Below are 143,868 nucleotides of genomic sequence, written 5' to 3' on the forward strand. Positions count from 1 at the left end.
AAATATCCAACACACAACTTAAAATTATAATCATATAGTGAAAAAACAAAAAATAACGAACAATACAAAAACAAAATTCAACCACAGTCTTATAATATTTTCAAAAAAAAAACGAAAAAAAAAACAAATTTGATACGGTTATTCTGATTTTGATACAATTATTAAAATTAATAATATAAATACATTGTAAAATATAATATGTTTTTTTTACTTGATTTCTTAGTAAAAACTTTAAAAATAAAGTTTAAATGACTTACATAAACAATAATCAACTATAAATCACATAAACAACAACAATGAATTAAATAAACAACAAACAACTAAAAATTATTCAAAATGGAACTCATTCACTAAATATCATCTCATAACATATGTAATATAAATAAAATTATTAATTTAATTCAATTTCGATTTTGACATATATAATCCAAAATCAAATAACTTCAGTTTTAATATTTATATCTAAATTAAAAATACGATTTTCGGTTCGGTATTTGATTTTTTCGATTTGGATTTCCGGTTATATCCGAAATATGAACACCCCCTATAATAACCTATATAAATCTGATTCAATGTGAGCAAAAAAATTCTAGAATTTCGACAAACAATTTATGATATACCAATATAAATATGATTCAATCTGAGAAAAATATCTCATCCTCCATTTAACGAAAAACTAAAAGTAATAACACTAGTATTTGAAATTGGAAAAAACGTATTAATAATTTTAAACGATAACAAATGTCACAAACAAACATATCAAATTTGAATATTAGCTATTATATTTTGGATGTCATCAATTAATTTTGAATGTCATCACAAATTAATTTAATTTCAACCATCAAACATCCCTTAATTACTATGTATATGATTAAATTATTAAAAAATTGAAGAATAATATTTTCATAAGTCTATACAAAATTAAAACACAAAACGACCAGAATATATATGTATATACACGTGTACTAACATATGTACACGTATATTCATTAAAAGTCAAAACAAATATCTAATAAAATTATGTAATATGTTGAGCAACCAAACAATGAGAGTCTCTTCCCCCTATCTTAGGAAAATGTTTACGACAGCATCAATAAATCAACTCAATTGTCACGGTTACAAGCACAAGCACTCTAAGATAGATAAATAACGCTTTCCAAATCGATCCATTTTAACCACTCACCCTCGTTTAATTATTGCTAATCACAGGTACAGTGGCGTTCGATAAGATATCACAACTAATTTCTGGTCTGACGAAAGAAAAAACTCATACCCCACCAAAGTCACACGTGTCTTCGGTGGGGTGATAACTGAACATGCTACAAAGCATGTACGTCAAGTGATTGGATGGATAAAGTATCGGGCAGAAACACTCACCTCCAAGTTGGATAGAAAGACGACATTCTGGATTCGTAGCGCAGCCTTTGTCCGAAGATAGTTGTAGCAGTGACGGGGCAATACTGGACCTGGGCATACACCCGGCGATGGCTTGTAAGTACGTGTTCTCCCCACAGTCTCTTGGATTAAAAATGCCATTAAAATTGTCAGTAGTATTAGAGCCATTAGGAACAGAATTAAAGGAATAAAGACTCGACTCTATTTTCAAATGATGAAATGGTGGCTGATGCCTAATAACAATCAACAGTTAAGTCAACAATATATATGTATTAAGACAAAACACGGTTTTTTTTTTTCCACATTGTTTACCTTCACTTAGGCAACGTTTATTTTTGAAATGAAAAAAAAATGGACACAAAAAGAGTCTCCAAGATTTTTCCAAAATTGTTTGCACAAGGGTATAAAAATTAAAACTCAAGTATACTATAATACCTAGTATTTTGTGCGATACCAACGGATGACACATACAAAGCTATCCATATATTTTCGAAAAAAAATGCAGACAGTCAAAAGCAAAACGGTCCCATATTTATGTTTTGAAGTTACTCTACGTCTATTATTTCTTTAGAAACATAAACCTTCAAATAAGAATTTTACTATTTATCATCTCCACATAAGTGAAAAACAAAAAGTACTTGTGCTTAAGACTCCCAAAATTATTGCTTTACCAAAAAAAAAAAAAAATTCGGATGTCAAAAGTGTATTGTGGGGACGTGGAGCACTTTCAAAAGGACGAGATGTAAAAATTACATGCAAATGTACATAGCAAGTTGAATTCAAAAAAATGATTACCTTATTAGGAAGATAGGAATGATCACATACGACCTTCTCATAATTGATTAGTTTATTTAATTTTGAGAGTCTTAAACGCAAGCATGTTATGTTTTTCACTTATGTGGAAATGAAAAATAGGTAAAATTCTTATTTGAAGGTTTATGTTTTTTAAGGAACAAGACGTACTAGAGTAACTTCAAAATATGAATATGTTACCCGTTCTGCTTTTGGCTGTCTGCATTTTTTTTCAAAAATATATGGACAACTTTGAATGTGTCATCTGCTGCCATCATACAAAACAGTAGGTATTAAAATATACTTGAGTTTAATTTTGTGCAAACAATTTTGGAAAAAAGCTTGGAGACTCCCTTTGTGTCCATTTTCTTTTCATTTCAGAAAATAACGTGTGCCTATGTGAAGATAAACAAATGTGGGAAAAAAAGAAAACTGTGTCTTGTCTTAATACATATATATTATTGGCAATTAACTGTTGATTGTTATTAGGCATCAGCTACCATTTCACCATTTGAAAATAGAGTCGAGTTTTTATTCCTTTGGTTCTGTTCCTAATGGCTCTGATACCGCTGACAATTTTAATGACATTTTTAATCCAAGAGGGCGGTGGGGTGAACACGTACTTACAAGCCACCGCTTGGTGTGTGTCCAGGTCAAATATTGTCCCCTCACTGCTACAACTAACTTTGGACAAAGACTGCATTATGAAGCCAAAACACTGCCTTACTATCCAACTTGGAGGTGAGTTTTTTCTGCCCGATACTTTATCCGATCACTTGACGTACATGCTTTGTAGCATGTTCAGTTATCACCCCACCGAAGACACGTGTGACTTCGGTGGGGTAGGAGTTTTTTCTTTCGTCAAACGAGATATCAGTTGTGATATCTTACCGAACACCACTATGTGTGATAAGCAATAATTAAACAAGGGTGAGTGGCCAGAATGGATCAATTTGGAAAGCGCTATTTATTTGTTTTAAAGTGTTTGTGCTTGTAACCGTGACAATTGAGTTGATCTATTGATGCTGCCGCAAACATTTTCCGGAGATAGGAGGGGAAGAGACTCTCATTGTTTGGTTTCTCAATATATTACATACTTTTATGAGATATTTGTTCTGAATGTTAATGAATACACGTGTACATATGTTAGTACACGTGTGTATATATATTTTCTCGTCATTTTGTGTTTTAATTTTGTATAGGCTTATGAAAATGTTATCCCTTAATTTTTTAATAATTTAATCATATGCGTACCGTGTCATGTAATTAAGGAATGCTTGATGGTGAAAAATTAAATAAATTAATCAATATAACGCCCTAGATAATCATATATTTTGAAGTAAGAATTAATGATGACATCCAAAATATAATAGCTAACATCCAAATTTGACATGTTTGTTTTATTGTAACATTTATTATTTGTTATTGTGTAAAATTATAAATACATTTTTTTTCAAATTCAAATATTAGAGCTATTACTTTTATTTTTTTCGTTACACAGAGGATGGATATTTTTGCTCACATTGAATCATATTTATATATGTATATCATAAATTGTTTGTCAAAATCCTAGGATTTTTTTGCTCAAATCCACAAATTTATATAGGTTATTATAGGGGTGTTCATATTTCGGATTTAACCGGAAATTAAACCGGAAAAATCAAACAAGGAACCAAACCAAAAACCGTATTTTTTAGTTCGGATATAAATATTAAAACCGAAGTTTATTTGATTCGATTTTGGATTATATATGTCAAAACTGAATCGATCGAAAAACAAAAATTGAATAAAATTAAAAAATTTATTTATATTATATATGTTATGAGATGATATTTAGTGAATGAATTTCATTTTGAATAATCTTTAGTTGATTGTTGTTAATTTAATTCATTGTTGTTGTTTATTTAATTTATAGTTGATTAGTTGATTATTGTTTATGTAATTTTAGTTGATTATTGTTTAAGTAAGTCAATTTAACTTTATTTTTAAAGTTTTTACTAAGAAATCATGTAAAAAAAGAACATACTATATTTTACAACGTATTTATATTATTAATTTTAATGATTGTATCAAAATCGGAATAACCGTATCAAATTTGTTTTGTTTTGTTTTTTTGTTTTTTTGTTTTTGAAAATATTATAAGAAAACATACCACCACCAATTGATCTGTCCTCATGTTTGATCTGCATTGATATGCTTTCTCGCACCAAGCTCCAAACTCCACGGTCAATCGATCTGCTCTTAAAACTCATCTGTCCATCAACTTCGATAAACACTATTGCTTAGGTATAAAGTCAGAGTGGAAATCTAAATTTAATGATCATAAGAAAATTGAAAAACTGCCAACCAAGCACAATCAAATATTTTATTGGACCCCAAGATTACAGCAATAACAATACTCGAAAGGACTTCGAAGTTTCATACCTCGCCCCAGAAGCAATGACTGCTTTATGCACCTTTATACCATAGTATCCTTTGCCACCAAATGCTGGAAGAAGTGATGGATGAATGTTCAATATCGAATTTGGAAAAGCACGGATCAGCTCAGTGGGAATAAGTTTGAGATAACCAGCCAAAAGAACAAAATCTACCTTGTAGATCTGTTCATAGGTAATATGAAACTAAACTCGGTAAGATAAATCACCAGAAAAAGGAATGTAAATGCTTGACGATATTTTGCTAGAAGAGGGGATGAAAATCAGTTTCTGCTTTCCCTCGAGATGGTAATAATACATAATAGTATGCCAAAAAAATAAAAATACAACAAAAAACACATGGAGACAACATAGTGAAAGAGCTCAAATAACACTTTCAGAAAATGACTGATGTCAATTAGCCAAACCACTAACCAGATAGATTAACTCAAACCTGAGCAACATAATGCCAAGAATTCTGTGCCTACACTTTAATTTATTTATCTTTAAGACAAGTAAATTCTCGGAAACCCTTGAGGTGGCAACTTATCATGTAGGAGGCAAAACTTATAGTTCTAGAAAAATTTAATTACAATAATCAAGTTGGAAAATTATTCGCTGGAATGGGCAATTATTCTCCTCTTGCACATCTTTCATTTTAGGAACAATATAAACAGGGATACCCTTCTGACGGGCAAAGTCCGCCCCTCCACATTCTGTATGAAATATTGAAATGTGACCACAGAAAATACAGAGTTTGGTTTAATAATCATGAAAACAATTATGACATGAAAGTAATCGATCTCAAAATTTGGACTAATAGTGATAAAGTAGAGATCTTTGGCCGTTTAAGAATCAACTACAATGCTACGCCGCATCTACGCGAATAATTGCTGAAATTTACATGAAAAATACCAGGTTTATTGGTGACCAAAACAGCGATGTCACCTTGAACAGACCCACTAAGACTTGCCTCATAGATGGACCTGAAATTGGAGCCTCCGCCAGATACAAAAACCGCCAAATTTTTCTTTCGAATTTCTGAGACTTGGTTATCTTTTCCTACAACGAGGCTCCCTTCACTCTCAAGTCTCACGACGTGATTTATGAACTGCACATTCCTTTTCGAAAGTGCGCGAGGATAAAAGGAACGATGAATTTTGAAAGAAACCCAGCTTGGGCAACGGATTTTGGATGAAATTGGAGTAGAAATTTGTGCCACTGAATAGATATTTCAGAGGATCGAATCCATGGAATAGCTGAATGGAAAGGGTTCCGGGAATGAGCTGTCTGGGTTTCCATAGAACTGCAATAACTTAAAAATGGAGAAAAATAATAATAATATAATAAGTTACATTTGGAGTCAAGGATTTCCACCAAATTTGGTGGGATTTAAATTTATGAATATCTTTTCGGCGTTTGGAAAAGTTTTGATGAAATTTGATGAAATTTGATTTAACTGAATGAAATTTTTATAAAATTGATTGAATTGTGGAGATTCATATGATAAGATTTGTGTTTATAAAATAATATATTTTTTTTTCAAAAAATTATATTATATTTTTTAGATGAAATTTATATTATATTAAGATATCGTTTGGTTTGAGGTATAATATAAATAATATATAAATAAGTAATATAATGTAATAAATAAGAAATAAGAAATTATAGTTCAAATAATATTGTATTTGATTGATATATTATGGTTTATTTGATTTGATTGATTAAATTTTATATAAAAATGTTAAATGACTATTTTGTCCTTTTAACAATAAATAAAATAAAAATTATATGGGTAATATAGTAATTTGAATTCAATGATTTGATTGATGTGAGATAAATAATTAATGATTTGATTGATGTAAAATAAATAGTTAATATATTGATAAATAATATGATGATAAGAACATAAGATGAGATGAGTTATACATATATTAATAATATGATTAACAAAATTGTGCCTAAGGGTATAGTATGCACGAAATTCATCAAGTGGTTAATTTGGAGTTTATATATCTTCAAGCACGTGAAACTAAAACTTGATGTTATATTTGGATCTATGGATTTGAAACTTAAGATTTCAAACCATGATAACAAATTTATCGGTTTGTTTGGCAAAATCCTCAAATTCAAACTAATTATTTTTTAGACTTGAAATAATAAAATCTACCCCAACGTGGGTTAGTTTCAAACGAAATCCCTGGTTTCAAATACATGTATCGAAATACAACATAAAAGATAAATATTATTAATTCCAAAGTGGAGAAAGATGGTGAGAGCCTTACATCTGGTAATTCCAACCACCATAATTACCATACCAAAAAATAAGAGAGAGTAAACAAAAAAAAAAGAAAAAAAAAGTTTTGGTGTCCCATCTCTTTCATGACCACACTTTGGTAGCAAAACTAGAAAGGTAAATATTTTCATGATTCCTTGTGTAACTTATTCAATAGCAGAAAAATTTCACACCACGAAAGTTGCCAAGTTAGTACCAAATGATGAGTGGATTATCCCATTTCTGATTTCTCCTATCAGGTTTGGCGTGGAAATGACTCAGCATGGGACATTAATTTCACAATTCCATCTCCAAAAAGAACAAGATAGTGTTGGCTCATTTACGCTTAAATGCAACCTAAAATTGATTCTAAAAAATAAATTAAAATTGCTACCTAAAATTGGTGAGGAAGCAAATCAAGAAATTTTTTACCGTAGGTTCATCTTTGTTGATTTGGTTAATGATCGAATCTTGCAAATCTATGCTTAATTGAGAAATGATCCAAAATTTTGGTCTATCTTTCAAAGGATGAGGTTTATAAATGAAGAAAAATCATGTTTTATATGCAAGTTTTTAATTTAAAGTAAATAATTATTATGTTGCTAATCATCCAAGTTTGATTAGAGAGAAGTTGTTAGGAAGGGGCTACCACAAAGGGATTGGAAAGATAGCATGTGACAAACAAAGGGATGATCAAAAGCTAAGCCACCCATTTTGCTTAACTGATTTTTTAAATTATATTTCTTCAAAAAAAATATAAATTTTGCAAGGTTTTGGATTACTAATAATTGTAATTACCATGTGATATAAAAAGAGCTAATTTTCTCTTTTTTAAGACTTTTCAAACTGCTAAAATCTTAAGGTACGTGTGATCCACTGAAAAATAAATAGATACATATTTATTGATAAATGTGCATCTTCAAATGCACTTTTAAGATAATAACCCAAAGATAGCATGAAATTTTTCAATATGACCATATTTCAAAATATAGAATTCCTAACCATGAGAAGATGAGAAATACATTGGCTTTGGGTGACTAAAGGCACTTCTTTTCTTAGTCCGTGAAAATTTTATTCAAGTTTGTTTTTATCACGTATATTAAAAAAACATTAGAAAAACAAAGTTTATATAAAAACTTCCTATTTCAGTTTATTTATTGCATTAAAAAATAATTATATATTTTTCAAAACGTAAGGATATGTTAGTAAAACAAAAAAGTGCAGTTAAATGTAAAATATGACTACATATATTCGAGACAATCGGAAATGATGCAAATGACCAACTATGCCAAGTTCTTGAAGGAGATTTTCTCCAACAATAAAAAATTAAAGGAGCGTGTGTTGATCTGCTTAACTGAATATTGCTCTGCACTGGTACAGAACAAAATCCCACCCAAACAAAAGATACAAGGAGTTTTTCTATTCCTTGCATTATTAGTGATATTCATTTTCAATAAGCTTTATGTGAATTAGGTGTTAGCATAAATCTGATGTCATACTCTATTTTTAGGAAACTAGGTTTGGGGGAGCCAAAACCCACAAGGATGTCGCTGCAGTTGGCTGACAGGTCTATAAAATATCCAAGAAGGATAATAGAGGATATACTGGTGAAAGTAGACAAATTCATCTTTCCAGTGGATTTTGTAGTACTTGATATGGAAGAAGATTTGGATATGCCATTTAGTTTGGGAAGATCTTTCCTGACGGCATGAAAAGCACTCATAGATGTCCAAAAGGGAGAATTACTTCTGATAATGGGAGATGAAAAAATTGCTTTTTATGTTTTTAATGCGCTCAAATGTTCATAGGTTGATGAAGAATGTTTTCAGATAGATGTGGTTGACTCACATGTTTATAATTATGTGCAGGATACACTCTAGGAACCTTTAGAAGCTGCACCTGCATCTTCTTTCCATGATGATGACATTGGTGAAGGAAAATTCGGAAATGACTGCTTACTTGAATGATAACCAACCTTGGCGGAAAGGTGGCAGGCTTAGACTTGAAGATCTAGGTGACAGGAAGGATTTAGTCCTCCAGAAACCAAGTCTTGAGGAGCCACCAACTATTGTATTGAAACCCCTAGCTCCTCATTTGAGATATGTATTTTTGGGTGATGATAACAACTTACCCGTCAAATTCCCTCTTATTTGACAGATACCATGGAATCCAAACTACTAGATGTTCTAAAAAATAACAAGAGTGTGTTTTCTTGGAAGGTAGCAGATATCAAAAGAATCAATCCTTCTATCTGCATGAATAATATCTTAATGGAAGAGAACATCAATCCTTTGGTCCAACCTTAGAGAAGATTGAATCTCAAGATGCAAGAGGTGGTGAAGGCCTAAATGATAAAACTATTGGACGCAGGTATTATTTATCCAATATCTGATAGTGCATGGGTAAGTCATGTTCAGTGTGCACCAAAAAAAAAAAGGGGTATAGCTGTAATTAAAAATGAGTAGAATGAATTAGTACCTTTTAGGAAAGTTACAGGTTGGCGTGTGTGCATAGATTATAGGAAACTAAATGACGCAATCAATAAGGACCACTTCCCTCTCCCCTTCATTGACCAAATGCTAGAAAAACTTACGTGGTATGAATTATATTGTTTATTAGATGGGTATTCAGGGTATAATCAGATTACTATTGAACTTGAAGATCAGGATAAAACAACTTTTACTTTTCCATATGATACATTTGCTTATAGATGTATGCCTGTTTTTTTAATAATGCTCATGCAACTTTTCAGAGATGCATGACTGCGATATTTTATGACATGGTTGAAAATTTTCTGGAAATATTTATGGATGACTTTTCAATTTTTGGTCAGTCTTTTGATGCATGTCTAATAACCTGATCACTGTTTTGGTGAGATGCTAGGAGACAAATTTGGTCCTAAATTGGGAAAAATGTCATTTCATGGTAAAAGAAGGGATTGTGTTTGGACACCGAATTTTTGAGTAGAGAATCGAGGTGGAAAGGGCCAAGGTTCAAGTCATTCAGAATTTGCCTCTACCGAAGATGATTAAAGGAGTCAGAAGTTTTTTAGGCCATGCCATTTTTTATCGGTGGTTCATCAAAGATTTTTCAAAAATTACAAAACATCTTTCTTCTTTTTTAATGAAAGATGCACCAATTAATTTTGATTCAAATTTTTTGCAGACGTTCAAAACTCTGAGGAAAAGATTGGTAACTGCACCAGTGCTGACAACACCTAATTGGGATCTTCCCTTTGAGGTCATCTGTGATGCAAGCGACACGTTAGTTGGTGCCTTACTTGGACAAATAATAGAATTATGCTACCAATGAAAATGAATTGATTTTTGTAATTTTTTCTCTTGACAAATTTCATTCTTACCTTGTACTTTCAAAATTCACTGTGTACTCTGATCATTCTACAATAAGACATTTATTGGCTAAGAATGATGCAAAACCAAAATTGATTAGATGGATCTCGCTCTTACAAAAATTTGATCTATAGATAAAGGATAAGAACGAAGTAGAAAATGTTAAACGCAACATGCGTGAAAATTTCGACGATGTAGCAGAAAAGCCCTTAAACACGAGCTCAACTAATGACCCGAATAAAAATGTATCAAGACAGCAGCAATCCTGCAACTTGTAATGTAGAATTTCTTTTGAAATATATGGAAGTTGGAATGTTGGGTCTCAGTCCATGTATAAATATAATGTATAACACAACTAGATTTATGCATATCCATACAACGCCATCTTTGTCAGTCCATTTATAAATGAGTATTAAGTACTACTCTAGAACAAAAATCCAAATTCACCCTCTAATCCATGCTTAGGAAAAACTTGAATATGACAGAAGAAAACAAAGAAAAAATTCAACAGTTGAGGCTTGTATTGAGCATGATTTCCTTAAAAAAAATTTACCCCGCTCTTGGTGCTTTACGTTGTTTGGAAATCTTCTCTTAAGATACAACAACTTCTGTTTGTGATTACAGCAATGTAAAATCACAAGTTTCTTGACCAAAAATATATGTTTATAGAATCTCTTTTGTAGAATAAAGAGGAAGATGAATGCAATGAATGTTTTTCAAAATCTGAGAATCTATATATAAAATGATGTTTGATTCTCATATTTATGTTATTTTTGTGTAAAGACAAAAATTTTCAATCATGTGGTGTATCTTTTGGTTCAAATAACTGACAAAAATCACCAAAAAAAGAAAAAAAAACAACAAACTCTAAAAAGGCATAAAAAGTGTCCGGCATCCATTTTGTATTTATGGACACTCAAAAATTGTCAAAACTGTTATCCACGACAGCAAATGAGTTGTAGTCTCTGTGGTAAGATAAAAGAAAGAAAGTTTCTTAGTATTTTTTTGAGCGTCCTCTTGTGTGAGTTAGAGAAAATATTTTCTCGGTAATACTCGGAAGTTGGGATAGTATGAGAAAAAGTATTTTGTATACACTTGTAATATTTTTTCGATAATAAATATTTATGTGGATGTAGCTTTATTGGGTGAATCATGTTAATCTTTGATTTTTCGTTGATTATTTTATTCCACAATTACTATCGTCATGATCGCTTCGTTATAAATCCATAACAGAAGGCTATGTGATTGGTGTTAGATCCGAAGGAGAAACAGACAATTGCGAGAAGGTTGTATGTGATCCTTCCAATCTTCCTAATCATTTTTCTAAATTCGACTTGCTATGTACCCTTGCATGTAACTTTTACATCTTGTCCTTTCGAAAGTGCCCCACAATACACTTTTGACATCCGAAAATTCATTTTTTGTAAAGCAGTCATTTTAGGAGTCTTAAACGCAAGCATTTTCTGTTTTCACTTATGCCGAAATGATAAATGGGTAAATTTCTTATTTGAAGGTTTATGTTTCTTAAGAAACAATAAACGTACTAGAGTAACTTCAAAACATAAATATGTCCCCCGTTCTGCTTCTGGAAGTCTGTATTTTTTTCCAAGGGTATATGGACATCATTGTATGTTCCATCCGCTTCCATCGCACAAAACACTAGGTATTATAGTATACTTGAGTTTTAATTTTTCTACCCTTATGCAAACAATTTTGGAAAAAAATCTCGGAGACTCCCTTTGTGTCCATTTTATTTCCATTTTAGAAGATAATATTTGTCTATGTAAAGGCAAACAAATATGGAAAAAAGAAAATCGTGTCTTGTCTTAATACATATATATTATTGTCACTAACTGTTGATTGTTATTAGGCATCAGCCACCATTTCACCATTTGAAAATATGGTTGAGTCTTTATTCCTTTAGTTCTGTTTCTAATGGCTCTGATACCGCTAACAATTTTAATGACATTTTTAATCCAAGGGGGCGGGGTGGAGAGAACACGTATTTACAAGCCACCGCTTGGTGTGTGCGCAAGTCCAATATTGCCCCGTCACTGCTACAACTAACTTTGGACAAAGGCTGCACTATGAAGCCAGAATGCTGCCTTACTATCCAACTTGGAGATGAGTTTTTTCTGCTCGATACTTTATCCGATCACTTGAAGTACATGTTTTGTAGCATGTTCAGTTATCACCCCATTGAAGATACGTGTGACTTCAGTGGGGTAGGAGTTTTTTCTTTCGTCAGACAGATATCAGTTGTGATATCTTACAGAACGCCACTGTACTTGTGATTAGCAATAATTAAACGAGGGTGAGCTCTCAAAGCATGTGAATTAAATGCAAGATCATTTAATTCACCTCTTATCTTCCCAACTACCACCAATCACAAATCTAGCTCACCTAATGCCTTCATCATTAAACTCTTCCTAACAGTTAACCAGTTCCAAGTAAGCGGCAAGACATTAAATCACTCTCAAAAACCAAATAATCAATAAAACGAAGAATAAATGCAACACATAGTAACCAAAGGTATAACAACTGGAGTGGCAAAATTAGTACTCGATTATAAGCAGGATATGAATAAAAATAAATTGTAGCTTCAATTAAGAAAACATAACACCACCAATCTTAACAAAAAAGAAAAAAAATAAGAATGACCGATTGGAGATAAATGTAAAAATAAAAAGAAACTACTTCATATTTAATGACAACACCACAATTTCTACAAACTCTTGATAATAGTAGTATGTTAAACAAAATTTCTCACCAAAATTTGCGATAATGCCATGACATTAAAAAAAAGTATTTTACAAGTTAACAAGAGAACATAAAAGGAAAATAGAAAATACAGTAGCTTATAAGATCGTAGGTTGGCTAAAACACATTAGTATGCGAGATTGATCCATGGATGACTAAAATCTCAAAAAGAATATTGTAGCAGAAGAAAAGAATAGTAAAATAAAAAACAATGAAAATCTTAAACTTCACAACAAAAAGATTAGAGAACAGGGAAAACTAACTTTGAAATTTCTAAAAATCTTAAAATCGGCAAAATAACATTAAAGAATCCTTTGTTTTTGGCTGATGAATTTCTAAAAATCTTAAAATCGGCAAAATAGCATTAAAGAATCCTTTGTTTTTGGCCAGTTGCATCAGCTCTGATGTAGAGTATAGCAAAAATACGCCAACCTCTTTGTGAACAAACTATTTTTGGGTTGTCGAACGTGGATTAGATAATGACACCAAAAAGTTTATTTTCTCTTAACAATTTCAAGTTGATGGATTCGTAGCTCTTGAGTTCTCGTACATTTGAGAATTTGAAGCGGTGGAAAATACTAAATGTTGAAGTGTGCTTGTGATCGAAATACTAAAATCAGATCAAATATCAGGATTCTCTCCCCATGGGCCGATCCCAAATTTAGATCGGCCCCTACCCGACCGTTTTCCCTTGTCCCGGGTCATCGGCCCCGGAATTCCCTTAACGGGTCAGACCCACGCACTTATAGAGGCATTTAAATATATAAGCTCGGTCTTGTTTTTTTTTTTTTAAGTCAAAGGGACTCGCGTGTTTTTTTTTAAGTCAAAGGGACTCATTTAATGTACCGTATTAGTTGGCCCTTAAATTGGGTCTTAATTACTTAAGTGGTGTCAGATCAGATTAGTTAATGGTTATGTAATCTTTTATCTCGACCAATATACTCGTGGGGCCTGTTTTTTTTTGTTTTTTTGTGCGTATTCCCCTGCTGTGCAAACACAGCTCCTTTTCTACCGGGACCACCCTTTCTCCGACCAAAAAATTCTCAGAAACTTCCTTCCAACTGGACCACTCTGCTTTAAAGTCCCACACCTGTACCAAACAAACTTTTTCCCTTGTTTTATCCCTCGTATTTTCCAAGAGGGAACAAAAAGTAAGCAATATCATTAATGCTCCAAATCTGCCCCCTTTATTTTATTTCTGTTATGTTAAATGACAATTATCTTTTATTTTTCAGTGTATATATTTTACAATGATGTCTTTAATGCTAACTGTTTAATAAATATTTGTATCGACTCTGATAGTAACTATATTGTTGTTGGATCGGGGAAGAAATTTGAGTGGTTTACATTTGGTCGACCGACATAGGCTATTGCTCGACTGTCTATTTGTAACGTCGACCGAGGAAGAATGCATTTTGTAAAGTCATACCGACCGTAATCTCGACTACTATTTCATGAATCTCTACCTAATTATTGTAATGATCGACCAACTTGTTGTAGTGCCGGCTTGTGTAGAATGCAATGGTTTAGTCAACCTGACCGTTTGCATATAATTAGTACGATTTATACCCTCCAATATCGACTGATTTTTGAATCAGTTCGACTGCTCTTTCAAGCATATAGACTGCACTACAAGACTTTAAGTAGTTTCCACCGTTGGCATAATATTATTTCGACCATTATTATGAAATCTCGGTTGATATGTAAAGCACGGCGACCTTTTGGACATGACAATGTCGTCTTCGTAATTCAAATAAAATTTGTTAAAACGCATGTGTATTTATTTTTTCATTTTGAAAGTTGCTTATGCTTAATCTAATTATTTTTATAGGTTATGACAATCAGTAATGTTGTCCTTCAATGTAATGGAAAGTGGATTCGGGATGAGCACGATGTTTTCAAATGGTCTTCACATGAAAGTTGTAAATGGGATTTAATCACAGTGGACGATGAGACATGCAATTTCGAATCTTTTAAGAATGAGGTTGTTAACATTCTGGATTTGGCATGTGATATTAACAGAACCAAATTCAGCTATTTGCCGATTGTTCCTAATTGTCATCCTCATCCCTTTTATATTAAGGATGATAGAACTCTGCATGTGTACCTTTACTTTGGTGCCCCAGACAAGAGACCCGTGCTGAATGTTATGGTGGAAGAAGAGGAAGTGAACGTTGGACTGGACAACGAAGTGCATGCATTTGAAAGCACTCAGCACCTCAGTAATGATAGCATGACATTTAATAACATCGCTAATTTTGAACAATCATTTGATGTTTGTGGCAATTGTAAAGTCGCTGATTATGGTAGATCATGCAATGAAATGCGGGGTCTTGATGGTGAAGACGAGGATCGTGACAGATCGATGGATGTAAATGTTGGGGGGTTGAATCGTAATGACAAATACTTCGATGGAGATTTTGTCATTCCTAATGAGAATGATAAGGAAACAACTGAGAATGTCAACGTGTCTTGTCCTGTGGGGGGGTTGAATCATAATGATGAATACTTTGGTGGAAATTTTGTCATTCCTAACGAGAATGATAAGGAAACAACTGAGAATGTCAACGTATCTTGTCCTGTGGGGGGGGGGGGGTTGAATCATAATGACGAATACTTTGATGGATTTTTTGTCATTCCTAACGAGAATGATAAGGAAACAACTGAGAATTTCAACGTGTCTTGTCCATTCGAACAACTTGAAGATCCTTTAATTTTAGGAGAACCTTCATTACACCAGCAGCAATTAAGACGGTCTGAGTCCGAGCCGGAAGGGTATCTAAATGGACATCGGATCCGAAAAAAAATTCCGTTGGTAGATAGAGCTGAGTCATGTGGCAATGGTACATACTCATTCCGTGATAGATCCAACATTTCTATTGGGCAGGTATTTTCCAATAAGGCAGAATTTCAGATTGAATTGTCCCCACTTGCAATAAAGTCATCTTTTGAGTTCAAAATAGTGAAATCTAACAAGTCCGTGTATGATGTTCGATGTGCTGCTGATAGTTGTACTTGGAGGATTCGAGGTGCAAAGAAAGATCCACACTCAACATGTTTTAACGTTCGAACATATTGTAACATTCACACCTGTGACTTGATGCGCATGAGTATAAAAAATCGACATGCTACTTTTGGGTTAGTGTCAGCTGTGTTGCTAGAAAATTTCGGTGGTCAAAGGACTACACCTATGCCGAAATCAATAATCACAATGATGCGTAATCAGGGAGTTCAGGTATCATACTTCAAGGCACGTAGAGGTAAAGAACTGGCCCTTAACACCATGATGGGCAATTCTGTTGAGAATTTTTAGGAAGTTGCCATCATTTTTAAAAATGGTTGAGAAAGTAAATGTTGGTAGTTTCACGGATTTAGAAGTGGATGAAGAAAAAAGATTTAAATACATGTTCTTGGCATATGCTGCATGTATTACGGGATACAAATTCATGAGAAAAGTTGTCTGCATTGATGGTACATTCTTGAAAGGAAATTATGACGGTGTGCTACTTGTAGCAACCGCACAGGACGGAAATCACCACCAATTTCCCATTGCATGGGGTGTTGTCGACAAGGAAAGCTCTGAGTCATGGTCTTGGTTTCTAAGCAGATTGAAAATCATAGTAGAGAACGACGACTAATTGGTGATAATATCAGATAGACACCAGGGCATCATAAATGCAGTTGCATCTTTATACAATCGTGCATATCATGTGTTTTGTATGTGGCACATGTCACAAAACATCAAAGTCAAGAGCAACAAAAAAAATGGAGCTGCCGAGCTATTCATTCGAGTGGCAAAAGCATACAAGGAAAGTGATTTTTATTCCTTGTATACAGAATTGAGAGAGAGATTTCCAGAGGTTGCTAAATATTTGGAGGATAACACTTCTCCCGAAAGGTGGTCTAGAGCGAAACAAACCGGGAACCGTTACTCCATCATGACCACGAATGGAGTGGAATCAATAAATGGTAGGTTGCGTGAGGAGAGGGAGCTTCCAATAATTGCATTATTGGAAGCACTGCAAAGAATCACATCAACCTGGAGAAGTAAATATCGTCAAGAAGCGGTTGCATCAACTACACATCTCACACCAGCGATAGAGTCAATCATTCGTGAGAATTTCATCGTTTCTAGAAAATATGAAGTCATTGAAGCAACTGAGGGGAAGTATTGCGTGTACGGTAGCACAAGCAACGAGTTAGTTGATTTACAGAGTAAATCTTGCACATGCCGTAAATTTGACATTGACAAGATTCCATGTTCACATGCCATTGCTGCTGCCTACAACGAAAATATTTCTGTTTATGAACTTTGTACAGATGATTACACCACACGTTATTGGTTAAAAGCATATACGGACCCTGTCTATCCAGTACCAGGTGAATGGACAGTGCAGGAGGAAATATTGGTGCTGCCGCCTCTAGTCATTCCCCGTTGTGGACGGAAAAAATTAAAAAGAATACCTTCAGTCGGGGAGTATGCCAGAAGACGTTGATTTTTGTTTTTGTCACTCATTCAGCATGAAACGACCGATTAATGTATGGTGTCGACTGTTAATATTACCAACTCGACCGCTTTGAGTGTAGAATTTTAATTCTCTTTTCAATCGATTGTTATTATCGAAGCCTAATTAATCCAGGAGAGTCGGTTGGTATATAAAAAATATAAAATGGTACAAGTTTGTTAATAAAAAATATTGCTAGCTAAAATTCCACATAAACATAAATAAAAATTATTACGGAAATCTGTTTTGTTGTTTCCAAACGTTAGGGTTTTTCGTATTTATTATTATTTGCATTTTATTCGTATTTAACTTTTGTAGTCTGTTTGCGGAAAACGTGTCGACCGATTAATGTATGGTGTCGACTGTTAATATTACCAACTCGACCGCTTTGAGTGTAGAATTTTAATTCTCTTTTCAATCAATCGTTACTAACGAAGCCTAATTCATCCAGGAGAGTCGGTTGGTATATAAAAAATATAAAATGGTACAAGTTTGTTAATAAAAAATATTGCTAGCTAAAATTCCACATAAACATAAATGAAAATTATTACGGAAATCTATTTTGTTGTTTCCAAACTTTAGGGTTTAGGGTTTAGGTGTAAAAAAAACTGATTGCCTAAATAAAATATATTACCAAGGAGCAGCAACAATTCTTCTTAACTCGAATCCGAGTCCTTCTTCTTCACCACCTATCTCGGCCTTCAAACGGTTTATGCGACGATCGAAAATAAAACATTGATGCCCAAGTCTTCGAAAGCCTTACATTAATTCATGAAATCATAAATTCATGTAAGATTAGATAGGTGATTTGGAATAAAAACCTAACGTAGATGCCATCTTGAAGTGAACATGGCGGTAGCAGGCAGTGTTAGGACTCCTCTTGTATTATTAGGTAATACAGAGGATACGTAGGACTGCAATTAGGACTCCACTCGTATTATTGTAGTTGGATGGAACTTGTAACCTAGGTTGGGCAGAAATCCATACGGGGTGTGTGTTGGAAAACGTGTTCAGATCAATTAAGAATTGATACCCGGTGCAGCGGAAGTTTAAAATTTTTATTTTCTAATATGGAACGATTCCATATCATGGGTATCAAAACTTTTACGATTAAATTTATGCAAGTAAAAATAAAATCACAATTTAATTTTTACCTCTTCAAGCAACGGCTTGATTATGGACACCAACAGAATTTAATCTGCTCTTCTTGTATATCCCGGGAACCGATGACTTCACGATCAATCTGCGGAATAAGTCCACGAACAGAAAACAGAAACCCTCTGATTGATTGCACTAGAAATCAATCAGAATTTTATCGTAGAGAATAAACAGATTTGATCTGTTAATTCGGAATGTAATTTTTCACAAAAATCACAGACCGAATTTTTTCAAAAAGAGACAGAGAATTTCGAAAATCCCCTTGAAATATTAAGAGTGATTTTTCGAAAATTGCTAGAATGAATTCTTATGATTTTCGAACACTACTCATCTATTTATAGATAATTTCTAGACTAGATTAAGTTATGATTGTATTAGGACTCTAACTCCTTAGGGCCCACAATCCATAACTCAAGCCCAACAAGTCAAGCCTGTTAATATAGAAATTAATATAAAATTCATCGTGACTCCGATTGATAAACTGATTTCACCAATGTGCACAGAAACCATTTCTGCATCTTTTAGAGTCAAGATAATTTTTTTGAATTCGAATTCAGTGATTTCCAAAAATGTGCATCCCTATGTCATTTTAGGAAATCCCACTCCCTTTTAATTAAGAAGTCCAACTTCTCTTTCATTAAATAACTCTTTAAATTTAACTATTTCTACGGGGTTTAGTAATCCATTACTTGTGTGACCCTCAATGGTTCAGGGATACAGCTAGCCGTGGGCTCACAACTCCTTGTGACTCGGAACAACAATTTCCGACTTACCCAACAAATCATGGTAAGAGCGCCTAGAAACATCGTCCCATGATTTCCTAGGTATCACTGATAGTGCCTGCAAGAACCAGTAGATTTTGGTTAGCGTACAGTACGATCCCTTCATCCAAATATCCCGATCAAATCAACAACCATTGGTACATCGAGAGTCGTTCGAGATTCGATAACTATGCATTACATCTTGGAGATCAAATAGTGACATCGCATGTGTTACTAGGAACACCGAGTAACCTAAAACACATCATGTACTCTGGCCAGAGATTCGTCACACTAATATCTCCTCAGATCGCATAGGATATCCACACTCGCAAGTATGTGTTGAATCCTTGACAACAAAGCATCGACTCCTATATGTGTTGTAACTGTACCCAATCCCGACACCTGATGACCCCAATAGAGTCGGTAAACGAGTCAAAGTACAGTACTAGCATATAGAGTCTCAATGATGTTTCAAGTAATAAGGACTAATGGTGTACAACCAAAACCGCGAACTTTATCCACTCGATAAGTGATAACCACTTGGAAAGTCCGAATAGGGTAGTTCGATCATTCATCATATGAATATCCATTTGCATGCTTTGAACATCTCTATGTTCCATACCAATGAAACGTGATACTCGGCATCGCAAATGCTAGTCTCAAACTCGAGCGATCCTTATCCTTATTTGCGGACGGCTCAATTGACTAGGAACAGTTTAGAATATACAGTGACTATAAGATGTGTTTCATGATAGTCATCTCCATGTGCTATCACATCTTACATACACTATAGTATATTCAAGGTCTTTATCAAAACAACAATAGTATATCATAATATAACAATATGAATAAAGATAAAGTCAATGTCATTATAAAAGTGTAAATTATATTAAACAAAAAATTGTTTATACATAGAGTCATAAAAGCCCTTAGCCACAAGTTGGCTAACCGGGCACCCACTCTTTCAGTGTGGAATGTCCAACATAATAAGTTGATCAACAACAATCATAGTGATAAAATATTAATTATTGTAATTTTGTATTCGAGAGAGGAGAAGAGTAGAAGAGTAGGTAGAAGACGAAGAAGGAGATGGAGAGATGGAAATTTTTTTAATAATGGTGAATATGAATATGAAAAATTAAACGCCTTTTATCTTTATTTATAGAAGAAGAAGATTGGGTGGGTGAGTGAATAATCATAATCCATACGGTTGAGCACTTTAGATTTTGTTCCAAAATTGTTCCTACACATTAAATTATAAGTCGAATGAATTGAATTATTCCCACATATCGGGTCATGGGTGAGAATGAATCAAATTCCTTTTTCTTGGAATGTGTATCCGAAGAAGACAGATAGATTTCGATTCCCGTGAAATTAGTCTTGAGACTAGCATGGTCGAACAGTCAAGTCTTTTGAGATCCCAATCCTATATATTTTTTTGCTATATAAATAGCCATGAAGTTGCGTCCAATAATTATTATTAATTATAATTATTAGTCGAATAAAATTCCGAAATAAATGTATATATTGCTAGTTGTTAGTGACCATTATTATGAAAAATAATATTTTTATTCAGCTTCGATATAATCAAGCATTCAATAAAACATTCCAATAAAATAACACAAAGTAAACAAAATAAAAATCAACCATGAACCAGCAAGCAATGACTTCAACTTTCGGTTATCTTTTTCAGCTTTTTTCTTGTAATCTTCGAGCACGACCAGTTTCCATTTCAACTCGGGAATTATAGTCATCGCCCTACGACACATCGGCGGATCTTCCCATGCGAAGAAATTACATCCACCACTCTGCCACGGTAAGGGAGGAAATAGGACCAAAAAAAATTAGAATAATATAATGAGCAATAAATTATAAGAAATAAAGATAATCCCGTAAAAGTAAAAAAAATTAAAACAGGACTTTCACCCTCCAATTTTTGCATCCATGGAACCTCCGACCTGGATTATCACTGGTCCAAAAAACCCTCAAATTTGCTCGTAGTCCACATTGACAGAATATCATTCCCCCTTGAGAAACTAAGGACATCGCGATCCTTGGAAGATAATGTATGATTTGGGAAGGTTGGAAAATTTATAAAATGATAATAAAAATTTGAAGTATTTAGAAATGGGTCGAATTATGAAATAAATATACTGCCCAAAAAAATCCTATTTAAAGCTCAACGTGAAGGGGTCGACAAGCAAATATATTCGGTCGATCAATCATTATATTCGGTCAGACAGCGGTCGAGATGGTAGCGTGGGCATCCTCTGTGTTTAATATGGGTCAAATCATGTTGTATCACATTATATTGAATAGATTCTGGACGCACATGATGATTTTAGTCTTAATCCAATGGTGAGAACGATACTTTCTTCTCTACCAAATGTCGCACTAATCTTAATCTTACATTATGATAGGGATGTAATCATGTTTATAAATTCGAATAATCACAATCATAACCTTTGAAATAATATGATACAATCTCCATGGAACAAATTTCATAATAGTGGAATTTAGGGTTTAGGGTTTTCAATTTTTTTTTTTTTGAAAAAAAAACACCGCCGGAAGCGGGGGGTTAGGCAGACCCCTACCTGTATATAAACATAAAAAATCGATACAAATAAAACCTAACGGAGGAGGGGGACTAGGCCAAGACCTCCCCAAAAGGCTATACAAAGGTAATAAGAACATCAGAACAGCTATGGTATCGAAAAATATACAACCAAAGCATCCCTAGAAAATAAGTATAAACAAATAACATCAAAGATAGCTAACTAAGTCAACGTCAGCAGTCATCCTGAGCAGCAAAAGCTAGAAGAGAACCACAGCTCGGCCCAGCAAATCAAAAACGGACACTGAGGCGCGAAGAGTGGCTGGTATCAACCTGTGCAGTAAAACCTAGAGGAGATCCACAACTCAAGGCCAGCAAAATCAAATCCGACACTAAAGCGCGAAAAGAGGCTGGCACCATCCAGAGCTGAACAACAGATCAAAGCTATGCAAGAAATATGTCCAAAAATCATGATCAGCTGGGAAGTCACTATACATAGGCCGCGAGGAAAAAGAGGAGCGAAAAACAACATAACAAAATTAGGGTTTAGGGTTTTAAATTTAGGGTTTAGGGTTTAGGGTTTAGAATTATTTGGGGTTTAGGGCGTCTTATTGCGGGTCCGGTGAAACCCGACAAGTTCAAGCGCGCAACCCCTAAAAAACACGCTAATGAGTCTGGATTCGATTCTTTATCACTATTTTACTTTCGCAGTATTCAAGGTTATATAGCAATGTAAAGTACAAATATTCACAAGATTGTCACGTGGCCTTCTAATAAATATCAATCGATCACGTTAGCATATCAAGTTTTCAACAGTCGACAACCAAATAATAATCAGTCGCCTATTACATAGACGCCGACTGTTTAATAACATATACATATTACGTAATACTGTAATCTTAATCATAATCGTAAGCAATAACGTGTAATTCATAATCATAACCCAATTGGTTAAGTTGAATAACCAAATTTATTGATATATGATGGTTTTCCATAAAAATTTTTAAAAAAAAACATATTTTCTTTTCTCTCAAGCAGGACAAATAAATATATATATACTTTCTCTCAAGTTTTTAGTAAAATTTTAGCATATCTCTGATTATTGAATTGTATCGTAATCTCAGATAAAATTGCATATGGTATTTTATTCTTGAGGCCGATGCTTGTTAGATAGGAGAGGTCAGAGGACTATGGTTAAGCACAAACAAATGTTGGGGAAATAGGAGTCAAAACAGAGCCTATTTAAAGCTCAACGTGAAGGGGTCGACAAGCAAATATATTCGGTCGATCAATCATTATATTCGGTCGGACAGCGGTCGAGACGGTAGCGTGGGCATCCTTTGTGTTTAATATGGGTCAAATCATGTTGTATCACATTATATTGAATAGATTCTGCACGCACATGATGATTCCAGTCTTAATCCAATGGTGAGAACGATACTTTCTTCTCTACCAAATGTCGCACTAATCTTAATCTTACATTATGATAGGGATGTAATCATGTTTATAAATTCGAATAATCACAATCATAACCTTTGAAATAATATGATACAATCTCCATGGAACAAATTTCATAATAGTGGAATTTAGGGTTTAGGGTTTTGAATTTAGGGTTTAGGGTTTAGGGTTTAGAATTATTTGGGGTTTAGGGCGTCTTATTGCGGGTTTGGTGAAACCCGACAAGTTCAAGCGCGCAACCCCAAAAAGACACGCTAATGAGTCTGGATTCGATTCTTTATCACTATTTTACTTTTGCGGTATTCGAGGTTATGTAGCAATGTAAAGTACAAATATTCACAGGATTGTCACGTGGCCTTCTAATAAATATCAATCGATCACGTTATCACGTTCCTATTGCCCTATTCAGTTCATGAATAATATTACTCCAAAGAAGACACGCATACCGAGGGATCAGCACGCATGCGCATGATTATTTATTTTCCAGTTCAGTTCATGAATAATATTACTCCAAAAAAGACACGCATATCGAGGGCTCAGCACGCATGTGCATGCTGTTTGCGCAACCCGAAGACAACACGCAAATCGAGGGATTTAAGAACTGCAATTGTATTTATTTTTGTCCCGTTGTTCATTTTTTATTTTTTTCTTTTGTCTTCTGGTTATTACTAGGTTCCCTTTATTATCTTAATGTTATTATGTTATTATTATAAATATATAATGTTTATAGGCGAGATTCGTTAAAAAGGCCGGTACACGCACTCTGAGAGGCTCTGAACTCTCATCGTCTGTCTTTCTTCCTTGACATCTCCCCAAAATAGTATCTATTTTCAAAATACGTATTATGGGTTCCATCAGTACTGATAGATTTTTTTTTCTCATTCCGATATTGTATTATTTCGTGTTTCCATTACTAATTTGTTTTGTTTTTCTTGCATTGTAATGTTAAATAGTATTTATTTTCCACTATGTTGGTTATGTTGGTAATACAAGAAGAGTCATTACGGACCTTACCTGCGTGTAACTGGGTTTCCATCAATAGGGTTTTTTTCATTTGTTTTCCTAATGATAATAATAATGATAATAATATTACCGTGTAAACAGTACTTACGAAATTACGTTTACGATTAGTTCACCGAAGAGACGTCAACCAATTAATATAGCGTATTAATTGAGAACATGCATTCAAAACGTCCCATCGCATCGGATACTCACGATAAGGATGAATACACATTTGCAACTTTCAATGTTTGTCTATAAATAGTGCATTTACGTGTTTACGTAATATTACGTTCTGCTCAAACTCTTGCCCTCTTCTCTTTATTTTCTTCTCCTCTCTCGCATTCACTTTCCAATGGCAGGCGACAGTTCCAACGTCAACCACTACATACAACATGTGAAGAGGATGTACGAAGACTTTGTCTATGAGAAGGCAATGTCTACGTGGTCGAAGATTGAGGAGCTGAGGATGTACAGTACAGACAAGCGCCAATACCTCCTCGGCGAATGTCAGATACCAGAAGACTTGATCGCGTAGAGGAAAAATTTAAGAGGAAGCTCCGCATTTCGAATTCCATGGACATTTTCAAAGATGAAAATGTTCGCCGTTTAATGTTAATGAAAGAGTCTAAATATGTGAGGAAAATTTTTTACTCTTATAATTTTATGAAAATCGCCTATGATCACTCTAACTCTGACTTGTACTCTTGGGTTTCTGAATGGAAACATTCACTACTTCAAGATTTAGGGTTGTAAAAATTTCCTTTTATTATATAAAATTATGTTTCGTTAATGAGTTTTTCGTTACACATGTGTTGATAATTCTTGCAACTTTAATGAAGATAATAATAACAATACAACCTAAATGTCAACAGTCTTAGTTCAAAATATTATATACCCTAAAAAAAGGCTTAATATATTATATTTAATTACAAACGGTAGTCGATTGTGAATGAAGGTTTACTCCACATAATAACCGGTCGTCGATGATTTTGCTACCAAACGGAGAATAATTAAATATTAAATAATACCCTCGATCGAATGTGAATAATGTCGGTCGACCCAATATATTAACCGGTCGTCGCGGAATTTGCTATCGACCAACGAATTATATTCGTATTCAATGTTTAATAATTTATTACGATCTAAAATATGTTTTATATTGTACTTATATTAAATCTCATATCAACAATATATTTTTGTTATTATATAAATTATTTTTTTGTATTTGTTCTGTTAGATTTTTATTGTGAATTATGACGAAAAAAAAAAAGAAAATCTTAATCTACAAGTTCAAAGAGAGAAATAAAGAATTGCAACACGTATTATCTATAATACTAATCATCAATTTAATAATAATAATTATATACAGACGTACTAATCATCAACAATCTATTTTTTACTTTTTTTTATTACGTATTTCAATGTTTGTCTATAAACAGTGCTTTATGTCTATGCAAATCCATCGAATAGTCACGCGACTGTTCGGGTTCCCAGACTCTTCACACTTAACCTACCCTGACTTCTGATTTCTGATTATAAAAGCACAACATCTGTGATCATTTCGAAACAAACAAATCGAAGGTTAAGTATATAATATGAGCAAATATGGACGGAGCAAGTTCTTTAAGGTGATCACCCACGAAGCAGATTATGCCAGAAGCCTCGGAATTTTCAGCTTTCTCCTGCCATTCCGAGCAAAGTTTAGCGGTAATGCAAATATAGTTATCTGTCACTCAGATTGATAGAGAACTCTCTTTGCATGATCATGGTTCGTGAAAGACATGGTACCCAAAAACTTTGATCGGAATGGCATGAAAAACATGAAACATCCTCAAAGTGTTGTTGCCTGTTGGGGATATCAAGGAATACCTTAAAATTGATTATGCTATCCTCAAGGTCATTTCCATGCCAAATTCACGGGTACAAATTTAATTATTATTTTTTTTTGGAAAAGTTGTACAAATTTAATTATAATTATACATAATAAATAAAACAGGAATCCGGTCGATCGATGGTCCAGTCGGTCTACTACATATAATAATCGATCGTCGATGATTTTTCTATCGACCAGATTACAATTATACATATAAGTTGATTTAAATAATATTATTTATATTCCTCGTCCTCCTAATAATATTCGTACTCATCGTATTAGTTTACAATTATAATTATACATATTAAATAAATAAAGAATTCCTTCGGTCGAGTGTGAATAACGTCGGTCTACTACATATAATAATCGGTCGTCGATGATTTTGCTATCGACCACATTACAATTATACATATCAGTTGATTAAAATAATAGTATTTATATTCCTCGTCCTCCTAATAATATTCGTATTCATCGTATTAGTTTACAATTATAATTATACATATTAAATAAATAAAGAATTCCTTCGATCGAGTGTGAATAACGTCGGTCGACTTCATATAATAATCGATCGTCGATGATTTTGCTATCGACCAGATTACAATTACATATATCAATTGATTAAAATAATAGTATTTATATTCCTCGTCCTCCTAATAATATTCGTACTCATCGTATTAGTTTAAAATTATAATTATACATATTAAATAAATTAAGAATTTCTTCGGTCGAGTGTGAATAACGTCGGTCTACTACATATAATAATCGGTCGTCGATGATTTTGCTATCGACCACATTACAATTATACATATCAGTTGATTAAAATAATAGTATTTATATTCCTCGTCCTCGATGATTCTACTACATATAATAATCGGTCGTCGATGATTTTGTTATCGACCACATTACAATTATACATATCAGTTGATTAAAATAATAGTATTTATATTCCTCGTCCTCCTAATAATATTCGTATTCATCGTATTAGTTTACAATTATAATTATACATATTAAATAAATAAAGAATTCCTTCGGTCGAGTTTGAATAATGTCGGTCGACTTAATATAATAATCGGTCGTCGATGATTTTGCTATCGACCAGATTACAATTACATATATCAATTGATTAAAATAATAGTATTTATATTTCTCGTTCTCCTAATAATATTCGTACTCATCGTATTAGTTTACAATTATGATTATACATATTAAATAAATAAAGAATTCCTTCAGTCGAGTGTGAATAACGTCGGTCTACTACATATAATAATCGGTCGTCGATGATTTTGCTATCGACCACATTACTATTATACATATCAGTTGATTAAAATAATAGTATTTATATTCCTCGTCCTCCTAATAATATTCGTATTCATCGTATTAGTATACAATTATAATTATACATATTAAATAAATAAAGAATTCCTTTGGTCGAGTGTGAATAACGTTGGTCGACTTCATATAATAATCGGTCGTCGATGATTTTGCTATCGACCAGATTACAATTACATATATCAATTGATTAAAATAATAGTATTTATATTCCTCGTCCTCCTAATAATATTCGTACTCATCGTATTAGTTTACAATTATAATTATACATATTAAATAAATAAAGAATTCCTTCAGTCGAGTGTGAATAACGTCGGTCTACTACATATAATAATCGGTCGTCGATGATTTTGCTATCGACCACATTACAATTATACATATCAGTTGATTAAAATAATAGTATTTATATTCCTCGTCCTCCTAATAATATTCGTATTCATCGTATTAGTTTACAATTATAATTATACATATTAAATAAATAAAGAATTCCTTTGGTTGAGTGTGAATAACATCGGTCGACTTCATATAATAATCGGTCGTCGATGATTTTGCTATCGACCAGATTACAATTACATATATCAATTGATTAAAATAATAGTATTTATATTCCTCGTCCTCCTAATAATATTCGTACTCATCGTATTAGTTTACAATTATAATTATACATAGTAAATAAATAAAGAATGCCTTCGGTCGAGTGTGAATAACGTCGGTCGACTTCATATAATAATCGATCGTCGATGATTTTGCTATCGACCAGATTACAATTACATATATCAGTTGATTAAAACTCATTCATACAGACAAAATTGATTTCTACTACAAATAAATATAGCGTACAATGCCAATTTTATATTGTTCGCATGAACAAATTAATTGTGCTTACATCAAATCTCATCAATAGCTGGGAGGGACCAGTCATTGAGTCAAATCGCCGTGGTCAAAAATTTTCTGAAATCGGCAATGACATCATCATTCAGTTGATATGGATCGCCATTGCTCATGTCAGCAGCAATTGACCTCAAAGCATACAAACCACACTCGCCACTGCACTTAAAGAAGATAATTAGCTTTCACTATAGACCAAATATTACTTAAACATTATAGTACAAAACATTGATGACAAGTAACGTAAATGGAAGACCTTGTTTTCTGCTGGGGAAATGCACACAACCTAACGCACGTCCAAATCCTTTCTGCACCTTCAAAATCCAGGGATCTCAGAGTTTCCGGGACCAAGCTAATGACGCCCTTCACAGCTTTGTCGAAGTTTCTTTGAGTTGTCGCACTTATATCTGAATCCAGAAAGTAAATTAGTTGTTCCTTGATGTAAACCATCATCGTAACCCAATGGTTGGGTAGATGGATAGGTGCTAGAACCAAAATCGAAGACCATCAAGAGGACGAGGGCCAATCTTCTACACATCCAATAATGTGGCTTGTGAGTTGCTCAACGTCAATTGGCTTGTCCATGCTTGAGTACTCTGTTTGGAACAACTGTGCGAAATTAACGTTCATCAAAGAAACGTTCTCAGCTAATATTTCTGGGTACAACTTCTGTAAGCTCAGGAGGCCACGAATACACTCTGTCATATGCTGGATCATAAAAATATGTTAAAGGTATATATAAAACACAATACACATGCATGTAATGACAATTGAATCAAAATATGTTGACATGGGGCACTCACATCATATTCTAACCACTGTTCAGGGGTCATAAGATTACGAAAAAAGTTTCAATCATATTTCCCATGTTTTTGTTTGGCCCGCAATTTCCTTATCTCTATCTCAACCTTGGGCCAATCACGCCTGACTCTAAACAAGTACCGCTTCTCAAACTCTTGACCTTGAAGTGCAGTGTTGGCGCCATACATGGGTGCGTGAAAGGGGGTTGAAACGGCAGATGATCTCAGCACCTTCCTCTCGCGCACGGGTGTTAGGTGACTGAATACAATCATCTTCGGCTCATCCTCAACACAGTATTCTTAAACACATTGGAATAAATAAAATAGTCAACTACATGTAATAAATGGCCCAAACCATATTTAATTAAGGACTTGAACCATACCGGTAGGTGGTGGTCGTCGTAATTGCAGTGTAGAATCTGCAGCCACTTCTTCATGATTTTTTGCCTGACTGACGACTAGTGATCAAATATTACAAGAAGTGATTTTAGGATGTTGTTAGGATCACATAAAACTTGGAGATTCTAATACGTCGGAACACATACATGGCTCACAATGTGGGGGTGACTTCGGATCTGCATCAACATCCGCTTCTTCATCTGTCCGGGATCCAAGCTCCGCATTAGCCAAAGTGACGACTAATCGTCAAAGATTAACACAAGTGATTTTAGTATGTTGTTAGGATCACAAAAAGGGTAAGGAATTTGACATTAAGGATCGAAAGATGCAATTGAACTAAGAATGTTGTTCGTAGTACAGAAAAGTAAGGGATTCTAACATGACAAACACGTACGTGGTTCATGGTGAGGTGGTGACTGAGGATCCTTCTCTCTTCCCTCATTGGAAGACATTTCTTCTGTATAGAAAAATAAATAAACATGTCATTTTAGCGTGTTGTTAGGATTCAAAAGAATGGTATGGTATTTGGACACAAACAAAACAAATTCATACGTGACTAGTGAGGTTTTGGCTGCTGCTGAGTGCTACTAGAAAAGACAGCAAGATGGGCTCGCAATATATCTTCCAACTCTGTCATCTTCTGTCTCATATCAGCAAACTCACCACGCATCTCAGCGACCTCACCTCGCACCTCAACAAACTCGGCTCGCATCTCGTTCATTGAAGTTTGCATCACCGTCCCCATGAAATCAATGGATGTCTGCATGGCACGCATCATGTCTCCTAACATCTGAATTTCATTTGGCTTAGGCGGCTGCAAGCCACTGGCATTGATTGGAGATGGTGGCGGGATCGTGGAATTATTGGGGCTATTGGACACCAGAGGGTTTGTCATCTCATTTTGGGTATCAGGTGACCGATCATGGATGTGTGACGGCGGGTTCCCCGAAGGAATATTCACATCCGGTGTATGAACAAAACGGGAAAAGGGACGCTGGCAGCAGTACACCTTCTTCCCTTGGGCCATAAAATCAATGATTTGATCAATCACATGATCTGGAGAAGGGTCTTCAAATATTCCAGTGCTGAAGTGTGCTGACATACGCTCCTCGTCAGTGGGAGCAAGGATCCCGACAATGACAGCCTACAAGTAATATTCATAATTTAATGCGAGTAATGGATTTATGAATGAATACCATATATCTAAGTAACAAAACAATTACTTTACTTACATTGTCAAGGGATTTGAAGCATGAATTAATTTCTTCCTTCTTAGGAGCATTCTTGCTGCTCCAGTCCTTCGTGCTCCAACGACACATACGCGGAAGTGGTAGACCAGCCTTATCTAAATGAGTTGCAAAACTGTCCACAACGCCAGGTATGCATTTGTAGGACAGGATCTGCAATTATATAATATTTCTATTTAATAAAAAAAAATATGACTCAAATGATATTATTACAAAAAATGACAAATCAAGATGACTTCTTACTTGTAATGGATTGATGAAACCTGCAATGGTGTATGTGAGCGAATTCTGTTTTTTTTCATTCCTTTCTTTCAATTTGTCACTTAAATTCATCGACCGCAAGCTAGCAAGGACTACATCATATGCGCAAGACCCCCAAGGATATCTATTAAAAACATCAAAGTCTTCCACTAACCTAAGCCACTCGGTGCCCACGGTCACAGATTGCCAAGTTCTCTTGGTCAACAGAACACCAGCGACAAAAAGAAGGCACGCTAGTTTTAACTTCTCAAGATTGACCTCATCACCGCCCTCGCTGCTCAACACACCAAGCCTATCCTCCAAGTTTCGCACAAAGACCACACCCATATCCCAAAAATGTCTAGCTTTAAAATCTAAATTCATTGGAATCTCAGGAATATCTTTGGAGCAGTTAAGCCCTGAGATCAAACAAAACTCTAGTTTTGAAAATCTTATAGGTCTCTTTCGAATCACCATCCAGAATTCATTTTTCGGTGAGTCTAATGTCTGCCTACTTATCAAATACCATAACAAACTCCCAGACAATTTATAACAATTTGCACTACATATCAGGTGACCAAATTGTGTTCTGCTCATCATGACTTCCATCTCGACCGGATTAAGATACTTCATTATCTTTTCAGAAACATCTACGTACCGTCCCAATGTAGTCAGTTTGCAAGAAAAACGATCAATTTTGAACCCTTTTCTTTTAAGAACAACCTGAAAATGTATTAAATCAATGAATACCTAATTACGACTGAAATCAGAAGCAATAAATGTTCAAAAAAAAGTCAATATCAAAATAATAAGTTAAATGAATCAGTCGAGATTAAAATATGATACAGTCGAGTTAAGAAAGAAATCGATCGGGAAATGGTCGATAATTCCTGGTAAGTAATACAGTCGAGATTCATAACTTCATCAGTCGATATATGAAGCAAATCGGTCGGCACATAGTCGAGATTCGTCCAACGTAATGCAGTAGAGATTCTTATCAACGTGCTAAGTAATACAGTCGACATTCATTACAACATAAGTCGAGATATGAAACAAAACATTCGGAAATGGTTGAAATCTACTATGACTGTACTACTGTTTCCCTAGGGGCTAGGAATGGACAAACATATGAAAATAGAAAAACCTAGGTTTCTCGATGACTTACAGAAACGTTTTCCTCTGCCATTGCTGCAATGCTGCTTGTCGAGAACGAAAGAGGTTACGGGGAGTAAAAGAGCTACGACGACGACGAAGGAGGGCTTCAACGGCCGTTCAATAGGGTTTCGTTCCGACGGTTCCGTTAAAAATTGAAAAGTAGACAGAGAGAAAATTGAAATTGCAGTAAACCAGTTAATTACATCAGTCGAGAAATCATTTACTGAGTCGACGAGTGTTAAAATGGTTTATATCTCATTTTGGATTTTCTTTTTATTCAACTTAAGATTTTTACTTAAGGGTAAAATTGTCTTTTTCATTCTGAGGTCTATTTGCTCAAATAAAAACAAGACGGGTTCCATATCCTCATTTTCCCCGCACTTATATATCAACTATGATCCGTAAATCGGAAATGGTCCGTGAGCACTAAAATCGTTAAACCCCATTGACATGGCAACAGCAGAGCATAAACCCTAACTTATATTATTATAATTATTTTTCTCCATTTTTCAGTTATTGCAGTTCTATGGAAACCCAGACAGCTCAATTCCGGAACCCTTTCCATTCAGCTATTCCATCGATTCGATCCTCTGAAATCTATTCAGTGGCACAAATTTCTACTCCAATTTCATCCAAAATCCGTTGCCCAAGCTGGGTTTCTTTCAAAATTCATCGTTCTTTTTATCCTCGCGCACTTTCGAGAAGGAATTTGCGGTTCATAAATCACGTCGTGAGACTTGAGAGTGAAGGGAGCCTCGATGTAGGAAAAGATAACCAAGTCTCAGAAATTCGAAAGAAAAATTTGGCGGTTTTTGTATCTGGCGGAGGCTCCAATTTCAGGTCCATCTATGAGGCAAGTCTTAGTGGGTCTGTTCACGGTGACATCGCTGTTTTGGTCACCAATAAACCTGGTATTTTTCATGTAAATTTCAGCAATTATTCGCATAGATGCGGCGTAGCATTGTAGTTGATTCTTAAACGGCCAAAGATCTCTACTTTATCACTATTAGTCCAAATTTTGAGATCGATTATTTTCATGTCATAATAGTTTTCATGATTATTAAACCAAACTCTGTATTTTCTGTGGTCACATTTCAATATTTCATACAGAATGTGGAGGGGCGGAGTTTGCCCGTCAGAAGGGTATCCCTGTTTATATTGTTCATAAACTGAAAGATGCGCAAGAGGGTATTTCTGCAGAAGATCTTGTAACTATTCTGAGGTCAGATCTCTATTTTCTGACAGTACACATTTTTGTGGCACTAGAACTTGTGGTTTGATGCAGGTAAGGGCCGCAAATAAGGAGAATAATTGCCCATTCCAGCGAATAATTTTCCAACTTGATTATTGTAATTAAATTTTTCTAAAACTATAAGTTTTGCCTCCTACATGATAAGTTGCCACCTCAAGGGTTTCCGAGAATTTACTTGTCTTAAAGATAAATAAATTAAAGTGTAGGCACAGAATTCTTGGCATTATGTTGCTCAGGTTTGAGTTAATCTATCTGGTTAGTGGTTAGGTAATTGACATCAGTCATTTTCTGAAAAGCGTTATTTGAGCTCTTTCACTATGTTGTCTCCATGTGTTTTTTGTTGTATTTTTATTTTTTTGGCTTACTATTATGTATTATTACCATCTCGAGGGAAAGCAGAAACCGATTTTCATCCCCTCTTCTAGCAAAATATCGTCAAGCATTTACATTCCTTTTTCTGGTGATTTATCTTACCGAGTTTAGTTTCATATTACCTATGAACAGATCCTACAAGGTAGATTTTGTTCTTTTGGCTGGTTATCTCAAACTTATTCCCACTGAGCTGATCCGAGCTTTTCCAAATTCGATATTGAACATTCATCCATCACTTCTTCCAGCATTTGGTGGCAAAGGATACTATGGTATAAAGGTGCATAAAGCAGTCATTGCTTCTGGGGCGAGGTATGAAACTTCGAAGTCCTTTCGAGTATTGTTATTGCTGTAATCTTGGGGGATATTAATCTATATGAGTCCGATAAAATATTTGATTGTGCTTGGTTGGCAGTTTTTCAATTTTCTTATGAGCATTAAATTTTGATTTCCACTCTGACTTTATATCTAAGCAATAGTGTTTATCAACTCACTTCTGCAGAAATCCTAAAACCAGCACGTTGACCTCCTTTATCATCTTACCTTCTTTTTTAACTTTCTTTTATAGGTATTCTGGTGCTACAATCCATTTTGTTGACGATTACCTTCTTTTTAACTTTCTTTTATAGGTATTCTGGTGCTACAATCCATTTTGTTGACGAACAATATGATACGGGTCGTATCCTCGCCCAAAGGATCGTTCCTGTGCTTGCTTATGACACACCTGAAGAGCTAGCTGCAAGGGTTCTCCATGAGGTTTCTAATTAATAATGAACTACTAGACCTCATCATTCAATTATACTTGCTTCCATATCAAACTGTTTGAATACAATGCTAAACTGTCCAAAGGATAAGAAACATAGATGCTACACCCTTCTGGTGCAGAAATGCCAGTATAAATTCTTTCTGGTTGGGTCAAGTATTTACGTTTATGCGGTTTTATAAATTATACTGACAAAATACAATTATTTTGTGACAGGAGCATAAATTATATGTTGAGGCAGTCTCAGCATTATGTGAAGACCGGATCACCTGGCGCAAAGATGGTGTCCCTCTTATCAAAAGCAAAGGAAACCCTCATGAATATACCTAGCAAATTGACATTGCACAATGTTAGCTTGCATTACCTTTGGTAGATCGCATCTTGGTGTTATCATTGAGTGAATATTTTGGCCTGGTGTCGTCTTCTTGCATCATATCATCAATTCAAGTTATGTGCCTACACTTTTGAAGAGTGTAAATTCTATCGGCCCCTTTTTGAATATTGGTATTATTGAATACCTATTACGGTGTCAGGTTGATGCCTTTGTATCCATTCTAGCACGAATGTGAATGTATTGGATGGTGAAACTGGCTCCCAAAAACTGGTGTATTTTGTATTACCAACTATTTTTTTTCGAAATACAGTTTGCTTCAGCCGGCTGCCTGATGAAGCTGAGACGTTCTCATGTTTCTGGCATCAGTGGTTAATTATAAGGATATCTGTTTGATGTAAGTGGCGTACAAGAAAATACGACGAGATTATGTCTATGAACTTTGTCACGGATACGACGACCTCGATAGCGTGTTGTAGCTCATTAGAAACACTCTATGGGACAGTGAACTTCTGTATCATCTTTATCTCGATAATATGTTGAACATAACCATGGAATCATGAAAGGAGCAGAGATATTATCAACTCCATCAAAAGCCCCGATCCTATATAACTATATAAGCCACAAACTCATCTCTAATGCTCAGGATTTTCTTGACCAAAGTGGGAGTCAATGGCGAGCCAGGCATGCCAACTAATCTTCTCGCCTCGAGAAATATGATTGATCCAACGGATGTATAGGATTTCTTTTGTGAAATATAGAACTGCACGTGTTTTCATCCAAATGATTTTGAATTTCCACTCATTAGGTTGGGCACCATCATTTCACCTTTTAGCGTACATTATTGGACATGTGTCTATCAAAATTCAAAATATCATCAGAGAGATGAGTCTGTACTATATCTAGGAAAACGAGACTGTTTACTTTGATATTTTATGAAAGGTCAAATAATCATCTCGAACTTTGATCCCCAGCCCACGTTTAAAACGCCTAAGAAATAAACAATTTATCTCGAATCCCGCTCATAATAAGTTAATATAACAACGTGTTACGTGTCCCATGATGTTGCTTCCAAAACATAATTTAGTGCCAATCGCATTTCCCCACACTCAAGTTTTGACCACTAGCAGCATCATCTAGTCTAGTCTAGTCTAGAAGAGAAAAAAAAAAGAAGAAAAAGCAAGATTATAAAAGATTGAAAATGGCGGTAAAATTCAACCTAACAGGCAAGTCATGAGTAGGGTAGGTGTAATAATGTAAAAAGGTAAAATAATATCCGTGCCAAATTACTGACCTGCCTAGCTTCCCACCTACCCCCATGTACACTTTCTCCTTATTTATAGGAAACTACCCACTTAGCTAAAGTTAGTTTTGGAGTGGTGAAAACGTAAAGAATCGCTGCACTGTAAAATGGCTCAAGTCGTGTTCAAGGCTTTTGCTGCCATGTTTCTTCTGTTTGTTGCCTTCTTTGGAACGGAGGTTTTAGCCCAGACACACCATGTCGTCGGAGGGGACGATGGTTGGAGCTCCGATTTGAAAGTTAGCTCTTGGTTGATGGGTCGGGTTTTCAGAGTTGGTGACAAAATATGTGAGTATTATCTCGCTTAGTGGTTTTCTTGATGTTCATGTTTTCAATATTTGGATGGGAATTAAGATAAGTTAAGCCAGAGCTCACCACTCAATTCTTGTTTTTTTTTTTCCTTCTATTTTTCTTGGGAAAATTTTGATTTAAGAAGCTGAGCCTGAGGTGTTTGTTTGTTTAAAACAGGGTTTAGGTACCCGGCAGCAGAAGAAACCATTGCAGAGCTTCAAAGCCTGGAGGAATTCATATCCTGCGACATCACAAACCCCATCAGAATGTATGCTGATGGCTTAAACGACGTTACGCTGGAGAAGGAAGGGACCAGATACTTCACTAGTGGGAACTTCGAAAACTGCAAGAATGGGATGAAGCTACCCGTCCAAGTTGAGCCTTCTCAACACGAGCCTTCACCAGCACCACCCACGCAACCGAAGCCTCCGCCACCCTCTCAGCCAGAGCCTTCACCAGCACCACCCACACAACCGAAGCCTTCGCCCCCCATTCAGCCAGAGCCAGAGCCAGAGCCAGAGCCTGCTCCAGCACCACCCACACAACCGAAGCCTTTGCCCCCCGTTAAGCCAGAGCCAGAGCCTGCGCCAGCACCACCCACACAACCGAAGCCTTTGCCCCCCATTCAGCCAGAGCCTGCACCAGCACCACCCACACAACCGAAGCCTTTGCCAGTGCCAACACCACCGGAGCCGATTCCAATTCACCCCCCGTCCGCAACTCCACCTCCACCAACACTCACTCCTCCACCACCGTCTTCAGCCACCACCACATCGAACGTGCTTTCTTTTGTGTACTGTGGGTTGTTCCTTTCCTATTTTGTGCTGTAGGCTTTTGTTCTAGCCAGCCACGAATGATGTCTTTTGCTTCAGTTATGTAGTTCTCTAAGTATTAGCTGAGAACACGTCTATGTAACTCGTTTTCTGTTTGGAATTTGCTGCACTTTGTTTCCTTAGGTTGAATAACTTCAATTTTACTGAGTTGATGATGTTCACTTGTGGCTGGAAGAAGTGAGACAGAGGATCCTTGTTCTTCAAAAAATAACACTTGGGATTACTTTTTAAACTACCCGGTCTCTTCTGCACACACGATTTAGATGCACTTGCGATGATGAAAAATTACCATATCTATACTATTACTTTACTAGCAACTAATCATTATAGAAACGAACCATACCTTTTCATAACAGGAAAAAAAAAAATTATTGTGGAAAGGTTTTGTGAGACTCATTTTCATAATTATTATTCTTAATAACAACGTACAAACTCCAATTACTTAAATAAGTCGGAGCCTAACAATATCAACCTGCAGGTCGGTTCACTCAATGTATATAAAAGCACGAGAACCGTTTGTCTTGAAATTACTAAACAATGAATAGCACAAGCTCAATCATTTATCATATATATATTAAAAGTCAAGCTCGAGTTCAAGCTCATAGTTGATACATTAAGCGACCTCAATAACTCATTAAACAAGCTCGTTAGACGAGCTTGTTTTCCAGCCCTTCAAGTATAGAAGGGAGCTTGAGTTTGAGTTTTATTCTAGTTCATTAAAAGTAGAATTGAGATCGAGTATACGACAATATCTATTTTCATACAAGCTCATTAAAGGTAGAAATTAAGATCGAGTATACGACAAAATCTATCTTCATAAATTAATTTGAAACTAGTCGAAAAAGAGTATTTATTTGGCAAATAACCAAAAGGACAATCCTAACCCTAACAACTAAAAGACAAAAACATGACAGGTCACTAATGATCCAAAAATACTACATCCAAACTTTTTTTTCTTTTTTTTGAGGAGATACATCCAACTTTGTAGTACCATTGTACTAAATAAAAATATCATCATCATAAATCCATTACTAAATATTTCATAATACAACTATGAGCGAGCTTACGAGCCACCAAATTCAGCCGAATTCGAGCTCGCGAGCCTATTGATGAACATGTTCGCGAGTTCACGAGCCGAATATCTTAAAACTCAAACTCGGCTCGATAAAATTATAGAGATCAAAATCAAGCTCGGACAGGACTCAATAAGCTTAACGAACAAAATCGGACGAGAGTTTAACCGAGCCGAGCTTGGAAAAGCTTGCGAGTTGTTCGGTTCGTTTACATCCTACCAATATCTGTGAGGCGTCTCAAATGGGTGTTGCACTCTGAAGTTTTTGTTCACTAATAAAATTATTTATTTATTATTAGTTTGTTACTTGCTAGTTATTACACGAAATCAAGCATTAAACAACCGTATTACTGGTTTCTCCGAATCAGTAACAAAAGATACAGAAAGACACAAGTATTAAACTACTTATCTGTCCCTCATCACGACATAGTTGGCCCCATTAGTCTTCTGTATCTTTGATATTCTTCTCAATATGGCAGCAAATGCATCTTTATCCTGCATTACAAACGTTTATTTCAACCACTTGAAGGATTTATTCACTGCTGGAGATCCGAAAATACTGATGTGGATCTTGGCTCTGACATCTCTAATTCAAGTGGTGGATTATTTTATCCATCCATCAGATATTTTTAAATGGTTTTAACAAAAATAACCGAAAATTTTAGCTCAAAGTAAAATTTGAAACATTTACTTGGCATAACTCGATATCGAACTCAAATTCAAACTCCTAATTGAGCCAACTCGAATCCATATTAATTTCGTTTTTCAACTGCCACGCTGGATTTTAGCAAGAGTTTGAACATGACAAATGATGAATATTCAGCTCGATTTGGTCACTAACCACCCTAATCACCAACCACCCATTGTGGAGTATGAGTAAAATTGTCTGATGGGAGTACATAGATCTAAGGAACCGAAAAAGAAAACGCTAAGGATGTTCCAAGAATGCACAAGTCAACTCCTAAATCAAGGGACATGTATGTCAAAGGTGCACTGGACTAGACACAAACTGCAAAATAGATCCATTACCTCTTTCAGTTTTAGCCTGGATTTAAATTTGGCTACAAGATCTTGCGTGGTCACTGGAGCCTTCTGCAACAGAACAGCCCTGATTTCATCTTCAGTAACTGGTCCAGAAGGTGGTGTTGATCCAGGTTTTGATGGTGCTGGTGGAGATGCACCTTTAGGAGGCACGGTGCTCTTCGTCGCCACCATAGTTTCATCTTTCACGGATTTTACTTCCTGAATCCCGATTTATTTTTTTATAGTGATGAAAGAGTAAGAGATCACGTAGCCTGAACTCTGATGGATGCATTTAATACTACACTTAAAAATATACTCACGTGTTCTGTTTTCACTTTTTTCAGGGGCGCACCGTTAGGTGTTTTTGAATCCTCTCCATTACCTTTTCTTTTACTCTTTGAAGATTTTGATGAGGAGGGTGTCACACGACCTGATCCAGAAGTAGTTGCTTTTGGTGGAGTGCTGTACTCAGCTGGCTTTTCATTAGGAGCTTCCTTCTTGGGAGCAAGTACAGGAGAAATATCATCTTCCATCTAATCACACAAACAAAATTATATTCATAAGAGAAAAGCAATTTCATAGAGCAAAACAAGTTGAGTATTAGCCAGGAAGTAAACATCTGTTCAATCAGAAAGAGAGCAACCAAACACACCACACAGGGTCGTCAGGAAATAAAAGAATGATTAAAAAATTGCAGAAAAGTGGATATTCACCCAAATCATTAGTTTCAGGTGTATGAAAGTCTCTTCACCAACAAAAATAAATCAACAAACTTTTTATGAATTTTGCTTTAAATTTCTCTATGGGTGAAAACTATTCACGTTTAAGCCAAAAAAATTCCTTATTTCTCAAAAGCACAAGAAGGTTATTAAACCCTTACATCGTCCTCTTCATCATCATCATCATCGTCCTCTGTCTCTGAATCATTCATCCCATTAGCTCGCCCAAGCAGTTTCTTCAGTTCTTTCCCGGATTTGCTTAGCACTTCACCCTCTTCATCCGCCTCATCCTCATCCTCGTCATCCTGAGGAAAGAGATTCATTATGGTATACAATAAAACAATAACCATTTGGCATGAGATATACACTATCACAACATTCTAAATTATAACCTGCTTGATTTCTGGTGGAGCAGGTATTTCAGGGGCCAAATCTTCACGTTCCTCAGGATCATTTCCAACTGCTTCATCATCGTCTGTAAAAATTTCTTCATGCTCCCAATCATCACCTACAGAAAATGAAAAAAAAAAAAAAAAAAAAAAAACTTTTAAAAAATTGAACAGAAATACAGAATTATGAAATGCAATAAATTAGGACATGGCAGTTCCAGCTAAGAGAAGTAGAGTTGCCCATGGCAAAGTTAAATAGTAGAAGTCAAGGTATTGAATAAATGTAGATAAGAAAAATTGAAAGTCCTAGTGGTAATTGCCTTGACAGTGAATTTGTGGGACAACAATGGAATACGGAACATCACCAATCACCAAAACCTTAAAAATACACCAAATATCAGCAGATTGAAACTTAATAATAAACGCACAGAGAGAGAGAAGAAAACCTAACTTGCTTCGGTGTCAGTTTTGATCAAGCACTGACATTCTTCTAGTCCTAGTCCTAAATTAGGTTAGCAAAACTGATTCTTACACTAGATCTTTATCAAAGGTGTGCTACTATTAGAACCCAAGTTAAACTATTAGAAGTAATGAAAAATTGATCATTGAGTTTCACCCTTTTCGATATCATCGTCATCAAAATCCAGGTCACCTCCCCTAGGCCCCTCCTCGTCGTCATCCCCACTTTTTTTATTAAGTCCCAGCCGACTTTTTCTTGATGCCTCATCTTCTTCATCTTCCTCTCCTCTATCTGAAACATTGCCTTCATCATCATCCCCAGCAGCTTTTTTGCGTCCCTTCCCACCACCAGCTCCACTTTCCTGTTCATCAAACTTTTCAACTTCACCAAAGGCGGCAGGTCCATTGTTTGCTGCTTTCATCATCCATCTCTGGTAGCCATCAGCAGTTTTCCTTCTATTTTTCATCTTTTCTTCTGCCTCCTCCAAAGTGAGTTGCTTATACTGAGCCACTTTGTTAAAGTTGTACCTAAAATCAAAAGAAAATGTGAACTGACAAGCAGAAATTATGAACTCCAATGCAGAGTTTCCAATACATAGGAGAACAGTAAATTTCTTACCAAGAACCAGCAGGAGTAGCAAGAAATTCCTTTCCCTGAAGCATCAAGAGGTAATATGTAGCTGACTGTGAACCCTCTAGTTGACCATGGTACTGAAACTGGCCAGTTTCATCCTCCAGCAGCCAAGGTCTATTTTTGTACTTCTCCTACAGAATGCAATCATATGATGCTAACAATCAGCTACCAGAAACAGATAAAAGAGATTAATGAGGAGACAACAAGTGATTGAATAAAAAACGCAAATATTTTGCACCCGCAAAGCATCAGTAACTTGGCGTCCCTGCAGGCCTTCTTTCTGCAATGACCATTTATTATCGGTCTTCTTCTTAAAATTCGGCACACCGGTAGGAAATCTACCAATAAAATGATTTTTGATGCTACTGGAACTTGCCCGAACATTATATTCCTGTGTTCGAGAAATAGCATTCACAATAAATATAACAGAAGAATAGGTATTCAGCGACACATAGCACCGGATTAAAAATGTAATCATTGAATCTAATCCATATTTTATCCTTTCACTGCCAAGGCACCAAGGTCCAAAAATTGAAAAAGTCATTTTTTTAAAGCTGATTAGAACCTTTGCATACATAATGGTTTGGCCACTTTACTCACATATAAGCTTATTTCGAGAAACAGATGAAATTACCCCAACTTTTTAACAGGTTTCTAGTGTTCTCATACAAAACTAACAGCATCAGAAAAAGGGAAAAAAAAAGCAAAATTTAAACAGATAGTTCCAGGTTGCCAAGTCTTTTACACGCCAAAAATTTTTTTGGTGAACTATCAACAAGTAAATGATTGCAGGGCAAAAAGTAAGCAGTTAAAAAAACTTCAAGACCCAATCCACCATGAAATTTAAAAATAAAATCATAATTAGAAAGCAACGGAGTACAGATGGTTGGCATACGGACACAAACTCTATGCGCGAGCGCGTAAGCAGATATAGTGTCATTGATAAACTAAAAAAATCAATAAGTTATTCGCATCTTCTTCATTTAACTCCTCCTGTACTAGTGGACGAAGCGAGGGACGAAGCGAGGGACGAACCCTAATCAAACGAGTGATGGGGGTTCCGCACTCGTAGCACTTGGCACGATTCTCAGCCATGGTTTTGCCGCACGTCAAGCAAAGTGTCAGATGCTTGCAAGTGCTGCCATATAGATCCACCGTGGAGCCGCAACCGCCGCATGACGGCTTCAATATCAAATCAATCGGCATCCTCCTCCTTATTTCCAGTCGTCCTGCATCACCCGCAACTACCCTTGATGATTGAGACACGGACAAGATTGGGGCTTCGACAATTGCGAGACTCAAATCGGGAGATGGAGGAATTCAAGTTTTTTCTGTTCTCGGTTGAATTTTATTTTGATTTTAATTTCACAGGAACCAAGCAAGTAGCCACAGAATCCATTAATTAACCAAAAAATGGGCTTTTTTAAAAACATATTTAATTATTGTTGAAAATATTATTATCTTTACTTCTTGACGATCTTTACTATCTTTACTATTATATAATACTTAAGCATGCTAGAAAAACTGTCTTTTGAAGACACCATTTTTTTCCCTATTTTACCCCTCTTTTTTCATTTCTTATTTCACGTGTAGGCTAACTTTCCATTCTCTACTCCCCACTTCCCACTCCCCATTATAACTTCTCTCATCTAAAATATAATTTCTTTCATAAAATCATGTTGATTGTTATTGTACACACGTAACGCGTGTGCATTATTTTACTAGTTATTATTTAAAGTTAAATGTTGAATGTTGAATATTGAGTTGTAAAATGTGAAAAATTAGTGTGTGATGATATAAATGATAATGTATTAATATTTGAACTAATATTCAAATGAGATCTATAAATATGTCTCTCCATTTGTGTAGAAAACACAATTGAAAAAATTTATGAAGTGTAGAGTTTGATATATTTTGAGTTTTGGAGTTTTTACTTTTTACCATAAATTTTTAATTTTTCACACACGTTATCAGCACGATCGCTCGAAGGTTCTCTATAATTTTCGACACTCCAACCTCCAAAATACAAGGAGAAGACAAAATATTCAACAAGTAAGAATATTTATTTTACTTTTTATATATTTTTACTATGTATATATATTAATATATAATTTCATGTTATTATATAAATGGATGTCTATGACACCGACCTTATAATAACGTGATATGATATATATTTATCTTGTATATATACTAACTATATTAATATATAATTTCATGTTATTATATAAAAGGATGTCTATGTCACCGACCTCATAATAACGTGATATGATATATATTTATTACGTATATATACTAACTATATTAATATAATTTCATGTTATTATATAAAAGGATGTCTATGACACCGACCTTATAATAACGTGATATGATGTATATTTATTATGTATATATACTAACTATATTTTATATAATTTCATGTTATTATATAAAAGGATGTCTACGGCACCGACCTTATAATAACGTGATATGAAATATATTATTGTGCATTTATATACTAACCATATTCGTATAATCTCATATTATTATATAAAAAAATGTCTATGACACCGACCTTATAATAATGTGATATAATATACATAATTATTTAATTATGATTATCATTATATGCATCACATGATTATCACAATTTTTTATTCAACACATACTCATTTTTTTTCTTACCCCAACGTTCACAAATGATAACAAAACGACTAGTTTTTTGCCTATAAATATGTTCACTCAAATTCATTTCAATCACACCAAATTTACTCTTTCTCTCAAAATATTTTTTATCGGTTTTTTCGAAGAAAAAGAAGAAGATGGCGTTTTTAAGGCTATTTTTATAACTATTATGGTTATCATACTCACGAGTCTTTTATTTATCGGTGATTATCCACCACACGTATTTAAAATAAAAAACTGATTGAGAAATAAAAATTAAAATAGTTGAAAGAAAAATTTAATTAAAACGAGACAACCAAGACACACGCAGATATCAAACCAATCATGTAACATTGTAGTCGATTCGAGATTCAGATTTAGAGGGTGTTTGACTAAACTTATTAAAAAGAGCTTATAAGCTCCTAAAACTTAAAAGCTGTTTTATGAGCTTATAAGTTGTTAGAACTTATTTTAAAAATAAGCTGTTAAAGTGTTTGGATAAACTTATTTTAAATAACTTAAAGATGTTGATGTGTTTGGTATTATAAAATCTTTTTATCGTCAAAATTACCAAAAAGGGTATAATTATATTAAAATAATATTTCGAGTTATACATATTTGAAAATAGTTTTAGAATAAACATATATTTTAAAAAATAAAATTGTTATAATATTTTATTTTAGAAAAAATTATGTGATTTGGAATTTTTTTAAAAAAATAATATTTAATATTTAATGGGTGGAGGATATGGTGGAGATTTATTAAAATATATATAAGGATATTTTAGAGAGATAGAATGTTAAAATAAGATCTTTTTGAAAAAAGTACCTCCCCCTTACTTTTTTAAAAACAGCTTATAAGCTGTCAAACAACTTATTTTGATAGCTTATAATCTGTTTTTAAAATTTTTTATCAAATAGATCCGGAGAGCTTTTAAAATCTAAAACAACTTAAAAGCTGTTTTTAAGAGCTTAAAAGCTCTCCCAAACACCTTCTTAATATTAGATTACGGGAATTTTTCTAAATTGTTTAATTGTCTATTTCTAGAACAATTAAATCTATTCAAATATTGACGGATTAAATTTTCATAATTCTAATCAAATTTGAATGAATTAAATATTTTTGAGAATTCAATTTTCACCTAAAACCACACACTGAAACCAGATATTATTTTTAGTCGGTTTTACCATGTGTTGGTTGTTAAAGTGATCAAAATCAATCCCTCCTCTATCGACTTGGATAGCATATACCCGGCATGGTTATCCAAAGAGTTGGGGAGAAAACACGGTTTCCCCCCTTGAATCATAGCACAATCATCGGGTTCCCATAAACAAACTTTGTTCAAAAAGTCGCTGATTAATGCATCGGAAATGCCTGGTTTAACGACACACCATGCAACTATATCAAGACTCTGGACATGAGTGGCAGCAATAAGAAAGAGACAAGAAAAATAGAGTACTGCTTTGATTAAAAAACAAGCCATAACAGCTGTGAGATTGTTATGTTTTACTTTCGTGGGAGTATGGGAGATTAAATACTTGGTTTAGATGAGAGATGGTGGAGGTTTTTAATTAATTTAATTTTTTTAATCTCGTGGGAATGATATAAATGAGATTCTTTCTTTTTATTTCTTAGCCTTTTGTTTTCCTTTTTTTACAACCTGAATTTCAAAAAAAAAAACCCTGAATTTATTACGTACCCAGCTATCCTTAATTTATTAAGATGAATGTGGCAGTGATTTAAAATATAACCAATATTAGTGTAAATTTGATAGCTAACCATCAAGCCCCCATTTGGTTCCATCTCCGAAAACATCTAAATATTCGAATTACTTAAATCATACGAAATAACTTGTTTCAAAATTACTTTGTTTAGATGAGACATGGTTGAGGTTTTTAATTAATTTAATTTTTTTAATCTCGTGGAAACGATATAGATGGGATTCTTTCTTTTTAGTTTTTGGCCTTTTGTTTTCCTTTTTTTACAACCTGAATTTCAAAAAAAAAACCTGAATTTATTAATTAAGATGAATGTGGCAGTGATAAAAACAAGTTTAACTTTCAATGGTTATATGAAATTGTTGGTTTAAAAAAAATCACATTGAAGAATTCGAAGATTCTGAAGATATTTTGTAGTCGTCGTTACTAAGTGTTCCCGTGCTGCCGTTCGTGTTGAAGACATCAGAGACAACACTGTGGGAACTGTGTTGTTGAATATCTTTACTGTCTCTTCAAATTTAGGCTACGGGAGTTGCATCTGATTTCTTTTATACTCTGATTGTATTTTAGAATGCAAATTTGATTTCTCAACTTGTTGAGAAATTTAGGATTTAATGATTTTTCGTAAAATCACTAGGATTATCTTTGTAAGACTGATCTTACGTTTACTGTTGATATTTAGCCCTAAGGCACCCGCACGAGTTTTTATACTCGTGCAAAATTAATTTCTTGTGTTATTTATTTTTGTTTATTTTCCGCTGCCCTGTGTTGTCGTTGATGTTGTGACACCGCGGACAACACTGACTCTTTATTTTAACCTACAATTAACAATACGATTTCTGTCACACACCTTCATCGGCGAATCATCGAATTATATATGAAAAAGAAACAACGTCGAATAATGGCCACCAATGCTAACCCGCCGTCATAAGTGGTTGGTTGCAATCCTCCCCTGTGAGTAGAGGCTTTTTAAGACAAAAAAAAAAAAAAAAAAATCACCCGTAACTAAAATTTAATGAAAATCTTACCGTCGGCAAAGAGTATAAATGCGCAAATCCAAGCTTATCAAAGCAACCACAGTGCCCAAAATGAGAATGAACTCGCTTCCATGGACGTGCTGTTTGTTAGCTCCATTTGTGTCTGGAATATGCAGCGTCGCATTGGGATACTCACAGTATTCATTCGGGTTCACAAATGTTATGGCTCCTATACCATCAGAGTTGTGGGGACCTCGGGTTGCTAATCTCGTTTTAGGGCAGCTAATTATTAATTAAACAATTAATCAAACAATTAAAGAATAATAAATTAAGAGCAGAAATTTTTTTTTTTAAAACTCAGAGCCTCGCTCGATCGGGCAAAGTCAGCCGATCGAGCGAGCAAAATATCACATTCTCGGGTCTGCACATATAATGGCCTCGCTCGATCCGGCAAAGTTAGCCGATCAAGCGAGCCATGAATCAAAACTCTCGGTGTGCCCAATTACTTGCCGCGCTCGATCCTACAAATTCTCAGGATCGAGCGTGCCTCTTGTTCCAAAATTTCTGCAGAATCTGTTTGCTGACAAACCTTGAAACATTGGCAAGATCCTTCAAATAAATTCAAGTCTATACATGATATAACATCTGAGAACATGCGTATATTCATATACGAAGTCTCTGGCATCAAAACATGCGTTGAATACATCAATTCGAATAACATAATAGACATCAATTGAGCAATCTACACAAAGACTCAAATGTGAGCTTCAAGTCTATAAGTTCATATCAAGTTTGATGCTATCTAACTACCATTCTTCTGCTTAAAACCCGAGTCCACACTTGCTAAGTCTCGCTCCCAATCTGTCAATGTCGTCTCAACAATGCTCCTGCCCCACCTGTTGCAATGCACACATACAAAACAAAGCAATAGTCGGATAAACTCCAGTGAGAAATCATTCTCAGTATAATCGACATATAAATGCGTTAAATAAATTCATATCAACTCTAAACATATCAACTCAAGAATAGAGTAAAAATAACGCATATATCGACTCAACCTCAACTCAAGACTCAATTTATATAGCGCGCTTATCTCAAGAATTGATTCTTATCACTTCATTGCCATCAAGATTCGTAACCGATCTTGACATGGATATCCATCTATCGTAGCCATTCCGGGCTAGAAAATAAGGTTAACCGCAACCTTGGCATAGAATCAATTCAATATACAATCATATCAAAAGCAATAAAGATCCACTACCTGTGATGGATCGACAATAACATAAGTTCTACCTCAAGAACAAATATTTAAACAAGTATGTGGTTTGTTGGGGATAACTCAAGAATAGTCGTTCTTGAGTTTCACAGTCCCTAACTCACGATGTCGTCATTATACCTTTCATTCTCGAGTTGACGATGTTCCACATCTGGATAGAAAGTACCACAACTCATAGCAAATCTGCTCATTCAATCATCAATCATCTCCACTCACATTCGCTTCCATCTTGATCACTTCTTCTTCGGTTTCAAGTTGAGGTTCTTGAGTCAATAGTCTCCTATTAAACTCTGAAACATATCATCAAAACATGTATATCAAACCTCATTCTATTCAATCATTTTAGAATTGAATCAAAATCATCAATATAAATTCAATCAACATCATTTCAAACTTCGACTTCTTCTTATTCGATATAACTCGGAGTCTTGAATCGTTAGCCTTCGAAACTCAACTGAAATCGAGAAATAAAAATGCTATAACATTCATAACATCTAAACAACTATCTCAACTCAGTTATAGTCTATCAACACGAAGTCAAAACATCAACCGGCGGCGTAGCGATTGAAAATCGGGAACCGACGCGGTATCGAATTCATTTCTAATCAATTCAGTCATTCGTATCACCTATATCAGCTGAATTCATCATTCAATTCATCATATCAGCAGCTAAATATATCAAATTTAAGCTGGACATCACAACAAGTTCATTCCTTAGTTCATTTTCAATCCAGCTTCGATATATAACGGCATACGAATTCAATAACACAAACATCAAGTCATAATCTGATCTCTGCCAAATTTCATTCTTCAAAACATGCCGAGATAACAAAATACTTACATCAAATCGAAGGCCTTGTCTCAAGGATTCCAGAACATCTTTCGGAATTGAAATCGGACGAGCGAAACAAAAGTTATGGCGATTTGAAACTCAAAACGAAAAAGGAATAAGAGGGGTTCGGCTTCCTCTTTCGAATTTTCTGAATAATTCTGAATACACAAAACATATACACGTAGCATGCTGATAATCTGATTCATAATCTGATATGTATTGCATAAATTTCAATTTAGTCCCTCAAGTCTTCAGTAATTGCAATTCAGTCCTCGGCCTTCTTTTTAATTCAATTTTAATCCAAAATAATTTAAGAATATTAGAATTAAAATCAAAACTCTAAATATTCCCAAATTAAATACACTCGGATTAAAATTAAATAAATTTGGATTAAATCAATAATCCCGGCCTTTTGCACTTTAGCCCTCGAATCTTCGATATTTTCAAATCAACCCCTGGTCGGATTTCATCTTCAAATACATCTTCTTTAATTTCCGAAATATGGAATTTAATATCAAATTCCATAAATATTCAAATCAAATATTTATTCTTTTAATTTAAGAATTCTCGGAATTTAATTCTCAAAATCCGTCAATTCTCAAATTAAATATTTTCGGCTCGAAAATTAAATCTATCATTTCCATAAATTCTCAAATCAATATTAGCCCATAATATGGAATTTAATTCTCAAATCCCATAATTAATAATTTAATATTTTCGGGCCTTACAATTCCTCCCCTCTAAGAAATGATTTCGTCCTCGAAATCGTATTCATCCGGAATATCAAATATTCTCACATCATCTTTCAATCGCATGTCAGATTATTACTTCGAATTTGCTTCTATTCTCTTGTAATCAGTATTTATTCAGTTGTACTTTAAGTCATTGAAAAGAATTCGTTCTGAGCTGTTTTTTTCTTCAATCAAAGATTTGTCGACTAATCGACTTAACTCAAAATCTTTTCGACATCTATCTCAACTAATTAAAGTACATCGGAAGAATCTTCTGATACTTCCTTCTCTTATTCCCATGGAACAAATCAGATCCATTATATCAAACTGAAAAGATTAAATCGTTCAATCGAATCATCAATTCCATCTGATATCTCAGTCAGTGATATTCAACTTCAGTAACGATTTGTTTCTTTCTCGATATCATTCTATGCTATGCTCCGCATAGAAGATATATCAAGTCTACACTGTTATTCTCTTTATCGCTTCAAAATCAGTATTCACATTCATATTCTGAATCTGTAAATTAAACTCTGCTATTTCTCTATTCTGAATTGAATGATGTTTCAAGAATAACTTTTCCACTTAACTAATCAGTTTCAGCTTCAAAAGTTATATCTATCATTCAATTACTAATTCTGGTTCATCTTCTCTGCTTTCAGTCCATACAGATTCATATTCATCATCCTTGTGTTCCTCAAATCACATCTGATCTGCTGTTAACAAATCATGTCTGATCTGATATCATATACTTCAGTAGTATCATTCCAACACAAAGAAATCGGATTTCTTTTCATCATATCATTATCTCAAAATTGATTCATTAGCTGTTACAGGAATTATAATCATCAAATGGCAACACATCAAGACAAGTAATACCGAATCAGGTATTAAAGTTCTGAAAATATTCTCAATATCCGGAAAATCAACTCAGATAATCCATCAATCGACAAATGGTATAATGCAATCACATATAACCAACTCTCAGAACATCAATCCATCAATCGCTGCCACATCTGTTGAATAATTCTAAAGTCTTACTCCTGACAATAGATTGTAATTATTCCTGTAATTCATCATATCTCTGTCTTCTTCACAGATCTGAATCGATAGCTGTTATTCACATCTCATATAGTGTATTCCATAAATCTAATTAGTCTATTCGGATTATTTTGTAATCAGAGTTTATGTTGTATTCACAGTTTTCAACGTATTCAGAACTGTTGATAATCGGTATCATATCAGATAAAATTTCATTCTCGAAATTCAATTCATCTTCTCTGATTATTCTTCCAATTCAACAATAATATTTTGTACATTTACCTCAAAAAGTACTCAAAGTCTTCGAATCATCTGTATTACAATGTAATAGTAAACCCAATGTTTCAATCTGAGACATTATTTCTTGGCTTATTGTTCGTCTTACAACGAATCTAATCACAATTCAGTGATTGGATCATACAGAAAGACCATTGTATACTGTAATCTCAATCAATCTGTTCATAACTACCACTTGTTTACATCATCTATACTGTTTCATCTTGATAGTTTCGCAAAATATTATTTCAAATCACAATCTCGTAACAATTCTGGAGTTTCTAAACTATCACTGAACTCATCTGGTCAACGATTTTCAAATTCATCGGAAACTCTCTGTACGTTTAACTTCGAAAACGTACTAATTCTGTTACTTCTATTTGCTTTATCGTCTGATAAAACAATTATCTGATGAATACCAAATTCATTGTTGTGCATTTTCTTCCAAATCTGATATTTCTTTTCAGAAATATCAGGCACAATCAAATAATCAATCATAATAGAATTCATTCATTCTGATCTGAGGCTTCAATTCATATCTCTATATGGTATTCTGTACTGAATTCTCATCGCTTCAGTTGCTTTCTATGTTTATTTCATCCTCTGAACAACTCTGGCTTGCTTTCAATCAAAATCATTCTGATTGGTCATATATTCATCTGAATATTCAAACCAAAATACACAAAATCTGAAATCAATTGATCGAATGCCTGTTTCATTCTTCATTTCTATTTCTAAATTAAATTCTAATAACTTGATCTCGTCTCAATGTACTTTAATCCTTTCAAATCAATTCTCACTTAATTTGGATTACAGCAATTCGGACTGTTTTCGTATCTATCTCGATACTTCAAGCTCATAAATTCAAAAGATCAATCAATCACACATTCATCTCTTCTCTTCGTTCTATTTCCCAAATCTCAATTGGAAATTCTATCAATTATGAGTCATAAATATTATCATATACTCAATGTATACATCAATCAATTAGTGACTCTTGAAATTCATAATCAGGGAAACTCACTTAAGTCAAGATCATCCACAAAACAAGAATATGAATGATAATATGCTAAGTGAAAACAACTCACTAGCATCTTAACTCAAGACGAGTAGATCAAATCAGACTCTATAAAAAAAATAAGAGTCAATCAAAATCGATTGAGGTCGGTACCAAAACCTCAAAATCAATATCAAGAATTTCAAAAATCATGATTTTATGATGTAATAACTTCAGTAAAATCAAATAAAAGACTCATTTGTAACTGATTTTCATATCATCATCTATTTTGTAAACCTCAAAAGCAGTATTCAATTCATAAACTCATCAATTCTCTGATAAATTCCAGTTCACAACTGAAACTAAAGTCAAGAATCTTACTGAAATATATCTGTAATCTCTATTCATTAGCATACTTATCAATGCTAATTAGATCTTAAACATATCTAGTGCATCGAATATACTGATTTCGGAATATTTCTGTAATTAAACATCATATATCGAACCGAAATCATAGAATCTTAATTCGAGATTCTATATCATCATATTCAATTGCACATTATGTTCTTCCTGATCTAATTTAATCGTTTCTTATCATCAATTCTTTTACTCATCTGTATTCAATTATTGCATCATCATCTATCATGCAACATAAACAGATATTTCAATACGAACAAAAATCATCTTCAGTTTCAGTTCATCGAAACAATAGTTCCATTCTTCAGTTCAATTCACACAATCTCTTCTCTGATACAGAGGTGATCATATAATAAGCTTTCAGCTATCATGAATCTATTGCACCAACAATAAACAGGTCAAAACAAAATAAATCTGTTACCTGAAATTTCATTCTCAGGTGCAATTTCATTCTGATTCTCTGTATACTTCTGGAATAGAAATTGTAGCTAAATATGTGTTTTTCCCACACCGTAGCATCTTTACAATTTCAGTCCTTTTGCTTCATCATTCAGCTTCAGTTCTATTAAACAAGATTATATCTTTCATAACATACTTCAGTCATCAGCATTTATTCAGACATATTCTTCGAATTCAAGCCATAATGACACAACTCAATCTTGAGCTTTATTATTATCATCCACAATTCAAAGAATCATAGTAAGCTTGCAAAGTCTAATAAAACATTCTTCAATATTAAAAATATTCAACTTCGAGATGGTATAGTTTTCTTTCTCATCATTTCTATCTGTTGTGGCAAAGAACTATAAACAAAAATCATGTTCTAAGAACTTACCAACAAATTAATATACCTCTGTTCTTTCATCATTTTCTCTGTCAAAATCTATCAGCTGGTTGCTAGGTCTTGAAGTTGGTAGACAGTCAATCTGATACGATATTCATCTGTATCTGTCAGGTATTTGAACAACTGATCAAGGACTTCAGGCCAACTTCTACCTGCAATACATCTATTCATTCGCTGATATGCAGTTCTGTTCTGTTCAATCAGAGATATTTTATTCAGCTGAGCAATAATATAGTTCTGTTCAATCGGACCATACCATTCGGTTCAGTCTGGCCATACAACTCTGTCAGTCTGGGGTGCTTACATCACCCAAAGAACACTATTCTCTTCTATTCTGGGTGCTTACATCACCCGGGGAAATTCTTATAATAACATCGATAAGAATTTGAAACTTTACAAATCAGTAAATTAATCAATTCAATTTCAAAGGTAGATCAAGAGTACATGCAATTTATTAAATCATCGAATCAAATACTGCATAATCATGCAATACTATAAATGCATGTGACTCACTCTACCCCGCTCAGCTTCTATCTCAGTCCAGAACCTACGCTTTGATACCACCTGTTGTGGGGACCTCGGGTTGCTAATCTTGTTTTAGGGCAGCTAATTATTAATTAAACAATTAATCAAACAATTAAAGAATAATAAATTAAGAGCAGAAATTTTTTTTTTTTAAAACTCAGAGCCTCGCTCGATCGGGCAAAGTCAGCCGATCGAGCGAGCAAAATATCACATTCTCGGGTCTGCACATATAATGGCCTCGCTCGATCCGGCAAAGTTAGCCGATCGAGCGAGCCATGAATCAAAACTCTCGGTGTGCCCAATTACTTGCCGCGCTCGATCCTACAAATTCTCAGGATCGAGCGTGCCTCTTGTTCCAAAATTTCTGCAGAATCTGTTTGCTGACAAACCTTGAAACATTGGCAAGATCCTTCAAATAAATTCAAGTCTATACATGATATAACATCTGAGAACATGCATATATTCATATACGAAGTCTCTGGCATCAAAACATGCGTTGAATACATCAATTCGAATAACATAATAGACATCAATTGAGCAAGCTACACAAAGACTCAAATGTGAGCTTCAAGTCTATAAGTTCATATCAAGTTTGATGCTATCTAACTACCATTCTTCTGCTTAAAACCCGAGTCCACACTTGCTAAGTCTCGCTCCCAATCTGTCAATGTCGTCTCAACAAAGCTCCTGTCCCACCTGTTGCAATGCACACATACAAAACAAAGCAACAGCCGGATAAACTCCGGTGAGAAATCATTCTCAGTATAATCGACATATAAATGCGTTAAATAAATTCATATCAACTCTAAACATATCAACTCAAGAATAGAGTAAAAATAACGCATATATCGACTCAACTTCAACTCAAGACTCAATTTATATAGCGCGCTTATCTCAAAAATTGATTCTTATCACTTCATTTCCATCAAGATTCGTAACCGATCTTGACATGAATATCCATTTATCGTAGCCATTCCGGGCTAGAAATAAGGTTAACCGCAACCTTGGCATAGAATCAATTCAATATACAATCATATCAAAAGCAATAAAGATCCACTACCTGTGATGGATCGACAATAACATAAGTTCTACCTCAAGAACAAATACTTAAACAAGTATGTGGTCTGTTCGGGATAACTCAAGAATAGTCATTCTTGAGTTTCACAGTCTCTGACTCACGATGTCGTCATTATACCTTTCATTCTTGAGTTGACGATGTTCCACATCTGGATAGGAAGTACCACAACTCATAGCAAATCTGCTCATTCAATCATCAATCATCTTCACTCACATTCGCTTCCATCTTGATCACTTCTTCTTCGGTTTCAAGTTGAGGTTCTTGAGTCAATAGTCTCCTATTAAACTCTGAAACATATCATCAAAACATGTATATCAAACCTCATTCTATTCAATAATTTCAGAATTGAATCAAAATCATCAATATAGATTCAATCAACATCATTTCAAACTTCAACTTCTTCTTATTCGATATAACTCAGAGTCTTGAATCGTTAGCCTTCGAAACTCAACTGAAATCGAGAAATAAAAATGCTATAACATTCATAACATCTAAACAACTATCTCAACTCAGTTATAGGCTATCAACACGAAGTCAAAACATCAACCGGCGGCGTAGCGATTGAAAATCGGGAACCGACGCGGTATCGAATTCATTTCTAATCAATTCTGTCATTCGTATCACCTATATCAGCTGAATTCATCATTCAATTCATCATTTCAGCAACTAAATATATCAAATGTAAGCTGGACATCACAACAAGTTCATTCCTTAGTTCATTTTCAATCCAGCTTCGATATATAACGGCATACGAATTCAATAACACAAACATCAAGTCATAATCTGATCTCTGCCAAATTTTGTTCTTCAAAACATGTCGAGATAACAAAATACTTACATCAAATCGAAGGCCTCATTGCAAGGATTCCAGGACATCTTTCGGAATTGAAATCGGACGAGCGAAACAAAAGTTATGGCGATTTGAAACTCAAAACGAAAAAGGAATAAAAGGGGTTCGGCTTCCTCTTTCGAATTTTCTGAATAATTCTGAATACACAAAACATATACACGTAGCATGCTGATAATCTGATTCATAATCTGATATGTATTGCATAAATTGCAATTTAGTCCCTCAAGTCTTCAGTAATTGCAATTCAGTCATCGGCCTTTTTTTTAATTCAATTTCAATCCAAAATAATTTAAGAGTAGTAGAATTAAAATCGAAACTTTAAATATTCCCAAATTAAATACACTCAGATTAAAATTAAATAAATTCGAATTAAATCAATAATCCCGGCCTTTTGCACTTTAGCCCTCGAATCTTCGATATTTTCAAATCAACCCCTGGTCGGGTTTCATCTTCAAATACATCTTCTTTAATTTCCGAAATATGGAATTTAATCTCAAATTCCATAAATATTCAAATCAAATATTTATTCTTTTAATTTAAGAATTCTCGGAATTTAATTCTCAAAATCCGTCAATTCTCAAATTAAATATTTTCGGCTCAGAAATTAAATCTATCATTTTCATAACTTCTCAAATCAATATTAGCCCATAATATGGAATTTAATTCTCAAATCCCATAATTAATAATTTAATATTTTCGGGCCTTACAAGAGTAACATGCCTCCTCCTTCCCGTGCTTGCGTAATATGCTGGATAGCATATACCCGGCATGGTTATCCAAAGAGTTGGGGAGAAAACACGGTTTCCCCCCTTGAATCATAGCACAATCATCGGGTTCCCATAAACAAACTTTGTTCAAAAAGTCGCTGATTAATGCATCGGAAATGCCTGGTTTAACGACACACCATGCAACTATATCAAGACTCTGGACATGAGTGGCAGCAATAAGAAAGAGACAAGAAAAATAGAGTACTGCTTTGATTAAAAAACAAGCCATAACAGCTGTGAGATTGTTATGTTTTACTTTCGTGGGAGTATGGGAGATTAAATACTTGGTTTAGATGAGAGATGGTGGAGGTTTTTAATTAATTTAATTTTTTTAATCTTGTGGGAACGATATAAATGGGATTTTTTTTTTATTTCTTGGCCTTTTGTTTTCCTTTTTTTACAACCTGAATTTCAAAAAAAAAAAAACCTGAATTTATTACGTACCCAGCTGTCCTTAATTTATTAAGATGAATGTGGCAGTGATTTAAAATATAACCAATATTAGTGTAAATTTGATAGCTAACCATCAAGCCCCCATTTGGTTCCATCTCCGAAAACATCTAAATATTCGAATTACTTAAATCATACGAATAACTTGTTTCAAAATTACTTTGTTTAGATGAGAGATGGTTGAGGTTTTTAATTAATTTAATTTGGGAACGATATAAATGGGATTCTTTCTTTTTATTTTTTGGCCTTTTGTTTTCCTTTTTTTACAACCTGAATTTCAAAAAAAAAACCTGAATTTATTAATTAAGATGAATGTGGCAGTGATAAAAACAAGTTTAACTTTCAATGGTTATATGAAATTGTTGGTTTAAAAAAAAATCACATTGAAGAATTTGAAGATTCTGAAGATATTTTGTAGTCGTCGTTACTAAGTGTCCCCGTGCTGCTGTTCATGTTGAAGACATCAGAGACAACACTGTGAGAACTGTGTTGTTGAAGATCTTTACTGTCTCCTCAAATTTAGGATACGAGAGTTGCATCTGATTTCTTTTATACTCTGATTGTATTTTAGGATGCAAATTTGATTTCTCAAATTGTTGAAAAATTTAGGATTTAATGATTTTTCGTAAAATCACTAGGATTATCTTTGTAAGACTGATCTTACGTTTACTGGTGATATTTAGCCCTAAGGCACCCGCACGAGTTTTTATACTCGTGCAAAATTAATTTCTTGTGTTATTTATTTTTGTTTATTTTCCGCTGCCCTGTGTTTTCGTTGATGTTGTGACACCGCGGACAACACTGACTCTTTATTTTAACATACAATTAACAATAAGATTTCTGTCACACACCTTCATCGGCGAATCATCGAATTATATATGAAAAAGAAACAACATCGAATAATGGCCACCAATGCTAACCCGCCGTCATCAGTGGTTGGTTGCAATCCTCCCCTGTGAGTAGAGGCTTTTTAAGACAAAAAAAAAAAAAAAAAATCACTCGTAACTAAAATTTAATTAAAATCTTACCGTCGGCAAAGAGTATAAATGCGCAAAGCCAAGCTTATCAAAGCAACCACAGTGCCCAAAATGAGAATGAACTCGCTTCCATGGACGTGCTGTTTGTTAGCTCCATTTGTGTCTGGAATATGCAGCGTCGCATTGGGATACTCACAGTATTCATTCGGGTTCACAAATGTTATGGCTCCTATACCATCAGAGTAACATGCCTACTCTTTCCCGTGCTTGCGTAATATGCTGGATAGCATATACCCGGCATGGTTCTCCAAAGAGTTGGAAAGAAAACATGGTTTCCCCCCTTGAATCATAGCACAATCATCGGGTTCCCATAAACAAACTTTGTTCAAAAAGTCGCTGATTAATGCATCGGAAATGCGTGGTTTAACGACACACCATGCAACTATATCAAGACTCTGGACATGAGTGGTAGCAATAAGAAAGAGACAAGAAAAATAAAGTACTGCTTTGATTAAAAAAACAAGCCATAACAGCTGTGAGATTGTTATGTTTTACTTTCGTGGGAGTATGGGAGATTAAATACTTGGTTTAGATGAGAGATGGTGGAGGTTTTTAATTAATTTAATTTTTTTAATCTCGTGGGAAAGATATAAATGGGATTCTTTCTTTTTATTTCTTGGCCTTTTGTTTTCCTTTTTTTACAACCTGAATTTCAAAAAAAAAAACCTGAATTTATTACGTACCCAGCTGTCCTTAATTTATTAAGATGAATATGGCAGTGATTTAAAATATAACCAATATTAGTGTAAATTTGATAGCTAACCATCAAGCCCCCATTTGGTTCCATCTCCGAAAACATCTAAATATTCGAATTACTTAAATCATACGAAATAACTTGTTTCAAAATTACTTTGTTTAGATAAGAGATGGTTGAGGTTTTAATTAATTTAATTTTTTTAATCTCGTGGGAACGATATAAATGAGATTCTTTCTTTTTATTTTTTGGCCTTTTGTTTTCCTTTTTTTACAACCTGAATTTTTTTTTAAAAAAAACCTGAATTTATTAATTAAGATGAATGTGGCAGTGATAAAAACAAGTTTAACTTTCAATGGTTATATGAAATTGTTGGTTTAAAAAAAAATTACATTGAAGAATTCGAAGATTCTGAAGATATTTTGTAGTCGTCGTTACTAAGTGTCCCCGTGCTGCCGTTCGTATTGAAGACATCAGAGACAATACTGTGGGAACTGTGTTATTGAAGATCTTTACTGTCTCTTCAAATTAGGCTACGGGAGTTGCATTTGATTTCTTTTATACTCTGATTGTATTTTAGGATGCAAATTTGATTTCTCAACTTGTTGAGAAATTTAGGATTTAATGATTTTTCGTAAAATCACTAGGATTATCTTTGTAAGACTGATCTTACGTTTACTGGTGATATTTAGCCCTAAGGCACCCGCACGAGTTTTTATACTCGTGCAAAATTAATTTCTTGTGTTATTTATTTTTATTTATTTTCCGCTGCCCTGTGTTGTCGTTGATGTTGTGACACCGCGGACAACACTGACTCTTTATTTTAACCTACAATTAACAATACGATTTCTGTCACACACCTTCATCGGTGAATCATCGAATTATATATGAAAAAGAAACAACGTCGAATAATGGCCACCAATGCTAACCCGCTGTCATCAGCGGTTGGTTGCAATCCACCCCTGTGAGTAGAGGGTTTTTAAGACAAAAAAAAAAAAAAAAATCACCCGTAACTAAAATTTAATGAAAATCTTACCGTCGGCAAAGAGTATAAATGCGCAAAGCCAAGCTTATCAAAGCAACCACAGTGCCCAAAATGAGAATGAACTTGCTTCCATGGACATGCTGTTTGTTAGCTCCATTTGTGTCTGGAATATGCAGCGTTGCATTGGGATACTCACAGTATTCATTCGGGTTCACAAATGTTATGGCTCCTATACCATCAGAGTAACATGCCTCCTCCTTCCCGTGCTTGCGTAATATGCTGGATAGCATATACCCGGCATGGTTATCGAAAGAGTTGGGGAGAAAACACGGTTTCCCCCCTTGAATCATAGCACAATCATCGGGTTCCCATAAACAAACTTTGTTCAAAAAGTCGCTGATTAATGCATCGGAAATTCCTGGTTTAACGACACACCATGCAACTATATCAAGACTCTGGACATGAGTGGCATCAATAAGAAATAGACAAGAAAAATAGAGTACTGCTTTGATTAAAAAACAAGCCATAACAGCTGTGAGATTGTTATGTTTTACTTTCGTGGGAGTAAGGGAGATTAAATACTTGGTTTAGATGAGAGATGGTGGAGGTTTTTAATTAATTTAAGTTTTTTAATCTCATGGGAACGATATAAATGGGATTCTTTCTTTTTATTTCTTGGCCTTTTGTTTTTCTTTTTTTACAACCTGAATTTCAAAAAAAAAAAAAAAAACCTGAATTTATTACGTACCCAGTTGTCCTTAATTTATTAAGATGAATGTGGCAGTGATTTAAAATATAACCAATATTAGTGTAAATTTGATAGCTAACCATCAAGCCCCCATTTGGTTCCATCTCCGAAAACATCTAAATATTCGAATTACTTAAATAATACGAAATAACTTGTTTCAAAATTACTTTGTTTAGATGAGAGATGGTTGAGGTTTTTAATTAATTTAATTTTTTTAATCTCGTGGGAACAATATAAATGAGATTCTTTCTTTTTATTTTTTGGCCTTTTGTTTTCCTTTTTTTACAACCTGAATTTCAAAAAAAAAACCTGAATTTATTAATTAAGATGAATGTGGCAGTGATAAAAACAAGTTTAACTTTCAATGGTTATATGAAATTGTTGGTTTAAAAAAAAATCACATTGAAGAATTCGAAAATTCTGAAGATATTTTGTAGTCGTCGTTACTAAGAGTCCCCGTGCTGCCGTTCGTGTTGAAGAAATCAGAGACAACACTGTGGGAACTGTGTTGTTGAAGATCTTTACTGTCTCTTCAAATTTAGGCTACGGGAGTTGCATCTGATTTCTTTTATACTCTGATTGTATTTTAGGATGCAAATTTGATTTCTCAACTTGTTGAGAAATTTAGGATTTAATGATTTTTCGTAAAATCACTAGGATTATCTTTGTAAGACTGATCTTACGTTTACTGGTGATATTTAGCCCTAAGGCACCCGCACGAGTTTTTATACTCGTGCAAAATTAATTTTTTGTGTTATTTATTTTTGTTTATTTTCCGATGCCCTGTGTTCTCGTTGATGTTGTGACACCGCGGACAACACTGACTCTTTATTTTAACATACAATTAACAATACCATTTCTGTCACACACCTTCATCGACGAATCATCGAATTATATATGAAAAAGAAACAACGTCGAATAATGGCCACCAATGCTAACCCGCCATCATCAGTGGTTGGTTGCAATCCTAACCTGTGAGTAGAGGGTTTTTAAGACAAAAAAAAAAATCACCCGTAACTAAAATTTAATGAAAATCTTACCATCGGCAAAGAGTATAAATGCGCAAAGCCAAGCTTATCAAAGCAAACACAGTGCCCAAAATGAGAATGAACTCGCTTCCATGGACATGCTGTTTGTTAGCTCCATTTGTGTCTGGAATATGCAGCGTCGCATTGGGATACTCACAGTATTCATTCGGGTTCACAAATGTTATGGCTCATATACCATCAGAGTCATGTATCTCATGAACCGTGTATTTCAGTCGTATTTAGATCAGTATATCATAGTGTTTATTGATGATATATTGATTTATTCGAGGAGCATAGACAGCACTTGCAGACAGCTTTGCAGACTTTGAGGGAGCATCGACTTTATGCGAAGGTCAGCAAGTGCGAGTTTTGGCTTGAACAGGTGGCATTTCTTGGCCATGTTGTTTCTAGAGACGGGGTAGCAGTGGATCAGTCTAAGGTAGAGGCAGTGCAAAATTGGGGGACTCGAAATAATGCATCGGAGATTCGCAGTTTCTTGGGTTTGGCAGGATACTACAGAAAGTTTATCAAGGGCTTTTCTTCTATTGCAGTGCCCTTGACATCCTTAACCAAGAAGAATGCGATGTTTGTGTGGAGTCCTGATTGCCAGAGGAGCTTTGACCAGTTGAAGGAAGCACTCACTTCTGCGCCAGTGTTGGCGATACCAGTAGCACACGAGGAGTTAGTAGTGTACACCGACGCGTCTAAGCTGGGTTTAGGCGCCATACTTATGCAGTGTGACAGAGTTATTGCGTATGCGTCAAGACAACTAAAAATTCATGAGCAGAATTATCCGACACATGATTTAGAGCTTGCAGCAGTAGTATTTGCATTAAAAATCTGGAGGCACTATCTGTATGGCGAGAAGTGTAAGATTTTCACCGATCACAAGAGCCTTAAGTACTTCTTCACCCAGAAGGAGTTGAACACGCAGATGGTTAGAGCTGGTGAAGGATTATGATTGTGACATTAGCTACCATCCAGGTAAAGCTAATGTAGTGGCCGATGCTTTGAGTCGGAAGACATCAGTGGTATCTTGCTTGCCAGTTCAGTTGCCACTTCAGAGAGAGATTCAGAAGTTTGAGTTGGAGTTCTACTCGGACGGACACACGCCGAGCTTGGCAGTGTTGACTGTACAGCCGACTCTTCGAGATCGGATCAGAGATGGACAACCTGTTGATGAGGAGTTACAGCGATTGAGGCAGAGAGATGAGGCCAAGGGCAGTCTCCTTTATACTGTCGTCAATGGAATTGTTCAGTACAGTGGTCGGATGTGGGTACCGAACGTTGATCAGTTGAGGATAGAGATCTTGACGGAGGCTCACACATCTCCTTACTCTATTCATCCCAGAAGTACGAAGATGTACAGAGATTTGCAGTCATTGTATTGGTGGCCAGACATTAAGAGAGACATCGGATGATTCGTATCAGAATGCTTGACTTGTCAGCAAGTCAAGGCAGAACATCAACGTCCAGCAGGGTTGCTTAGACCTCTTCCCATTCCGGAATGGAAGTGGAAGAACATCACGATGGATTTTGTGGTTGGCCTTCCGAAGAGTGTCAGAGGTTGTACAGCGATTTGGGTGATTGTTGATAGACTCACCAAATCAGCTCATTTCTTGCCAGTGAGGACTACTTTTACATTAGCCCAGTATGCCGAGCTTTATATCAGAGAGGTTGTCAGACTTCATGGAATACCTGTGTCTATTGTATCAGACAGAGATCCGAGGTTTACATCTGCGTTCTGGAAGAGTCTTTACATAGCATTGGGCACTAGACTACTGTTCAGTACAGCCTTTCATCCCCAGACAGATGGACAATCTGAGAGAGTGATACAGGTCCTCGAGGACTTATTGAGGGCTTGTGTCATCGATTTCCAAGACTCTTGGGAATCGAGGTTGCCGTTAGTGGAGTTCACCTATAATAACAGTTATCAGGCGTCTATAGGTATGGCTCCTTACGCAGCTCTCTATGGGAGGAGATGTAGATCTCCTTTGCACTGGGATGAGGTTGGCGAGACAGTTCTACTTGGTCCCGAATTGTGCAGCAGACTGCTGATATTGTGACTCAGATTCGGGATCGTATGAGGACTGCTCAGAGTCGTCAGAAGAGCTATGCTGATACTCTACGATGAGATTTGCAGTTCGCGGTGGATGATCATGTGTTTATGAAAGTATCACCTATGAAAGGGTTGATGCGATTTGGCAGGAGGGGCAAGCTTAATCCGAGGTACATTGGGCCATTTGAGATTCTGGAGAGAGTTGGCACGCTGGCCTACTGTTTGGCGCTACCACCAGGCCTTGCGGCAGTGCACAACGTATTCCATGTATCAATGCTTCGGAGATACATCTCGAACCCGTCATATGTGTTGGATTACGAGCCTCTACAGTTGACACCGGAGTTAGCATTTGAAGAGAGGCCAATTCGGATCTTGGCTAGGGAGGAGCGGAGACTGAGGACGCGGGTCATACCGATGGTCAAATTCCAGTGGCTGAATCATTTCGAGGAGGAAGCCACTTGGGAGACCGAGGCGGACATGAGGACTCGCTACCCGGAGTTATTCGGGTAAGTACTTTAATTTCGAGGACGAAATTCATTTTAAGGGGGAGAGAATTGTAACACTTGAAATTTTTAATACGTAAATTCGCTTGCATAATTAGGAGAATTTAATTATTTAAAATTTAGAAATTTGGGTTAAATGATTTTATGTGAATTTATGTGAATTATGTGCATGATTTAAAATTTATTTTAGCATTTAACCCGCAATTATAGAATTTGTAGATTTTTGAGTAAATCATTTATGTGATCGCGTAGACGAGACCATGGACGGACGAACTATTGGTTTTTCATCCAAATTATTTTAAGGGATTTTAGTAGCCAAAAAAATATTATTTCAAGATTTTAATTCCCCAAAATTTATAATATTTTATTTATATATTTTAGAAAACTCATTTTTAGAAGAAATAAGTCATTTTAATGACTTTTATCAACTTTTAAAAATTTCCAAAAATTTTATTTCGGGATTTTATGATTATAAAGTATTTTAGCATGTATTTTTAAAAGTTTAAAATTTATTTGTTTATGATATATTATATATATTAATTAGTTAATAATTATTTTTATAATAATTATCCTAAACCCCACCTTAACCTACCCAAGACCCCACGCCTCCCTCCATCAGCCGACACCCCATCTCCCCCAACTCATTCTCCATCTTCCTCACCACCATTCTCAATTTCCCAGCAGCTTATCAGATCCCCATAACCGTAGCTTCAAGTGTTTCCTTCGAATTTTTCGTCGTTCGTCGTCCCGGAGACCCTACACGCGTCTATATTCGAAAATAAAAATCAAAGGCATGTCGAATTCTCTTCTTTAACACCATTTAAGCTATATAATTGTTTTTGCATCAGAAACTTTTGATCTAGCATGGTTCATCTCGAAATTTTATGGGATTCTCGCATGTGCATGAGTGATACTCAAGTTTATGCCTTTCATATCTCATCTCTCACGTTTTTCTGTCATGGGTTAGATCAAGGCTGTTGGCTCACATTTAGGGGGTCAAGTTAGGGTCCTTAAGGTCAGTTTTGATTGTGGTTTGAAGCTGGCTATGGCTGGAACCGAACCATATCTCCTGGTGCGCAGCAGATCGCGCAGGTTGAGCGCGGTTGGGAGATTGGCTCGTTCTCGGTCCACAGGGCGTGTTTTAGAGTGATTTCAGTTGGGTTAGAACCCCAAGACCTTGGGAAAGGTATTTCAGGTGGTGATCTGGCCGGTAATTGCCGGATACGGACGGAAAAATGGCCTGAAGCCGGGACTAGTGTTCTGCGCGCGAGCAGAGAAATAGGCGATGTTGTTTTGGTTCGTTCTCCTTCTACAGATGTCCGTTTGGGTTGGTTCTTAGCTTTTTGGAAAGGTATCAAAGTGTGCTAGCCAGTGGAAGGTATGATCCGGCCAGGGTGCGGCCGGAGCCGGCCGGAAACAGGCCATAAAGGCCTGCTGCTCACGGCCATAGCATAGGGAAGAGGGGCAGATCGGGTTTTGGGTTTTCTGAAGGGCCGGGTCGGGTTTGGGGGCTCGGGTTGGGTCCTTCGGGTCATGGGTCAAGCAAGTAGGGTCCGGGTCTAGGTTAGGTGGGCCGGGCTCGGGTATTTTAATTTTTAAGTAATTAAGAGTTTAAGTGGTTTTTGGGCCAATTTAATGTTTATAAAATTATTTGGGCCTCCAAATAAGTTTATTTGGGCCTTAAATAATTTATTTAAGTTAGCCCAATGATTTTCACGGGCTTGGAAGCCCATGGGAAGTTTCGGACAATCCGTGAATTTTTGGGCAAGTCTAGGAATTTATTGGACTTAATTAAGTTAATGGGCTTAAATATTTTTATTTAGGCCCAATTAAGTTTAAGTAATTTATTTGGGCTAAAATATAATTTTTAGGCTTAGTTTAAGTTGATGAGCTTAAATGTTTTTTTTTGGTCCAATTATGATTAAGGGCTTTTAGTTAAGTATTAAATTTTATTATGGACTTTTAATTAAGTAATGTGCAACATTAAGATTTTATGAGCTTAGAATGAGTGATCAGCAGTCTGGACCAACCCATGAAAATTTACTAAGTCCGAAATATATATTTAATTTATTTTATGCATGAAAGTTATTTTTAAGTGTAAGTATCTTGATTATGAAAATTAATTAAATATATATTACTGACATCTTTTCAGTGCATGCATACATGAAATATTTAGTTATATATGATCATGATTAAGAGTTGAGCAATAAAATATTTTTATGATGGAAGTTGAAGTGGTGTGACAGCACAGTTCAGAGGTGGTTTACCACCAGCACAGTTCAGGAGGTAGTTTACTACCGGCATAGAGGTGACTTGTTACCGCCACGTACGTTGGTTCTTTTAGACTGATCAGTCAGCACAGATTTAGTCACACTCACGGATATAACCATAGACCGTTTAGAAAATAATATGCTCAACTATGTTCAGTAAGTTCAGTATGTTTAGTTATGATTATGTTCAGTCAGATACCCATGATATTTTTATCATGCATGCATGTTCATGTAAGTATATATATTAGTATGATTATGTGATTACATGATTTTTAAACCTTGTTATTATGGGATAAAACATGTTGGGCCTATAGGCTCACTACGCTTATATGGTGCAGATGATTATGATGTTGACACGATAGCTCCGACCGGCGGTGAGGGCCTATGAGTTCACATGCAGACGGCACCCGTGACCGATGCTATCATTGTTTTTATGTCATGAGATTTTATCAGTTCATTTAAACAAGTTTTCCGCATTTACCTTTTTATGTTGGTTTCAAAATATTATTTTTATTATGTTTGTTTGGCAAGTAGAATGATGGTTTGGGATTTTATTTGGAGTATTTTGTGTAAAAATATTTTTTTTATTTTATTTGACACTCAGTTAAATTAATTGTCATGTTTTGAATTAAATGTATTTTAAGTATTTATACATATATGTATTATTTATTTTTAAGTATTTTTTAATTGTAAAAAAAAAACTAGCATTTTATTAGATGGAGTCGTTTCAGTGTGTGTCATGTCATTCCAGTTTCATGCAACTTCAAAAGACTATGTCCTAAGAATGCTTAGCGACCTATGACAAATCAGTGCAAGTGTCACAATTCAGCACTCCATCATCTCAACAATCCCAAAAAAAAAACATGCACTGGCTTGAGATTAATTACGTACCTCCGGATTTTGCATTCGGTATTTTTAATAAGCCCCAATAATTACTCGCAAACTTAGCTATAACTAAGATAGGATTCGAATTTCAATTCCCTCGTCTATAGCCCGGATGAAGCAACAATCTCTTTTAACCCGCAAACTTAGCTATGGATCAAAGATTAGGATTTCAATCATTGTCCAAGCCCGGATGAAATTGTTATTTTAAAATTTTAAATTTTCAACCCCATGGAATCCGCATATTTAGTCAAGAACAAGAGATTAAGATTTCAATCTCTGCTCGTAACTCGGATGGAGTTAACTTAATTTTCAAAAAAAGTTTTTTCAAAAATTTTATAGGTACGCCCAAAATCGTACATGCAATGTCTAACAACTATCAAGAATACAAAGCACTATCATGATCAACAAACACCTATTATCGTGCAATGATCAAGCAAACACGAACTTCATCAATTACATCGCTATACTACACCAGTCTAACATGCGTGCTTAAAAATATTCACGATTCAACCAACAATTTCTCATGTTCAATCAAAAGCAACATTATTTTTCAAAAACAATTTTTTTTTCACAACTCTATCATCATCGGCTATTATGACTCATCCTACTCATGCAACACAAAACAAAAAAAAAACAAAAATGAACGAGATGCAAACAAACACAAAACATTATTAATGCAACACAAACACAACAAACAATAAAATAAACTAGTCTACCCCTCATACTTATCCAAAGCATTGCCCTCAATGCTTCATAACAATGAACAAAATGCGAAACAAACACACAATGAAAACAAAAATAACACTCCCCTGGTTTCGTATTCGTCCTCTTCATCTTCCTTTGTAAAAGTCCAACAGCAACTTCTGGTGGCGGGACAATATACTGCTACATATAAAGGCGACAGGTAAGGCATTGGATTAGCAAAAGATAATAAAAAGAAAAATAACAAAAACAAAAAAAAATAATGAAAAGAGAACACTGGGTTGCCTCCCAGTCAGCGCTAAGTTTATAGTCTACAACCCGACTATGCAGAAGCAACCATCAAAGAGCGGTTGCCGTACATAGTAAGAATCATACGACTCTACGTATGGGTCTTGATTTTCTTCGCCATCAAGCTTGGCATGATATATACTTTGTAAGCTCGTTGGTCCAACAACACTTGGTCTGAAATTTTTCTTTTGGAAGAAGACTCCGAATCTAGGCAGAAGCTTATAGAGGATGGAATATGCTGGAGGTGGCGTCAATGGCAAGAAATAATCTTCTAACGGAGGCCTGAACAAGCAACTCGCGCGCGCGCGAGCTTGATTCTCGCGCGCAGTACAAATTTTCTGCGCCAAGCGACGATTTTAAAAAATTCATATCTCAAGATCTAGCCGTCGGATCGAGCTGAAATTTGAACAGTAGCTTCAAATAGGGGTGGTATACCGTACCGTACCGAAATATTCATACCGTATACCGTACCAAAAATTACGAAATAAGAAATACATATCGATATCGTACCAAAAATTTCGGTATACCGAATCTCGGTATACTGAAATTTCGGTACGTAAAACTTATATACCGATTATACCGAAAATTTACGGTATACCAAATTTCGTTACGGTAATGATATTATACCGTTCATACCGACAAATAAATTTGAAAAGATAAGTTATCAAGTAAAAATAATTAATTAGCATCAAACTAGCAATGTCACTTAAGCAAACATCAAATTGGGTTCAAAATTAAACTCTAAACAATTGATTTTATAAATAAAATTCACCACCTTCATATTAACAAAAAGAAATTATAAAGTCTTCATAATTATCCAACACATCAACACTAGTACACTGGCCATGGCATTGGCATGGTTCTGGTCCATTTCTTGGTTGAAATTTCATCTCCCAATATAGCATGCCTTGTCAAAACAAAATTATCCTGCCAATTTGTCAAAACAATATATCAAAGTGTCATTAATATGAACAAGATCTTGATCAAATCCCAGTAGCTTTCTCACAACTTCAGACATTTGTTCTCCAAGTAAGAGTTGAAACAAAATATATCGTGCCCCCAGTTACATGATCCAATTCTATTTCTTCAAAACACAAACAAAGTTTGTTAGATAGAAATAACATGAATTAGGCTAAAACCAACAAGTACAACAAAAAGAGTTGAAAACAACAAGTACAGTAGATAAAATCTCAAGTTACAAGTTCCCAGTAACATGCCTTTTTAAATTAGAAATAGGATTGCAAAATAAAATAAAATAAATGCTTCTAATCAATACAACTCAACTCCAAGATTTATCTCCAAAACTAGTTCAACACTTCAAATCCAAAATTTAAACTTTTGTTACAATAAAATCTGAATTAAACCTTCATCAAAACTTCAAGAACATAAAAAATTCTCAAAAGATGAAACCTCTCAAGTCTCAACAGTCAACCCATACTTCAAAAATAATATAAAAATATAAATAAACAATAACAATTGCAATTCTTTGGCATTTTCGCACATCAAATTTCATTTTATGCACATGCCTTTCAAGCAAACAGGTTCTCAACTAGTGCTAATTTGACAAATATTCTCATCACTCCAAAATTATCAACCAAAACCTTTAGCATCAACAGAAGACAAAGTTTGAAAGACTTTATATCAACTCCACTTAATAAATAGAAATATAGTCTTACACTTTATTTTAGACTAAAGTGGAGGTGGAAGAGGGAGATCGAGGACGATCTTGAGTCACATTTGCAGCTGTGAAAAAAAATATAAATTGATAATGAATGTTAGAATATAATAACCATAAGAATTAGATAACTTCAAACTAAAATAATTTAAAAAATCTTACTTCTTTCAATTTCTTCAATTTCCTTGAACAATTCAAGTTCATCATCCGTAGGATCTTTCCAAAAGCTAAAATCCTCTCCTCTTAGCCAATCATTAGTGCACACCAATGCTTCTACCATTTTAGGACTCAAACTACTCCTAAAAGGATCCACTACTCTCTTACCCAAACTAAAAGCGGACTCACTAGCAACGGTTGAAGATGGGATTGCAAAAATATCCTTAGCAATAAGTGAAAGGATTGGATACCGAGTTTCACTTCCTCTCCACCACTCTAAGATATTGAAAGATAGGTTGGATCGTTTCTCAATCTCATCAGCAAGGTATTTATCCACTTCATTGGATATCTCTTGAAGTTGTTCTTCTTCATTTTGTGCTTCCACATCATCAAACAATTTATCACAAAGACCACCACCACCACTACCACCATTACCACCATTACCACCACTACCACCACAATCTATTTGCATACTTTGACTCTCAATATTCAAATTATCATTAGCCCCTTTGTATTCCATCCACAAAGTTACCAAATTTTGTTTGACTTTATCAACAAACTCTTGGATCATTGCATGGGTACCTCCCAATTTTTTGATGCTAACTTTAATCATTTGAAGCTTGTTCCTAGGATCCAAAACATTTCCCATAAAAACCAAAGGATTAATAGTATTTCAATTACCCCAATACTTGTCAAACTTTACCTTCATTAGAGCTGCCACTTTTTTAAGAATAAGATCAGAATCATCATTCCTCCTTCTCTCAATCTCAACTTGTATTGCAATCATTGATTGGTAAATCAGTTGAGAGGTTGGACTTTTTGATACACTTAGTTCCAAAGTGGCATCATAAAAAAATTTTAGAAAATGTACAAAAGCTTTTGCATCATCCCAATCATCTTTCTTCGGAGGCCCTATCCTCTCATTACCCTTGTCATCTTTTTCATGAAAATAATTCATAAAAAGCAAACATTCTTCAGTCATCCTTTCAAACACTCTTCTATACTTCAAAGCAACTTCAAGCATTTTATAAGTTGCATTCCATCTTGTTTTAACATCCATAGGTACCGTTGAAGTACTAGAAAATTTGGCTAGCACAGCAAACTCCCTAAATTTGTTCAATCTAGATGTAGAAGAATGAATAAAAACAACTGCATTTCTTATAGCTTTGATCGAGGTATTAAGTTCCTTCAAGCCATCCTTAACAATTAAGTTCAATATATGACACGCACACCTCAAATGCAAATACTTTCAAACAACAATGTATTTTCACTTTTAATTCTTTTTCTCAAGTAATGAATTGCAGTATCATTAGATGAAGCATTGTCAACTACAATTGAAAACACTTTTTCTATCCCCCACTCTCTCAAGCAAACCTCAACCATCTTACCAATTTCTTCCCCAACATGACTCGTGATTTTTGTGAAGTTTATTATTCTTTTGTGTAACTTCCAATCACTGTCTAGAAAATGAACTGTGACTACCATGTAATTTATGTTTTGAATGGAAGTCCAAGTATCAGTTGTAATACTTACTCTTTGGTCATTAACCACACTTTGAATTTTACCTTTCTCAACTAAGAATAAATCATAAACCATACCTGCAACTTTCCTTCGATTAGGAACCTTGAATCTCGGTTGTGCTTCATGCATTAAACTCACAAACCCCTTCCCTTCGACAGCCTTAAACGACACTTCGTCGATGATCACATACTCGGTCAATTTCATTTCACACCTTTTTTGATTAAAAGTATGAGGAATCAAGGCACTTGTTTGCCCCATAGTATTTGCCTCATTTGTCAATATGGTCTGAATTTTATCACCCTTACTCCCTTCGTAGAGCGGACTCAACTTACACCTCTTTACTAAGTGGTTTTTCAAACCACTGGTACATCCAGAAACTGCTGGGATCTCAACTTTACAATAATTGCATACCCCTATATTTTGTAGGCTCCCATCGTCCAACTCTCTCGTCTTGTTTGCACAATGTTCCCAAAATTTACTCCTGTGCCTTTTAGGAGCTGCAGGGGGTTTTGATTTCGAAGCTTTTCTTACATTCTTTCTAGCCGTGGACTCCAGCATTTCAGATTCTGTTATGTTTTGTGTTTGGGATGAATTTGGCAGCATGCTAGAATCCATTCTGAAACAAAACCAAACACTTAACTATATGTAATAAAAAAAACACTTAACTATATTGCACTAAACTCAATTTAAAACAACTGGTATGCTATATCCATTAATTAAAACAAAATAAGTTTATTTATTGTATTTATCGTCTTTTTTGTTTGATTCTCTCGGCTAATTTGAAGTCAAAATTAAAGACCTAACATTTTAGTGTTGTCAAATAAGTGAATGACAAGTAACCATTTATATGAATTTATTATTCTTTATCTAAAATATACACGTGAATTCTAAGCCCACCTTAGGATTTAGGCCCCATGACACCCTTTTGTTTTTTTTTAGTGAAAAGTGGTCGGCTGCTAGCCAATAGTCCATTCTAAACAAAAAAAAAACACATTTCACAACTCCATGAAGCATTTCCTACAGGCATACCAGCGGCCAACCATTCTAAACCATTTCTAACAGATCTATTATTTTTCATACTCATTTAGTTACTTCTTTGAAAAAAAAATATTTTAAAAGTCTAGGGCTTCTGTCATTGATGAGCATCAGAGATTTTATTCTTTTGAATGTAAATGTCCCATTGTGAAATTAAAATTTTGGGCCTATTTTTTGAAACGAGAAAAAAATCATGTACAAAGGGAGAGAGAACAAACCGTAAAGAAAGAAGCAGTCGAGCAACTACAATGGTGGAGGAGCGACGACAGTGGAACGCAACGGTGTAGGAGCGACGGAGGTGGAGTGGCGAAGGAGAAAAGGGGTGGACTGGTCACTGGTGGAGTACGACGGCGAAGGAGCGTAAGAGACTGTGAAGTGGAGAAGCCAAAAATAGGGTAGGGGATTTGATTTATGAATTGGGATTCACGATTGTCAATATAAAATAATATATCTTATATTTATAAAATTATTTTTTTAACTTATTATTTCGGTATTTTGGTATATACCGAAATACCAAAATTTACGTATTTGCATACCGTTACCGTACCGCTAGTTTCGGTATTGTTACCGTACCGTATCAAAATTTTCGGTATACCGAAATTTTCGGTATTTTTGATATTTTTCGGTACGATAACTTCGGTATACCATAAATTTTGGTATTTTTACCACCCCTAGCTTCAAAACATCTTGAAATTTAATCTGAATGGTAGAGATCGGATTTGGATCACTTTAAAATTAATTTTGATTTTTTTAACAAAGCTGCTCCGTAATTCACACTTCAAAAATTCATTTTCCTACAAAATTAACCCGTGGAGTGAAATACACACACATGCACTAAAACAAATAAAAATACATAAAAACAATATGAATACATACAAAATAGACATAAACCTATCACAAACTAATGCATACAAAATGTACTTATCACATATCTGGTCCCAATTCAGGCACCTCTAACACATCATCCCAATACAATGGCGATCGACATTTTTTTCCATATAACGCTTCGAATAGAGCCATATCTATACTTGTTTGATAGCTGTTGTTATAAGAGAATTCCACAAGTGGTATATAATCTTGCCAGGTAATACCAAAATCAAGTATCACAGCTCTAAGCATATCCTCGAGAATCTGAATGGTTTGTTCAGATTGACCGTCAGTTTGAGGATGATAAGCGGTACTCAAATATAAACGCGTACCTAGAGCTTGCTGTAGGCTATGCCCAAAGTGCGAAGTAAATCTAGGATCTCGATCAGATACAATCGACTTTGGCACACTGTGCAATCTTACCACTTCTCGAATATAGAGATCTGCCATTTGATCATGACAATAAGTCATTCGTCACAAAGTTCATGAAAATGTGGTCTCATTTCCATTCAGGAATAGATAAACTCTGTAATTCTTTCTTTCTGCCTTCACATGTTGGCAATTCAGACATTTTGATACAAATTCAGTCACATCAGACTTCATTTGTTTTCACCAGTACTGATTTTTCAAATCGTTGTACATTTTTCTGTCTCCAGGGTGAATATTGAATCGACTACAATGAGCTTTTTTCAAAATATTCTGTCTCAAATCTGAAAGATCGGGAACAATAATTTAGTTATTCACATACAGAATATCATCATCATTACCTTGTAATCAGAATGATTTACTTATCTTATCATTTCAATCGATTCTGAATATTCAAATCAGATTTCTATGCTTTTTTTATTCGAATCAACAATTCGGGCTCCGCACTAATAGCACAAATTCTCACCGGTCTTCTATCTGTCTCAAATATATATCCAAAAATACATCAATCTTCAATCAAATTAGATACACTTATAATAGACAAGGATATAGCACATACCTTCCTACTTAGGGCATCAGCTGCTACATTCGATTTTCCTGGATAATATTTGATTTCACAGTCGAAATCTTTCAATAAATCGAACCATCTTCGTTGTCTCATATTCAATTCAGACTGTGAGAACATATACTTTAAAATTTTGTGATCAGAAAAGATTTCAAATTTCTCATCATACAAATAATGTCGCCAGATCTTTAATGCAAAGACGATAGCTGCCAATTCAAGATCATGAATTGGATATCTGACTTCATGTGATTTCAGTTGTCGAGATGCATAAACGACAACGTGTTCTTTCTGCATCAAAACACATCCCAAACCTCGGTGAGAAGCATCGCAATAAACAACAAAATCACCAGTACCTGAAGGGATTTTCAAGACCGGTGTTGTAGTCAATCTTTTCTTCAACTCAAGAAAACTAGATTCACACGCTTCAGACCACACAAACGGTGCATTTTTCTGTGTAAGCTATGTAATAGGCTTTGCAATAGATGAGAAGTCTCGGATAAATGGACGATAATATCCTGCCAAGCCCATAAAACTTTGAATTTCTGGCACAGATGTCGGTCTCTGCCAACTGATCACAGCTTCAACTTTACTCGGATCAACAGAAATATCATCTCCTGAAATAATATGACCCGGAAATACCACTTGTTTCAACCAAAACTCACATTTGGATAGCTTCGCATACAGTTTCTCCTCTCTTAACGTCTTCAAAACTTTTCTTAAGTGGTCAGCATGATCACATAAATTTTTAGAGTAAATCAAAATATCATCGATAAATATTATCACGAAATCATCTAGATACTTTTGAAATGCTCTATTCATCAATCCCATAAATACTGCTGGTGCATTCGTTAGACCAAAATGCATGATTATAAATTCGTAATGGCCATACCTGGTTCTAAATGCAGTCTTAGGGATATCTTCATCTCTTACTCTCAGTTGATGATAACCAGATCGTAAATCAATTTTCGAATATATTGACGAACCCTGCAATTGAACAAATAAATCATCTATAAGAGGTAAAGGATATCGATTCTTTACCGTTGTCTTGTTCAATTGCCGGTAGTCAATACACAATCTCATCGATCCGTCTTTCTTTCTGACAAATAATACCGGTGCGCCCCAAGGAGAAACACTCGGTCTGATATAACCTTTGGCTAACAGATTTTTAAGCTGCTCTTTCAGTTCTTTCAATTCAATTGGTGTCATACGGTAAGGTGCTTTCGATATCGGCTGTGTACATGGCATCAATTCTATACTGAAGTTTACCTCTCGAAACTGAGGCAATCCCGGAATCTCATCAGGAAAGATATCAGCAAACTCACTAAACACTGGCAAGACAGCCAATTTCGGGCTAGTCTTCAGTACATCGACTAGGTAAATCAGAAATCCTTCTGCCCCTTTCTGCAATAATTCAGTCGTAGAAAGAACTGATATCCAAGGAATTCTGGCTCGTGAGTCCTGATCCCTTACCATCGAATCTTCATTCATCTGCCATATCAGGTCTGAATCTTACAATCTTCTGAAAACAGTCAACTGTAGCTCTGTACTTGGTTAGCATATCAATACCGATTATACAATCAAAATCAGATAAACCGAGTACCACACAATCAATCTCAATCTCAATCTCAATCTCATGACCCTCAAACTGTAATGTACAATTTCGTACAAACTTCACTAATATGATACCTTTTCCCAAAGGAGATGAAATAAACACTACAGTAGCTAAGGGTTCAACATGAAATTCATGTAATGCAACAAATTGCTCAGATATAAATGTGTGTGAGGCACATGTATCGATTAACACATATGCAGGATAACCATAAATAGAGCAGTTACCTGCGATCACATCATCAGATGCAGCTTGTGCTTGCTCCTCAGTCAATGCAAACACTCGACCTTGTTGCCTTGGAGGTTGATTCACTGGCTGACCTCCTCCTCCTCCTCCTCTACCTTGTGCTGCGAATTTAATTTTTCGGTTGAAAATACTATAGTTTCTATTTTAGAAATCTTTTCATCTTATATATATATAAACAAAAATTAATTTTTTTTCACAAAAAAATTTATTTTAATTTAGTTTAACTTCAGGAATATTTTTTTTTCTATATTCTAAAATTTTATATTAAATAATATATCACTCATAACATCTTTTTTTAAATATTTTTGTTGTGTATATCTACACATGCATATAGACAAACCAATCATCCTATTAAAAATAATATTAAATTTTATTTGATAAAAAAAGAATATTTTAAATTTTTTCAATCATATTTTGATGTATATTTATAATTTCTAGATTAAATAGAATATCACTATTTTTTATTAAATTTTGTTTAATAATGAAATTTTTTTTATCAAACTTTTATTAATATCTGTTATTAACAAATATAATTTGTTGTGTTAAATTTTTCATTATTAGTTGTAATTTTTTTTATGATATAATAATATATTACATTTGTCGATATTATCTAATTTATTGTTTTTATTTTATATTATTATTAGTAGTAATATTTTTCATTACTCTTATTAAATTTTAACCATTATTATTATTATTATATAAAAGTTTTTATGTAAATATTGTCAAGATATATTATTACAATCATTTTATTATTATTATTATTATTATTATTATTATTATTATTATTATTATTATTATTATTATTACTTTTAATTCCTAATTTAATTAATGAAAATGCATGTATTAAACTGTAAACAAATTTTGTTACTGAATGCTTGACAGTTTATATCATTTTATATATATATATATATATATATATATATATATTAAATTTTATTCTCAATTTTGATATTCCTTATACTAATCATATTTAGTTTTAAAATAATTATATTAATAAATAACTGTATATATCAATGTTCTAAAAAGCGTGAAACGCGTCGAAGCGTGGATGTCAAGTTTCAAGCTTTTCAAGTTTAAGCGTGAAAAAACGTTTTCAATTTTTCTATAATTTTAATTATTTTAAGACAAACATTAAATAAAATGTTATATTAACCATAAATATATGATTTAATGGATAATTCAAATTCCAAACTATTAATATACATATTTATAAAAATGTTTTCATTTTAAAAAATAAATGAAATCTTTCGTTCTAAAAATCGGTAGCTTAATCGAGCTTAAGCGTATGAAAGCTTAAGCAAGATTAAGCGTCGCTTAAGCGAGCTTTTTAGAACATTTGGTATATATGTGTATGTCAACCAGCTGCTCCTGATTTTTCGGATAGTAATCACCTTTGCTTTCAACATAATTATATTAATTAAAATTAATAGGATATTAATATTTACATTCCAATTATTTGTTTGCAATTAATCAATTGTTTATTTTCTTACTAAATTTTAGTACATAAATGGAATTTCGGGTTATTTTAGCGGGATGTGTTGGTTTTGACCCAAGAAATCAATTTTTTTTTTAAGAAAAATTTTGTATTTTAATCTCAATTTTTATGGTTATGAGCAGTGTTTTCATAACCGGACCGGTGATCGAACAGGTTTACTTAAAAAAAATAGTCCAACCGATCGGACCGTTTTAATCGGGCGGTCGAACCGGAAAACCGTTTATATAATTTAATATAATAAATAATATATTTTGAAATTTTAAAAAACTCAAAAATTATATAAATAGACATAAAATATATATTTAACATAGTTTGAAAGCTAAATAAATATGTAAATATATTTAAAATATCAATTATAGTTATAAATTATTTAAAAAATAAATTATTTATTTTTTAAAAACCAATAATTATTAAAATATTTTTTTTAAATGAAGTATAAATTTCTTCAAATAATAATGTATTTATATATAAAAATATTAAATCTAAGGTTTAAAAATAAAAAAATTTAAATTTTCAAAAAAAATAAAAAAAATTCGAAAAATCGGTTCAACCGGTTAAACCGGTTTTTCGGTTCTTGGCCGGTCCAACCGATTCTTGACCGATTTTGACCGGTTGGACCTGTTTTCCGGTTTTTGAAGTCGGACCGGACCGGACCGGCCGGTTCGGTCCGGTTCCGAAAACACTGGTTATGAGTCTTATGACAGCTGCTCCATATAAAAAAAATATTTTTTGTCAAATAATTAGGAGATATAAACATATCAATATATACGGGCTAATTGCATTCACACCCCCTATGAAAAGTCTAAAAGACATAAAACCCCATAAAAAATATTAATAGGCTAATGCATTCCTCAGTTTTTTAAAATGTGGCACATTTCATCCCTATGTTATACAAACTCGAGCATATTTATACCCTCTCATAGGGGTTTTTATGCTAATTTTTTTAAAATAGGATCTAACATGCTATTAATTTTACACAAGGTGTTTTATGCTTTTTAGACTTTTCTAAGGGCCGTGAATGCAATTAACCCCAATATATACATATACACAATTATTCCTCTCCCGGCTCCCCCCTACCCAAAGCCGATATACGCGATACCCTTTCTCCCATCCCAAACCCAAGCCGCCTCTCAGTGCCACGATTTGCAGCCCCTTGTTACCGAAAAGCAACCGATCGAAGTTAGAAAAGGTCAGATCTTGTACTTGGATTCAATTTAATAGAAAAATATCAACTTATCTAGGCCTACATCTCGTCTCGTCGCGCCCTGTTCGCGATTTGTGTGGCTTGTTCTTGTTGTTTGCGTTTTTTTTTAGCTATTTTCGGTCTTTTCTTTGTTTCCTGCTTCTGTTCTTTTATCTTGTTCAAAGTTGTGTATTTTATAGTCTGTAATGTGTTTATCGAAACATATATTGTTTCAGCGAGTTGGTTCTTCTTTGTGTGTTTATTGATAAATTGAAATTTCTAATACGTAAATGATTATTTTTCTCGATCGTTGGTGCAGACTTTCATGTAATTAAAGTTATTGGGTAATTGACCTTAATTGTCGGCTTACCACACATTAAATTTATCTTATCATAAATTATTCATATGATTATACGAATACATAATAAGTGGATGAAGGAAATTATAATTCAATTTTAAATTGATTATTTATTGAAACATAAATGTCTTTACGTTTTGTAATTAAAAAAAATTATGTCCTCTAAAAAACATAAAACAAAACATAAATGTTTTTTTAATATTTAAAAGTTATATATGTTATAATTGGTAATCTGGTAAAAAAAAATTACTTTAAAACCGATCGACAATGGTCAATATGACCATTAAAAGCGGTTCACAATGGTAATCTTTCTCGGATCTCTTTGTACGTCTCCGGTGAAAGTGTTTTCTCCTATCTTGGTATAGGTTTTTCTAGTCTTGGTGGCAGGGAGATTTTCTCGGTGATGGATCGGAGGTGATAGCACTTCGGGTTCGCAATTTGAAGCTTTCTTCGAGCTTGTAGAGATTGGCAGTGATTGGTTAGAAGGAAGCTTGTTTCGATTAGGCAGAATTTGATTTAGGGCCCTTTGTTTAAGATAGGTAAGTGACCTTTGAGGGATTTAGGTCTGTAGAAGGGAGAAGCGTTAAGGGACAGGGTTGAGAATCATAGCAACTCCTTTAGTTCTGATGAAAAGGTGGGGGTTGCGGGGATATCATGTAAACCCATGAGTTGCCTGGTTTGGAATGCACGGGGTCTTGGGAACCAACGTGCAATCCGTAATCTACGGCGTATTATTGATGAAAGAAACCCATCTATTTTATTTATAAGTGAAACTAAATTGTTTGCTTCGCAGTGTAATTTCTGGACTATCCGTTCAGTGTTCACGGGCTGTTTTCCGGTAGATTAACAAGGGCGTAGAGGGGGTCTGCTTCTCCTTTGGAGGGATGATGTTGACATTAGTATCCAATCCTTCTCCAATGGTCACATTGATTGCGTTGTTTCATCTGATTCGTCAAAATGGAGATTTACAGGGTTTTATGGCAATCCCGTGGTGGCTCTTAGAGAAGTATCTTGGCAACTCCTTAGGCGTCTTGCTCGAATCCATGAGCTTAAGAATCTACCTTGGCTTGTGGGAGGAGATTTCAATGAGATAATGTTTGAATCCGAAAAGTACTGAGGTTCAGTGAGAACATATTCTCAAATGCAGGCGTTCTCAGATGCTTTGGAGGAGCGTGGTCTTAAAGATTTGAGAAGTAAAGGAGATCCTTTCACCTGGTATAACAAAAGACAGAGGGAAGAAGTTATTCTTGCTAGACTCGATAGATTTGTGAGTAATTTCAATTGGGTGAATCTGTTCCCGTTGGCAGAGTGTGAAAATATGTCTTACTTCGGATCAGATCATAGACCGATTTGTGTGAAGTTGAGTCAAAGCATTATTCCAGAGTTGGTGAGTCACCAAAAACGGTTCACTTTTGAGCACAAATGGCTTTTGGAGGATGGTTTCGTAGATTTTTTCAAACAAAGCTGGTCAGAGATAAAAGGTAGCCATGCTCTTTCGGAGACCCTTACTCGTTGCAGCGAGAATTTGCGTTCTTGGGCTGGGGACCGATTTAATCAGTTGGGAAAACGGATCAAAAAACTTCGCCACGAGCATAAGCGTTTGATGAATTATCAAATGGTGAGAGATCATACCTTTCGAATTCAAGAGGTGGAAAAAGAAATTGAGAAACTGTCAGATATGGAAGAAATTCACTGGAAACAACGAGCTAGAGTGAATTGGCTCAATCATGGGGATCGTAATTCGAAGTATTTTCACTTAGCTGCTTCGAATCGGAAATTCGTAAATTATATAAAGGGGCTTAATAATTTGAGTGGGATTTGGTGTTCTGAGGCACAAGGTATGGCTAGTATTACCTTGGATTATTTTGCTAACCTGTTTAATTCCTCTAATCCTTCCCTACAAGATACTGAAGCATTATTGGAGTTCACGGAGCCAGTAGTGGATATTCATATGAATGCAGTCTTGAGTGAACCTTTCACTGCGGAGGAGATTCGTAGGGCAATTTTCGACATGCATCCATCTAAAGCTCCTGGTCCCGATGGGTTTACAGCATATTTCTATCAAAAACTTTGGCCAATCGTTGGGAATGATATTATTTCAGCAGCCTTAATAATTCTTAATGAGCAGAGAGATCTCTCAGATTGGAATGCGACTCTTATTACCCTCATTCCAAAGGTTAAGGATCCAATATCTTTGAAAGATTTTCGGCCCATTAGCCTTTGTAACACTTGTTACAAGATTGTTGCTCGAGCTATCACAAATAGATTTAGACCTATTTTAGCAAAAGTAATTGATAATTTCCAGAGTGCTTTTATTCCTGGGCGGTTAATTCTGGATAATGTGGTGGTGGGATTTGAATGTATGCATTGGATTCGGAGTAATAGAAGGGCGAAAACAGGTTTTGCAGCTCTTAAGCTTGACATGAGTAAAGCTTATGACCGTGTGGAGTGGAGTTTCTTGAAGGCCATGATGGTTAAATTGGGGTTTGGGGAGAAGCTGGACTAACTTGATCATGAGGTGTGTGACTTCAGTTAAGTATGCTTTTTGAATCAATAATGACATAGTTGGGACAGTTTATCCGACGAGGGGAATTCGACAAGGAGATCCCCTATCTCCATATCTGTTTGCTTTATGTGCTCAAGCTTTCTTCTTTATTTTCTAAAGCAGTAGAGCGGAAGTTGATAAGAGGGGTGAAGGTTGCGTCATCTAGTCCTGAAATTTCTCATTTATTCTTTGCGGATGATAGTCTCGTTTTTTTCAAAGCGACCAGAGATGACAGTTTACAAGTTCGTCGATGTTTACAGTTGTATGAGCGGGCGTCGGGACAAGTAGTGAATTATGATAAATCTGCCCTTTCCTTTAGCCCGAGTGCCTCTGCCCATGTAATAGAAGATATCAAGGATGTGCTATCTATAAAGGTGATCCAGAGTCATGAGTTATATTTGGGGTTACCCACTTTTTCTTATCGGAGCAAAAGATTCCAATTTGCCTACCTTTGAGAACGTATATGTCGCAAAATTCAGGGCTGGTCATCAAAATTATTTTCAATGGGAGGTAAAGAGATTCTCATCAAGTCAGTACTATAGACTATACCTTCTTATGCCATGTCTTGCTTCAAAATTCCAGCTTCTATATGTCAGGAAATTGAGCAATTGTGCGCCAGGTTCTGGTGGAATGATAGCACCAATAAAAAAAGTATGCACTGGTTGCGATGGGCTGAGCTTTGTAAACCAAAGTGCCAAGGAGGTATGGGCTTTCGAAAACTAAGCGCCTTTAACAAGGCTCTTGTGGCCAAACTTGTTTGGCGAGTGATACAATTTCCTCAATCTTTAATAGCCAAGGTACTCAAATCTCGCTATTTCAAATCTTCAGATGTCATGCAGGCTAAATTGGGATCCAATCCTTCATATATATGGCGATCGATGTTGTGGGGTCGAGATTTAATCAAAAATGGTCTTTGTTGGAGGATAGGCAACGGTAAAAATATTTTGGCACGTGGATCCATGGATTCCTGGTTTACCAAATTTTAGAAGTTATCCAGATTTGAATGCTGATTATAATGTAAGGGTGGATAGGTTCATCTCGAATTCGGGCAGATGGGATGAAATGTTAATTAGGCAATCTTTCAGTGAATATGAATCAGAAGCAATACTGAATATTCATCTCAATAGGAGAGGCTGTGATGATACGAGATTTTGGAAGGGGAGCCCAAATGGTGTTTACTCTGTTAAGCTTGGCTATTCTTTGGAGATGAAGAACCTTGAACCACCACCTTTTCAATCTGCTTATCCTAGACAAGCATGGTGGAAATTAATCTGGAGACTTAATATTCCACCAAAGGTCAGAATCTTCCTATGGCGAGCCTCCCGTGATTTTATCCCAACAGCTGCAAACTTACTGGTGCATCATGTCCCTATCTCTGGTATGTGTCCGTTGTGTAAATCTCATTTTGCTTCTACTAGTCATTGCCTCCTGTTTTGTATTTTGATCCGAGGGGTATGGAAAAATACCAAATTTTGGAGTATTTTGAGAAACTTGAAATTAGCTTCATTTGTGGAATGTGGAATGGTTTTGTCCAGTCAAGTGCCGAGGGACGAGTTGGAGGAGTTTGTTATTATGGCTTGGGCCATTTGGAGTAAGTATTGCAAATTTTTACATTCAAATGACCATAGAGAGCCAGATTTTAATGTAAGTTGGGCTACTGCGCTATTGGAGGCTTATCGCATGGTGAGATTGGTTGATGTCAGTTCCTCCCAAGAGAATTTATGTAGGTCTAGTCATATTTGGACTCCTCCTATTGAAGGGCAATTGAGGTTGGATGTTGATGCAGCATTTGACGAGGGTAAAAACAAGTTCAGTGTTGGGGTGATAGTGAGAGACTCTGGAGGATGCGTTAAAGGGGTTAAATCTTGCTCTATTCGTCACCCTGGGTCGATTAAAGGTGCAGAACTGGCTGCAATTAGGATTGGCATGGATTTTTGCCTAAGCAATAGCTTTTCTCAAATCTGCATATATTCAGACTCCATTCATGCTGTACAATCAGTGTTTAATCCTATGGCTGATATAGGACCAGAGGGATCAATTGCGATGGATATATGTCATGCACTTGAACTTCCAAGATTCCTATCAATTAATCATATGAGGAGATCTGCCAACACGGTCGCTCATTTGTTAGCTCAAAGGGTTTCTTCCTCAAGTTTTAATTTTGAGTTGGTTAATTGCGCTCTGCCTTCTTGGCTTTCTGTTGTTTTATCCAAGGATTTCATTATTTAATATAATGATTGCATTTCCTAAAAAAAAAAAAAAAAAATACTTACAGTAGCGGTTTGATTTCGTATAAGGGCAACAGCTCCTAAGACTGAATTAGTTAAACCCATCCCAACCCACGTTTAACTTATTGGACGAAAAATGTTTAAAAAATGTATATGAAAAATAACACTTCAAATAATATATATATATAAGAAATGATATGGTGAGCAACTACCGTGAGCACCCGTTTGTGCACCTGCTGACGTGTCATCATGCACATCCAATAGGCGAGTGACACATCAGCAGGTGCTCACATGGGTGCTCATGACGGTTGCTCACCATATATATATATATATAATTAAATAAAAATTGATCTCCAGATGTAGCTTGATTCTTTATCAAAACAGTATGTGCTAATTTATTTATGACATAGAATTTGCTCCCGAGTAATAAATTGTAATAAATTAAAGTAAATTTATCATTAAGTTAAATTTAAGTTTAAAGTATTAAAAATGCATAAAAAAATATTTCGTGGGAATTTGTGGAAGTTTAATAAAGATTCTAGTCATAATCATTGATATGGAAAATCATATTTAACAATTAATTAATAAATCATAGTCCTTCATGATTGAGACGCGGACGAGATTGGGGCTTCGACAATTGCAACTCAAATCGGGAGAGGGATGAATTCAAGTTTTTTCTGTTCTCGGCTGAGTTTTACTTTGATTTTATTTTCACAGGAACCAAGTCCGGGTTTTTTATTAAATTAATATAAAATAAATAAATATTAATTAAAATAATGTATTTTTAAAAATTTTATCAAACTATGCTAATCCGGAACACTCTGTCCCTGATTCAGCAGAGATGTCAGTCTGACATCTGCTGAATTCGGGACAGTCTGTCCCGGATTCAGGTTTATTAATAAAAAAATGACTCATTTTTTGGAAAAAAAACCGGTTATTGCAAAAGAAAAAAAAAATGTCTTGTCGGTCAAGAGAGCTCCGAATTCAGAAAGCACCAACACATTAATTGCCCATAAATTGATTCTTACTTTATGGACTAATAAATTATTGTTTCCTGTATGAATTAATTATTGTTTTCAACAAGGAGCTCCGAATTATTATTATTTATTTCCAACAATACTTTTTAATTTTAAATAATTAAAAATTCAACAAATTCAATAATAATTACTTTTGATTTAAAATATAACTAAATTATAGTTACTGTAATTATTATTCACCATATTTTAATTTTATTGATCATTATAATATATTATTTATTTAACAATAATATTGTGATGTTACTAACTTTATTTAAAATTAAATATTTAATTATTATAATAAATACATATTTATATTATAATTAAATTTAATTATTTTATATATTTCAATTATTATTTTAGTTAATCTTTGGGGTTATGAAATTTAAATCAGTAAAAAATTAATAATTAATATAATATTTAAATTTGTACTATAATTTTTTAATTTTAGAAATTTTAATTATTTTCAATAATTATTTGTCGAAATAATTATAATAAATTCAAAATTATTAATTGTATTATAATATATTTTATTCTTAAATTCAAACAATTAATGAAATTTACCTAAGGAGATATATACGAATTAAAAAATAATCATTGAAATATATATTAGCAAATTAAAAAATTTAAATATTAATTATTAATTATTTACAAATTAAAATTCAAATTTTTTACAAATTTTTCAACAAATTGAAATATATATTAGCAATTTTTTTAAAAATTGAAATTAGAAATTTTAATTATTTTCAATAATTCTTTGTCGAATTAATTATAATAAATTCAAAATTATTAATTGTATTATAATATATTTTTACCTAAGGAGATATATACGAATTAAAAAATAATAATTGAAATTTAAATATTTCTAAAATTAAAAAATTATAGTACAAATTTAAATATTATATTAATTATTAATTTTTTACTGATTTTAATTTCCTAACCCCAAAGATTAACTAAAATAATGATTGAAATATATAAAATAATTAAATTTAATTATAATATAAATATGTATTTATAATAATAATTAAATATTTAATGTTAAATAAAGTTAGTAACATCACAATATTATTGTTAAATAAATAATATATTATAATGATCAATAAAGTTAAAATATGGTGAATAATAATTACAGTAAATATAAACTTATTTATATTCTAAATAAAAAGTAATTATTATTGAATTTGTTTAATTTTTAATTATTTAAAATTGTAGAGTATTGTTGGAAATAAAAAATAATAATTCGGAGCTCTTTGTTGTAAACAATAATTCTTACAGGAAACAATAATTTTAATCCATAAAGTAAGAATCAATTTATGGGCAATTAATGTGTTGGTGCTTTCTGAATCCGGAGCTCTCTTGACCAACAAGACATTTTTTTTTCTTTTGCAATAACCGGTTTTTTTTTTCCCAAAAATGAGTCTTTTTTTTTATTATTAATAAACATGAATCCGGGACAGACTGTCCCGGATTCAGCAGATGTCAGACTGACATTTCTTCTGAATCCGGGACAGACTGTCCCGGAATAGCATAGTTTGATAAAAATTTAAAAAATGCATTATTTTAATTAATATTTATTTATTTTATATTAATTTAATAAAAAACCCACCAAGTCCATTAATTAACAAAAAAAATGGGCTTTTTTAAAAAAAAATTATTATTTTATTTTGGGATTTTTAAGGATAATTTGGTATCGGGAAAAATTATGTTTTGGTAAATGAAATTATTGTTTTTTTGTGACGTTGGAATCCGCAATTGCTACCTTTCGATGTATTGTGGGTAAATCTCGGATTAACGCAATAACCTGCAAACCACACTTGGCAAATCCCGTGCGACAGGCTAATCCAAAAAAGTATTGGCAGGAGAATCAAACTTCTGATCTCTGGCCAAAAGTTCACCTACTCCATCAACGTGAACACCCATCGAGACATGAAATTATTATTTAGATACTAAACACTTTTGCAATAGTTAGATAAAAGGCATAAAATTGTTATAGATTTTTTAATTTTAAATCGTTGTATGATATTGATATACATGTAATAATTAAATCAAGATATAACATAAATATTTTAACAGAATATAACAATAGGACGACAAATACACGCATATATACACATGTATGATGCATTTTATGACCAAAATAGAAAAAATAGATACATGTAAATTATTTATGACCCAAAATGATTATTATAATTTCATTAAAAACCCAATATATTAATGAGAAGATTTATGTGAGAAGGTTGATTTGACTCCTATTTACCTTTGAAAATAATAATTTATTAAAAAATTAATATTTTTTAATAAATGGATTAAATTTGAGTTTCATCTCATAAAATTAATTCAGTTTTGTCATAGCTTTTGTGTAACTTGAAATTAATATTTTTATTTTTTTAATCGAGAATAATAGTTTAATAGTATATAAAATAAGAGAAAATTGCAATTTGAGCTTTTTGTGTTTTTAGATTTCAATTTTAGTATTATATGTTATTATGATTTTTAACATTTTTAGTCAAAAATTCTTACGTGATATTGTATATGTTAACTTTTCATCAGTATTTCATAGTGTTATATTAGCTTTACATCGAAAAAAAAACTAAAATTGTGGGGATAAATATAACAATAATGAAATAAAATTGAAATTTGAAAATATAAATGATCAAAAACGCAAAATGATATATAAGAATAAAAAAATCAATTTTTTCGTAAAATAATTAGCATGAAAAAGATGATGACTTGAAATCTCAGCTGTAGGCTTCCCCAACCACCAAGCAGAAGGGTCCTTGCGTAAAAACTTTGTACAAATTAAATAGCAGTGGTGAGCTAATAGATTTCTTCTCACCCTCCAGTTTTCACTTTTCTGTGTCAGTTATCTTCCGTGCTTTGCTTTGCTATGGTGCTGAAGTCGTTCGTGGAAGTCCAACCGGACTCTCATTTCCCGATTCAGAACCTTCCGTTCGGCGTGTTCAGGCCCGACCCGAATTCCGATCCTAGACCGGGCGTCGCCATTGGAGATTACGTCTTGGATCTCTCCGTCATTTCCTCCGCCGGTATCTTCGATGGAGAGTTTCTCAAAAATTCCGATTCCTTCAATCAGGTACGTTTTTTTTTTTTAAAAAAAACAAAAAATTCGATGTACTTATACTCTGTAATTTTAGATTTTCTACGTAAGGAGAGGTTTTTATTGGTCTTGTACTCTTGTGTGTGAATTGTTTAGTAGTACATAAATCGTCATCGGTATGATTTTTGGTTGATCTTGTATTTTAATGCTCTAATGCAGCCTCAGTGAGTGGTTGCATCGTATTATGTGGGAAGCGAGTAATACAATTTAAGTGTGCAAGGTTCTCTATGTTCGAGAAAAAAAAACCGATAAAATGGAATCGAACTGTACTGTTAGATATTTAACCCATTTATAAAACATTGCTTGAGGCCCGTATTACTTGTGATTGCGTTGGAAGGAAATTGTGTATGTTAATGTGCACCGTGTAATGAGAATACAGCATGAAGTCTACAATCTAATGCTGGAAAATATCCTATGCAACAGCCTAATCTTAATAAGTTTTTGGAATTGGGACGACCGGCATGGAGGGAAGCTCGTGCTACATTGCAAAAGCTATTGTCAGGTGGTCTACTCACCTAACTTATCTCACAAATTCTATTTCCTGCCTTACGAAACTTGTGGGAGCATTCTCTAAGTTTTATCACGAGATTTCATTTCATCAGTCATTTGTGATCTTATTGCATAGTTGAAAACAGTAAATTCGTTGTTTTGGACCTGCAATTTCAGTGCTTGATTGTTTCATCTCTGAATGCAGCTGATGAACCAACTCTGCGTGATAACGGAATTTTAAAACAGAAAGCCCTTGTGCCGATGGTAGGAGATTCTTACAGCTTAAAATCTGCTTGTAAACTCACTATATTTCTGTTTTGATTTATTGTGATGTGCTAGGATAAGGTCCAAATGCTTGTTCCTATTGCAATAGGGGACTACACGGACTTCTTTGCATCTATGCATCATGCCAAGAACTGTGGACTTATATTCCGAGGCCCAGAAAACCCAATTACCCCAAATTGGTATTGCTGTTTATTGTCTTCACTCTCAACCTATAGCTCTTATGTTGTTTTTAACTTTTCTTTCTGGTGACGGAATAATTTTAAGGTTTCATGTTCCTATTGCTTATCATGGGCGTGCATCATCTATTGTCATCTCTGGGACTGATATCATTCGACCAAGGTTACAAAATTCAGCCTTCTTTCTTCGTTTTTTAGCGAACGAACTTAATTTCCCTGCTTGTTTGTACCAAAACAATGATTAGAATCTGACGATCATCCAATTAATGGCGATATAATGTAAGGATCTTTCGCTGTTTATTGCTATTTGCTACCAATCAATATCTTTGAAAATGGTATTTGAGGTCCTTCAAGTAAATCAGCAACTTATGTATCAATGTTTGTCTAGAGGTCAAGGTTATCCAACTGGAAATTCGGCTCCTTATTTTGGACCTTCTCGTAAGTTGGACTTTGAACTGGAAATGGTGAGTTTTCATACCTTCGTATCTAGCTTGATAGTTCCTTCTCTAAATTTCGAGTGGAATGCTCCTGTTTTTGTGTCCTGTGAATTCATAGTGGTAGAATTATTCCAACTGCCTGCTTTTGTAGAACTACATGCATGTTTTTTGTTCTGAAAATTGCTATCATAGGCTGCTGTGGTTGGTCCTGGAAATGGATTGGGGAAGCCCATTGATATTAATGAGGCCGCAGATCATATCTTTGGACTTGTCTTAATGAATGACTGGAGTGGTATACATACCCTTTCTCTGTGTCTTTATGTTCTTTAAATATATCAATCACACCGATATTGATTGCTTTGATACATGCATTTCAATAATAATGAGAAGTTGGTTTTAACAGCAAGGGATATTCAGGCATGGGAATATGTGCCTCTTGGACCTTTCCTTGGTAAAAGTTTTGGTAAGAGATCAATGTGCTTCTGATTGTGAATCATGCTCTTTAACTGAGTCAATTTCTATGCTGCGTCCAAGTGCTGATATCTGAATTTTGCTCTGATTAAGTAGTAGTTTAGTACATCTTTAAGGTGGGAGGGAGTGGGGAGGGGGGTTGGGAGGTATCAAAAACTTAACTTTTGCTTTCGTTTCCCCTGCAGGCACGACTATATCTCCATGGATTGTAACCTTGGATGCTTTAGAACCATTTGCCGTTGATGCTCCAGAGCAGGTGTTTGTTTGCTTCTATTTCCGACCAGATAGAGCATCAACGAACATGCATTTTTTCTGAAACATGATAATTTATGTAACATTAATTGCAGAATCCTCCTTCCTTGCCATATCTCACTGAGAAGAAATCCAAGAACTACGATATTTCATTGCAGGTGTAGTCTGCTCTATCTCCATGCATCTCGGTGATCAATAAATATCTCTCCTAATGCATCTTTTTAATCAATGCATTTCTGGAGCAAAATTATCCACACCTAAATTGTGAAGATCATGTTTTAAATTTATACATACTGAAAGATGTTCGTACCAGGTTTCTGTAACACCTGCTGGACACAAAGAAACATGCATAGTCACAAGGAGCAACTTCAATAACTTGTATGTCATCTTGGTTTCAATTCGACGACTTTTTTCACTTAATATTAACCGAAGTATTTCTGAGAATTTGATGCCAATTTATTTCCTTTGTGATACAGATATTGGACAATCACTCAACAACTTGCTCATCATACTATCAATGGTTGCAACTTGAGGCCTGGTGATATCTTTGGAACTGGAACTATTAGTGGTCCTGTAAGATTGATTTCAAAGTCCAAAGATATACTTGTAGCTCATTCATTTATGTTGCCTTCCTCCTGTTTTACCATGTGTTAATATTCATTGCATTTGTGTTTCTTTCTCTCTGTCAAATGTCCATTCCCTGATTCAACTACAGGAACCTGAATCATACGGATGCTTACTAGAGTTAACATGGAACGGGCAAAAGCCATTGACTCTAGGTGGAGTCACTCGTGCGTTTCTTGAAGACGGGGATGAAGTCATTTTTACTGGGATTTGCAAGGTTGATTTTCGTGGACATATACACTTTAAGTTCCTATTTCTGTGCTCTTTTCCGCCACAATTTTTCATTTCCACTGAGTGATTATTTATTTCAATTACAGGGGGAAGGTTACAGCGTTGGCTTCGGAACTTGCACTGGGAAGATCAGTCCATCCCCTCGCGATCTTAATTAGATTTGTTGTCATTGCTATCTCCTGATCTCCATGTGTGTTAGGTTTTGCTGGTGGGTAGGCTAGAATTATCAGTGCCTAAAATGTAAAGATTTCTTGCAATCAGATTGCTCTTATCATTTTTCAGTTATGAAGCCTGCTTGCTAGTACAACTTCTTATGACAAGTAGTTAGTAATCAATCCAACTGATTGGATATTCTTTGTTTCTACAAAGCACCTAATAGCCACATGCGAAGAAATTTTTGAAAAATGAAACAGTTTCCATGAAATGGCATTCAAATCTCAAAGTATCACCACAAAATGTTAAATTCACCACACCAAACTACACCATCACCCTCGAAACAGAACAACTACATTTACACTGTGACAAGCACTTTTTGCAGTCCCCTAACCGTGGATACTCGCCACTGCAATCACATCTCTTGATGCATTTGGAACGCGGGTCGCCACCCTGAAGACAACCGTCCATGCATTGCATGATAGATACACATCCAGGGCACCGAGATTGCATCCGATTTGCGAGACAATTTTGGCATCCACTACCATCGGCTGGGCAGCCGACAGAAGGCAAACTCATCTCCCACAATAAGATTAGCGTTACACCGCACAAAATCATCATTCTCGACATCTTAGAATTTCCACAAAAAACGTTAGTTGTGATGATTCACGCAAATCTTGCTGGAGGGTTGGCCTCTATATATACATGTACAAATTGCTGCATTTGAAATTGAAGCCTCTCTCAATTCTGAGATAGGTGGGGTGTTTTCTTGGATAGCACAGTATTTATTTCTCCTCGATTTTCTCTATGAGATATTCCTTATCCTCTCCGTGCAAAGTTATCTACTACTACTAGTGCTATTAACTTATGAATTCGTTTGATAAAAGGAGCTTCGATTTTATAGCAACCATCATGGTCCAAAAATTTTGATTTATCACAATTTAATTTTGATCGATATAAGGTTGAACGATAATTTTCAAACAAATGCGAATAAAACTGTATTGCCACTGAGAGTAGATTAATACATTGATCCTGCCTTAACTTACACCATCAGAAATTGTAGTTTCATTCCTAAACTTAAAAAAGAAAAAACAAGAAAAAAGAAAAAGAAATAATAGTTCCATAAATTCGAACCAGCTGTTGCCGGCGTGATAAACTCTTGCACCTACCCCAAGCAACAGCACAATAAATTCGACCATAAATTGCATCACTCGCTTAAGCTTTAGTAGTTTTTTTTTTTTTTTTTTAAATGAGATATTTCATTTGTTTTTTAAAAATGAAAACAGTTTTATAAATATATTTTATTTGTACAAAAAAATGCATATTTATATTTTATAACTTGAAATATTTATTAAATCTTATATTTATAGTTAATCTCTCATTTAATTTAATGTTTGTCCTAGAATATTTAAATTCTAGTACAAATTGAAAACGTTTTTTCACGCTGAAACCCGTTTTAAACTCGTTTAAATTTAAAATTTGACATTTTCGCTTCGACACGTCATATGCTTCTTAGAAGCTTGCATGCAATTATAAAATTTCAATATTAATTTCTCATTCACGGGTAATCGGTTTTGAGAAAGCAAAATATATTGATAATCGACCCATGACATAAATTGTCATTCATCCAAAAAAAAAAAAATGTCCAGTATCGACTTAAAAAACAAAAGGCCCCAATTAAAGTCGCCACAACTGTAATTTCTTGGTTTCCCCCTCCATTTTTGTGGCTTAGATTATTTTATTGTTTAAGTAAATGCTTTAAATTGTTTTTATCGATCGGTCACCCAATTATAGTCGCCACAACTGAATCTTATCTATTTATTTATTATGTAAAAGACTCATCATTTGGTATGATCACAAAAAAAAAATATTAAAAAAAACAAAACAAAATTTAACCACAATCTTCAATTAGGTTGGAAAAAAAATATGGGAAAGATATTATATAGTATTCCCACCTTCTAAAAAATATGGGAAAGAGGTCATGCAATTATCTCCACTTTTCTTCTATTACAATATTCATCTTTGCATTTGAAATTAAACACTAATACCACTCACTTTAACAAAATTATAATATATAAAAATATATTATTTTTTTGTTTACCTTGAACACGCAATACATGTTCGATGCGGCTAGTTTTTATATTTAAGTGTGTGCATGTGAATTTAATAGGGAAAATAATATTTTCCCAATTAAAATTGAATTTTCGTCCATTATATTTTCAAAATTTTATTTTGATATATTAAATTTTTATATTTTCGGGTTTTTTTAATCCAATCGATGACGTGTCAAAGAAAACATCGACAATTTTCTATGGCATGTCGGATTTTCAAGTGACGCATCATAATTTTTCATTGTTGTGTAATGCATCGAACAAAAGTAATAGAAATTTATAAATTAATGTATCGAAACAAAATTTTAAAATCAAACTTTAAAAAAATGTATATCTCGGTTTAATATAATATTTTAATTTTAATAAAATAAACCCTCGAAGGGAAAAATGGTTGCTGAGTCCCTGGACATGGCAATCAAATGAAAGGAAAGAAGGAATAAATGAAATATAAGTCCGACAGAAAGACGGATATCCTTTGCCCTTCTTCGGCTTACCTCTCCCAGAGCAGTATTCTTGTGAACATTATTGGCCCTATAAATTTCAACCACGTTTACAACAAATTACATCATTTATTTAATTATTTTGAATTTATCTAACTTCTTCTTTGATGCTAATTAATTAATGATTTAATTATATGTGTTCACACATAATTAATTCAGGTATTACTTACTCCCCAAGAAATGAGAATAATAGTTGTTTCAAAATTTTAAATTTTATTTGAACATATCTAAGTTTATTACGTACATATAGAAATTAAGTATTTATTGAGTATTTACTTTATAAATAGACAAGATGAATTATATCTGATATTAAAACAACCCCTAACCCCAATTTTATTTAAAATCATAAATAAAAAATACAAAGATTACAAATAGTCGTGGTTGGCTCATGGTCAACACAAAGTAATATCCTCTATCATATTATCATGATCTTATTTTAGAAAATATTTTAAAAATAGTTACTAAAAACTCTCCCAGACAATAATTAATTAACTGTTAGATAGTATTGAAAATGCTTTAAAATAATGGATTTCTGAGTCCACGGCTTTATACACTTGAGTTGACCGGCAAACCAACCGCCCGGACGACGTCTTTCGCAAACGCACCGACGGCGGAGAGCTCGGCCAGCCCCCTCTCAAGCCCGCCGCACCGCAACAACTGCGGAAAGAACAGCCAAAATCCGGTAACCATCACGAATCCAACGGTCAAGACTGTCCCCACAACCCTCGGCAACTGCCACCTGCCGTTTACAACCTTCTTCACAGCAATCTCAGCATTCAAGCAAAGGCCGTGCAGCAGAAAGAAACAAGTGATTTCCCAGGTGGGCTTCACCCGGCCCAGGTAAAAGAATATGAGCTCGTGAATCAAGCCCGACACGATGAAAGTGGACATCACCGCCGGCAGCGGGGCCCATTCTCGGCCCATTATCCCCGTCGACCATTTCAGAACGGGAACGTACACGGTGGGGCGCAGTATCCGCGTGACCATGAGGTTCCAACGACGCCCCCAGAAATCTTGCAGAGAAGTCGAAACATACGGCTCGTTGAATTGCGGCTCAAGCTCCGCGCCGAGCAAGCCGCGAGCCATGGCTGCGGCGATGGCTAGCATAATCTCCAAAGCAAAGTATATATGGAAACCGTATATCACCATAATGATTCTTGGATGGATGTAATCCTCGAAGCTATATATTTTGACTATCAACGCCATTAACAAACACTTGATCGCATAGTTTTTGATCGACATCTGACCATTTCCAGCTTCTTCGGTCTTATTCTTACGTGGGTTTTGTGGAATGAGTTTGATCGGAAGGCAAGCGACGGCTAAGAAGCGTGGCAGAGAAATGGAAGGATTGGCTAAAGGGCCTGTATTAAAAGCGAACATCAACAGCTTGAAGTTGGTGAGCCAAGCCAGGAAGAAGGCGGTGATTCCGCCGAGGTGCATGGAGTGCAACTGCAACGGGAGAAGAAGGAAAAGACACACCACCGGGAGGAAACAGGCGAGTCTGGTGATTCCTCCGGCCAATATCTTGCCCACAAAATAGCAGTAGAATAAAGATATGTACGCTGATACCCATACCTTGATGAAGCTGTTGATTTCTCCATCTGCCCAATACACCATCACATTCTTTATTTCATCAGCCGCCATTAATATAATTCTGTTGTCTCTGTGTGTGTGAAGGGGTTGGTGGGAATCTGCTTTGACCGTGAATATATACAATGGAGAATGCTATATATATATTCATTTGAACTTTCATAAAGATTCAATGTTGCACTACAATTTTGACTTTGAGATGTGTTTAATAATATTGTAAGCAACTGTCATGTCTTTTATTATTTACAAAGGGAAATGCAAATGCTATAACTCGTTAAGTTATACATTGGGTTACATATTACATATGAAATTATAAAATTATTCCTTCATTTGATTTGAAAAAAATCTTTTCAAAATATATTAAAAATATTTATTTAATTTCAAGTGCAATGTGTAACGTAACATGTAATCCTCCATGTACAGGTAGCATCACTCATTTACAAATCCTATCAATCATTTCGAAGGTGGCGTGTGTGACAACGAGATAGCCTATAATTAATTGAGAAATGTTTTATGCAGGCGAATAGTTATATGTTGGTTTATATATTATACTTGAAATTATAAAATTATTTATTTATTTTATTTGAATTTTTTTTCCAAAATACATAATTAAATTCCGTTATCAAATTCGATATTAATATTATAACATAACCGAAAATTCCGTTTTCGGTACAATATATAATGTACAACTCAACGTATAATTTTCGGTGTACATATGGCATCACCCTATTTAATTAGATTATTTGATACCATAATTAGTCGATGCCTAACGCAATTTGATTTGGTATCATATTGTACGGAAAACGGAATTTTCGGTGTATGTTATAATATTAATATAGAATTTGATAACAGAATTATTCTTTGGACAATGAAAAATAACAACTGTTTACATAGAAATGATTTTTTATGAAAAAAATTGTTGAATAATATTTTGTGTCTGTCAGATATGGTGACAGAGCATCCAAATTGTCATATTTTTGCTTCATTAAAGAAATGGACTAATTAGAAGCTTCGGAAAATATCACCCCGACGTTAATTACGAGTGGCATAGAGTCACTGATCGTGGCATTTTCCGGTATGACAGAAACTTAGTACAGGAACATCACGCAACCAAGATTTGCTTTGTCTTTTTGATAAATAAAATACAAAAACTTGGGTATATACCACGAAGACAAAAAAAAAAAGAAAAGAAAAAGAAGATAAAGAATGAATGAATGATATTGGACATGGAACGCTTTTGATTTGACAAATCAACTTCTGAAATTCATTCCGTGGATTTCCAAATACATCCGTCTGAAAAAATAATTTTCCATTTTCTATATGAATTCCGTGGATTTCCAAATACATCCGTGTGAAAAAATAATTTTCCATTTTCCATATACTACGTAGTTCATTGTAAATTTAGTTTGATGACATATTCACAGACAAGGTTTTGCTATACACATGTTTAAATTTAACGAATAGTACTACTCCCTAGTAACATTTAATTAGACTGAAATATATATATTATTATTTTTTTCATTTATGTCAAATATATAATCCAATTTTCATATTTAGTATAGATTGTCTTATCTTTTCACCAATCTATCTCTAATTAACAGATGTTATCTAATTTTCATTTAATTACTAAAATATTTAACTTGATATATGTGAAAACAGACACATACAAATTAAAATTCAAAGCATCGAATGAAAAGACACATCTCACGGTCACAGCCAACACAATGAAATTCCCTATGGTTGAAACTATGTTACATCGGGTGAAAATCACTCGTGGCAGCATCCACCATTCATGGGGCCCAAGCCCCACACAATTATCCACCGGGTGACCCGGTGGAGCATAGTACCACCCAATTCCAATGAGTCATAAATATGAAACACATGGAGAGAGTTGCAGAGTATGCTGCTTGGTGAAGTTGTACAATTTAATTAGCGCGAGAAATCTGTATTACTTGCAGAAAAATCACACAAAATTTAATGCAAACGAGACAAGAAACGTGTTAAATAGACTGGCCAGGCACACCACTTTATTACACGACAATTAAGTGATCCACAAATGAGAGAAACTACTGCTATAATCTACCCTCTTCCATATATTAGAAACCAAGCTCGGGCAATAAATTTTTTGACCTTCCCGGATCCATCATCATCATCATCATCCCAAGTCACAGAGTAACAGCAGAAAAAAAAAAAAGTAGTAAAAATTGAAATAATGACATTTTCTCGGGGCAAATGGAAACATGTTTGTGCTGTGGGGAGTTATTCTATATTGACTACCAGTCTCTCTTGATTTCAAATGTATAGTTCAGTTCCAAGTAGCATCTGTTATCGTCGTCAAGGAACTGCAAGCATCACATTAATTAAAGAGATGAAACACGGTGGGTGAGAGTTAAATGATACATTTCCATATTGTTTACAAGTTTCAAGATTCTACTAGTACATATTCTAGCTATGATAGTATGGTTTATGCTGGTATCGCCATTTGGAGAGTTGTAATATGTGGCAATGCACTATCAAATTATAATTGTAGATAGATTGCATTCGTGTAATGCGAGCAGATGAAGAGGTAAATCGGAGACAAATAGCTAAGTAACCTGTGTTTTCGCTGAGTACGATCCTTTAGCAAATATGCCAGAGGGAGTAGTCTCTTCGGGCATTTCATGCGTATAAGGTTCTGCCTGAGGACTGAAGGTTCCAATCATCTCTTTCGTGCTGTCCACTATGAAAAGAAGTACGAGAAAATGGAGAAGTAAATTAAATATTTTCACCAAATCATCGTCAACTAAACGGCAATTATGAACACAGATACATAGAGGGAAACATAACCTTTGAGGCCGGTTTTCCAGACTGTGTTCTTGTACTTCAGACCCGATACAATGTTGTTGTTGACCATGAAAGTAAATTTAAGGCAGTATCGGCTCCCCTCTTTCAAGGTAAACCAGGGGCCCTTCGGATTTCCAGCTTCAGGGATTGGAAGAAATATATCATCCCTACCAGGGGATTTTATCGCAAGGCTCAAGATTTTCACATCTGGATCAAGGGTTTCTACAGCATCGAAGCACACAGATTTATCAAATAATTTAATTTTCCCACACACATTAAATTTAACTGCAATAACAAGCATAACAGCCAAACTCTACACATGTTAAACCACTAGAACTTAGCTTTGCACCAGGATGCCCTGTATGACCTTTAAGTGCGGAGATCTATGATTATCCTCCAAAAACAAAAAAAGGAAAAAGAAAAGAAAAGAGCCTACGAAATCTGAAATTAACAACATTTAGTCTACATCCACATCTCACTCAAAAATTTCTTTTGCAAGATCTACTAGAATATGAGTTTTACATTGAATGCCAAACCATAGTAAATTGCATGTGCAATTAACGTGGATAAAAAATAAGAGGAAAAATTAATAACACTATTAACAATAAGATCAGTAAATTACCTCCAACAGAGTTAACATCTACACTCCCAAGAAGTTGTTCCTTCCACCTCCTCAGACTCTCATCATCCTAGCCTCAAAAACAAAGGAACAAGAACAAATCACAAAGGGAAATGAAGGGCAATCACCATAATGACAAAAAGATTGTGTCTTTTTTCTCCTCAAGGAAGAGAAAAAACCTTGTCTTTCTCGGATAGCTCTTTGAGAGTGCACTGAGGGCCCAACTGTATCTTAGTTTCTGTTTCTTCCTCATCTTCATCCTCGGTGGCATAAAGAGAACTCTCACTCATTTGTCTGCTAACCCTTCCACCGGTATCAGGCACGACTTCCGGGTCTGGATTATTTTCACCGGCTTGGTTAGTCTCAGAATCGGGGTCGCCCACTTTTCCATCACCTTTCTTCTCATCAAATCCCATGCTTTTGGAACTTGATACAGCTCCAACAGCCAAAGACATGAACAGGAAAGAAATTCACTGAATATGTTCAATGCAAGAATCGCAAAAGAGGCAAAAGAAAATGAAAAATGCAACCACTGCTTATCCCACCACCCCCACCAATGCCACAATAACGAGGAACAGCGGAAGAGACCCCCGATAGGCAACAAGACGAAGCAAATAGAAACAAAAGACAAAATCTTTTACATTAAAATAAACAAAAATTTAAAGAATCCCAATAAAGGATAAGTCCCGAAAGAACTAATAACTAGAAAAGGACACCAGGAAACCAGAGAACAACAGAAATAAAATATGAGAGAAAGCAATTTTCTCAAGGGAAGATTAAATAAAATAGGAAATGGTCATGTGGTGATCCGAGAATATGCATGAATATGTGAGAGAAATGTTCCAAGAAAAATAAAAATGGGGAGAGAGAGAGAGAGGATCGTGAAGGTCACTAACTTACATTTGTTGGAATGTATGCATTGCATTCTTCCTTAAATTTGACTTTGTTTTGATTGGTTAACGGGGGAATGCGGCGTACGTGCACCCACTTGCAGTTTAGCGCGACTCCTTTACCAATGGAACCGTTGTACTTTGAATTACATGAGAGGCCCCTCGACGAACTCTTTTCACATGGCCAACATTAAAAATTTTGTTTACTCTAAAAAAAATATTTTAATTAATATTTGTTTTGATGCAAAGGTGCATGCCATTACATCCTATCAAAATGTTTTTCAATTTTCAAATCACGCTACCGAAATAAAAGGCTTTGGATATGAAAAAGATGATTTTCGAAATTTGAGTTATACATTAATTTTAAGTTTTAAAATCCTCGCCTATATACGATTTATTCGTTTTGTATACTTTAAATTTAATAAATTAATTGATGTAAGTATTGATACCGGGTCTCATTTCTTAATATTAAAAGTTTCATATTCACACAGTACTTTGTAACATGGTTGTGAAATTATAGTGTTCAACTATTTCAATTAGTCTCATCTTTCATTTGAGCATTAGATACGTACGTGATTATTTACAAGGCTACTTAGATGGCACATGAAGTGAGAGATTTGAAATGAGTTGATTTCAAATTTCTTTCTCAAATTTATTGTTCGTGTTTGGTAAAGAATTTGAATAGGCATTTCAAATGTCCCTTTTTCTATTCAATGCAAATATGTACACATCTTAAAGAACCAACTACATGTCATTTCAAATTCAAATTCATTGATCAAATTACAGCTTAGATATTCAGTGACTGACATTAATTGTGGCATGACCCTAACACGTTTCAGATAGACAAGTTAAATTACCAAGTATTTATCTATTTAGTCTATATAAAAAGTGCCCCATGGTTTAAAGATTTGCTGTCCGCTATCAAAGCATAGGTCTACTGCTCCGAGATCAACACAAGAAGTGTCCTACCTGTTGCATCATAACCCTTGGATCAAATGAGCCCCATATGAATTCAGGTGGGGCGGCACCTGGACTAAAACCCCGGATGCTATGAAATGCGGCAAACGCTGACTTTGCTTAGCAGTCAAATCAATCACAATTTGACCACATTGTTATTTTAAGATTTCATTTAGACACTAAGGTAGTTTTCTAGGCGTCTAAACAATGATTATATTAGTTCATATTCTTTTTCTTAGTATAACCATATGAAATGCCATCATTTTGCCTTTAAGTACGAGGCAAATGTCTCTGCCTGCTTCCCAAATTGTAGCTAGAATTTGGTTAGTTATAGGAAAGCCTGAACGAAGAGAAGGATTCTGTAGACTAAATTGGAAGTCGGAACTAACAAATACCAATATTTCTACAAAAACCAAGCATATTTAGAACTATCTTTTGGGTATATTAAGGATCACCTGAAACAAAATCAATTGCCTCCCCATTTCCCCATCACTCGTTCTTTGGCGGAAACATTTTGAGTCATTTCCTCCTGAGAGGTGGTGATATTTTCCCCACCAGGTTGTATCATATTCGAGATCCTTGATGTCAAAAAGGTGAAGCCAGTCCGAGTTCCACGTAGAGCAAACAACAAAGGATTAAATACAACAGCAAGCATCACATCCCCTTTTGCCACTATCAGATACTGTATCAATAAAAATATAAATGAGATATTCTATGTGTGTGCGTGTTTGAACAAAAGTAGACCTGAGGGATGATTTTACTTGTAGGAGCAGATACCATGAATGCTGTTGAAAACACTTACCACAACAAGAATACCTAAAATTGCAAGACTTGCTTGTTGTGCTTCCTGCCAAAAACGTTCTCCATCAGACCCACCAAACCATCTGCCCCATCTAAACCAGCCACCACCTCCGGAATTTCCTCCTCCACCTGCTTCCTCTCTCCTTTTAATTTCTTGGTCCCATTTCTCGAACTCCATTTTCTTTTCACCAAGGGCACTTTCCAAGGCTTTTCGAGCCTGTTCCTGCAATTCATAAATATTTATGAGTATTAACGAAAGAGGAAAATTCACTGAAAGTGGGGGTTCAAATAACTCAGGTCCAAAGTTAATTCATTTTCAAGATCTCTAACCTAATTATTCACAATAAAAATGCCTGGCCAAACCAAACTCTAAGCTCTACTGCACCATTCTTTTGATAGACTTTGCTGACAATAAACCATTGAATATCATTTCTGTATATGAGGAAGATCCTCTCACTGATAGCATGGTTCAGTTCTACACTTGAAATCAACTCACACATTACCAAAACAATTTGTCTTTTGATTCTTTTCTCAAACTTGTGGTGGACAATCGAGTGTTCAGTACTTCCGCAAAACTTCCAGCTGACGGAGATAAGATAACCACATAAGTTCATTTATAGAAAACATAAAAAAGAAGAAGCAGAATGCAAAAATTTTGAAACACCGAGACAAAATTACATCCAAGCATGTTAATTTTATTTTTTTTTTTGTACTAGTGTTATCTTAATTCTCCATCATTGCTAAGGATTAGGATGCAAGATTCACTCACTAATGCTCATGAAATCTTGCACTGAGATACATAAACTGAAAATTTCTAAAATCAATTAACTTCTGGAAATCATGATATATGGTAAAATAATCATGCCCGCATCCAATGCAATCGAATTTGCACAGGATGAAGTCTACACAGCGGAAATGAACTTGAGATCACTCAAATTGTAAAGAAAAAAGTCACTCCAAAGAAAATTCACTCACTCTCTTTTTTTTTTGTTCGCTCAAATATATGGAATGGCTTACGCTTTGTGATTTTATGTGTATCAAACTCACAAGTTTAAAACTTGTATACACTCACAAGATATAAAGCAGCAGATAACTAATATATAGAATCATAGATGGATAGAGAACCCCAAAATGTGAAATGAAATATAAGTTTTCTAAGTTGCCGGTGTTAACTACAATAGTTTGAAGTTGTCATACACCTAGGCAAAGTAACTTGGAACAGACTGTACAGTAGTATGGTAGATTGACCAAGGTTCTTAGCTTACAAAGAATCACCATGAAGAAGCTTTAGAATTATATAAAGGCCCAGTAGTATAGTTTTGAGGTTTTATCCAAGAAGACCAACAACAAAGCATTGGAATGCCAAAAGTTTAACACCAGGTTACCAATTTGGATTGAGGATCTTAGAATAAGAATCTTTCACAGAAATTGAATCAATATCAAGAAAGGTACAATTTTTTACTCATCATACAGTTGTTTAATTAACACCTACTTTGCTTTATATAGCAACAGGTAATTCCTAATATCCCGCACTCTACTACTCGTATTTTGCCCCATGATGGTCTAGAACTAACATATTTTTACAGCTAATTCACATGATACTAAATTGGGGTTATAACAAAAGGACTGACATAATTATTACGTAAAGCGGTAAATTTCCAGCTGCTTGATTAATCCAGCAAGAACTAACTGCGACAATTTTCAACTCATCGTGCACGGATGAACAAACAGGAGCAACACTTTGATAGATGGAGTGACAGGGCATTGAGACTATATAACAAAGTAGTTTTTCAGATTCATATAAATATATAACGGTCACATAGTTTTGCAGTTTTAAGGCCTTTTTGAAGTAAACAAAATTCATTCTTTTACCACATGAATGCGTTAAGATATGTTTTTATGCACGAAAAAGAGGAACTGCTTGGCTTCGTCGTGCTGATAGCCTTACACCAGACTACCAAATTGCCGAAAGGGGGTAATCAGGGAAATAAATCCGAAATAAAAATCTCATGAAGCTCACCCAATTTTTTGATAGCAAGAGCCCATTTCCTCGACATAGGATGAAAATTTCAGAGTAACGTTGCTAATCACGGAATAAAATTTACAAAACAAGAGACAATTAGAAACTGCACAGCAACCATGTCATATCTACTTGCTTCAAACAACTGTTACGTTTAACCATAGTAACAAGAAATAAGCGAAGGCCAAAATCTTCTCATTATTCTTTTCCATTCCGACGTAGGTGTATCCACTAAACGAACACAAGCGAGCATATAAGACGAAATTATGCGATGATAAAACTAGAACGGTGAGAAATTGAAAGGGGATAAGGACCTGCTTGCGGTTGTCGGAGAAGAGGCAAGAAAACTTCCCGCTACAGCTGAGACTTTGCTGAAGAGAACTCCAGGTGTGAATCGAGTATGTAGCGGCGGCCAGATCCCGCCGAGGCCGGCGGCGGAGGTGGCACGGAGCTTGGCTTTTACTCGGGATTAGCGGGCGTAGGCCTGCGACCTGCGCCATTGTTGTTTCGACTGTCCTTCAGGCGGATAGCAATATGCAGACCCCGAATCTAATAGCGATTTTCCCCTAACGTTTTTAGCCTTTTTTTTTTCCTTTTCTCACAACACGTTTTTAGACTTCTTGGTTTGCTTATTGCTGCCAGCTGGATTTTTTAAAATTAATTTTTAAAAAAATGAAAAAAATGTTCATAAATCGACAAATAATTTTATATAATGTTTAGAATTATTTTGATCAATAAGTGAAACCATATAAGGAATAAATTTAGGAAATGGTAGCATTAAATATATATATATATATATAATAATATAATTATTGGTTTTTTTTAAAAAAATTCATCTTTTAACAATTATACTGAAATATTGGTTTGAAATTTATAATTACTAGCAGTTTGGTTAGAAATTTATGATTACTAGCAGACGATGCACACGTTTTGCGTATATAATATAATTAACAAATATTTTATTAATTTGTTTCTTGAATTGTATCAATTTTTCACTGTCTGTTTGCTATGCAAAAAAATAAGGAAAGAATAACAAACCTTTTGAACCAGATTTTTGCTCATTTTGCTTCAGAATTTCCTTTTTCTATCTGGGATAAAAATTTTCGTAGTCTAGCCAGACAAACACAACAAACAAATTAAAAAGCATGACCATTGGCACACAATTCCAAATTTTTAACATATAACTAAAAATAAAAGCTCTTACTTTTCTTCTTTTGCGCTTCACTGGAGAAAAATCTACGTATCCGGGCGTTTGCAATGAAGTGCTTAAAATTTGATAAATAAGATCTAGAAATCGACCAATTTTTTGCTCCTGTTGTAGCTAAATAACCCCTGAGGAACCCTAGTTTTCCATGAAACGAAATAATCAGCCGATCGATTTTCAAAGAGCGCTTTTATGCTCTGCAATAGGATGTATGGGGATGGGGTTTTCTTCAACGGGTGTATTTGGGACCTGTTTCTCTTGGAAAAAAAGGACACGATTGAAAAGTGTGGGATGAAGGACATTTTAGATAGATTGAAAAATAAACCATTATACCATCAATTATTATGCATTGCTCAAACATAATAAATATTAAAATATTAAAAGATGTTTGCGATATATCAAATTTTTTTATCCAACGCACACATTACTAAAGATAGTTAATGGGAACATACGCAAGTTTATTTCTTATAAATGTATTTGTTCAAGAATATAAAAGAATCAATTGATCAAATCGAATTCGACAATTGTGTTTTATAAATGTATGATGCATCATAAATCGGGAATAAGATGAACGTGTCGAAAAATCAATGCAATAAAAAAGAACTTCGGAGAATAATTTAAACCGATATTAATTTAGCCCTTGTTAATGCTAACGACACAAATATACATATATATATATATATATATATATATTATAAATCATGGATATAATAATAATAATGTCAATGTGAAATTAAGTTGAATTTATCAAAATCTCATGTGTAGAAAAAGTGAAGGAAAGTAAAGGAAACTTTGAAGTGGTATAATCTCTCTTTTGTTTTTATGCAATGAGAATTTGTAACCACTGTTGATCGGATAAGCATCGGCCACAAAGTAAACCATGAATAAATATAGTAAGATGCAAACTACACATATCATGTAAACTTGCATACATGACTAGCTTATGAGATTAAAACTTGAGAATTGAGACCTTGTATATTCATGACTTTGAGAGACGGTGTAGCTTATTGAAAGGCGGTGTTCGCCTTACCTTGGCTTAATTTATATATATAGTTATGCATCTTAGGAGTTCTAATAGTCACTAGGGTTTAATAAATCCCAGTAGAAATATGCACACGCAAATAATGACTAAATCAAATAATTTTTATCGAAAAAAATGACGTGAAAGGTAATCGGTTTCTTCAAGTTAAATTTTGAATTTCAAATTTGAAGTTAAACGTGATTACATGAAAGGATGTGTGTTTATTCTGATCATTTTGCCTAAAGATAATATGAAATAGAGTGTAATTTTCTAGGGTATATTGGTAATTTGATTTTGGCGTAAGCAAATCGGACCAAATCGATTTCTATGTGGGACTAAAATTTTATAGTATAGTAAAAATACGTGTTATCGTAATTTATATATTTATTCAATCTAATTCTACTATTTGTATAATTGTATGTATTTACTCCTTCTTGTATTTATTAAAAAAATTCATTATTATATATTATAATTATTATGTATCTTGATAAATTAAATTCCTAAAAATAATTTATTTTTTTAAAATAAAGACATTATGTATTTTGAAAATGCATCTTGTTCATATCATAAGGATTTAAAAAATACAATAAAGAACATTTAAATGCTTAACATCCAACCTCTTGTTTAGAAATCTTGGCTAAACCTATACACCCTAATTAATAGAAATGTAAATGATGAATTTCCATGACTTGATTTCAAGTAGTTGTCACTTAAACGTTAACAACTTTAACTTCAAATAAAAATCGACATGTAATCTGCGTCAAATACTCCCGTTCTAATCCACAGAAAAGACATTAAAGACCTGAAAATTTTCACCCAATGCAACGCAATATCGATTCAACATCATGTTAAATATATATATATTAGAACACGTACGATACATCATGAAGAGTGGTGGATCCCGATCGAGAGCATTATTTCATATTCAAGTAGTGCATGTGTTACAGTAAGTAAATGGTACGATTCCATGTTTCACCGGTAATATATTTTTACTGAAATTAAAATTTGCTAACAACAGATAGATAATATTTTATTCCATCCTCCCACCAGATTCCATCATGCAATGCAATGCAAGCTGGAGAATCAGAACACTGTGGCATTTAAATGCATTAAACGAATCACCTAGATCACATCGAAATTCATTTATTTCATGCAGCAAGTGGAGGGAGGCCCGTCAGATCGAGGTCACACGTGTCATCATATTAGTGGCTTATGCCACGTTGGGCACAACAAATCCGTGGGTCCATCCCCACCGCCCATTCCTTCCCATTTCAATCAACTTTTTTATCTTCACACACAAATTGCTGCTATTCTATTGAACAAATCCCCGACATTCCCACTTAAAATTTTTTGTTTTAATTATTATTTTTATGACTGAAAACTTTGGTATATATTATTATATTGTTTTATTATAAATAGTACACACCATACCAACATTGAAAATAAAAAAAGGAATTACAGAACAAGGCTGAGGGGAGGAATCTTGTGTGCAGGCGATGACTTTGGTCTGACGTGGCGCTAGTGAGGCGCCACGCGTGTGGGCCCATGTCACGAGTGTACTCCTTTAAAGCATCTGTTGGGTCCCACACAGTTCATTAATGGTGGAAGAACTAAAAGACCCAATGGGGACACCACGTCAGACCCTAGCTCCTTTGATTTGATTTGATAGCCTACCTTTTCCCAAATTTTTTAACAATAAACAGTATACATGTTTTAAAAAAAATTACGTGTTGTATAATTGAACTAACTAAACTAGCATCTCTCACGAGATAATTCAGATGTAACAAATTTCTTCTTCAATTGGAGAAATTAGTCATCTCGTTCGTTTCGTTCAATCTGATCGTGATAAATTGCATGTGACATTTTTCTTGTTTCAATGAGATAAATCTCAAATCCATTTGGTCGATAAATATTAAACTGCATTGAGTATGAGACCCACACAAGATCCAATTGGCGATCATAGTATTTCTCACTATCATGAACACATAATATGAAAATGGTAGTGCATCATTTCAATTTGTATGTATCTAGCGATTTAGGTTGTAATGATATATTTAAGGTATGCTAATCTAAATACCGGTTCTATACTCGTTCACCGATGAGATGCGTTGATCTCTGAGTTCATGATAACATTGTGTATATAAAGCATACGTTCATTCATTTTGATTTGATCTGAAGTATAAATTAAACCAATACAGAAATTGCGATGCTTATTTCTAACATATGTATGCATATATATGTCCTATAAGATTAGTCGAACATGATAGCATGATGAAGATGATGGTTGCCCACATGCCATACCGCACAAAACACAGAATAAGCTATTCAAGAAAAATAAAGGGAAAATGTGATTTGGCCTCCACCCATGTGCATTTGCCTATTCAAAAGTATCCTTCCCTTTGTATTATAATAACATATCATAATCTATCCACAACAAATATGAGATGTCTAACATAAAAAAAATATTATTAACTACAAAATATAAGTACATTATCAATCGATATCTATGTCTCAAATTGTAATGACTCTACATACATAGACTCCTTCACCATAAGTTTGTGACTGGATTTAAACATATATTTGAAATCGAGAATTTGAAATATTTGATTTTAATGTCTTTGTAATTCAATTCAAGCTCTTGCATAATTTAAATATGATACATTCCAATTATTAAATATTATAGTTTCTTTTGAAATTCATATCTAAGGTCGTTTATCCAAATTTAACCATCTATCTACTGAAGTAAAAAATGTCGATTCAAATACAACTTAAATGAGTTGTGTGCAAGTGTAAACGATCATGAGATAAATGGTGTAATTAGTATATTAAATGCATGCCACAAAAAGTACTTTAATTTAAAACATGGAGGATGATTTGAAAAAGAATAAAAACAAAGTTGTAAGATTTGTTAATTCCTATAAATTCATGCAATTATATGTATAACCTCATGGACAACAATTAATTATAATGGCCACACTTGTTTACTTTTCTATTTTTTGAAAAAAAATAAAATAAAATAAGCAAACTTTTTTTTTTTTTTCATTTCATGTAAAGCAAAACCTTTTACAACTAGGCTTCACTAACGTACCCTCAAATCTCCCTACATATTTTTTCTATTACTTTTTACCTTCCCCGATTTCTCTATAATTAATTAATTTGATTTTAGTATTGGGATTTATAACCCCTATAAATACCCCTCAAACCCATTGTTTCATATCACCAAATCACAAACAAAGCTACTGCGTTCCATCTCTTCTCTGACCTTTACCATCTCCCACTCCTTCCATTTTTTTTCAAACACTTTCCGAAAGCACAATGGCTACAGCTGAGGTATGAAATTTCAAACTTTTTCGCCATTTGAATCGATCTACCTTTTTTCAAAGTTTGCATGCGTGCAAGGATTCAATAGTTAGCTAGTGATCAATGTGATCTTGAATCTTTGATCTTCTTGTCTCATAATTTGACAAGATACTGTAGTTGCAACATTCTCTGTTTATATATATGATCAAATCATATGCAAAGTAGCCTGGGGATATATCATATATAGCATCAATTCTTGATTAGAAAATGCTAATCATGGTTTTTGAGTTGCCTTTATATATGTAATTCACAGACAACTAGCATTGGTGTTTATGCAGGTGGAGTCTATCCCGGTCCCAGTGTCAGAGCCTGCTCCAACGGAGGAAGCACCAGCAATCCATGTAACAACACCAGTGGAGGAACCAGCTGCTCCTGAGAAAGACGTGGCAGATGAGCCAGCAGCAGCAGAAGAAGAAGAAGTTCCGACAGAAAAGTCTGCAGATGAGACAGCTGTTCCAGTGGTGGCAGAGCCCGCTAGTGAAGGAGCTGCTGCGGTGGTGCCCGAAGAAGTTCCAGCCGAAGTGCCAGCGGTGGTGGAGCCGGCTGCCGTCGAGGAGACTCAAGTAGCCGAAGTTGAAAAGCCTGCGGAGGAAACAGCTGATGAGCCGGCTGCTGTTGAGGAGACTCAAGATGAAGCCACCATCGAGCCAGCCGTTGAGGCTGAGCCAGAGGTCGAAGCAGTTGAGGTTCCAGCTGAGAAAACTGAAGAGTGATCGGGGCGTCACATGAAGTGGGAAGTGGTACTGTTGGATCCTTGCCTGCTGCAGGCAGAAGTTGGTTCAAGTTTGTTATCTGTTTCTTTGTATTTCTTCCATTTGTAATTTATTGCTGGTTTGATATAAGGAAATCAGTACTCGTTTATTGTGGTTTTAAATCGGAAAATCTATTATTTTCAAGCCTTTGTTGGGTCCTAACACTCGGACAAATAGTTGGCCAATTATAACAAAACGTTGGTGCTGGGTGCATGAGCTGTCCAGATTATTCATCTGGTGATAGAAATCATGAAATGTGCCATTTCAAATTGCCTGCTTATAATATATTTAAATTAAATTAAAAAATTTGTTAATATGGATATAATACATTAATATTGTGTCATGAATTGAGCATTCTTGTTACATTGCAAGTGATCATACATTGCATATACTGTTGGGATGTATTTTGTAGCTCGTGCGCACACCAACAATCTACGGCCAAAGTGATAAACAGCTAACAATAGAACCTAAAATTATGAAACATTGCAAAATCTTGTAAACCCCAAGTGGGCAAAATTGACATTTATTTGACAACTGAAAAGGTAATTGGATGTAGCTTTGATTGATCTTAGCTGATGAATCTCAAGTTTGATCCTAAAAAAAATAAGAACAGGTAATTGGATGTAATCCATAATAATAATAAAAGTATTTAGTTAGTTCCATAACACGGTATAAACAATAAATAGGGCAGCCATATCACTGGAGAGATGTGCAACAAAAAGATAGTGAAAAGAGATAATCCTAAAGAATACGAATCAAAGTGAAACGGAAACTTGTATCATTGTTGACCTGCATACTATCCAATATAAACAGTAGATAAAAGAGAAATTAACGATATTTTATCACAGACGAGATGCTAGAACGACATCTAGACTCCAGTTCCAAAATAGTTAAAAAGAGTTATCATCTATCATGTACAAACTAAATACAAATTTTATGTGCAGATGCAAGCACAGTATCAAAAATTGCAGCTTGATCTCACCAAGTTCCAAAGCTGCAACCTACGTGCTCTTGAGTAATAATATGAAGACGATCGCGCATCATGGTCATTGAAGGGTAAGCAGGGAAACATAACCGGTAAAAGCATGTGTGCGAGGAAGGCAGCCGATCAACCGACTCAGATGTCTTATAGATGTAAAGTCTTGAAGCCAAACCACTGAAACCTTCAATTGGTAGATACTTTATAGAGGTCCAGAAGAAGAGGAGAACCTTTTTCTGCTCTGCAGACATACGACCAACAATCTGAAGGAAAGAAATTTAGTTATATCACCAGAACAATAGAGATTGCTAGTACATGAGAAACTTTTAGGCCATACACATTCTTGACCCGTACCAGAATATGGGGTACCTACCTTCCAAAACCAGGAAATCTGAAAATCCGTTTCTTTGAAACCGTGATAATCTGTATTTGCTTTCCAATCATCTACAGAAATTGCACTTTCACTGCCATACAGCATCCTGTCAAGATCTTCCGGTTCCAAGCAGGAGAAAAAGGATCTCTGGAGCTGTCGACAACTCATCATATCAGCAAAACCTTGAGCAAAATGGGAGACCTGTTCAGAAATAGCTACAACAAAGCGATGTTGAATTAGAGAGTCGACATAACGTTCCCTGTTTTTACTATCCACAACCAAGCTTTTTCCACCAGGGCACAGTTCAACAATCTTCATTGATCCCAGTTCCTCTATTTCATGAACAAAGGTTAGACCCAAAGCATCCTGATCGACAGCCTCAGCATCCATCTCCAAAATTTTCTTGCAGCTACTATATAAATAGGGATCTGCATCTCGAATATCTTCCAATGAAATACAACATCCAGCCAATAGCAAAAATAATACACGATCAAATACTATGCCAACTTGTACTTTGTGCATCAAGGCTAAGGCAATTACCCTGCCAGAGAAGCGAAAATATTTGAGGTGCAAAGGATCCATCTTAGATGCTGCAATCAAAAGAACAAGGCATAGAGTAGACATTAGTAGTAGTTTTATCATGAATTTATCCACATTCTAAACAAAAGATTCACACAATCTAAAATGATTTTCCAACCTGTTCAGGAATAAATTACAGAGTATGATACAAATGAAGAGACAATTTGAAGTCCAGATCATGAAATGATAATGTAGAAACAGGAAGCAAATTGGGGGCTACTGCAGATAAAAGAGCAAAATTGGGAGTTCTAGTGCAAGATTACATATATAGTGTGCTGCTACCACCCTTGGGCATTCCATACAAGATCATTCAACGTCAAATTGTTGCACACAAACTTGATAAGCTGAACTAAAAATCTGCTAGACATTGTAAAATGCTGCAACATAAAATACAATTTTCAGAATCTAATGTACTTGAAGCTGTAAATTGTGATGAACAGAACATGTGATGATTGATGATAATTTAAAGCATCTAATAACATATGGTATGCACTAACCATGCCACACAGGGAGTTCGAATATATCAGATGTTATGATGCCAAGCATTCATAAATGAATTTATAACTCATTTTACATAAAACCAAGATTTTTTTTCAGAATATGAACTTTGAAAACATGTCACCCATGAGAATACTTTGTAAAAAGAAAAGGCAAAGCATGAATGCCAAGAAAAACTGATGAGTTAAATAACTGATCAACCTTATCTGCGCAAGCCAAAATTGTCACCAAGTGCAAGATATCAACATCAACATAAAAGGAGTATTCAAAAACCAAAGATTATACAAATGAAAAAGTGGACATTTGCTTAAATTGGTTTAACTAGAAGCCTGTTCAAATTAAATAACAAGAAAAATGTTCCACAATTTGGTAATTCAACCACAATAGAGTCCAAAGAGCATCATTGAACTGAAGACGGGGAAAAAAACTGATCGTGATTGCAATTTATATCCATATGACTTCTTCCACTGGCTCAAGTGATTACCTCCACAATGCCTGTATAGTGAACTGGGTTGCACAGTGTAACAGCACCATCTTGACCCTCAGTGCCCCCCCAAAGCCCTGAAGCTCAAGATTGACTTTTCTTGTATAGTTACTTCAGAGGCTTTCCTAATGTTATGCTCTGCCGTTCGCAGGTAGAGAGCTACTCGCTACATTTTCATTTTCTTTTTCATGTTCATCAAGCAACCAAGGTGTTCTCACATGATTTTCCTTTACCCCGGATGGTCTGATTATACATGAAACTAATCCAACAGCCCACGACCTTAAAAGTTCAGAAAATGGCTACTTACTCTGTGCCTCAGTTCGTTATTCTAGTACATTAAATGATTTGTGAAAGATGATCAGCGTGAATAAAGAGTGAGAGGTAAACAATGTGATGTTAAATAGCTCTAATGTGCTGCCATTCACTAGCTATCTATACCTAAATTTCAAATATTGAGTATTGATAGATGCATCAAAGTTGGGAAGAAACAAAGAGCATTATAAATCGCCGAGAAACCCCATGCATAGAGTGAGCAAAGACATGCCTGGATTTGGAAAGAACCTTCGACGATCGCTGGGGCAAGCCAAAAAGAGAGCATTTTGAGGGTTGAATATCGCTTGGCATACCAAGAAAAACCACTCTCGCAGTACACCAGGACCTGTTGCCTCCTCATTCTTAAACTCCATGAATAAGCCAGCACGTAAAGATTCTGCATCGGCATTTGCAATGTACGCGAATGATTCTGACAGCAAATGCATTCGGTCAATGAGCATCTCATGCATCTCCTCGTATTCATCCTTCACATCAGGAAGCATCATCATTGCTAAATGCCGCCTTGCCTCGAAATTGGTCACCTCCTTACACTCAAGAATCCACTTATGATCGTCACTTCTCTTGGCAAACTTAACAATGAGATATTGCAAGGCACTCTTCCTATGCTTCATGATCTCCCAAAACTCCTCTAAGCAGCCAAAGAAAACTTTAGAAATACAATTAAGCTCCTTCAGAATAGCTAGGTATTGGCACCATCCAAAGAAAAGAGTCTCAATGTCCTGTTTCATCACCAAGTTCACATGCTCCTCAACTTTACTCAAGCACTTATCCATTTCCCTCAGCAAGTCAACAAAAATCCCATGCAAAAGAGCAATCTCCTTAGCATAACAAACTGGGAAATTGTGGAGTTCCACGCACAAGGGAACTTTAATCGGGCCACAGTAGCCATCATGCCTAATGATCTCATTGCTCACAGGAGCCACAATTGCTGCGAAATCCCTCACGTCACTCAAAGACGGCCCCACAAATGAGTTTGATTCCATACCCAAAGCCAAATCACGCAACAGCTTGGCGGCTAACTCACTAACGAAAGGGAATAGGTCACGGAGACCAATCAATCCCTTGTTTTCTCCTATTTCGATGCATTCCGCGATGGCTGCCAAACTACCTCGACATAATACATACAATGGATCATCAGTTCCAGCGGCCAAACTCAACAACCTACAGAAGTCCAAAATTATGGGCACGCATTGATGATATGTATGCTTAGGCAAAACATTCTTACTGGAACTAATAAACTGTCTGATGGCATCTTCCGCAGCATCTTTATTAGGTTTATGCCTAGACATATAGAGCATCACCAACGCAGCTGGAGCAGAGGACGCAGTAAAAATCTGCAGGTGCCCCGAGGCTTGCTCGGAGTCCGGTTGCGGCGTCATAGTCAAAAATTCCAGGAGCATCGATTTCACAGTTTTTGGGCGAGGTATCGAAAGAACAGGTGCGGCAGGATTGTTCTTGTAAAGAAAGAAAATCAAAGAAACGACATCGTTGATCAGCTGCCAGGCCTGGGGGTGCTCGGTGCTCCGCATCCGTCCAACCAAATTCAAACTCGCATCTTTTTGTACCTCGCATTCGGCTAAAGTCTGTTCCCACTGCAACTGCTTGCCACGGTAAATCAGTCGCTGTTCGATGATGGGCAAACCGGTGATCGACTGGATTTTCTCATGAATCGTCTTGATGGTGTCGGTGCACTGCGCCTGGAGCACTAGGGTTCGGTCGGAAAGCATACGGACAAAGAACTGGAGGCGGGTGGAGCCGTCGGGGTATGATCGGGTGCGGGAGGAGTGGGCGGAATCGGAGGACGAGGGGAGGACGGCCTGGTCCTTTCTCATCCTTGTAGGGTTTACGAAGAAAACGACGTTGTCTGCATAATCGTCAAGCTTGCGCTTAGATAGAGACGACGACATTTGAGGGCAACAAGTATGGGGGTTTTCACGGCGGGCCCGCGGCCATGGAATCCGAACCCCCGGCCGCCACAGTAGGAAGAATCCACCTCTTTTGCAGGCTGCGTGCGGTGGAATTTGCCGAGAGAACAAAAGTGTGCGCTTTCAGTGTGTGAAAACGGGAGAGTGACGAAGGCGGGGGGGTTTGCCTGCGTGTGGCAGTGTGTATGTATCGTATTGAAAGAAACGCTATGTATGTTAATGTGGGCGAGGCGAAATTACTGAATTAGATAAATTCATTCCCGCGGATACTTTTTCCACCTTTTTCGCTTCCCCTTTTTCCATTAACCAACAATATCATCTTCTTATAAAAATAAAAGACATTTTAAACTTTTCTTTCTCTCTTTTAACCTTTTCAAATAAAATACATAATAATAATTACATATTTATTTTAGTTAGAGTAAAAACTCAAAACATTAGGTTAAGAAAATTTTATAGTAACATTCAGTATGTAGGTATGTATTGCGTTTCAAAAATCTTTTTTATTTGTTAAAATCCGCGATTGTTATTGTATTTTTGGAACCGTCGGTTTTTTTAGAATACGATATCTCCAAATACCATAAATAGAAATCGACCAAAATTATGTGCAACCCTTGTTTTCATTGGGTAGATTTCATTTATTGTTTTTGCAAGCTAAAAATTATATGTTTTTCCTCATGTTTATAGAGAAGTCATATTTTTATTGATTTAATAATGTATCCATAAATCATTTTATAAGAAATATTGTATTTTCATTACTATAGTTCACACGTTTATAATAAAACTATATTTTGCAAAAATCTTTTTATCATTGGGCCTTGCAGAAAATTATGTGCGACTCGATATCGATTATGTGGCTCTTAAAAACTAGGAAAACGAACGAGCCCAATATACTCGATCGAGAAATTGGTTTAAATTAGGAAAAGAACGAATATATTCTTTTCATGTAAAGGTATATATATAGAGGTCAATTATACACACACACATACACACACAAATATATATATATATATATATATAATTTTGTTCCCCTGCACACCAGTGTGCAGGAATTTTATGTACACTCTGTGATGTTCGCGAGAACATCTGAAATATTTCCGCGAACATCTGATTTTTTTTCAGATGTTCGCGCGAACATCACGCGGTGCACACAAAATTCCTGCACACTGGTGTGCAGTGGATCATGACTATATATATATATATTATATGATTGAATTTTAAAATACCTTTTTTTTCAAAATACAAAATATTTTATTTTAATTTAATAAAAAATTTCATAAAGCCTGATTTTGTAAATTTGCATCTTTATCTTTATCTATCATATTCTAACAAATCTTTCTATATCTTTATCTATATTTTGAATTTTAAATAATCATATGTCCATAACATAACAAATTAATATAATAAATGTTTTTTAAGTTCAAAATTTTAACATAATCTCCCAAATTTTTAAAAAATTATTAAATACAAATAATATTTAGGTTGTGTTTAAGAAGTTCTCAGTTTTTTTTTAATAAAATTTCCTAGAATCTCTCTCAAACACTACCTCAATATATATGCATATGCATGCATCACGTGCGCGAAAAAACACACACACAGATACATACATATATATACATATATATATCATACATATATACATATATATACTAGCGTATTTGCACGCACCCGTTGTGTGTGATAAAAAAGTTGATTTTTTTAATTAAAATTAATTTTTTTAAAAATCTAATAAATTTATGGGAACAGAAAACGAAAGATTTTTTGGGTTAAAATATTAATCATAAAGAGTAGTTAAAAGATAATAGATTATATTAGTTGTTTCTCACTCTTGTTTTTTAAATAATTTGAAATTTAAATATTAGAGTTTCATACTAAGAGACCATGTTAGTTTTCTAGGCTTATATGAGAATAATGTTTCGAGTTATACATATATGAAAAATAGTTTTAGAATATAAACATATATTAAAAAATAAAATTGGTATAACATTTTATTTTAGAAAAATTTACGTGATTTGGAATTTTTTAAAAAAATAATATATAATATTTAATGGGTGGAGGATATGATATAGATTTATTAAAATATTTAATGATATTTTAAAGATCAGATAGAATGTTAAAATATGATCTTTTTAAAAAAAGTACATCTCCCCTTACTTAGTGTTTGGATAAACTTATTTTAAGCAACTTAAAGATGTTGATGTGTTTGGTATTATAAAATATTTTATTAACAAAATTACCAAAAGGGTATAATACTATTAATGTAATATGAATAGTTATATATATAAACAAACGAAGTAGTTTTGCACTTTTATAAATAAAAATTAAACTTATATATTTTTATATCTATTTTATATTTACATTTAGAAAAACTGAAAAACTAAATTAAAATATTTAAAGGATAAGAGTGAAATTAATAAAAATAATGAGGGATATTTTGGTGTAGAAAATTATTAAAAAATGTCTTTTTGAAAAAAATACTCCCCCTTACTTTTTTAAAAACAATTTATAAGCTGTCAAACAGCTTATTTTGACAGCTTATAAGTTGTTTTTAAAAAATTTTGTCAAACAAAATTTGAGAGTTTAAAAGATCTAAAACAACTTATAAACTGTTTCAAAGAGCTTTTAAGCTCTGTCAAATACCTTCTTAATAAATATGTATAGATATATGAGTTATGTCGTAAAAGTCCGGTTGGCCGATGTGAAAATCCGATGAATTCGTAACTCGTAAGTCAGTCTTGTGAAATTTGGGTAACGAATTAGTTTACATTAACTCCAAAAATAAATAACACATTAAACACACATTGTTAATTGTTTACATTAAAAACAATGACACCGAGTAAAGGTATTTTATTGACAAACGAGATATTTTGATTTGCGTTAGAACTTAGATATGTGTATAAGAGTTATATATTAAATTAACCAAAGGTTTTATTAGAATCAAGAGTTCTTCTTCTTTTTTTTAGCAAAGAATCAAGAGTTCTAACTCTACCACTATATACTGTTATTATTACATATAAATGTTGTCGTAGGGACATTAGACGCAATAATCATCGTTCGTAACACAAATCATATATATCGTGATGAGTTTTCTTCCACGGATTCCCCACAACATTGGAGAAGGCTTTTGGAATGGAGATTCCGAATTTGAGACAAAGAGCATTGCGTTTGTATAGATTAACGTTATCTGTCCTAAATTACCCGACACCAAAAACTTATAAAAGTGTCTCTAAACTGGACATAATCCTGATCGCCCTTGAACTCTTGTTGGTGGCCTTCATTGTTCACAAAGTCTATATGGTTCCATGAAAAAATTTCGAGCCTTTAAAATTCGGCCACGAATTCACGTACGGTGATCTTAAGAGAGGATGATCCTATAGTCTTAGATATATATCGGGAAGTTCGCGGTCGACGAATACAACAAACATAAGCATAACGAGTTGAAGCTAATTCAGAAGGTTGTTCGAGATTTGGTTTCGAGATCCAGGTTCGTGGTTGTGCTTCAGGTGGCGAATGGCTTTGTGTCCGAGCAGTTTGCGGCCGTTGTCCGGGAGGAAGGGAATCCAAGTGGACTTCTTGCGTTTCTTAGATATACTGGTTAATTTTGGTTTGGAGTAAAACAAAATTTTTTTTTTAAAATTTGAGCAACATTATTAATATGAGATTTTAACAGAAACAAAAAATAAAAATAAATTGTAAAGTTTTAAAAAAAATAAAATAGTGTTCTCCTAAACAAATATTCACAAAAAAAAAACGTAATAAATATATATATATTTAAAGAAAATTTAGCTTAAACATATCAATTTATGAAGTGAATGACATTTTTTTAAACAAAAAACATCAAAGGGTAAAAACAATGAGTGTTATTGTGATAAATAACAAAATATGTAATAGCTTAAAAATATGAAGCTATATAAAATGACTAATTTGCCTAATAATTTTTGTTTTATTAAAAATTAAGTTAAGATATAATGGTAATTTCAAATCAAGTTTCACCAATTATTGAAAGTTAGTTAATCAAATTGTCTCTACAATGATATAGTAAGATAATAATATGTCTCTTATGATACCGGCCATCTCACGCAGAGACAAATTGATCTAAGTCATATTTATAATGAAAAAAAATATGTTTAGTCTAAAAAATAATATTTTTCATGGGTCATATCAAATAAGATAATTGTATCATAAAATTGATCGGTGAAGCAGTTTATTTGAGTTTTTGTGTATAAGAAATATATGGGTAATCTTGGCAATTAATTTACTAAAAAATCAAGGTGGGGTGTTTACATTAAAGAATTGTGATCCGTTTTATTTATTATAAAAGTTTCTTTAGTCAAAAAAATGGTAAAAACTTGTCGAAAAATGGAAGGGATTTTCGTGATCATACAAAATATCTCCAAAATTCAAGAAACTACAATCGGAAAATAAATAAGACTTGGCAAAGTACCATAAAGCTAGCGAGATCAAATTAATTCATGACTTCACCTCACACAAAAACTCAAATGGCCTCTAAACTCAACATAATTCTCATCACCTTTGAATTCTTGCTGGTGGCATTAATAGTTTTCGACATCTTTGGTGGCTTCAACAACTTGGAGACGTTAGAAGATGCCACTGATGACGTCGGTGGAGTTACCGCGAACTTAACGGTGGATGATCCTAAGGTTGTGGATATGGGGAATTTTGCGATCGACCAATACAACAAATTTACGGATAGCAAGTTGAGGTTTCAGAACGTTGTTAAAGTCTTATTCGCGCAATCAAGTTACATGGTTTTGATTCAGGTCACGGATGGCTTTGCGCCCAAGCAGTATGCGGCCGTTGTCCAGGTGCGAGGGGATGAAAGAAGACTCGTTGCATTCGAGGAATATTCTGGTCATGGTTTGTAATACTTACAAACAATATTTGACGGAATATATATTCACCGTCAGATGAAATTTTAATGTATTTTTCTAAGACTAGCATTTCATTAACCCCCTCTGTTCTGATCGGAGGCATGTTGTGACATTGTGCATGGGTTATAATCTAAATCGTTGGTAAGGGTTTTGTTTAATTTGTTGCTATTCACATCAATATTTTTGTTTGATATTTAATTTTATATGAGACAATCCGTTATTATATAATGAAATATATTTTCATGGATATATCTGATTTACTTCTAAATATGTTGAAATCTAATTATTTCAGAAGAATATCGCACGGCTAATGATATATATTTCCGTAATATTTGATTCGAAAATATAATATGAACGTACGTGATACTAGAGTTTTTATTGTTTGCAAATCACAGTAATTAACTGCATTTAATTGGGTTCAACATTCCAATGTATTTGAATCCAAAGAAAGCCAATATAAATTGAAGAAAAGCCTAACACAAAATTGAATCAGTGTCCAGTGATGCTTTGAAAACGAGTGCATCACTGAAATATAAATTTACGCCAAAAAACAAACTTGACAGGTGCGAATTTATTTTAAGTTGGTAACATCTATCTATATATAAAAGAGACATTTTTTAAAAAATATTAGGTTTAAAAAACCTAAAAATCTATATTTATTTATTTATTTTGAAAAAATAAATTTGTGAAGATCCGTGAGAAAAACATAAACTATCCCCGTGACAGCTTATTTTTTGAGTTAACTTGGGGAGAAGTCGCCCCCAAATTATCGCAAAAAAATAATTTAAATAAATTTCTGAAGCCGGAGAATGCCAGCCTCGACTCACAAATCATTATAGCTTGTAAATGCCCCAAACTAAGAATTAAATATTTACACAATCACGTCCAATTAAATAATTATCTCAATCTTCAATATATCCAAGAAAGAGAGAGAGGGAAAAAAAAAATCCTCCAGTGGTGGAGTGCTTGCCCAAAACTTATATTTGGTCAAAACAGATTACGATATATTAATTATATTATTACTATTACTATTCTAAAGAAAAGAAATCTAAATTAATACATTGAATAAGGTTAAGAATGGTGATTTATTGTAAATGAAGTTGAGTAGCAGTTGCAAACATGACATGTGTACTTCCCCGTGGTTTGTTGCGTGTGGGCAACTACTCTCGTTTTCTTGCCAAATCATCCAAAGCCATCTTTAATCTGGTCTGGTCTGGGGGAGGGTTGATATATGATATGTTACATTTTCATTTGTAATAATATAGAAAATGAGCTATGCTGATGTCATTATATAACATATGGAATTAATTTCTTTTTAATAAATATTTGCAGTTCAATTTTCTCCTCGGAACAATCATGAATACAGAGGTTCACGAACACGTAATCGAATAAAAATCGAACGGAATATCCTTTTTCATGTCGAATTCCACGTTCTAGTTACGTGCATGTCCAATCACCGATGATTTTCGTACTAATAATTGAGTGAAACGTTATTCCATTCGTGTCCCTACGCTCATTGCATTACTGTTGTTCAATTTAATTTCATTCAATGGATTCATTATAAAGTCGATTGCTTTCTTATTGTGAATAAACAATTGAAATTTATATTATATATAATTATAATTTTGAGATAAGCGTCCAGCTCAGATTTTGTTTCCGAGTTCCTCTTGCAATATATAATTGAGTCTTTCGTTTGTATTAATCTTTACAGATATTATCATTAAATTTGGTAAGAACCTTATAATTTCATTAAATTCCTGGGCAAAATATATTCTCTTGCACCATAAATGAAAAAGGGCGGCGGCGGCACGGAATATTCAGATGATCGAAGAATTCCACTTCTTCCGCTTCAGGATCCGGTTCGCAGGACACGGAGCTTCAGCGCAGTGAAATCCATTCTCACGCTCAGCAATTTCTTCATTCTGCTTGGCCCTTTGCTCTGCGGCGTCGTTTGCCTCGGCGTCAGGTTAAATGGCGGCGCCGGAGACGGGAACAGCAGCTGGAATATGCTGGCCGTGCTTGTTTGGATCTTCGCATGGTGGCTGACTGAGGCGGTGCCAATGCCGATAACCTCCATGTCCCCGCTCTTCCTCTTCCCCCTGTTCGGAATCTCCTCCTCGGACGACGTGGCGCGCTCTTACATGGATGACGTCATCGCTCTGGTTCTCGGGAGCTTCATACTCGCGCTGGCTGTTGAGCATTACAACATTCACCGAAGATTGGCTCTCAACGTAAAAGCTCCGAATTTTATTCTGTAAAGTTTTCTCTGGAATCAGTGTTTTTTTGTTTTTAAATAAATGTAAATGATGCAGATAACTCTGCTATTCTGCGGTGATCCATTGAACCCATCTCTCCTCCTCCTCGGAATATGCGCCACGACAGCCTTCGTCAGCATGTGGATGCACAACGTGGCGGCGGCGGTCATGATGATGCCTGTGGCAACCGGGATTTTACAAAGGTTGCCGCCGCGGGATTCCATGCCAACCCTTGAACAGATTCATGTGTCCAAATTCTGCAAGGCGGTGGTTTTGGGAGTGATATACTCGGCGGCTGTCGGAGGGATGAGCACCCTCACCGGAACAGGCGTGAACCTGATATTGGTCGGAATGTGGAAAAGCTATTTCCCTGAAGCCAAGCCTATCAGCTTCAGCACCTGGTTCTTCTTTGGTTTCCCCCTCGCCTTGGTAATTTTCATTGCTTTGTGGACTATACTCTGCTTGTTGTATTGCAAAAGAGGCTCGGGCGAAGCACTGTCTGCTTATTTGGACAGAGCCCATTTGAAGAGAGAGCTTGATTTGCTAGGTAATTTGAATTCTATACAATCCCATCATTTCTCTGTTCAACTCCTCCAATATGCATAATTTCTCATCATGCTCTGTTTCCAGGTCCAATGGCTTTTGCTGAAAAGATGATTCTAGCTGTTTTTTCGGTGTGTTATAACTTGTTGAATCATGTTTATTAATGCAAGAACTTATTTGAGTCGGATCGAATCAATTTATGTCGATAATTTTGGTGTTTACAGATGTTAATAGTGTTGTGGATGACAAGGAACATAACCGATGATACTCCTGGATGGGGATCTATTTTCGATGGCCGTGTTGGTGATGGAACTGCTAGTGTGAGTAATATTGAATGTTCATATGTTGAGAAAATTTCATTTGCTGGAAATGGCTAGAAACTACGATTCAAGTAAACACTCTGTTTCAATTAATAGGTCTTGATGGCAACCTTATTATTCATAATTCCAAACAAGAAGCAGCCAGGGGAGAAGCTAATGGACTGGAACAAATGCAAGGAAATTCCCTGGAACATCATATTACTACTAGGAGCCGGGTTCGCCATTGCTGACGGGGTGCGTACCAGCGGTCTGGCGGACGTTTTATCGGCCATGCTGGGGTTCTTGGAGGAGGTGCCATACTGGGCGATCGCCCCTGCGGTGTCACTGGTCAGCGGCACCATCACGGAGTTTACTTCGAACAATGCCACCGCAACTCTTGTTATCCCACTTCTGATTCAAATAGCCAAAACCATGCGTTTGCATCCGTTGCTACTCATGGTTCCGGGCGCTATCGGTGCACAATTTGCGTTCTTGCTCCCGACGGGAACACCTTCTAACATCGTGGGGTTCACGACCGGACATATTGAAATCAAGGACATGCTAACCACTGGGATTCCGCTGAAAATTTCTGGGATTCTTGCGTTGTCTGTTTTAATGCCTACACTTGGTACTTTTGGTCTATCCTGTTTTACTTGATGTATTGTTGAAGGGTTTCTTGGACTTTGAATTGGGTTAATTTATATCCAAGTTCTTTGTTCTTGCAGGTGCTCTTGTTTTCGGGACAGATCAACACGTACCAAATTAATTTTCAAAGAGCTAAATGATGAGCCTCGTCTTCAAATACATTCATGGATTTAGGGAGCTTTCCCTTCATTTTGCATTGGACCTGGACTTGAAAATTGGAAAAAACTTGTACCAGGACTCTAATATATTTTTAAACACTTCTTGTTTATAGATATATATTGGATGTTTATAGAATATAAAATTAATTGGTAAATATAATGTATCCCATGGTAAATATTAATTGGTCTTTTTGTTTTTTTTTAAAAAGTATTTGAAATTTGCAAACACTACTTTACTATACACGATAAAATCTTGTTTGAAGTTAGGTTAGTTCGATCTTACTAGGGTAAGGTAATATCGGAAGAGAAGATTAAGAATTGGATAATTAAAATGATTTGATTAGTATTGTTATCAAAGAACGAGGGGAAAACAGATAGAGGTGTCAAAAGAGGTTAGGTCCGTCGGGTTGGCCCGTTCCGCCATACAAAATTGGCGGGTTGGTTTGACAATTTCCCAACCCGCCTAAAAGATGGGCCGGCCCGCAACGCTCCGTCGGATTGGCCCGCCCCGCCACCTAAAATAGATGGATTGGGTTGGTGTTTTACCAACCCGCCTAAAAGATGGACCGGCCCGTCCCACCCCGTCTAATGGTGGGTTAAGATGGGTTGTGGGCCGGCCCGTCTTGTTGATCCGTTTTGACATCTCTAAAAACAGGGGATGTTTAAAAAAAATTCGACAATATGATGATTATTAATTAAAATATATTTAAGCCCTTTTCCCCATTATAAATTTTCTCCATGCATTAAATTTTATTGTCTTGAATCTATAGTATTTTCAAACCATGCCAACAAATCCAGACTCGATGAATATAACTCACCATGATCAATGAATTTTAAAAAAAACAAAAGAAATCAAAATTATAGTGTAGCATCTATATCATATTATAATGCCAAATTTAATAAAACAAAAGATGATGTCTAAAAGATAAATTCTCTATATATACTGGCAAAAATACGTGTACCTTTTTGTAAGAATGCACCACATATGTTCAATTAATACTCATTTTTAATGAAGCTTAAATTAAAATGAGTACTAGATAAATTATTTTCAAAAAATAAAAACTTGAACTATGGGGATTTGATGGGTAATTTTTTATTTTTGAAGTATAATCCAAACAGTACCGTACTATGAAAATTTTCATTTTCAGGTTTCAGATGTTTTAGTCAAACACAACATTTGGTCAATACTTGTGGTAATATACTAATATATACCTATAGATAGCTAGGGTTCAACCAACCTATCGTTGAGACATTTTTTTGTAACCAGACAGATAACACTTACACTTAATTAGTGGTGAAATATTTATGATGTGATAGTGATACCGAGATTTTTAAGAGAATCTTCATAATCACTTATTTTTAGAAATTGCGAATATTATCTTAATTTTTATGCAGCTACTCAATTGATCACATAATTATGATAAATAAATTAATGGAGTGATTCTTTTTATCATATATTTGAGTCATCGTCATACCACTTTCGATGCAGAAACATAAAAATTATCTCAACAAGGAAGAAACCTGGATTTTTTTTTTAAAACTTGAATTTGATTAATCACATGTTATACCGAAAAAACATCAACCCCGTGTGAAACAAAATTTTGAGTTGTTTATTGTAAGATACATTAAGTATTGTTTGCAACCTCTAAAAACAAGTGATTATGAAGATTTTTTTAACAATAAGCTGTTTGAAAATTTTTTTACCAAATAAAATTTAAGAGCTTAATTATAAGCTCGAAAACAACTTATGTATACCTTATAAGTTCGACTAAATATCCTCTTAATTGTTTTTTGAGGAGATGTACGTATATGCAGATTAATGGAGTCAAGCGTTACCAAAATCTAAAACATTTATTTATAAAAAAATTAAAAATCATATATACTTGGATGATAAATTTTTTTTTTAATATACATACAATATGATGAAAATTTTTGGTCATTTATTTTAACGGGAAAATTGCAAATTTAGTCCTGTATGTTTGTCACTTTGCGATTTTGGTCCTTTATGTTTTCACATTTCAGTTTTAGTCCTGTATGTTTCGATTTTTGGCAATTTCGGTCCTTTTTCTTCGAAAATGCTGACGTGACACTGTACACGTCAGCTCCACATCAGCATTGAATTTGTGCCACGTCAGCGCCACATCGGAAAAAGGACTAAAATTGCCAAAAAAATAAAGATAGCGGACTAAAACTGCAATCTGAAAATATAAAGGATCAAAATCGCAAAGTGACAAACATACAGGACCAAAAAAGTAATTTTCCCTATTTTAACTAAAGCCTTTTTTTCCCCCATGATCAGGCGATAAAATAATCTCCCGTATCTAAGCAAATTGTATACCTTGATGAATTTATTATTACGCTAGCTAGCAGAACGGTGTTTGTAAAATAATGATAATGACATACATACATACGTTGAATCATGAATTAGATGATAGTATAGATGTAGTTCTTTTATGAGCAATTAATGATTAATTTGAAGGCAATGGATAAATAATTTTATCTCATATAGGATATAATAATATAATCATCCCTTTTAAAAATAACTAATTTTTTTTATAATTCCAAAAGTACACTTTAATCCGATAACTCCAAATTCTACATTTATCTTTCTGACATATTTTCTCTGGTATATTTTTTTAAAAAAAACTGATAAATTTTATTTTAACATTTTTTTAAAGAAAAAAACCTACCCCCTTCATATCTGTATCAATCAACAACGAAGCAAAACTCCACAATCTAAAAAGAAAAGGGAAAAGATAAAATATTTTAAAAATAATTAAACCGGCGAAAATGATTTGAATGTTTATCGATTTATGTATTAATGTAAACACATAAAGTTCATATATGATAACTGCTTCTTTATAAGTAGAACACTTTCAATATAAATATAATTTTAAATAAATATCGAACTTTGAAGGCAATTCATTGTTGAAATCGCCTGATTAAAATTCAGAAGTCAATTAAAATGGATGATTTGTAAAGATTCCTAACTTAAGACTTGAATTCTCTTCAAAAAAAAAAAAGAAAAGAAGAAGAAGAATAAGAAAAAGAAATATTTGAATTATTTTAATATTCTCTCTCCAAAAAAAAAAAAAACTCTTTATATTTATTATTCATATGATCATATCTTAGATTTATAAAGTTTTAGGCTTTGAATGCTATATATATATATTTATTACCCATAAATTATAAGTGTATTATGTACGTGTGCCCAAGTCATCAAATTACATGAAATCTTATGCAATAAAAATATAAGATTACATATTACATTCATCCACATTTTCTTTTTCATTCATCCTAAATATTTCGTCTATTTCAATTTTCATAAATATTATCTTATATATAATTATATTATTTTACTCACTGTCATCATTAAATGCATTAACTCATTTCAACAAATGTTTTATCCTATTAAAATATTCATCAAATAAAAATAAAACAAAAAAATTACTTTCTAAAATTTTTAGTCCGTTATCAAATTTAGTATTGCATCTTTCAATTTTTTGACAAAATTTTTTTTTCCATATATATGGGATAAAATCATCCATTCTAAAGTATTAGTAATTGGTTTGTAATGGAGAATTTTTTTATTTTTTTTGAGAGGAAAGTAATGGAGAAGTTCATAAATCAAATCAAGGGTAATAAAAAAAGCCAATAACGAAACGCTAGGCAATGAAAATATACTTAATTTATTACCCCGGCCCCCACCCCAACTTCTATCTCAAAGTTGCAATTAGCCGTAGGTGTTGTCCCGCGCCAAACTATAAAAAACAACACAACATTTAATACAAATGCATTGGTCTTCTACTATATAAACACCCCTTAGCCCCCTTTAAAAAACTACACTTCAATCCAATATCTTAGATATTTATCAATCAATCAATCAATATAATATATGCAGGTCTTGAATTGTACTATGGCTAAAAAACTCAATCTTCTCCTTCTCGTAGCCTTCGTCTCATGCTTGATGGCCTCGATTTACTTCGAACCCTCCAAGGCAATGAATCCGGCGGAGGGGACTCCGGTCAGTGTAGGCCTTCAGCCGGTGAAGCAAGCCGCGGAGTTTGCAGTGGAAGAGCATGACAAGAGAAAGAACACACATTTGAAACTGGAGAAGGTGGTGGATGCACGTCTCATATACGGTCACGGTCATGGTCACGATCACGTTTCGGGCCATAAAACTCACTCGGCGGAATTGGTTCTTGTCGTCGTTGCTGCTAAATATCATGGCCATGAATCATCGTGCAAGTACGTGGCGAAGGTGTGGTTGGATAGTTGGCCGGCTCCGAAGTACATGAAGTTGAAGCACTTCCAAAGGCTGAAGAAATATTGATCACAAATGATCGATGCATGGTTTACTAGTGATTATATATGGAGATTTCATGCAAGTGTGTGCGTGTGTGTTATTGCATGTCAACTTAATAATTGTGAAATTTGTGTGTACCTACTACGTATATAGTTTATGTCTCAGTTCTCATGTTATCGTCGAGTCAAGTAATAAAACATGTATGATGTCTTAATAATATTAACTGATGTTATGTGAAGCATATATATTATAACTACATATATATATATATATATATATATATATATATATATATATATATATATATATATATATATATATATTTTATACGAGAAGATAAAAAAATAGATATTTTATTTTAAGCAAATGCTGAAAAATTATTTTTTTTAGATTTACGCTAAAAAAAAAAGGCTCCACATGTTTCACTGGTTAATTGAATAAAGACCAGCTATATATCTAAGATGAAATACATACAGACGCATGCACTTTGAAGTACACATTTAATGAAATACGTACATAGATAGAGATTGATAGGTTACACCTAAAAAGTTTAACTGGGACTGAGCCCAATTATGAAGGTTCACTCCACATATTTTTGAGGCCCAAGCTTAATTAAATATTAATGTATTTAATTCAAGCAGACCCTGAATTCTACAAAAGCCCACAAGAGGCTCAAGCCCGTGAAACTCTCCGAATATCTATAAATATAGCTCAAGTCACCTTATTATTAAGGTACATACTTTCTTTAGCACTATATCGCTCTACTCTCGATTATTATTCCTTGAGTAATAACTGACTTGAGCGTCGGAGTGCCTTCGCCGGAAACCCTCCCGGCTCCTCTGACTTTGTTTTGTGACGTAGGAACAACCCACTGAAGATCTCCCAAGGGAACGTACAAGGATTTATTGATACTCTGAACTTTGCGAAAGCAACGTGTCAAGTACAAGTGATTTTTGGCTACATCAGCTTGGCGCCGTCCGTGGGAACCGAACCCACGACCAATGATTACTTTGACAAAAATCAATATTTTCCTTGCGTGTTGCATGTAAATGATCAAGGTCCAAGGAGAAGTTATAACAAAATTGAAATAAAGGCATCATGCATGCGTACATGATAGTTTTTTCCCCGTAATAATAAATATTACATTTTATATAATAAAATATTTAAATTTTTCAATAAAGAAATAGTCAAATAATGTTCAAAATAATTTGTTAATCTTTAACAACATAAAGAAACATAATTTTATTTATTTTTGGTAATTGTCAAGAGATTACGTAACAGATCAGAATATAAATTTTTTTACTTGATATTAATTAATTTTGCGCAAATTTATAAATTTTCCAATATGAATCGGATTTTTCTAACGAGAATCAGTTTCTGTAACAAATTCAAACCCATTTTTCCGTAGAATCAAATAGTCACCCCATGCATGCATTGCCCGTGCCACTATAAATTACCAAGCATCGGAGCCATACATACAATATAAAGCTAGCTACTAATCAAATGGCGCCGAAAACCCACCTGTTTCGTCTCATAATCTGCTCGATCGTGTTGGTTTCAGCTTCACTTGAACTGTCCGACGACGGTTGGCACATAATCCATAACCCAAACGACCCGAAGCTGGCGCCTACCGTGAAATTTGCGGTGGCTGAGCACAACAAGCAGGCCAATAAACACTTGGAGCTTGTAACGGTGTTAAAAGCAGAAAGTCAGGTGGTTGAGGGTATGGAATACAGGTTTACTCTTTCGGCCAAGGACGGCGGTGGCGCGGTGGGCCACTACGTGGCGGTTGTTTGGGAGAAGGCTTGGGAACATTTCAGGAAGCTCATTTCGTTCGAAAGACTTTAGATGCATATATATATAAATTCCGAGTTAGAGATCATATTGATGATTGGTTTTATTTGTACATAGAATAAAGTGTTCGTGCATGGACAATTGATGAGATTTGGTACCGCGCTGCATGTATATAGATTTTGATTTGTTTTTGGAAGCATCATGGATCAGAATTTAGTCTCGAGTTATAATATTCGCAGCCAAGGATGCAAATGCATGTTCGTGTTTAATTATGTTTATGTCTATGATATGAATTTTTTTCATGCATATGTTAATGTTGGATGAGTAAAGATTGATACATATAAAAAAAAATATATCATCGGAAAACTTTTCAAAATTAATAATAAATAGTTTGAAATTTTATATTAAAATAACCATTCCAGTGACCGAATATTTATTTTATTTTATAATAAAGTGAACAGATCAAAATTCAGATATATGCACAGTTAAATTAATAATTAATTGTAATCTATTATTTAAAATAATAAAAATAATAAATAATAATAATAATAACAATCTTTTGTTATACATAATACTCTTCCAATATTAACTATGTGAGGTCATGTTATAATTAATTTGAATTTGTCTAAAAGATCTTTCGTTTTGTCAAACTAATTATATGGTTTTACTATATTACAATAGTATTTTCTTTATATATTATTTCTCTCTCCTGCCATTTGAATTTAAAAAAAATCACTAAATTTTGTTTTAAAAAATTATTACATTCTTTAACTATTTTCTTTATATATTATTTCTCTCTCCTGCCATTTGAATTTAAAAAAAATCACTAAATTTTGTTTTAAAAAATTATTACATTATTATTATTATTATTATTATTATTATTATTATTATTATTATTATTATTATTATTATTATTATTATTACAGAATACACGTATGACATATGGTATGATCCGCTAATAGTAATAATCCACAATTATCAAATCTCATATTTATGTTTTCATCTTATCTTTGGTTCCTATCATTTTAATTTTAAAAATTAATAACCTTTTAATTTTAATTTCTTTTAAAGTTACCCTCCATTTGTCTATGAATTCATACGTCGCGTGCCATGCACATTTAACTAGTTTATAATGTCAACATGAATAATTTGTCTCTTTAAAATTCATAATAAATTAGAATTAACTATTATTAAAAAAAGGATTGACCCGAAGGGAACCTCATCCCAAATGATTCAGAGCCCATTGGCTCATGGGAGTTAAATCTAGAATTAGCTATTATTATTGTTATAATTAATTGTTGGTGTCTTTTTATTATTATTATTAGATTGGGATAATAATAAAGATGAATTAGTTATGCTTGAATAATATTTTTCTTCCTAAAATTTTTAGACTGGAAAGGGGAAACCCATGATGAGAGGATAAAAATATGTGTGTGGGTTGTGAAAGTAGTGGCAACAAACAATGCATGTGAAATGTAGAAATCAATTAAAGTCCCATGGTCTCTTGATGAGGTCCAAGAGACGTGCATCTGTAGACTTTTATTTTTTGGAAAATTATCCCCACCCCTGTATGTTTGCCTATTTAGGATTTTGATACTTAATTATATCAAATTTTAGTTTTAATCTATTTTTTTTTATTTTTTGCGATTTTAGTATTTTTTTTGACTAGACGTTGATATAAAACTAATGCATTGATGATGTGACGTTTAAAATTCGTGTTTTTAAGGAAAAAATAGAAACAATAAAATTAAAAATTAAAAAAAAACAAAAATTATAGTGTTTTCATAAATAAATAGTCACTAAAACACAACAAAGAACAAACACATTAATTTAACAGGCGAGTGACATTTTCATGAATAAAAAAACACTAAATACCACAAAGTTAATGTCATTTTGATAAATAAAAAAATTTAAAGACTAAAAAAAGATAATTAAGGCCGTGTAAAATGACTAATGTATCTAATAATTTTAGTTTTGTTGTGAATTAAGTTATGATATAACCGTAATTAAAAATCTTTACTATAATAATATAGTAATATGCATATATAGATATATATTTTTTCGTAGCATTACTCCCACTAAAAAATTCTAAATTTTCAAAAAAAAAATTATTTTACTAAAACTAAAATTTGATAACACAAAATGTTAAAATCATAAATGACAAAATTTAAACAGCGAAAATATAGTTTATTTTTATTTTTAATATTAAATTAAATATAAAATTAAAATTTATATTAGTAACAAGTATTAAATAAAATTATTATTATTGTTATTATTTTTTATTTTGATTGGAGAATGAAATTGTTTCAATTGAATGTCCAACTCGATCGTCTCAAAATGATTTTGTGACCTTATGACCGGTGTACATTCCTGCTGTTAAACTAATAATCAGATAATTAATTAATTGGCATAAACTAATCAGATAATTAAATAATCAATTCATATTAATAAAATAAAAAATCACAGCTACACACTGAATACTGACAAGTGCATCCATCCGACGGACTCTGATGTACTAGATTAGATCATTCGATTCCTTGGTCCATCCCTTGAATCGTGGAGCGAAAATCATATATGCCGAATCTAGAATCCGGAGTTCGAGGCCAGCGAATTTGATGGAAAGTGTCGAATTGAGTGGCGTTCAATCATTGAAGGGGAAGCGGGTGCTGGCAAAAGTATAATATTTGTCGAGGCGCAGGGGCCTCAGCGCCGCTGGTGGAGGCTCCCATTGGCTGAGATCACGGTAAGATGAAGAGTTTATTTAAGTCGAAGCCAAAGACTCCCGCCGATTTGGTACGGCAGACGCGAGATTTGCTCATCTCCCTCGATCTCGGTGGCGCCGAGGGTAAGGAGAGCAAGCGGGACGAGAAGGTTGTCCTTTGTCTTTCTTTTTTGTTTTTGTGGTTTTTAGATTCATCATCTGCTTCATCTGTTATCTGCTTTCGGAAGATTTAATGATAAATTTGTGATTGGTGGGTGATGTCCTATGGATTGATATAAAAAAAAAAAAAACTGAACTTCCGTCTGACTTGATTACTTGTTCTACTTGTGTGATTGTGTGTATTTCAGCTCTCTGTTTATGTTGATTGGGTTTATATGTTTCGAAAACAAGGAGTTTAAGTTTGGATGACCAATTCTCTGTAGGTGCGAGTATGTGTGACAACTGTTGCTGTATTTTAGATTTTTGCTTGGTGTTGATGCTCTGGAATGGAATTGTGACTACTGGTGAAATAGCTAACATTTTCTCATATGTCTGCCTCATCAATAATATTTATCACTGCAGATGATGGAATTGACCAAACTTATCCGGGAATTGAAGCAAGTCCTATATGGCAACAGTGAATCTGAGCCAGTGGCGGAAGCTTGTGCACAATTGACCAGTGAGTTTTTTAGGGAAAACACTTTGCGCCTGCTAATCATTTGTCTACCCAAGCTGAACTTAGAGGTGATTTTGAACTTTTTTAAATGCAATGAATTATCGATATATCTCTTGTGTGTTAGATTCTGAACTTGATGATTCTCTGGTATGGCAATTCTCATGATAATTTTGTTGAGTAATAAGATGAAATTTTGTAGGCACGCAAAGATGCTACTCAGGTTGTTGCTAACTTACAGAGACAACAAGTTCAGTCGAGGTTGATTGCGTGTGATTATCTGGAAAAGAATTTAGATCTCTTGGATATATTGATTAAAGGGTAAGGCGGAATTTTTTTGGTCTTGGTGTGAAGCTGCTCTAGTCGTCAGGCTTTATTTGGAATGTTGTGAGATATGATGTATCGAACAAGCATATTTTTGGGCAGAATAGATTATAGAAATTTATTTTATTCTTGTTACATTTGAATGTCGATGATTATTAACTAATTGCTGAGATAAACTTCAATAAGATCAAGGCGTTCTAATCTTGTAACATTCTCCATGTTCGGTTGTCACTAATGAAATCTTGGTGAAATTTAGAGCATGGGATAGTTGTTTACCAAGTATTTATATTTGAAAGCTTCTTTTAGCCCTCACAAACTTTGCAGCTGATTGAGAAAATCACATCGGGACTTTGTATGATTTTTTGCATCTTAATTGTGGTTGATGCCCCTTTTTCCAATATTTTATCCTTGTTGAGACTTGAGAGGGCACAGTAAAAGTAGGTTTTATATTTTTCTTTCCCCCCCTTTTTTTTTAAAAAAATATTGCCTGAACCTTACTACTTTTACTAAAGATATTATTGTTCACCATTGGTTGAGTTTATCCTGCTGTTGTTCTCCCAGTTATGAGAATACTGATCTATCCTTACATTATGGTGCAATGTTGAGGGAATGCATACGCCACCAAAGTGTTGCAAGGTGGGGAATCTTTCTTTACTATTTTTTGAGATGTTAGATATGTGGAAATCAAAACTTTAAAACAACTATTGATCAAAGAAATATACTTACATGTTGGATATGGTAGGGAATATTTTGCAAGGGTACGGTAGGGGCTATTTTGTAATTTCCAAGGATATGGTAGCATTTTGCAATTTGTGGAAAAAATATTGTTGCAAATAATTACAAATTTAAAAGAAATGAGAAAAAATAGTTTGGAGTTATTCATGAACAAAAACTTAACTTTTTATAATGTGTCATGCAATGTTATTTTGTTATTCTTTGTTTGATTTTTATAATAAACTCAAGTTTTATTGTGCTATTACTCAAATTTGTTCAGTTATATTTATTGATGTGCTCATGATACTTTTTCCAGTATTAATACACAAATGCATTTTTTTCCATATTTATTTATATATAATAACTGTAAACCCCACCATATAGTATTAGTTTTTGAAAATTGCCGCATCCGTCTTCATAGTTGTGTTTATTTATTGAGGCAGTGGTTTGCTATTCACGTGAAACTAATTGGCTACAGTTTTCTTCATATTGTTAGAAACTAACTTGCTTTTGTTGGTAGATGAGCATAGGTGGCATATAAATGAACTTTCTTTGTGCTACGGAAGTCATTTGTTTTTTATTAGCGTGTGGGTAAAGTTTGAATCTGAATCATTGCTAATGCAAAATCTTTATTTTACAAGTTGTAGGATGTGCTTTGATTTACTGAAAATTAAAAGTTATTTGATATGCTGAACCATCACAGGTATGTTTTGGAATCTGAGGGCATGAAGAATTTTTTTGATTATATTCAACTGCCAAATTTTGATATTGCTTCAGATGCCGCTGCCACATTCAAGGTTAAGGCCTTTATCGAATTTAAAATCACTGACTCTTTGGTCTCATCACTATGCTACGTGATCCCCTGCCCTGAAGTTGGCATCAAATTTATGTTGAGCTTGCAAATTATTGTTCTGATCTGCATGTTTTAGTTTTCCTCTCTTCTGGGGACTTCTACTATGGGTTACTGTGTTCGTATCCATGACTAACGTCATAAAACTGTTCTAATTTTCTTATTAACACATAACTATTAATCTCTGGCTAGTGAAATATCTTCACACTAGCATGTATATATGAAGTTCTGATGTATTCATCTCCAAGTATTTCATCTCTACATGGTCTTTCTGCTTAATTGGGTTCTGTACTGTTGAAACTTAGTTGTATTTTCGTATTTCATCTTGATGCGTGGAAACTGGAAAGACACTGTAAGTTGAAACTTTCGATGTATCATTAACCTGTAGCGTACTTGGAAACATGGCGCATGGCGAGATATTGATCTTCTTTCCTTTGCAGGAACTATTGACTAGGCACAAGTCAACAGTTGCTGAATTTCTTGCTAAAAATTATGACTGGGTAAGTGATGTACTCAGTGAACTGCACATCGTCAATAAGTGTACTGAAGAAAGTAATGTCTTCATTACGTGTTAGATTTTTCCTGTGACTACGATAATAGAAAACTCATCCTCTTTCTGAAATGGCCATAGAAAATTCTAAATTTTTCTGATGGTAGAGATCTGTAATTCAGTAATTCACGTGTTACCATCAAGTACTGTATTTTGGCTCTGCAAATTAATCAAATTTGTTTCCCTTGCAAGCTCCACTTTTTAATCTGCTGGATATGTCTGTCTGTAGTTCTTTGCAGAGTATAATAGTAAGCTGCTTGAATCTTCTAACTACATCACTAGAAGGCAAGCAATCAAGGTATTGCCTATTATTTTTCATTTTTTTTTCATTTTTTTTTTATGTTACACATTGTTGGACTGCTCTGATATGCACATGTCCTGCTAACATCCCTTCCTTAAAGGACAAAAATAGAACAATAGTCAATTTTGTGGACTCATGATGTTTGCCTGTGTCTTCCTGTTGAACTGTGATCTTTGTGATGTCATTTTCAGCTGCTGGGAGATATGTTGCTAGATCGTTCAAATTCTGCTGTCATGACTCGATATGTTTGTTCGCGGGACAACCTGAGGATCCTCATGAACCTTCTTAGAGTACGAATTCTGTTACTTCCGATCATATTCACACCCTTGTGTATTGTGTCAAACTATTTCTGGAATTGAGGAGCAAACCACATTTTTATAGGGAGATGAGTGATACATTTGAAATTTAGGAATACTTAATTTTGAATTCATTTTAATTGTTTGGGGACTTTTGATAATGGTAGATTTCAAATTATTCCCTTCTTAATTTTTAGGTTTTTGCATGAATACCTATGACAGGTTTGACATACTTGTTTCTTTAAAACAGGTTGCTTTCGATGCACCTCACCCAAAATTTTGTCTTTTAAAATCCAAGTTTAAAACATGTCCCAGACCAAATCTGTACTCCAAACTCACACGTCCTTTCATTTAAATAAAAACTTACACCCGATAAAAATCAACACGACTCAATATGTGATCTCTTCAAGGAAACAACACAGCAACTCAAGCGTTTACCTAAAAAGTCATTAAAAAATAAGAGGAATTCTGTGCATGCAACTGGTCTTTGTTATTTTAGTTAACAGATAGTGAGAACATTTCCTTTCTTGATGGTTGTTATGTTGGGATTGGTGGTGATTTCTTTCCTTCTGCCAGGAGTCAAGCAAGAGCATTCAGATTGAAGCGTTCCACGTTTTCAAGGTATCCAATGCTTGGCGCCAAGTAGTTTATGAACTTTGCCCACTTCAATGGTACATTTTTTTTACTGTGCTACATATGTGCAGTTATTCGCAGCAAATCAGAACAAACCCCCAGATATTGCCAATATCCTTGTCACAAATAGAAGCAAGCTTCTACGCCTCTTTGCTGATTTTAAAACTGAGAAAGGTGAGGAAAGATAATTCATAAATATTGAATCTGGGTTGAACAGTTCGTAAGTCATGGTCTGTTTTCGATGCAGAGGATGAACAGTTTGAGGCTGATAAAGCCCAAGTGGTCAAAGAAATCGCTGCACTTGATCCCAAGTAACTGCCTGAAATCCAGCTCCACCTGGTTGTATCATCTTTTGTTGCTCGAAGACTGATGTGTTGTATGAGTAAATCCAAGTTTGATACTCTTCTATGTATAATCGTTAGTTAGGTCTTCGGCCTAGTATTGTGAAAATTAATGTTAGAACTTAGAACCCCTTGGTACTTCAGATTTGGATCATTGCTCATGTATATTTTGTAATTGCCATTGTTTGCGTCTGAAATAGTTCTGGGACGTTTGTCAATAACTAAACCAATATCCATGGAAGTGAGAAATCGCTTTTCTTTTAATTACCAATAAAATCGATTGAAAAAATATCGTTTGGGGATGTTTACCCCTCGGTATCTGCGATTACTTGAGAAATTAGAGCATAATCTCGAGCTTTACATGACATTTATTTAAAATCAAAATTTTAGATCCTATATTTTGGGTCATTTCGATATACGTGGAATCTGTTTATTTATTTATTTTTTTTAGTGAACCATACATCAATTAGTAGAGTATATACTATACTAACCTAGCATGAAATTTATCGTATTGGCCCTACGGGTATGTTACTTATTTCCATAACTAGAAATAGAATTGATTAGTATATTCTATTATTTGTACCCATAAGTGGATTTGGGAATCATTCATCTTAAAGCATATTCCATTATATCTCCCAAATGTGCGAGATTGTGAATATTCCACAAAGCTGTAAACTGAAGGGGAAGCTCTTTTGTTTCAGCTGGTGAAAAGAAAAACCGATAAGTCGCATGCAGAGCCAAGAAAAAGGGGATAATTTTATCCCGTAAACCAATGGTGTAGGTGTGTTTCACAAAGTAGCGATTTTTGTTTATTCTGCCAAGTGAATGAAATGTGAATGCGACTTATGCCTCAAACAATATCTATAACTAACTGGCAGGTATTTGTTTCTCTGTTCGTTCATATTGTTCTACGTAAAAGCAGAATTCTTCCAACCGTCAAACAAGCAAGTGCAACTACATCATCCATCTTTTTCTCCTAATCTCTTCGAGGAACTCGTAAATGGCTACCAAAGGTAAGTTCTCATCAGTCTTGCTTCTTTGACTTCGAGTTTTGTGATGGAGTTTGGACGTTTCTTGATGGGAATCCCTGAATATCTCAGGTTCAATGAAGGATTTCTTGTCTGCAGCCGTGGATGCAGCTAAAAAAGCGGGAGAGGTTGCAGTTTATCCCCGAATCTTGCCGCATTGCCGCATTGAGTTGATAAGTTTCCTGTTTTGGATTTGTTATTGCTACTATTGAGTGAATTCTTTCTGTTGTAGATCATTCGTTTTGGATTTCATAAGACAAAGCATGTGGAGCACAAAGGCGAGGTAAAACCATGGCTTCTAATGAATTTACCGATTTGGAATAGTTATAGCAACCTTGTTCTTTTTTTTTTTTTTTTTCGGGTATGCTGATAGGGGATAGCTTGATTGTTTCATGAGTTCATGGGAATTCTGATACCTTTATTTGATTTGAAAATAGTAGAATTAGAACAGAGATTCAGAGAAGTACACGGTTTAGGGAAGTTAACTGCCATTGAAGTTGCGTTTTATCCTACAGAAAAGAAGGAAAATGTTTCTTTATACATCTGAATATGGTTTAAGAATGATTTAGTGTTTTTGTACTAAAATATGTTGACCTCTGGCTTCCGTCGTGACACACAATTTTGATATGTGATAATGTTGAAGTTTCTGAAGTAGTTTCGACTATTGATGTGACTCTTTACAGGTGGATTTGGTGACAGAGACCGATAAAAAATGTGAAGAAGTCATTTTCGATTATCTGAGATCAAAATATCCTGATCATAAGGTCAGAGCTGTCGTTTCTGTACCGTTTCGTGTATTAGATATATATTATATTAGTGCAACTGTGCTACCATATTTTTAGAGTTTGATGCTTCTTTAGTCATGATTCCGATGAATGATGCTGATATTTCTTTGTTTAGTTCATTGGAGAAGAAACTACTGCTGCTTGTGGAGTTACTGAATTAACTGATGAACCAACTTGGATTGTTGATCCTCTGGATGGAACTACTAATTTTGTGCACGGGCAAGCATCTTTTTGTCATTTATTCAAAAAGAACCAAGTTTCACATTATCTTAAATGGATTATACGTTGAAAGATGTGATTTATTTGCAGGTTTCCATTTGTTTGTGTATCGATCGGATTAACAATCGGGTTTATTCCAACAGTCGGTGTGATATACAATCCCATCATGGATGAGGTAAATTTCAGCTTCTAAATATGATGTGCTCTTGAATTTAACTTTCCCTGGGCAGAGGACTGTTCCAACTAATGGCGGTCGATAATTTCTGCAACCTTTCCATTGTTTGTCAAACGCATGATTAGCAATCAAGATCAGTTGCCGCGCATTCTACTTCTGTTTGACATTATAGAGTTTTCTAGATTAGATATAGTTTACTTTTCTAGTTGAGCAGGTAATAAATATTGAATATCATTATGCAGCTTTTTACTGCTGTTCGCGGAGAAGGAGCATTTCTCAATGGAAATCCCATCACAGGTAAGTTGCTTCTTTTAACTCCTCAACACAGGAAAAGGCACCTTTGGGTATTGGTTTAATGAGGTCACCGTATCTACATGTGGAATATGCAGTGTCTTCTCAAACTGAGCTTGTAAAGTCCCTTCTTGCCACTGAGGTACGCTTCTGAACTCACTGCTGAGCAATGGGTACATTTCGAGTGTATATTTATTCTACTAAGTACTAACAAAACTTGGATAGGACAGTCTACCTAGCTCCAGTTACCTTTACTTGCTGAGTTGCTTTTTTTGAACTGTGCTGAAAGAACAGGCGGGTACAAATCGTGACAAGTTTACTCTCGATGCCACCACTAATAGGATCAATAGCTTACTCTTCAAGGTTGATAAATCAACGATGGTCTCAAAATTTTGGTTTTCAGCATTTCCTTTTTATTAATTGATGTGGTTAAAATGTATTTGTTCTCACTTGATCAGGTTAGATCCCTTCGGATGAGTGGTTCTTGTGCCTTAAATCTCTGTGGAGTGGCATGCGGAAGGCTTGATATGTTCTATGAAGTTGGATTTGGAGGACCTTGGTGAGTTTCAAATATGTTAAAGGACTATGATCTTCGTAAATTACTGAATCTTGAGTCATCTGTTCAGGGATGTAGCTGCTGGTGCTGTTATTGTGAGTGAAGCTGGAGGACTCGTATTTGATCCGTAATTAACGACTCCTTGAATCTTGGTGAAACAAATATGATTCCTTTTTTCCCCCTTGAACTGTTTGAATCATAAATTCTTTTATTTAATTCAACAGCTCCGGCAAGGAATTTGATGTCACATCTCGGCGAGTAGCAGCTTCAAATTCATTTCTGAAGGATGCGTTTACTGAGGCATTGCAATACAATGAGTGAGGGAACTGTTGATGAGAAATAGAGAAACTCCTAACTAGTTACCATTCTTACATGGATTAGTATATGTAAACTACAACTTGCTAACAATGGATTTTTACATATGTGAGGCTTCCATAATATTGTTTCGTAATCAGTCGTTTAATATTTTCGTTTAATATTTTCTTTAAGCTTCAGTTGCCATATTTCTTGTGAAATTGTATGTAAAATTGAGGTTTTGTCTATGCTACCTTATTTGGGCACTATCCGAATAGGGATCCAACGACCCATTTTTTTTTTTTTTTTTTTTTTTTCATTTTAATGCTCATGTGCTAGCATAGACTTTCCCGTAAATTTGGAAAGTTCAAGGCCCTGTACTAAATGTTGTCCAAGAAGGAAAGGGAAGTAATCAAGACAAAATCAGAAATGATTCACTTATAACATAATCCACAAATGATTAATTTAGAAAATTGAAAAATAGTTTATAAGAAAAAATAGATAGTAGAACTTTATATTTATAATTTTCTTATTATAATTCTATATTTTTCATGACAAAATATCACCACTAATAAAAATGATTCACTTAGAACAAATTCCACAAATGATTCATTTAAAAAATTCAATAATAGTTTATAAGAAAAAAAAACAGTACACAAGCTTTATATTTATAAATTTCTTCCCATTATTGTTTTTTAAGAATGAATTTTGGAATATATATGATTAGCACAATTAAAATGTTGTATTCAATGGGTAAAGGTAAATAAATACACCAATTAAATGAATAAGCACACATTGATCTACACAATTTTTCCATCAACGCCCATGCAATTAATACAAATCATTCATATTTTTTGGGCAATGTAGTAAATACACAATGCAAAAACTTTACCTATCATTCACATTTTTATAGTACAAATCTTAGATTTTTGAATTTCTATCTATTTACTTTAAATATTTTATGAGAATCTATCAAAATGCTATATATTTTTACTATAAGCATTTATTATTTTGGAATTTTGGAATTTTTTTCTATTTACTTTAAATATTTTTTGAGAATTTATCAAAATCTATATAAGTTTACTATATGCATTTGTTTATTTTTCAAGAGTTTTTAATATACTATTTATCGGTGACAATAATCTTCTTTGCTTGAACAGTATTAATATATTAATACAAAATTTATATTAAAATATTGCAAATTCATGAACAAAATAAAAAAAATCATGTAAGCTACACAATAATAAATTTACATAGCCAATGTTTTTCTTTGAAACGATGTAACTATTTTTTTAAAAAATCAACCAAACTAATATCATAATCATGCATGAACAAAATAGTATAAGTATAGAATTACTAAAAAAATAGATATTTGAAATAAATCATCATAATAAATAATTGAAATAAATCTTGGATATTTGAATTTTGTCTATTTAATTACTTTAAATATTTCAAAAAATTTTAAAACACAATATAATTTTTGCTATAATCGTTTACTTATTTTCGAAAACTTTTTGTTAATATACCATTTGAATTGTCCTCATAATGGATCTTTGAAATAAATCATCATCATAAATAATTGAAACAACTCTTGTATTTTTTAATTTCTGTCTATTTACATTAAATATTTTATGAGAATCGGTCACAATGTGTTAGGATCGTTTTGAAGTATAGAGAGGGGGTGAATACACTTAATCGAATTTCGTTCGGACTTTGGTGAATTCAATCAGTTTAGAGATTGAATTCTTGAATTATCTTGATGTCAATGCAAATTAACAAACAATCAAATATGTGCGAAAATATGTCAAAATGCAGATTCTGAACACTGGTTCAAGTCTTATGCAAAGTAAGGAAATATTGAAATAAGCAAAATGAATGATACAGTGAAATGTTTATGGATGTTCGGATATTTTAATCACTCCTACGTCATTCCTTCTTCATCCTCGGAAGGATAACACTAGAAGACTTTGAATTTTACAATCAGCTTGCAAAATCCCACTTCAAGACCAGGACTTATACACGATTGCCTATCTTAGAACTCCTAGTTAAAACTCAAGGACAGTTCTCGACTGATAAAATGATAGTGTATTACAACTCGATTTGACTTGCACAATGTGATCCTTGAATGATCAGAATAACAACTGTAAGTGTGTGCTTCGAGTTTCTTGATCAATTTAGCTTGTAAGCCTTTGATATTCTTGAGTACGAAGATAAGCGAATGAGCGCGCAGAAAAACCAGAGGCTTCTTCAACTGATCAATATGCCAATTTATAGGCTCAAATTCCAAAGGTAATAATTTTGAATTGCATCATATCTTTTTTGAGTTATTCCTGTTGCTTTGTTTGCTTTTGGATTGTGCCAACATTCTCTGCAAGAAGTACAATCTGTAATCGCGGCGTTATGTTACAGGAATGTCAGAGTACAGAAAACTCTATCCGTTTGTTTTAGTTTAGTTGCCTCTGCATTTGTGGTAGACTGTTTGGGCAATCAGTTTACTGGACTGATATCGCGATAAGTTTAGCGATTCTTCTTGTAAAACCGGTTTAGCGATTTCTTCGTTCTAATCAGTTCAGCTCCTCTTTCTAGCGATCAGTTTGGCTTGATTAGTTTAGAACTTAATCTTGTAAAATCGGTTTAGCGATTTTCCTTAACATAAGTAGTTTAACGCTTTTCTTCTTTCTAATCAGTTCTTCTTTCTAACGATCAGTTTGGTTTGATCAGTTTAGCACTTCTTCTTGTAAAATCGGTTTAGCGATTCTCCTTGACGTAAGTAGTTTAGCGCTTTTCTTATTTCTAATTAGTTCTTCTTTCTAACGATCAGTTTGGTTTGATCAGTTTAGCACTTCTTTTTGTATAATCG

General features: G+C 34.3%; 17 protein-coding genes and 1 long non-coding RNA gene across 19 annotated transcripts; 10 read left to right on the top strand and 8 right to left on the bottom strand.

Moving 5' to 3' along the window:
- Positions 1–297: 297 nt before the first annotated feature.
- LOC140867843 (phosphoribosylglycinamide formyltransferase, chloroplastic-like) lies at positions 298–5,829 on the bottom strand (the record flags this gene model as incomplete). The annotated part of the gene is made up of 4 exons (XM_073272892.1): positions 298–4,787; positions 5,037–5,146; positions 5,195–5,317; positions 5,517–5,829. Coding segments are annotated over 4 exons (765 nt in total), but the record flags the coding sequence as incomplete, so codon positions are not given.
- A 3,070-nt stretch (positions 5,830–8,899) lies between these two features.
- On the top strand, positions 8,900–9,888 carry LOC140860294 (uncharacterized). Its single transcript, XR_012143670.1, has 3 exons — positions 8,900–8,946; positions 9,034–9,246; positions 9,760–9,888. It is a non-coding gene; the product is annotated as an uncharacterized lncRNA (long non-coding RNA).
- Positions 9,889–16,714: 6,826 nt separating this feature from the next.
- Positions 16,715–24,959, top strand: LOC140894296 (uncharacterized). The gene is made up of 2 exons (XM_073302769.1): positions 16,715–17,366; positions 24,784–24,959. The coding sequence occupies exons 1-2, from the start codon at positions 16,715–16,717 to the stop codon at positions 24,957–24,959; spliced, it is 828 nt and encodes a 275-aa protein (XP_073158870.1).
- A 4,062-nt stretch (positions 24,960–29,021) lies between these two features.
- LOC140894308 (uncharacterized) lies at positions 29,022–30,631 on the bottom strand. The gene is made up of 7 exons (XM_073302782.1): positions 30,266–30,631; positions 30,108–30,170; positions 29,860–29,952; positions 29,698–29,772; positions 29,423–29,613; positions 29,318–29,332; positions 29,022–29,222 (listed from the first exon to the last, which is right to left on the bottom strand). The coding sequence occupies exons 2-7, from the start codon at positions 30,163–30,165 to the stop codon at positions 29,022–29,024; spliced, it is 633 nt and encodes a 210-aa protein (XP_073158883.1). The 5' UTR covers positions 30,166–30,170; positions 30,266–30,631.
- Positions 30,632–32,761: 2,130 nt separating this feature from the next.
- Positions 32,762–36,134, top strand: LOC140894608 (phosphoribosylglycinamide formyltransferase, chloroplastic). The gene is made up of 5 exons (XM_073303167.1): positions 32,762–33,266; positions 33,466–33,577; positions 34,112–34,288; positions 34,606–34,732; positions 34,956–36,134. The coding sequence occupies exons 1-5, from the start codon at positions 32,882–32,884 to the stop codon at positions 35,067–35,069; spliced, it is 915 nt and encodes a 304-aa protein (XP_073159268.1). The 5' UTR covers positions 32,762–32,881; the 3' UTR covers positions 35,070–36,134.
- A 191-nt stretch (positions 36,135–36,325) lies between these two features.
- On the top strand, positions 36,326–37,726 carry LOC140894609 (uncharacterized). Its single transcript, XM_073303169.1, has 2 exons — positions 36,326–36,658; positions 36,839–37,726. The coding sequence occupies exons 1-2, from the start codon at positions 36,481–36,483 to the stop codon at positions 37,489–37,491; spliced, it is 831 nt and encodes a 276-aa protein (XP_073159270.1). The 5' UTR covers positions 36,326–36,480; the 3' UTR covers positions 37,492–37,726.
- Positions 37,727–38,797: 1,071 nt separating this feature from the next.
- On the bottom strand, positions 38,798–43,172 carry LOC140894607 (transcription initiation factor IIF subunit alpha). The gene is made up of 9 exons (XM_073303166.1): positions 42,826–43,172; positions 42,029–42,181; positions 41,776–41,921; positions 41,314–41,684; positions 40,701–40,816; positions 40,470–40,613; positions 39,910–40,122; positions 39,596–39,808; positions 38,798–39,061 (listed from the first exon to the last, which is right to left on the bottom strand). Exons 1-9 carry the CDS (start codon positions 42,994–42,996, stop codon positions 38,972–38,974), a joined length of 1,617 nt encoding a protein of 538 aa, XP_073159267.1. The 5' UTR covers positions 42,997–43,172; the 3' UTR covers positions 38,798–38,971.
- A 16,803-nt stretch (positions 43,173–59,975) lies between these two features.
- LOC140894314 (glucan endo-1,3-beta-D-glucosidase-like) lies at positions 59,976–60,780 on the bottom strand. Its single transcript, XM_073302787.1, has 2 exons — positions 60,757–60,780; positions 59,976–60,383 (listed from the first exon to the last, which is right to left on the bottom strand). Exons 1-2 carry the CDS (start codon positions 60,778–60,780, stop codon positions 59,976–59,978), a joined length of 432 nt encoding a protein of 143 aa, XP_073158888.1.
- A 27,317-nt stretch (positions 60,781–88,097) lies between these two features.
- On the top strand, positions 88,098–91,738 carry LOC140865236 (fumarylacetoacetase). Its single transcript, XM_073269802.1, has 14 exons — positions 88,098–88,427; positions 88,875–88,953; positions 89,146–89,204; positions 89,280–89,404; positions 89,490–89,564; positions 89,790–89,865; positions 90,031–90,130; positions 90,242–90,301; positions 90,495–90,565; positions 90,657–90,719; positions 90,875–90,939; positions 91,038–91,134; positions 91,277–91,402; positions 91,503–91,738. The coding sequence occupies exons 1-14, from the start codon at positions 88,224–88,226 to the stop codon at positions 91,572–91,574; spliced, it is 1,272 nt and encodes a 423-aa protein (XP_073125903.1). The 5' UTR covers positions 88,098–88,223; the 3' UTR covers positions 91,575–91,738.
- Positions 91,739–94,505: 2,767 nt separating this feature from the next.
- LOC140859906 (acyl-CoA--sterol O-acyltransferase 1) lies at positions 94,506–95,893 on the bottom strand. The gene has a single exon (XM_073262523.1). It carries the CDS (start codon positions 95,822–95,824, stop codon positions 94,727–94,729), a length of 1,098 nt encoding a protein of 365 aa, XP_073118624.1. The 5' UTR covers positions 95,825–95,893; the 3' UTR covers positions 94,506–94,726.
- A 1,857-nt stretch (positions 95,894–97,750) lies between these two features.
- LOC140859907 (rho GDP-dissociation inhibitor 1-like) lies at positions 97,751–100,106 on the bottom strand. Its single transcript, XM_073262524.1, has 5 exons — positions 99,392–100,106; positions 99,216–99,282; positions 98,597–98,815; positions 98,365–98,489; positions 97,751–98,112 (listed from the first exon to the last, which is right to left on the bottom strand). The coding sequence occupies exons 1-5, from the start codon at positions 99,665–99,667 to the stop codon at positions 98,044–98,046; spliced, it is 756 nt and encodes a 251-aa protein (XP_073118625.1). The 5' UTR covers positions 99,668–100,106; the 3' UTR covers positions 97,751–98,043.
- A 232-nt stretch (positions 100,107–100,338) lies between these two features.
- Positions 100,339–104,438, bottom strand: LOC140859908 (uncharacterized). 2 transcript variants are annotated; one of them, XM_073262526.1, is made up of 4 exons: positions 104,195–104,438; positions 101,862–102,083; positions 101,515–101,741; positions 100,339–101,071 (listed from the first exon to the last, which is right to left on the bottom strand). In XM_073262526.1, the coding sequence occupies exons 1-3, from the start codon at positions 104,378–104,380 to the stop codon at positions 101,526–101,528; spliced, it is 624 nt and encodes a 207-aa protein (XP_073118627.1). In that variant the 5' UTR covers positions 104,381–104,438; the 3' UTR covers positions 100,339–101,071; positions 101,515–101,525. The 2 variants fall into 2 exon arrangements, with proteins under 2 accessions (XP_073118627.1, XP_073118626.1); XM_073262525.1 differs by lacking the exon at positions 100,339–101,071 and having other exon boundaries at positions 101,401–101,741; positions 104,195–104,437.
- A 4,865-nt stretch (positions 104,439–109,303) lies between these two features.
- Positions 109,304–110,361, top strand: LOC140867111 (uncharacterized). The gene is made up of 2 exons (XM_073272188.1): positions 109,304–109,435; positions 109,744–110,361. Exons 1-2 carry the CDS (start codon positions 109,421–109,423, stop codon positions 110,176–110,178), a joined length of 450 nt encoding a protein of 149 aa, XP_073128289.1. The 5' UTR covers positions 109,304–109,420; the 3' UTR covers positions 110,179–110,361.
- A 675-nt stretch (positions 110,362–111,036) lies between these two features.
- On the bottom strand, positions 111,037–115,587 carry LOC140859954 (E3 ubiquitin-protein ligase UPL5). The gene is made up of 3 exons (XM_073262618.1): positions 113,675–115,587; positions 111,570–112,159; positions 111,037–111,459 (listed from the first exon to the last, which is right to left on the bottom strand). Exons 1-3 carry the CDS (start codon positions 115,368–115,370, stop codon positions 111,196–111,198), a joined length of 2,550 nt encoding a protein of 849 aa, XP_073118719.1. The 5' UTR covers positions 115,371–115,587; the 3' UTR covers positions 111,037–111,195.
- Positions 115,588–121,922: 6,335 nt separating this feature from the next.
- LOC140865405 (tonoplast dicarboxylate transporter) lies at positions 121,923–124,353 on the top strand. The gene is made up of 6 exons (XM_073270044.1): positions 121,923–122,508; positions 122,590–123,079; positions 123,163–123,206; positions 123,300–123,395; positions 123,492–124,002; positions 124,100–124,353. The coding sequence occupies exons 1-6, from the start codon at positions 122,065–122,067 to the stop codon at positions 124,138–124,140; spliced, it is 1,626 nt and encodes a 541-aa protein (XP_073126145.1). The 5' UTR covers positions 121,923–122,064; the 3' UTR covers positions 124,141–124,353.
- A 5,633-nt stretch (positions 124,354–129,986) lies between these two features.
- LOC140894329 (cysteine proteinase inhibitor 1-like) lies at positions 129,987–130,331 on the top strand. Its single transcript, XM_073302828.1, has one exon. The coding sequence runs from the start codon at positions 129,987–129,989 to the stop codon at positions 130,329–130,331; it is 345 nt and encodes a 114-aa protein (XP_073158929.1).
- A 2,413-nt stretch (positions 130,332–132,744) lies between these two features.
- On the top strand, positions 132,745–137,924 carry LOC140861031 (putative MO25-like protein At5g47540). Its single transcript, XM_073264039.1, has 11 exons — positions 132,745–133,148; positions 133,561–133,722; positions 133,854–133,972; positions 134,537–134,611; positions 135,393–135,486; positions 135,980–136,039; positions 136,319–136,387; positions 136,582–136,680; positions 137,263–137,307; positions 137,391–137,493; positions 137,567–137,924. Exons 1-11 carry the CDS (start codon positions 133,026–133,028, stop codon positions 137,632–137,634), a joined length of 1,017 nt encoding a protein of 338 aa, XP_073120140.1. The 5' UTR covers positions 132,745–133,025; the 3' UTR covers positions 137,635–137,924.
- Positions 137,925–138,341: 417 nt separating this feature from the next.
- Positions 138,342–141,158, top strand: LOC140865244 (inositol monophosphatase 3-like). Its single transcript, XM_073269810.1, has 13 exons — positions 138,342–138,441; positions 138,539–138,673; positions 138,761–138,816; positions 138,921–138,971; positions 139,372–139,452; positions 139,589–139,692; positions 139,783–139,867; positions 140,110–140,164; positions 140,257–140,300; positions 140,453–140,521; positions 140,617–140,717; positions 140,785–140,841; positions 140,939–141,158. The coding sequence occupies exons 2-13, from the start codon at positions 138,661–138,663 to the stop codon at positions 141,033–141,035; spliced, it is 813 nt and encodes a 270-aa protein (XP_073125911.1). The 5' UTR covers positions 138,342–138,441; positions 138,539–138,660; the 3' UTR covers positions 141,036–141,158.
- The last annotated feature ends 2,710 nt before the right edge of the window (positions 141,159–143,868 follow it).

This window comes from Henckelia pumila, chromosome 4 (genome assembly GCF_033568475.1).
Source record: "Henckelia pumila isolate YLH828 chromosome 4, ASM3356847v2, whole genome shotgun sequence".
Classification (NCBI taxonomy): Eukaryota; Viridiplantae; Streptophyta; class Magnoliopsida; order Lamiales; family Gesneriaceae; genus Henckelia; species Henckelia pumila.

Coding starts and splice junctions, on each gene's coding strand:
- LOC140894296 (XM_073302769.1), top strand. CDS start 16,715: ATGTCACAAAACATCAAAGTCAAGAGCAACAAAAAAAATGGAGCTGCC. Junction 17,367..24,783: donor CCCTGTCTATCCAGTACCAG/GTGAATGGACAG, acceptor TTCCAATGGCAG/GCGACAGTTCCAACGTCAAC.
- LOC140894609 (XM_073303169.1), top strand. CDS start 36,481: ATGGCTCAAGTCGTGTTCAAGGCTTTTGCTGCCATGTTTCTTCTGTTT. Junction 36,659..36,838: donor CAGAGTTGGTGACAAAATAT/GTGAGTATTATC, acceptor TGTTTAAAACAG/GGTTTAGGTACCCGGCAGCA.
- LOC140859954 (XM_073262618.1), bottom strand. CDS start 115,370: ATGTCGTCGTCTCTATCTAAGCGCAAGCTTGACGATTATGCAGACAAC. Junction 112,160..113,674: donor AAGGTTCTTTCCAAATCCAG/GCATGTCTTTGC, acceptor TTTTGATTGCAG/CATCTAAGATGGATCCTTTG. Junction 111,460..111,569: donor AGATTTCCTGGTTTTGGAAG/GTAGGTACCCCA, acceptor TCTTTCCTTCAG/ATTGTTGGTCGTATGTCTGC.
- LOC140859907 (XM_073262524.1), bottom strand. CDS start 99,667: ATGTCTTTGGCTGTTGGAGCTGTATCAAGTTCCAAAAGCATGGGATTT. Junction 99,283..99,391: donor AGCTATCCGAGAAAGACAAG/GTTTTTTCTCTT, acceptor TTTTGAGGCTAG/GATGATGAGAGTCTGAGGAG. Junction 98,113..98,364: donor CGTACTCAGCGAAAACACAG/GTTACTTAGCTA, acceptor TGATGCTTGCAG/TTCCTTGACGACGATAACAG.
- LOC140859908 (XM_073262526.1), bottom strand. CDS start 104,380: ATGGCGCAGGTCGCAGGCCTACGCCCGCTAATCCCGAGTAAAAGCCAA. Junction 102,084..104,194: donor TCTCCGACAACCGCAAGCAG/GTCCTTATCCCC, acceptor TATGAATTGCAG/GAACAGGCTCGAAAAGCCTT. Junction 101,742..101,861: donor TTTTAGGTATTCTTGTTGTG/GTAAGTGTTTTC, acceptor TTATTGATACAG/TATCTGATAGTGGCAAAAGG.
- LOC140859906 (XM_073262523.1), bottom strand. CDS start 95,824: ATGGCGGCTGATGAAATAAAGAATGTGATGGTGTATTGGGCAGATGGA.
- LOC140894329 (XM_073302828.1), top strand. CDS start 129,987: ATGGCGCCGAAAACCCACCTGTTTCGTCTCATAATCTGCTCGATCGTG.
- LOC140861031 (XM_073264039.1), top strand. CDS start 133,026: ATGAAGAGTTTATTTAAGTCGAAGCCAAAGACTCCCGCCGATTTGGTA. Junction 136,681..137,262: donor TCCTCATGAACCTTCTTAGA/GTACGAATTCTG, acceptor TCCTTCTGCCAG/GAGTCAAGCAAGAGCATTCA. Junction 137,308..137,390: donor AAGCGTTCCACGTTTTCAAG/GTATCCAATGCT, acceptor ACATATGTGCAG/TTATTCGCAGCAAATCAGAA.
- LOC140865405 (XM_073270044.1), top strand. CDS start 122,065: ATGAAAAAGGGCGGCGGCGGCACGGAATATTCAGATGATCGAAGAATT. Junction 122,509..122,589: donor ACCGAAGATTGGCTCTCAAC/GTAAAAGCTCCG, acceptor TAAATGATGCAG/ATAACTCTGCTATTCTGCGG. Junction 123,396..123,491: donor TTGGTGATGGAACTGCTAGT/GTGAGTAATATT, acceptor TTCAATTAATAG/GTCTTGATGGCAACCTTATT.
- LOC140894308 (XM_073302782.1), bottom strand. CDS start 30,165: ATGTCTTCCAATGAGGGAAGAGAGAAGGATCCTCAGTCACCACCTCAC. Junction 29,773..29,859: donor ACCCCCACATTGTGAGCCAT/GTATGTGTTCCG, acceptor TTTGATCACTAG/TCGTCAGTCAGGCAAAAAAT. Junction 29,614..29,697: donor ACGACGACCACCACCTACCG/GTATGGTTCAAG, acceptor AATGTGTTTAAG/AATACTGTGTTGAGGATGAG.
- LOC140894607 (XM_073303166.1), bottom strand. CDS start 42,996: ATGCCGATTGATTTGATATTGAAGCCGTCATGCGGCGGTTGCGGCTCC. Junction 41,685..41,775: donor GCTACTCCTGCTGGTTCTTG/GTAAGAAATTTA, acceptor TTTTGATTTTAG/GTACAACTTTAACAAAGTGG. Junction 39,809..39,909: donor AAAAAGTGAAAACAGAACAC/GTGAGTATATTT, acceptor ATCGGGATTCAG/GAAGTAAAATCCGTGAAAGA.
- LOC140894608 (XM_073303167.1), top strand. CDS start 32,882: ATGGAAACCCAGACAGCTCAATTCCGGAACCCTTTCCATTCAGCTATT. Junction 33,578..34,111: donor GATCTTGTAACTATTCTGAG/GTCAGATCTCTA, acceptor ACCTATGAACAG/ATCCTACAAGGTAGATTTTG. Junction 34,733..34,955: donor CTGCAAGGGTTCTCCATGAG/GTTTCTAATTAA, acceptor ATTTTGTGACAG/GAGCATAAATTATATGTTGA.
- LOC140865236 (XM_073269802.1), top strand. CDS start 88,224: ATGGTGCTGAAGTCGTTCGTGGAAGTCCAACCGGACTCTCATTTCCCG. Junction 88,954..89,145: donor ATTGCAAAAGCTATTGTCAG/GTGGTCTACTCA, acceptor CTCTGAATGCAG/CTGATGAACCAACTCTGCGT. Junction 90,940..91,037: donor AGGAGCAACTTCAATAACTT/GTATGTCATCTT, acceptor TTTGTGATACAG/ATATTGGACAATCACTCAAC.
- LOC140865244 (XM_073269810.1), top strand. Junction 140,301..140,452: donor AGTCCCTTCTTGCCACTGAG/GTACGCTTCTGA, acceptor CTGAAAGAACAG/GCGGGTACAAATCGTGACAA. Junction 140,718..140,784: donor GTTGGATTTGGAGGACCTTG/GTGAGTTTCAAA, acceptor TCATCTGTTCAG/GGATGTAGCTGCTGGTGCTG.
- LOC140894314 (XM_073302787.1), bottom strand. CDS start 60,780: ATGGAACCAAATGGGGGCTTGATG. Junction 60,384..60,756: donor AACCAAATGGGGGCTTGATG/GTTAGCTATCAA, acceptor ACTCATGTCCAG/AGTCTTGATATAGTTGCATG.